Raw genomic sequence first — 129,152 nt, 5'->3', positions numbered from 1 at the left:
GGAGACCGACTCTGCTCCTGCCCTGAGGGAGAGACGAAACCTTTCCTTTCCTCAGGAGGGTGAAAAGGGGGTGAGTTGTGACCCTTTGCTGGCTTTCTGTGGGACTTGCTGCAGCGGGGCTGGAGCTGTGGTGCCCCAGGAGACCCCGGCAGAGGTGTTGGGTTAGTCAAAAAAATTGAGGAAAGACTGGCAAGTTTGTACAGCTGCTGTTGTTGTTGAAGGCATGTGAAAGAAAAGTCTTATTTACCTCTCCATGTCACCTTCCTCTTTTTCACAGCTGCTTTTTCAAGCCTGTACCATTTGGTGTTACATGCAACAAATCTGAACTATCCAACTGCAGCCTTCACCTCTTACATCCTCCCCAGCAGGGATTTCGAGCACTGGTAGCCCTGGCAGAGGGACAGTAATTGAAAAGCATCAGCCTGGACTTGATTTCTTACAAACCTGTGTGTGCCTGTTGCTTCAAGATGGAGTTTCACTCCCTCACCATTACTGGGAGCATTCAATGGGCATCCTTTCGGTGTTTGCTTTGGCAACTGGTGCAGTCTCTTAAATCCCACTGCCCACAGATTATCAGACGATGTCTCTGTGAAGATTTGACAGCTTGGGTTTTAGACAGCTTGTTCTGGATTTTGGGTTCGGCCAGGATGCCACTTGACATTAAAAAGCAGCTGAACTGAGTGGACATCTGCTGTCACAAAAGTGACCATTAAATTTACAGGCGGGCATAAACTGGGCTGAATTAAAAAGGCAGCAAAATCCCACTCCAGTAGGGAACATAAACATAACGGCTGCAGCTAACACTGTTGGCGGGATTTTTTCCTTTACTGTTTTTTTTTTTTTTTTTTCCCTCTCTTTACCACCCTCTCTCTATCCTAGAGAGTAGGTAGACTCTACCCCCTAATTCATCTGATTTTTATAAGTTATTCACCACTAGTTTCTCCACTAGTACTGGACCTTATGAGTACACTTGGGGTTTGGGAATATTTAGAGAAATGGCCTCTCAAGCAGCAAATAAATATCAGCCTGAAAACAGCTGGAGCACTGTCCCATGGTACTGACTAACACCACTCTTTGGAAGGCCATTTTCCAGCCTTGTAGAAGATAGGTGGGACTCGAAGGAGAGCTCATGTGAGAGGAAGAAAACTGCAATTATTTTTTTTTCCATTAATCAACTCATTTATTTAAATGACTGTAATTTTTCTCCTAACAGAATCCTGGATGAAATTTTATTTGCTTCATCCCAGGACACTGGGCATTATGTACCTGTACTGTGCCCAAAGATGTACATGGGAGGGGACTGACTAATAATTTTTACTCCATAAACTTGTTAATAAATAACACTTTTTCATGAAAGTTATTTTTGAAGCTGTGCCTTTTCGCTGCCACACACTTTCAGACCCTCTCTGCAGGCCATGGAGGAGGGATGTGAAGGTGGCAAAGGAAGAGCCTTCCCTCCGAGCAAAGGATGTTTTTGCAAGGTTGGGCCTTAAAAGTAGTGAATCCTTCCTGTTGACCCGCCCAGTGCTGGTGACAACCAAACTGTCCCAACCCGGTGGCCTTTTTCAAAAAGTGGGTAGTTTTCTATCACGTTTCCCTCATGAACCCCACGCACTGATGGGCATGGGCATCGCCATCGCCTCATGAATGCCTGGCCAGCATAACTGGCCAAGCCTTCAGACATTTATCCCATCACAGGAAGATGTCCCATCACCTCTAATGCTGAACGCCATCAAGGCACTGGTTTTCTTCTGCCTCTGCTGAAAGCTTTTCTCTCCCAAACCCTGCAGCTCATACACAGGCAAACTCCAGGTTTGGCCCTGACTCCCAGCTATTTTCTAACTACCTGCATCATATGTAGTTTACTACTGATAATACCAGTTATAATGAAGTTATTATTATAAAATTCTAATAATATTGTTGTTTTACTAGGGAATATTTCCATGGCAGACTATAGAAGAGGACCAATGGCAGTGGTGAGTGTGGTGTTTGTCTCCCCAGAGGCCCATGCCCATGCAGGGTGGGCACAGGGTCCCCAAGACCCTCTAATTCAGTGAGTGAGGGATGACCAGGAAGGACACATCGTCCCATTGCGGCTGCCAGTGTCGAGCCTGCAGCACTCCCAGTTTAGCCAGCCAGCCCCACTGACAGGTGTCCCCTTTGCTGCTTAAGCTACACTGAAAGTGCATAAGGAGCATCTGCCTTGGCTCAGGGGAGGTGTACTGGTGCCACTTTCATTGCAACAGCAACAACTTCACCAAGAAATGTCCCCAGAGGCCACCACAGCCAGGTGAGGGATTTACAGCTGCTACATCTGCTGTGCTACAGACCAGCAACTTTTGTCCTTCACTCATAGCTTACTGACATGTTCAAATGTAGGGCAGCTGTTGCAATATCAAGTACCACACCATGGACAAATAAGGAACATTTCAGTTTAAAAAAGAAAAATCCCTCACTCTCGTGGTTGGATGCTGGGCACAGTGAGCAACAGCAGCCTAGCAGGCCCACTGCTCACAGCCTTCTGCTTCTGCACAGGCGGCCATCACGAAGCACTGCAACAGTCCCCAGCGGTTTCCCCACCAGTTTGTTTTGCTGATTTGTCTTGACATCAAAGCGCCTGTTGGTTTAAAATCTCCGAAGCAATCCTATGTCTTCTGCAGGCTTACAGCAGCTGTGCTATTGCACTAACCCTGACAGTCATGTATAGATCTAAGCTGCCGCACTATAAATATTTTTCTATCCTGGTCCCGTAGGTTAGAGGTTAAGTAGGTTCAGACTAATCTTGATTTGTGACCCAGCTTCACATGTACTGGCAGTGAGGTTAAGCCCTTTTCCTGCGGCGCGCTGCCTTCTGTGGGATGTAATGAAACCCATACACACTAGATGGCCCCAGGAGAACGCAGCGCTACTTGGAAATTGTTAACAGAAACATCTAGTTTGGATTTAAAAAAGATAAATAAATTTGGTTACTCCAAATTCCCTCTCACAGAATTAGTTAGCATGAGTTTTTCAAGGTGACCGAAAGGCAATTGGCACATATCTTATGGGGAAGCCAGTGTATAGCACTGACATTTTATATTTATACAATAGAGTTGATTAACTTTCAAGATACTCTTTTCTCAGAGAAGCCTACAGACTGGCTACAGCTATGTTGCTGTTTTCATTACCAACATGTAAGAATGGAGATAGTGTTCGGGGGAAGTTGTTTCAGGGCAAAAATAGCCCATACTTATGTTTTCCTGACAGAGCAACTAAATTTGGAGAGTAGGTTTTGCGCTCACCACGTGTACCCTGCACCGAGCTGTGGGTGCCTGATGGCTTGGGGCCTGATGGCTTGTGCAATATGGCACTATGCACTGACAAATTACAGCTGTGAATCTGGCCCTTCCTTTGTTTTTTCTGGCTTGATAAATGACACTAAAATCTACGAGATTGAGCCAGACCCCCTGAAATTAAAAAGTAAATAGGTCTGGTTAACTACTTGTGAAGGCCTGGGGACAGAAGTGGTTTCGGAGCCATCTTCATATTACCAACTGAAAAACCATGTCTGTCAGAATCCCTGCAGCTAAAGAATGAATGCCAAGAGTGGTCCTGGGGCTAATTTTTAGCACTTCAGCACAGGCTATGAACCATACTACTGGCAGTCTTCTTTAGGGTTGGGGCCCCAGCAGGATTTATTTCTGCGTCAAGGAAGATTACAGCTAATAGGATTTGCTTCTTGGAGTCTGTTGGCATGTTTGGTGCAAACCCTGCATAGTGCTTTCTTAAAGGAGAATATGGACCCTATTTGTCATATTTTTCTTCTACTTCTGGTTTTCCACACAATAAACCCATCTGTTTCATCTTGTGTCACAGGATGCTCTTGTTCTCAAGACAGCTTTGGAAGGTAAGAACGCTAGTTACCCTAGTTGTAGCCCCAGTGAAGCAGCTTGGAGAGTCCCAATATATATTTGCTGATGATGTGAGTGCCAGAACCAAACAGATGGCTGCACGGTATGCCTCGTCGAATACTTGACTAGTACGAGCTTGTGCACAGAATGGGCTTTTGCTTATTTCCCTGAGATATGTCATTGCATACGTAGCAATTGTTATGACTTAATTGTATTCTTTGTGAGAAAATGCATGTAAAACCCAGAGAAGGATGGATATACGGCTAATGCATGCCCCGTATACAATACCTTGTAATTATTCAAGTGTTTGTAGACCTGTACAGGGAACTACTTTGTTGGCCATGAATGTGTTGTGTGACCTGGAGAATTTTCTGGTTTCCTCCATAGGAGTTTGCTTTGCATGTCTGCACTGCTGAGGCAGATCCCTGAAAACATCCCTCAGGACGTCCGGAAAATTAGAATAGAAAATTCTCACCTAACAGAATTCCCTCGTGGGTCTTTTGAGAATGTTAGTGCCTTGGAGTATCTCTGGCTCAATTTTAACAACATCACAGTGATGCATATCAAGAGTTTGGAATATCTGCCGACTCTGAAGGAGCTGCGCTTGCAAGGGAACAAATTAAGTTCGGTGCCATGGACAGCATTTCAAGACAGCCCGGCTCTGAAAATCCTGGATCTGAAGCACAACCGTCTGGATGTCCTTCCAGAACATGCGCTCCGCTATCTGCCCAACTTGACCTATTTAGATCTATCCTCAAATCAGCTTACTGTCATATCCAGCGATGTCTTCTACAGCTGGCCTGTCTATCAGCGGAGCCAGAAGGTGGAGGGGCAGATAGAAGCTATTGCCAACGCCGTCCTGGCCCTTCACGACAATCCCTGGATTTGTGACTGTCGCCTGCGAGGATTTGTCCGGTTTATCCAGTCAGTTGGCCTACCTGTTATTCTGATGAATTCCTATTTAACTTGCTCAAGCCCAAAATTCCAGGCAGGGAAGTTTTTTCATGAAGTGGAGCTCAACAGCTGCATGAAGCCCCTGACCTCAGCCCTTGACACTGATGTGACAGTCCCTGTGGGGCTGAACGTCACCCTGACCTGCTTTGTACAAGCCAGTCCTTCCGCGGCTGTCTGGTGGACCTATGCACTCAAACCTTTAAGGTCATTTAATGGTAAGAAAATTTTTTTTTTTTTTTCATTAAAAATTTATGTTCTGCTATTCTACTTATGTGGGTCTTCAGGCCATCACAGTCAGCACACAATGTCTCAGCCCCTTTAGAACATCAGTTACTGTGGTGGCTATAATCCAAATAATCTTAATCATCCTGTGTGTCTAAGCACATCTGAGCGTGAGAAGAGCTGCTTCATGCAGGAGAGTAGTCAAAGATGAAGGGAGCATGGCCTCATTTTTACACAATTATTTTATGTGTTGATTTTTAGTAGCAGCTCTTTCATCATGACACATGATGTAAGAACTATTAATAATAAGTCAGTCATACATACATAATAAATATATTGTTATCTAGACACACACACATCTATATTTACACTATATATTATACACTACCTATCTATCTATCTATCTATCTATATGTACGTGCACACACTGTGTTTGTGTATCCATGTGTGTTTGTAGGAGCACACACACACATACACACTTGCATGTTTCTGTACTATGCCCATATGTTTTCTCAAGGAATACCCACACAAACCACAAAACCTTGTAGCCTTATTGCTAGTCTGTGTCCATTTGTGTTCTACAATCAAACCAGAGTTGTTGTTCTCCATAAGCTTTGCTTATTTATGTTCTTTACTGAGGGCCTCATAATATGAGGCCTTTCCCCCCCATCCACCTTGGCTCTTGCACGCTTTCCCTCACATTTAGTTTTTACTTGTCAATAGGACAAGTCAATAGTTTCATCAGGAGCATATGGGCACTGCACAGGTTATGTATGTTCCTAATAAGCCAGCTAGCTAAATAAGATAGCATTAGCCCTTATCCCTGGACTGATACTTGCTTTAATTGCAGTGTTGCAGCAGCACTTGCACAGCTTTCCACAAGTACATGCAGCATTAATTACATACAGGCTTTCCCTGACCACAGCCGTGCACCCTGTTTGGGTAGATGACAGAGTGTTTCATGCTATGCTTAAAGCTGCAGCTTACTTCCATCCCAATGCTTCCTGGATCCACATGCCCCTTTTTGGCCCGAGCCTCTTGAGACTGACATTTTTCTGCACGCAATCCTAATGGAGGACAGAGCATGTGTCCAAAATGCAGCCGTGCCTCCCGCACCTTGACAGCTCTCCCTGGCTTGCCCTGACCTGCGATGCTGATGACAGATAGTGCACACCCGTGCCCCTCTTCCTCCTTCCCTGGGCAGGGCAAGTCCTCCCCGGTCTCCTTCCCCCCTCCTCCATCCCACACCAGAGTGGTCTTGGGGCTGCCCCAAGTGCACGGTACCTGCCCTCGCCTGCTGACACAGCTCCCCTCTGCCCGCAGTGTCCACCCAGCCCGTCAGCGAGGAGACCATCCGCTCAGAGCTGCTGATCCCGGCGGCACGGCCAGCGGACGCCGGCAACTACACCTGCACTGCTGCCAACTTCTTGGGCAACACCTCGGTGGCCATCACCCTTCGTGTGGGCATCCCGTGGGCACCCCCCACCCCCCGGGGCTGGGCTCCCATTGCCCCTGCTGAGCCGAGCGCCCACGTCGAAGTGCGCATCGCCAAGCAGACGGTCTACGGCATCACCCTGGAGTGGTTTGCGGCGGCAGCGGCGGCAGCGGAGCCGGGGGAGACCTGGTACACCCTCCTGGTGGGCCGCTACGACGCCGCCCAGAAGGATGTCATCTACATCGGCCCCGGCGTCAACACCTACTCAGTGACTGACCTGCTGCCCGCCACCAAGTACGAGGTCTGCGTGGCCGTGCGCAACCAGGCGCCCCGCAAGGGCCAGTGCGTCGTGTTTGTCACGGGCAGCGACATCAGCCAGCTGGAGCAGCGCGAGAAGCTCATCCACATCGTGGTCATCATCTGCGCCATGGTGCTGGCCGTGCCCGCCGGCATGTACGCCTGCACGGCCGAGGCCCGCTGCCCCGGCGCCTGCCCCCGCCGCCGCCACGGGGGCCAAGCAGAGGCCGCCGGCAGCAAGGAGAGCACGCTGGACAGCCTGCCCGCCGGCAGCGAGGAACAGCTCTGCCACCCCGGAGGCAGCTGCGGCGCCCGGCAGTCCCCAGCCCACGAGGAGCCCGGCAAGACCCGGCCACCCCACAGGAACAGCGCTGACCTCTACTAGCCCGGCCCCGCTTGCCCTGCGACCGTGGCTGCGGCAGCGACTTGTACAGATGACCTTGAGCTGCAGCACATGCTGGTTTTCTCGAAGGACCACGCAAGGAACGGGCTGTGCTTCGAGGACTCGGGGCACGACAGAGCGTCTGGCTGGGATTCACAGCAGGCTTGGGGAGCCCAGGGAATGGGGGTGTCCGGGGTGTGCGGCCACGTCTGTGCCCCCTCAGCCCCAGGCTGCCTCCGCAGCACTGTCACGGAGCAACACCCACAGACACGCAAGAAAACAAGCATTAACAAAAAAAAAAACCAAAAACAAAACAACAAACCCAAACCCAATAGCAAGGCATGTGGCAAAAGGCCAAAGGTCTCCCTTTGCTCACTGGCACGGGCGGGTCTTTATTTCTTTCTTTACTTTTCCCAGCCCCGGGGTGGGTGCGGGGGCCTGTTGACAGCTCTGCTCTGTGTCGGTGCCGGCTGCTCCCGTGTGCTGCCTCACAGAAACAGAAGTGGGGAGCCCCGGCAGGACTGTGGTCATAACTGGCAATCAAACGTAGGGGAGAAAGGTTGGGTCAATATGATGGAGCTATTTTGTTTCACTTGAAGAAAAATTTTATTTCTGGATCAGGAGTGTTGGTTTTGTGGGGTGGGGATGTTTTTTTGTTTGCTTTGTTTGTTTTGCTTTGTTTTGATGCTTTTTTTTCTTACTCCTCCTTAAGGTTTACACAGCCCTAAGAGGTTCACAGCCTCAGTGGTACCACAAACAGAAGAACTGTGAGTGCTTACTGAACACCAGCGTAATGTAGCCACAGCACAGGGTTTCAGAGTTTTTTGAGCTGTTTTGCTTTTTGTTTTTGTTTTTTTTTTTTGTACTAGGGAGAAGGGGAGGGCCTTTTACTTGTGTCCAAACATAACTTGGAGGACCACTTTAGTTCCACTCTAACATCTTCCCCTTCCCATGCCCCACCATGGTGAAAAATGAACAGGTTTTTTTTTTGCAGGCAGACACTCAACTGCTGTTTCCCCCTCCGCTCTCCCCACCACTTGTCTCCTTTTGCCCAGGATGGGGCTGTGACTGCGGGGTGATGCAGGGAGTGATGGGGATGCTGGGCCTGAACCGGGCTGGCAGGACAGGTGGCCAGGGGCAGAGAGGGTGGTGGAGGCAGGGTTTGGGGGGCTGAAGGTACAAGCCAGGCACCTTCCCCAAATGCAAACAGGCCCCGTGCCCATCCTGCTGCTTTGAAACAAAAGCTTGCCTTCTTCTTGGAGGCAACCACCCTTCAGTCCTCCCCCAAATATGCACGTAAAATCAGCCAGCCCCCGCTCGCAGAGCAGCTCACATTGCATTTCTGGGGAGGTCTGAGGACATGTGACTTATTTTTTTATTTATTGGCCTCGTGCTTTCCAGCACAACTGAAGGACATGGCCAATAGACCCACTGCCCTTGTCATACATGTTGTTATAGACTGCCTCAGAAAGAAAAATACTAGAGTAGAAAACTCACCTGTAAGCCAAGAAGCCTAATGTGAGCTTCACTACATGGTGGTCTGGCTTTCTAGTTGTATCTTGGTTTTTGCTGTGTGTTTTCTACACTGTCTTTGCTCCGGCTCTACCTTTCCTCCCCCAGCACGTCCTTCTGCTGTAAGTTACTGTGCAGCTTTTGAAGAGACCCGTTTGGTCAGTGCTGACTCGGTGTTACACTTTAAGGCACTTCCTATTCTTGTCAGTCTTTTAGCATCAAAATAATAAACACACTGGATTTTCAGAATACGCAGAGGTCCTCTGCTTCATTTCTATTCTTTTACAGTTACAAATTGCAAGGAAACCTGAATGCCAAGGAGCTCTGCGGTTCAGCTGCAGCGATTGGGGAGGTTTCAGCACGTGTGACAGGGGGTCTAGAGCGGTGAAGACAGGGCAGAAGCAGCTGGCCAAGTGGGGACACAACCTTGTCCTGGAGAAACCCCTGGGGAGATGGTGCGTATGGGGTCAGGCGTGAGCTACTGCTGGTTGAGGACCAGCATGGGGCTGTGTACAAGAGGGAGTGAAAAACAAACCAGTGCCTGTAATGACTGGGGCTTCTCCCACCCCAGTCAACACAGAGGAACCATGGCAAACTGTAGAGACTGTGGAGAGAGCTGTGGAAGCAGTGAGGAAACAACCAGGGAAAGACAAAACACCCCATCGCTGTGTGTAGGAAGGACATAATACCCAGTGAGCACTGGTATCAAACCAAACCTGCTGCCTCACAGGGAGCCTTCCTGCCCCCGGGGCCATGCCGCAGTGGGCTGCAGAGAACAACAGGGCTTGGCTGTGGACCCTGCCTGTCCCGTCTGCCCCACGGCATCCCACTTCTCACCTCCTCTTCTTCCAGGACGGTGTTGCCCCAAAACCCCACAGCCCCTCTTCTGACTTGCAGCCCACAAAAGGGGCCATTCGGTTGTCCTAGAAAGGCATCTGGCTGCCTGTGCCCATGTGGTCACATAACAAGCAATGACAAGGCATCATTCCCAGCAGAAGCACACCATGCACAGAAACACCTTTTGCAGGCTTTTTTTTATTTATTAAAAAAACCCCTGCAGTTGGAAATACAGAGTAACCGGAAAAAATCTCACAACATAGTAATAAAACACCTTTATTCCCTCTTAAATATAATCTCTAAGACTATAAGCCTATAATTCCCATTAAAGCTCACTTAATTGAATGGTCTTTATAGGCTTTCTTCTTTGGAGAATAAACATTGAATACTGGCTTCAACACAACATCAGGAAAACAATAGTACGGGGAATAAATCATGAACTTTTGGTACCTCAGGAAAGGTTTCAGAACCTGGAGGAGTCACAATCAGCAGAAGGTGTGTGCTTGCGCAGGGCAGTGGGAGTGGGGCTGGGGGCTGCACGGTCCCCTTGTCCCACTGGCTCAGAGCCGGAGGACAGGGATGAGGTGACCACACAGAATGCGAGAGCCTGGGCCTCACACCACAGAGCCCCCGGAGGAGGGATAAGCAAGAAAACAGTGAAGGAAATGAGAGACGTGTCAGGAGAGGCTCTGGGGTCAGGGCTGCTGCCACAGCCCCCAGCTGGGACCCTGCTGCACCTCTTGGCTACAGCTCCTGGCTCAGCCAAGAGCCATGGGTGACAGGAGCCATGGTCACCTTCTGGCTTCTAGGTGGATTGAACTGAAGTTAAAAAATACAGGATTTCCCCTGTAAGTGGGTAACTTCTTGTCTGACCAGCTAGCCACTAAGCTCATGAAGTCCTGGTACAAACAAAGGGAATTAGACCAGCTAGTGGGGTGAAGAGGAGCCCCTGAGGGCCAGGTCTGCTGGTCCAGCTGAAATGACAGCTGGAGGAGTCTCATGAACCCCTTGAATTAACAGAGTGTCCCATCCTGTAGAGTTTGCTCCCTGTCACCATGTTCGTGGTGCCAATCCATGACAGCACAGCTGCCCTGCGGGGCCGGGGCTCAGGCAGAGGGTGCAGGGTGCTGCTCCCCGGCCAGCCTGGTGCACCCTGCCTTCTCCCCAAGGGATGGGAAACAGCAAGGCCCAGCTGAAATACATCTCCTCAGAAACAAACATGAGGGAGAAACTGTGGGGTAGGTCCGGTGAAAAAAAGTGCCCTGCCTTCAGTGCCTTTTCACTGCCACGTAACAGGGAAAAAGTGTCAGCTGCCCCCCCATCTCCCCAACCTGGCCCTCCCCCCATTAACTGTTGCATAATTCACTCAAAAATACTGATAAGACAAACTAGAATATTTTATGGAAACCTTCTTTTGCACTGACCAGTCCCTGAAGCAAGCCAGGAGAAGTGATGAAATACATTCCCCGGCACCTCCTGCTAACTAACAGTGTACAAAACCAAATGATCTTTCCAGACAATTCCCTGGCTGACACGTGCGACTTTCCAGCACTGGTCTATATTTTTCATTTATCCTTTTTCTCTTGGTTTTACCTTGTCTTCCCTGACGCCTTAATCATGGCCTTGTCCTGCCGGCCTCCTCCCTGCTAGAGGATGCGGTGTCAGAAGGAGGCAGCACTGACAGAGCGTTGCTGTTGAACTGCGCTGGAATCTTGCCCCAGCGGGTGGAGGGGAGGCTGGGCTGGCGTTCCCATCCCCTGATTAGCTGGCAAGTGCACGGCAGAAGCAAAGCGCAGCATCATGTCAATGTACTCTGGCAAAACCCAGCATAAGCTGCAGGAAATGAAGAAGTTCTCCAAGCCTGCCTGCTTACCTTTTGGGAATGAAGGTACTCAGGCCGTTAGCACACCGCTCCGCCGGCTGTTGCAGAGTCCCTGGCGCCCTGAGGCCTGCAGGTACCGGCTACGCGCCGCCCTCTTGCCGTGTGCGGTGTCGCTGCCATAGGAGACCTGCACATGGACCCAGTGCTGGTGCCACAGCCAGGCCAACGTCTTCAAAAGCGGGTCTGGGATTTGAGATGGCGGGTTTTTGGGCGCCTCAAACCCGTCCGCCAGACCAGGTCAGAAGTGGCACCCTCCAGTGCCTTGGCTGCAGAACGTCTTGTTTGAAAACCAGGATTTGGGGTTGGCACCTCCAAAATGGAGGCAACCCGAATCCCCGCTCACCTGGGGAGACTGTGGCTGGTGTGAGGTACTCAGCACCCCGGTCAGACAGCTGCAGGGAGGGACCAGCACTGGCACACGAGCCGAAGGAACTGCAGTTGCAACTGGGCATGGACCGCAGCGTTTGCTATGGGTGGGGTGACTCCGTAGCACGTAACACTTGCAGAAGGTGAGGGGTGGCTATCACAGCAAGAATCTGCTCTCTGTTCACGGGGTGCTGACAGACACGGGGAAGACCACAGCGCATAACTAGTTCCATGCGCAGCCACAATCCGCGGTCTCTGGGGGCTGCCAGGAGCACCTAGATGTGGGGCTCACCGATAGCTGCGTTCCTCTTCTCGAACTTCATTTTGAGCTCTGACACGAGGGCGTTGTGGGCGCTGCCATGACCTCTCTTCTTCAGCTGTTTGTTTATAAACTTGGGAGTGATGGAGCCAGACACGGTAGGCACCCTCCACCCTGGGGTGTCCGCGCGGGGAGCCAGGGTGGGGGGCGGCGGGGGCAAGGGGGCGGTCGGCAGCACGGAGGCAACCTGGATGTTGTTGTTGCTGTTCTCGTTGTGCAGGCTCTTGTTATCGTCCTCCACAACAAACTTCGCAGCGTTGCTGGGCCTCCTGAACTTCAGCCACTCCATCCTGAGTGTCCGGGACTGTGGAACGTGTCTCTTTTTTATGATCTTTCTTACCGGTATGATTTTGTTGGACCGCTTGTTGCGCCAGAACATGGCAGTAGAGATCATGATAGTTATCAGCACCATTACGCCCATGACACCAGCTAACACTCCTAAGGCTTTCATGGGGTTATCTTTAGTTTGCATCAAAAAGGCGGCCATAGGCCCTTTGTGAAGAGTCTGTAAAAGAGTACAAAGAAAACACGTGACTTACTCTACGGGACAGACAATGACCCAGAAATTTCATTTGTCCAAAATATGTAACAAGCAGGGCTGACTAATGGAAGTTGTCTCTAAAAAACAAAACAAAAAAAAGCGTCAAAGAACCAGTCCAGGCTTGGAGAATTTAGATGGAGCAGGAGACTGGGCAAGAATTACAGTATTGTGAGATGGCTGACTGTCGAACACGAAAGCTTACGGGAGTATGACTGCCAAATTAGGACAGATTCCTGCATGTCACCATAGCATTTGTTTAACTTGCAAGAACTGAGCAAGAAAATAATTGGCTCTGGGATCTACAGCTGTATTGTTATACTACATTTCAGAGTTAATTTCCTAGGAATAATAGTGTTGAACCTAAACAGAAGTTTATGAGTGGAAAATGATCTTTCAAAAACAGTTGCAGGCGATTATGGTGATGCAGTTTATAGGACTATTACCGAGCATGGCATTGAAAAGATTATGGGAAAACTTCACTTTATAAAATTACAGTGTACAAATGAGTAGTTAGCAGGTATGTGCTGCATTCTGTTTTCAAGTACTCTTTTACAGACATAACAAAACTCTTTGAGGTGGGGGAGATGAGTAGAGCTAAAGGGCTTTGTTTTTAGAAATAAAAGAAATAAACAATAACTTAAGCTACATATGGCATATTAAGGACAAATGAACAGCCAGTTGACTTTGCAGCTTAGTGTGCTGTGCGTTTCGGAGGTCGCCGTTTAATTTTGCAGATTTTGCCCTGTGGGTGGAGCCTGGATCTTTTCACACTTTTCCAGTACATGATGGTGGAGATCACCATAGTTACAGAAATGGTGGAAAGGATGCCACTCATGCAAATTCCAAATATTGTCCATGGATGCTTCTTGAGGCCTAAAATATAGGATTTTACCCTGGACTTGATCTGGAAATATCAAAAATAAGAGAAATGGTCAACCCTCACATGGATATATTTGAAAGAGGCCAGTATCTATTATAAATACAGATAGGGAACTAGGGTGAAATGTGTACAGGATAGAAAACATATAAAATAAAGGGAGCTAAGTGTTGAACAAGGCACAAGAGAGGAGACAGTTGCAGTGACATTGAACTGAATCCAGAAACACTAAAAGAAATTAGGAAGCAGGTATAAACACCTGGTTGATCAGGGAGTAAAGGGTAGCAGCACAGCACATAGATCACCCTTATTCCTGGCACGGTGGTCCACCCTTGGACTACATTTCCAAGATAAGTTCATAATGAACACAACCTTCTGCAATGGTATCTGGACAGACAATAGTGTTGTGCAAAGCCTTCAGAAATGATCCTTCAGAAATGGCACGTTCATGAGCAGGTTTGTTTACCAAGGGCTGATCATAAAGCCACCTGCAGCTGCGGAGAGACAGGGCTACCTGTTGTGCCCCACTCCTCTGGCCTCGGCTCCAGGAGGGAATCATCACCCAAACAGGTCGTCTGCATTTTAGTTAGCGGTCTAAGCTCCCAGCTTAGTCACCACATGCTAAAATAGGTATCAAAGATAGTAAATATAAGGAGAGTCTTGTGACTAGCTTGGGCTTGAACCTCTGACTTTTAGACGTTTCAGGTGAGATCAGATGGATTTCCCTGTATGACTCTAAACTAGGATGCTCATCTCTTTACCCTCCCCAGTCTGTGGAGGGAGATGACTGAGAGTATCCCCAAAGGATGCTTCAGAGTATCCTTGTCGTGTATTACACAGGAACACTATTTTTAAACCACATCCCTAAACTTAGAGAATGTAAATTCATTAATAAACACCCCATTGCCTTCACTTCACTTCTGTATTTTGACAACCTATCTTAAACAAATTATCCAAGCCTACTCTTCCCCTGCCTTGAATGTTCCTATTGCCAAAGAGAACTGGGTGAAGAAATGCCACTGAAACTCATAGACCATGTTACTTTACCGCTAATGGCCAACTGTCATCATTTTGTTGTGCAGAGTTTTTCCATTACTTAATTAGGAATGGACCTCAAGAGCAGAGCAGCCAATGACTTTGGCGGAGCTTGGTTTCACATCAGCTTTACTGTTCTGCAATACATGGATTTTGTGTGATTAAATCCCATCAGATGACAGAAATTCTACCCTGGCTTACTTAACTTCATGTGAAATTCTGACAAATTAAGTGTCAGATAAACCCTGCTAAGTAGTACATGACCTGAACTGAGTCCACTCATTATGAGTGTTGTCAAGATCTATTTTGTAGTGAGGTACGGATGGCTAAATAATATAGGATCAACACAAGGAGAAGGATGACATATACTTAAGAAGATACTATATCTCAGTAATAATTATTTGACCAGCTATTTGAAAACCTTGAATAAATGGGATTAGATAGAAGTATTTGTTTATGTTGCCAGTATACCACAGTTGCAGAGCTAAAACCTGATGGAAATCTTATGGGGAGTTTCAGAATTTGGCTTTGTTCAACTCCCCCTTGTCTCCAAATTTGGCACCTGTTCAGAGCTTCCAGTTATGAAGAAGTGATTAATAGCAAAACCAAAACCATGAATAGTTAGCTGATTCAGCCTGTATTCTAGTTACTGAGCCTGTATTATACAGAGCTTTGCTTAGAATTAGCCTTGGATAACAACTCTTCTCTAATGTCTGCATAAAAACATAAAGCATTTTCTAAGCATACAGTGGGAGAATTTCTGTTTGTTGCGGCCATATCGCTCACAGAATAAACAGGAGAAATAACTTGCAAACTAAACCTGGAATGTCATCTTCTTAGCCAGCCTGCAGGAGGCTCATGGTAAGTGCATTTGTCACCAAAAAGCTTTACAATCTTGCCTGTGTCATCACCGTGGCCCAGTCAGTCAACACACAGGACAGGTGTGAGAGAAGTATGAGCACCCTCTGACAGTGGAAGTCTGGGAGCACTTGGACACCAGAGTTTAAGCAGTTTGGCCTTGAGCACTCCCCTGCATGTTCAGAACACCTTCTAGTCCACTACTGATAGTGCCTCAGAAGTGGGTCAATAGTGCTACTTTGTAATTTATGGAGCTGTTTTTTTTTTTCCTAATTTTGAAGAATACTGATTTTTCTTGTGGGCATAATACAAAAGCAGATACACAATGAAATGAGAGCTGGTATGGGAAGCACTATCATACGTGTGTGGGCCAAAACCTGGAAGAAACGCTTTTTCTTAATACACATCAAAGGAGTTAAAATGCCACTGCTCACAAAAGAGAATGCTCTGCTGCTTTTTTGCCGTGACTTCACAGTTACAATGAGCACTGACCCAGAGGAGGGTTGAGGACAATTAGAGGGTTCCAGAACCATGGCAGAATTTTGTAAGTAGCTAAGCAGTTCATATCGGCTTTGAGAAAGAAGTCCAATCCTGGGACAAAAATACAATTAAAAAAATTAAATCAACTGTTTGGATTGAAAGAGGTCATCATGTATTTTTTATTTAATGGGCACTTGCAGAACCCTTGTGACTGTCTGTCCCCTGCAGAGAAGCTCCTCGGCCCAAGTCCTGCGGGCTCTAACATTGACAAGTGCATTTGAAGGTGGTTCCGTAAGACCCAGCACTGTTCAGTGTAAGTGTAGACAGATGCTTTCAGGCTGTGTACCTGAATGGCAGGCTGCCAAAAACACCCCTCCGCAGCATGTGGGGCTTATTCTTGCCATCCTTCATCCACAGTGGCTTCTTCCTCAAAAATCTGTGTTTTCCAAAGAGGATGCCCCTGTCTCTCATTGTTACTGAAATGGTGACTCATGCCCTTTGTTTTTCTCTCTCCTGCCACAATAGTTTGCAGTGTGCAGACATCCATACCTCCTGGCAGCTTCTCAAGAGCCTTTCATAATCCATGGGCTGCTGTGAGCAGAACAAGTGGTCAATGTATCCAGAAGTTGGACCCAACAGGAGCGTGTGGCTGAGCTGTTCAACCATGAGGCTGGCTAGGGCTCACCAGCTATATTTAGAAGCCTAAGTAAGTAGGCGAAGCTGTTAAGAGCCCAAGATATCGCAGATTATATACAACACAGGCTGTGTTGACTTGAGCAAGTGGATCTGTACAATGAACCAGCTGGTTCTGAGGACCCCACTTTCACATATTCAGCATTTCTGGGCTTTTGCTTTGGATTTCTCTAGTCTGGTTGCAGGGACGGACTGCCTGCTAGTGCCAAAGCACACTAGGTGGTCTCCCCAAACACATTTCTATCTGAAAGGAGTCTACTTTGGGTTCTTGGAGCTGAGACATGAGCCATCCCGCAGCATGGGGGGATGATCACAAGATTTGCTTCGGAAGTAACTCTTGATCTGAGGTAGAACAGTGCTTATCAGTTCTATCACTGCATATGAAGGCTGCATTTACATCACTTTGCAATACAAATGCCAGCATGGGGCAAGACTTCTCAAATCAAACCAACCTTCTCCAAGCAATTTTTTTCAAGGTCCAGGTAACTGTGGAAGGAAGAGGCTAATTGCTCTGCAAATATGGCAAAGGATGTTTAGTGCCATCAGCAACCACAGCTCTCCTGGTTGCAGAGTTAGTATGAGAGAGAAGAAGATATCCACATTAATTCATAGAAGATATTTGTTGAACCTTTCAATTAGGACAATCTGAAACTGAGACTTGCCACCTATATTTAGAAGTCTGAGTGGCCAAAGCTATTAAGAACCGCAAATTATGCTGTCTAAATGTGGACTTGAAGTCCATGAAGAGGTGTAAATAAACACTCCCAGATATTTGCAGAACCTTCAGTGGAGTCATGAAAAGTCAGAGGGACCCACCCAACAGGCCATGAATCAGCTTTCCATTAAAATCTTGGGCAGCAGAAGTAGACTTTTGAGTGAGACATGAAGGTGAAAAAAGAGCAGTGTTTCCAGCATATGTTTCTTATTCTGTTGAGAGAGGGTAGGAGATTAACAGATGCTCCTCAATACCAATTTCCATAACCCCAGACTCAGTTAAATTAAAAGGCCTCTGGAATTTTTTATCACTGTATTATTCCAAGAGCAAAAGGTCCTTTTGATGTGCAATACTGCTGAACTTAGCCACACGGCATCTATCTCGAAGGGCATAGCCTTGCGCTAATTGCAGTGGTAAATGTTAATCAGAAAATATGCTTGTTTAATTACTTAGTGTGATTAACACTGCAGGAAACCTCTAGAGGATGCATTCAAAAATATCCTCCTTATCCAAAATCAGTAATACATAAATGCCCACCAAACAGCTAACTAAAAGAGACTTTGTACAGCTGGAGCTCAGAGGGATGAAATGTACATTTGTAACAGCCTCTGAGAGAGAGAGAGTATGTGTGTGAACACAACATCCCTGTACCAAGAGACTGTTTTCTTCACGGAGTGTTAGCTGTGACTGTGCTGTCTCTGGCGTCTGGGGAGTGACCAAGGGCTTTGTACACTGGTACTGCATCTCACTCACAGGCAAGCTGAAATTGGAGAATGATTTTTGCAAGGAGATGTGATGCTCTTGGATAAAAACAAAACAAAACAAAACCAAACCAAACCAAACAAAAAACTGACATTACTGCAAGCAATGGAAGACGTAATGGAGAAATGTACAAAAGTTTATGGAGGATGTGACATCAGATTAGTAATGCAGATCCTGCTGAAGAGACCTACTCAAGTGAAGAAAGATGATGCTGTTGCTATCTCAGGCTCTGTGTTGGGAATTGGCATCTAGAAGAGCAGGGGAAGAAAGGAAAAACTGTGTCTGAGAAGAATCCATGTCTTCACAGCCCACTCTGCATCCCTTTTAGACTTTTATCAGGAGGGGCATGCCTTCTCTTTGTGCCAAATCTGTACCCCTGGAGCGGGAGAAAGGAAGCAGAGAGGGGACTTTGTACAAGACACCTTCTTTCATCATGTTGACGTTGCTTCAAGCACTAAAAGGAAATCCAGGAAACTTTATCCCAAAGCATCAGCTGCTTTTGTTTTCCATCCAGACGTCCTTCACCAGCGGGTTCAGGGACACACCTTGACCCCCAGCAGAGGAGGTGTGGAGTGCCCTCCCTCCCCTTGACACCCCTCAGCCCTGTACCCCAGCCCCGCACGCTGACAGGGAGGTTACCAGCGCATCCGGGAGGGGAGAGAAAGCTGGAGCCTACACGTTGGAGGCTGACAGTGGGGACAGTGCCTGAGGCCAGCCAGTGCCACACACTCCTGGAATGTGCACCCTGTGAGAAGCCTGGAAGCGGGGCAGGGAGGGCGGGTGCTCCCACTGTGGGCTGAATATGTAGACTTATCACAGGCCTGAGTCTTCTGGCAGTCCTGGTGGGGCAGGGGCTGACAGCAGGGACCAGGAGTGGCTCCTGTGCTACCAGTGGCTGAGTTTGCCTTGCTGGTGCACAGAAGTGTTCTCTGCAGACACCGTTTAGCTTGCAGCAGGCTCTGAACCGTATACAAGAAGTATCATATAAATGCACCTGATAAGGAGTATCAGTGGAATAAGAGGAGGTGGAAAAACCAGAGAAAGACTGTAACAGATAAAGGAGCGGTGGGTGCATTTTGGCCAAAGAGAAGGCCAGCTGCTGTCTGTAGGAAGAGATTTGCATCTTTGCCCAGTATGTGTGTGGTCCAGAGACTGTCAGGCTAATGATGTGTTTCTCATCTACTTTAAAGCCCATTTCCTCCCCGCTGGTACCTACTTAAAGGCATAGCAAGGCAGTTAGAATAAATAAGAATCATGCAAGCATGCTCTGCTCACCATAAATTGCTACTTGTTCTTTGGTTGACGTAAAAGTTGGAACTAACGGGAAACTCTCAACCTATTTGTGCGCTATATTTTAGAGTTTCTTGGTTCATCTGCTAATAATACTCCAATTATTAAGCTCACATCCAAAATTCTATGTACTTTAAAGCATTCCTGTAAAGTTTGCTCACTTTTCCTATGTAACTTATGTTGACTTGCAAAACTGTTCTGATGTATTTCACTCCGGCCCCAGCTACTTCTCACTTACTTTTTGTAGGGGAAAAAGATTGTTTTCTCCTCCTGAATGAAACAAGAGAGCAGAACCTTAGCAGTCAGGATTTACCTTTACTCTCAGGAGTCTATAGTCCTTAATTTGCATCTGTCTCTAACAATCAGACGCAAGAAATACATGTCCCAATTACATTATGCTCCTACCTTTGTGGCTTTGCAATTTCTCTGACCAAAATGTCTTTTAAATTTGTGGCTGTAAAATCCAGCTTCACCACAAGGGTCTCAAAAAACTCTACAAAAGAGAGCTAGCAAGAAAGGAGAAGCAATGGCTGGCAACATTTTGGCTGCTGATTTCAACTCCTGAAGCATTTTTAAAGTAATCTTAGAAATGGAACAAGCAGTGACAACTCTTTGGTGTCTCTCAAGGATCACCTCACATAAAAATTTTTCTAAAGGATTTGCTTACCTCCTCTGTGATATCAATCTTCAGAACTGCCGTGGTACTGAAGGATGGGGAGCCTCGGTCTTTGGCCTGCACCACCAATGACCATATGCAGTCTTTGTTCTTTGTGATGTTGTGGATGATGTCCAGGGAACGGATATAGGATTTCAGCTTGATTTCCCCAGTACTTTGGTCTATATCAAACACATTGGCTGGATCTGCTTGCATGATGGAATAATCCACAATGTTGTTGGGTTCTTCTGCATCTTGATCTACAGCCTGGTAGGGGCAGTGTAAAGAACAAAGATGTTATTGTTTGTATCTTTGCCTGAAGACAAAATGAAAAGTTTCTGAGCATTCACTTCTGATAATATCCATGCTGTGTGATGACTGGGCTGTTTTTGTTTCATCTTGGAAACAATTTCCCCTTTTCTGGTATCAGCTATGCTACATTTTCTAGTGAAAACCAGCAGGACTAGAGCTCTTTTTGTATAAGCGATTTCTATTTGAGATTAAATAAAATCAGAATAAAACTAAACCATAACCTATCTGTAGAATGCAAATGACCCACTGCTAGGGAGGTTCTCATACAGTGCAGGGGACAAATGTGAAGTGTTAGAGATCAAAGGGATTAGTTCCACACTGAACTGTAGCTGCCTTAATTTTTTGTACTGTGATACTTATTCCAATAACATTAGGTGCTGTGTAATTAGGTTTCATTATATGCATTCAAATATGTGTAACATAGGATGTTCTGCCTGTGAATTGTTATTGCTTTTTTTTCAACCTCCTATTCCGTACTGGATCAATGAATACAATTCTGCAAAGCAAAGGGAAAGATGTGTGGTTGAGCACAAAGGCATGGCAGAAAGGTTAAGTATTCAAAACCTTGTACTTTCGTTCACTCATCTTATTTGGGCTTCTTGTGATCACCGTATAATACAGGATCCTCCACCAGCTGATGGTTCAAATACTGTAAGAGAACTTTATCTTTTGCCTATAGAATTTATTTCTCCTTCTCTGAAGTCTGTAAATACTATGATTCCACGCTTTAATCCATTTGCTGCGTACAAATGGATGTGCAAAGTAAAGCCCCAGGAAAAGCCAACTTTCAGACATTCATCATGATCCCTGAGCATTAAAGAGCAGAGCAGGGGCTTTTCCAAAGCACTCTGCTTTGTGACACACTGTGTCATCTCTCACCTCTATCTTCACCGGTGACCCGATGATCATCGTCTTTTCCTGGATGTTTTCATTGAACTCTGGAGAGTGGTCATTGACATCTAGCACAGTAATAAACACTTCAGCCAAGCTGTATTTCCCATCTGTGTCCTCTGCCTTCACATAGAAATTATACTTTGAGTTCACTTCAGCATCTAATATGGCCCAGGGCTGAGTGTAAATTATACCTGTTGATGGGTGGATTAGAAACCTGGAAAAGAAGCATGGAAAGACTTTTGGGTTTTTTGGCCACTTAATGTGTGTTTACAGCCTGGGGCAAAGGTGGGCTCTAAACATTGAAATGCTGTGCCCAAAGATAGGTACTCTTCACCTAGCTTCTGTCTGGCTGATGATTCCAAATAATTCACTCTACCTATTTTTGGCTAGTTCCTTTAGGCTTGAAAACCAGAGAACTATTGGTGTCTGGTGTTTTTCTATCTATTGCACATTAGCCATTTTAGCTGCATTTTCTGTTAAAGTCTTTGTCCTCAGTAAATTCTCAGTGTGATGGCCTTCTCCCAGAGTGATTTCTTTGCATTAAAACATTAAGGAACTGCCATTTTTTTTTTTTTTCAGTTTCTAAGTACAATGTATTAGATCATGTCCTGCATAAATTAAGATTGATTGATATCACCTCAATAGCTAAGGGAAGCATGCTGCATATCATATTTAAGCTCTTTACTTCTCAGAATGGGTAAGAAAAATGGCTGCTCTCAAATCCCCCAGAGTGCAGGGCAAATTATCTCCTCCAAAAATAATCACTTTTCCATAGACTGGCACTGGGATGGAGTGGGTGTTCAAATTTATCTGTAGCAAGTTCAATTCTACCCATTTGTAATTACTGAGACATTGTCAAAAGTGTCAGCCAAAAGCTTGGATTTATAGAGAAGATACCAACAGAGAGTGTCTTTTTAAAATGAACTGCCAGTGTAGGCTCCAAATGGTAGGGTTTTTAACAGAAGAATCCTTTTCATATATCCTTTAATTAATGTACAGGATAACATAATGTTTTCTATATTCCACCTGTAAACACAATTAAAAGCGATTATAAAAGGGGCACTTATTAATCCAGAATCTTCAATTGTTTTCATTACCCTGTTAAATACAAATACAAGTCTTGATGAAAGCCAAGACCCGGAGGTGGCAAGAGCTGTGCAAATTCTGGGTAGGAGACAGTGCCAGTGCTGATTGCCTCCTTAGCACCCAATCCAGCCTAACCATGCAGAGAAGACTCAGCACACCCATTTTAGTGGAAGAATAGAAGCACTAAGATGTGAATAGATTACAACAGTGCACCCCACTCCCACTGGCAGCTTGGATGTAGGATTACCAGCATAATGGTTTTATCTTCAACAGTTAACATTATTCCTCTTACTCCAGTACAACTCGTCTTTCTGCCAACGCAACTGCATAACCACTGATGTAACCCCTGAGAGAAAAAATCATGCCTCTAATTGAATCTCTCAAATCTGCATCAAACTGTGTGTTCAGCAGATCTGGAGGTCCCAGGGCTGGGGAATCAATATACCCTTGCAGAGCTATGCCATTCTGGCACAAGGAAAGAAAAAAAAAAAAAAAAAACCAAAAAAAAAACCACCTTAAGAAGGGAGAAAAAAGTCTTCACATCTTAATTTCCTCATTCAACAGCATAAGAACAGTGAGTCTGAGTGTCCCCATAGCTCCAATGAGAATAAAGTTATACTCATATTTTTAATAAATCCTTCATCAACAACCTTTACAAGCTTCTTTGTACCCACTGCTACATTTTAAACCTAAGAGTTCTGCCTGCATGACATGACCTTTGCCTGCTTGCCTCTATGCAGTTAGCAGCTAGCTTAAGGATTTAGTGAAGAGCTCAAAATAATCCATCCTGGAAATGCTCCCGTATGTGTATCCTTCTGGCTACAGAAAAGGTTTGCCCTTAACATCTTGGATTTTGGACTTTGTGCCTTCTAAACGGCTTTCACCTTAACAAGAAGAGTTCAGCTTTAACTCCAGGTGGATAATGTACAGAGAAAAATGGATTCTGGGGATGAATGCTTGAAAAGCTCATTCACTTCTAATACTCTGCCCTGCATCCCCACCATGTCCAGGAGCTGCAGGTTCCAGCAGCAATATCTGTGATGGCCAGTGATGTAGACATGGCTGGGAGTCCCGACCAAGGGGCCAGGGCCACTGGTGGCATGGAAACAGTGTGGGAGAAACCAGTGTTTCAGGATGTTCTTACCCCAGCACTGTCCCCATCGACAGGGTAAGGGAGCTAGGCATCATTACAAAATCAAGTAAGCATCTGATTCCCTTCTTCCCTGAAGCAGGACTACTAGGTTTAAATATATAAAATGCTTTGAGCACCCGATGCAGCTGGCCTCCAAAGCTAAAGTTTATATTCTTTAAAGTCTTGTCTTTGATTTATTTGGACAAGAGTTGAAACTGATGTATTTGCACAGCTATGTGAAAAAGGAAGGGGAAAGAGCAAGGGATTTTTTATTTTCCCTCCAGAATTGACTTTTCACAACAACTAGCCCAAAACCCTCTTTCTCTTATGAGCATTTTTCAAACGGTGCTTGAACAGATCCTGTGTATTTGTACTTCAGCTGCCTTATGTCTCTTTGGAGGTTTGTGGGTAAAATTCCATGGGTTCATGAAGCAGATGTTTAATGATAAAACTAGTTTTTCTGTTGTTATTTTCACAAAGCTTCCAAAGAACATGGTATAAATGTCATTGGAAACGAGCAGGTCAAGAAGAAGCCTGTTCTTTTTTTTTTTTAAATTATTTAAAATCTCTGCTTAGAGGTTTTCTTTTGTTTGTTTGTTTTGTTTTGTTTTTTACTTACAGATCTGCTCCTGTTCCATAGATAGAGTACTTGACTTCTCCCCAAAGCCCTGAATCTGGATCTGTAGCCTTAAGAAAAGAAAATGAGTCATCATTTACTAAATTGCAAAAAGATGTGTTTCATTTTTCATTTATCATGTTAAAACCCAAATGCTTTTCCCTCTTTTTGCCATCACATTTTTAGGGGGAAATCACATAAAGAAATGTGCATCTAGAAAACTGCAAAATCTAACACAAGGCGATGTTGCTGGCTGTCCCAGGGAAGATGCTGAGATGCCTCCAGTCTCCTGGGCAGGCTGGTGCCCAGCAGCTCTCTCAGGGAGAAAGCCACTAGATGGCTCCATCTATTGACATTTAACACATCTCTCCTTTAACAGAGATGAAGCTGATCTCAGTGGCACGAACTGCCCACTCTCAAGCCTTCTAATTATCAGTTAAATATTAATGTATATGCCCTAGGCAAAATAATTTACTTTATATAGAGTATTTATTTAAGTCTCTGCTTGTTTAATTGATTTGATTTAAAGTAATGCATAACAAATATTTCAATCTATACACAATATTTCTGCTTTGTTTATATTTTAATCACTCTTGTGCCTGTGTGACTTTTAGCAATGCAGATACTACACCAGATGATATCTTTGTTCCGGACTCTTGTCAGCTTCCTTTCTCAGCTCAGGATTAGGGAAGCTATTGATTTGGTAACAGCAATTTCCATAAGCTCCTGCTTCTCTGATAGCTCTGAGGAGGTGCTATATTATGCTGTTGTATCTGGGCATCAAAATTCATGGCGTCAGTGGTTAATTCATTCATCTTCCTGTTTAAATATTTTAAAACTAGAACAATGTCTTTAATTCCTGCATGGTTAACATAACACACCTGCAGCCCTACTGATAGGTGTTTTTTAGTTCTTCGACATGAACTTGTCAGATTTTCTCACTCCATAATTTTGACCACAGTCTACGTTAAGACTGCCTAACTTTTCCTACAACATTTGCATGCCCGGGCCTTCTGCCAGAACTGCCATCCTGAGTACTTGGTGTATTTCAGTTTGTCAAGTATATTTGTGAATCTGGGTCAAGTACTGAGTTGACAGCACGACAGTAAATTTTATGTGGACTCCTCAGCTATGCTGTCCTGTGCACCTTGACTCAGAATGGTTAGTTTGGTTGCTTTTGAAAACTTTTTTTAAATTTCTTTTTTTTTTTTTTGTTGTCCACCTCCTAGAATTTTTTATTTCCCTTGCTACAAAGATAGCGATGTTTGGGAGTCTCTGTTTTCTACAACTTTCTTATTAGTTTCCTCTAATAACCTTTTCTGTATTGTTTATGTTCCACTTCTTTCATTCTTCCATCCCCAAAATTTGCCTTTAGCACTTTATTATCATGATTATTTAATCTTCTTTCTTACTTGCAGCCAGCTTGTGCTGGAGATCTCAGGCAATCTGCCTCCATCCTTACCTGTGAAGCCCCTGCAAGGTGATTTGCATCACCCACAGAGCCCCACGTGGCCAGGAGCATTCCCGACTTTGTGACATGAGATCTCTTTCCAGTCTGAGCAGCTGCATCGAAGAGATACAGCTCATGCCAACAGCTGGAAATGATTCTCCAGCACATAGGGCCCACGTAATACACTGGCTTTCTTTCTATGAAAACGTGAGATACTGGAACACCTATAGGCATATTTTTCCCACTGTAAGATACTTACATAGGGATCTCTCTTTCCCTGCCCTTTAATGTTATATTCTTGCCTTCATTAACCGTCTAATTATGCATTTAGCAGCCAGATTCCTCCCAGGAGGAGGAGACTAATACCTACTAAGCAGCCATCTTGTTTTCTTTCTACTCATACTTAAGCAAGCAAATCCAGTAAATCCAATTCCACTTAGTCATAACTAAATCTTCCCTCTGGTCACTGATTTGACTGGGGCTTTCTTAATACTCACAGACAACGTGATTTGTCTTAAAAGCAGATGGCGTTTAATTAAAAAACAAAGTAAATTTGTTGTTCTGAAAAATGTTTGCCTAAGACTTTTTTTTTCCAGAAATGGGATTGTGTTTTGTTTTTTTTTTTTTTTTTTTTTTTTTTGTTTGTTTGTGTGTGTGTGTGTGGTTTGTTTGTTTGTTGTTGTTTTTTTGGTTTTTTTTTATTCTGGAAAAGAACTGGAGTTTGGTCCAGAAGCTGAATGGTGAGTAAGATTTGCTACTTGCCTCTGTCCAGTATTTTTAAGGTACTTCTAAACTGTATCCACAGACACCTAGAAAAGAGAGCATTTCGCAAGAGATGAATGAAACTTACTGTAACGGCAACTACATTTGATCCCCCCGGGGAGTTCTCGGGGATCCTGGTAACGTAGTAGTCAGAGGAGAACTTTGGGACATTGTCATTGGTATCCAGCAAGCGTATCACTACATCAGCTGTCGAGCTGAATTTCTCTGGTGTGTTCACCTCTATTGCAAGAAGCTAAGAAGAGAAAAACAGGAAATTACTACAAAGCAGCTATTATTACTTCTTAAAAGTGCTTCCTTCCACTGCCCATGGCACATTGGTACATTTTAGCCTGGTTGGACCAGACAGCTTACAGAGATGGTGAGCCCAGGCTTGTTTGTGCATGCTTGCAATAGGCAATCCAGCTGTGGAGAGAGGACTTCAAACCTGCGTACACATATGAGACTTCATGTGACATATGTGATTGGTCATAACTAACCAATACAGCTCAAAAAGCCATAACAGAAGCAAGCAAACACCTATCTCTGGGCAGCTCCTAGAATTTAGGAAAATACAAGCACTGAATAATTTTGAATAATCACGTAAATTGAGTCATGATCCTTTGCAGAGGAAACATAATTTCTTCATAAGGAAAGGAGTCAAGGCAATAAACTGCACCAAACGTGATAAAGAGATGAGAGAACAGGTGCCCTGGGATGATTGGAAACAGCAGTGTCCCCACCCCAAATGCAGGATGGTCAGGGATCAGGCATGTTCAGCAGAATCCCATTTCACAAAGTCTGTGAGAACTCCTACCACCAGGCTTCCTGGGACTCTATTCTCGCTGCCTCATGCTGATTAGGACTTCATCAGGTAACCACTGGGACTTATGAATTGCCTCTGAGGAGGAAGAGAGAGCTCTGGCATAACACATTCTTATAACTCTGCTCACCTGAGAGCGAGACCAGGGATGGGGAGAAGCCAGCAGCATGGATGTTCTGGCTGGCTGTCAGCAGAGCTTCACACGAGTGCATGCCAATCTCATCCCTCAGCTGAGGGTTGGCACTGCTGGGCTTGCAAGTTGGTTTCTCGCATCACCCCTTAATGCACAGCTAATTGATGCGGGGAAGAGCAGCCACCACAGAGGAGGAAGAGGATAACCCAGGTGTCTGGTGCGTGGCAATGCTCAGTAGGCAGCAGAGAGGGCTCTCAAATCCCCACTTTGGATCAGACCTGAGCAGGTATTTAGTGAGTCACATCCAAAGCCTCAGACACTTTTCCACAGGACTTCAGCTACTCAGCACTGAATGCTTTCTCTCTTATTCTTAGTCTAACATAAAATAGCAGCAGTGTTTCTACTGTGCCTCTGTTTGCTCCTCGGTAGATTAAGGGAATGTCAGCAGGAAGCCTAAACTGGTAGAGCAGCAAGCCTATTACTCTGGTGGCGTGTGACTGAGAGAGAGCAGTTTCAGCAGCAGGTACTGAGAGACAGCGAGTCTTCCACAGCCTCCAGCCCAGGCACCTGGTCCCTGATGGGTGTCTACGTCACCCAGAGTCAGCACTAGGACATCAGTCTTGGGCTCTATAAGGGCTGAACCCAAATCAGTAACACAACAACCAATGGTCAACCATTTTTGGTTTTTGTGATTGAGCAGAGACCTTGTTAACACAAGGCAGGAGGGTTCTGGAAACCTGCTGAAGATAGCACAACACTAACAGGCGAGTGAGCAGGACATTTAACTGAGATAGGAGAGGCTCAGCTGAAAAATCTAGCTGTGTGGGCTTTAGATCCCAGTAGACATACATCCCAGGAGCTCCCTCCGAAGGGCTGAACGCCTAAGTGGGCTTTGGAAGGTGGAGCAGGGCTGCCACAGCATCCCCTGCTCTGCTGGTGCAGCGCCTCGCTGGGACGAGGGCTGTGGGAGCTCATCCTTCCCGCGCTGCTCGCCGGGTGCTCCACCTGCCTCCGGCCACATCGCAGGTCCCCGCGGGGCAGGCGGCCCGTGGTGTGCACCCGTGGGGGCACCGTGGGCTGGCTGTGGGGCACACGCTGTGTTCAAGTCCCTGCGCTGCTAGATTCGCGGTTTGTATCACCTAGAGGGGACAGGGTTTGGGGAGGGCGGGGAGCCGTCTAAAGTAGACAGGGAAAATGTTGTCTCAGTATCACCTCCTGGAGCTGTTCCTCCTGTGTGAACATTTGTACTGGTTGGAAATAAAAAGTGGATGGGTTCTTGAAGAAATTAATCTTGACGGAGTGCTTGTAATTACTATAGGACACATCTGCTCTGAAAGGGGAGTTCGGTCACAGTGTCTCTCTGCTAACTTTTGTGTTTGGGAGTCTTGGATGGTGTTGCAGCGAAAGAAATTTTTGAAGGGACAGTCATACAGGCATCAGCATAAACCTGCTTGTGAGCAATCTCAGCCCCTAAAGCAGCACAGATATAAAATCTTACTGCTTATTTTGCATGTGGAGCTATGACTAAATTATAACATCTGCAGTGAAATAATCTTTGCTTCTGGAATTAGCCCATCTTAGAATACCTTTTGAGAGCTTAGTATTTTTACTTTGTTTTCTACATTGATTTTTTATTCCCTCTCTTTTTAGCAGCCATAGCCCAGCTATGTCAACATGCTGACAACAACTTCCTTCAGGGAGGGATTTTTGCCAGCTTACTTGCCTGCAATTTCTTATGCAGAGCTGTATTGTTTGCTCTATGCAGAGGGAGAAAAAAAAATAGCTTAAAACTATTACGTCACAGGATTACATATCAACAATTCATACAAGTGCCAGGAGAACAAACTGAGACGTAACCTGAAAAGTGCCAGGTGAATTTCTAAAATAGAATTTGATTTTGGCAACTGAAGGTAATTGCAGCCTCCTCTGGTCCCGGCCTGCGGGAGATGTGAGCATCTGCAGAATCCGAGGGGTGGGTCCAGGCTCCTCTCAAGGCAGGATGTACTCTAAGCTGAAGGAGAGGGAGGCAGGAGGTTTGGCCCCCAAAGCATCTCAGTGCATAGCAAGGTGGGACAGCAATATCTGGGCCCTGGGGCAGAGGGACTTGTGATCTAAGAGGCCAGGCTGGAAGAGTACGAATTACCACAGCAGTCATACCTTGGGAAACCCACTCTAGCTCTTGCAGCTGACAATGAAGGAGCTCCTGACTACCAACTACATCTGAGAGTCAGCCCTAAATGAAAGACAAATTTTCTCTAGTAGCCTGTGCTTCAGGTAGTTTTTCAGTGCACCTCCCAGACAAACTAGCTTTCATTCCTCTCTGGCATTTTACTGTTCAATAACTAACCAGAGGAGACGGATCATTGCTTACAGAAAAACCCCCTGATATTAGCTTCTCAGAGCTGCTGTGGGATACATGTTGAATAGAAATAACAATATATTTAATCCAAAATTCTAACCAGAATGACTACATTGGCAACTAAAACTGTGTAGGAAGCAATTTGAACTTTTCAGAGAAATGAAGATGGCAGTAAGGTATTTATAAAGTATTTGCTGCCATATATTGCTACCATATCATCCAGCTGCACCTTCTTCATTTGGAATCTAGACAGAGGCTCTGCATTTTTAGCAAGGCCTGATGGTCTTTCTCCAGTAGAAGTAATTTCATCCAAAAAAGGAGGTTAATAATTGCTTAAGCTAAAAAAATATATATCCTTTTTCCTGTTAATTAATTCTTTCAGTGTTCATGACAATCACATTAACTACTTTGATTTCTATTAGTATTCATGAGGAGGCCATCTTTACTGGTCCTTTGGTAGTTTAACCTGAATAAATGTGCGCTTATTATGATTAGTTTCGGTAGAACTTTATAGTCATTTCAGAATCTTCCATTTTAATACAGTAATGATGCCTCATATTTTTGTATCATCTATAACCTATGAAGCTCAAAATGACTAAGGAACATTACAAGAGGAGACATGAAGCATACTGCAGTGAAATGGCTTGCTAAGGACACAAAGCAAACTATGTAGCATGGATGAGGACAAAATCCAGGAAGTTGGCTCCTGGACTGTGCAAAAAATGCCCCTTCCTGTACAAAATCAAAACTAGCATACACAGCTAGATAGTTTTGGCAATCTTTTTTTTTTTTTTTTTTTTTTATTATAGGGAATGTCTATGCTATTCTTTGCAGTCAGAACTGAACCATCTATACTCATGTTCAGTAGCAGCTGACACAAAACCAGACTACTTAATTATCTTGATGAGCCAGTGAATCCATCAGGGAAGGTGGCAATGCAAGGGTCCAGCTTTTGAATGAAAGCTGTTTCTTGGTTTAGAGCAAGGGTGAGAGAGCCTAGGTCAGTCTGCAAAAGGCCATATAGATAGATATAGTCTGAAAAAGGCAGTGAGCAATTTTGGGAAATTCTCTTCCAGTCAGATGGAGTCTTCAGCCTGCCAACATTCAAAAGCATGATCATGAACCAAATAATTTAGGACTAAGCAGGTAAAGTTCTGGCTCCAGGGAAATTAGGATTATGTTAATGTGAATTTATCATTGTGAGAGCAGAAATAACACCCTTAGAGTTCAGTCTAGAATGACTCAGAGCCAACATGCAGATTCCACAGGGAGATAATACTCAGCATTTTGCACTGACTGGACTAAATTAGTCCACAGATGCATCCATTAAACCTTTGGAAGTTGATGAACCAGAGGCAGAAATGAGTTTCCCTCATATGGAATATAATATCACTGACAGTGCATCAGACAGCTCCAGGTGGATTAAGAAGCTAAATCCTATCAGATACATAAGCCATCATACACATATCTTCTACACAGGCAGAGAGGACCTGGAAAGCAGAATTACCTTGAAGGTTAACACCTGGAATTTTTCATAGTCAATAGCAGCAGAATCTTCCACTATTATTGTAACCTGAGCCTCATTCAAGACAGTCTGGGGAACCACTCGGAAGATGCCACCAGGTCCAACAAAACGGAGGTTGAATTTAGCATTGGCTCCCTGTGAATAAAAGCAGATTGTTTTCAGTGAACGATGCATTTCTTACAGCCTAGGTTGGCTCTGTTTCTTCACACTGTATAAAATTAAAATGAGTCTTACTGCTTAGAGGCCTCTGCTCTCTATCCCCCAGGCAAGAGACTGCTAAGAAGCTTAGTTATATAATCCCTCCAGCCCTGGTCACAAGATGGACACAGGTTTTCTTAAAATAGATTGACAAGCTTGGTTATTCTTTCTGTCATAATGGAAAAACACTGCAGCAGGACTGGCAAAGAGAGGGACTCTTGTGGCAAGCAGCCCTGGGCTTTGTACCACACACAGTGAGCTAGTGCAAGTGACAGAGATGACACTATGTGCACATCATCAGGCATGTCCTGCCTCCTCTTGCTTCCTGCCAAGGAAAGGCAACTGAACTGCCCAGGACAATGGACCCATCAAAACCCCAGCCTGTGTCTTAAGAGCTCACAGCCTGGGATGATGGTACAGACCCATGAAGATGTGCAGTTTCCAGAGGTGGTACTCCACAGTTTGCACCGACTGGGTTAAGCTAGCCCAGAGTTACAGCCACTAAACCTTTGGAAGTTGATGCACCTGGGAGGAGAGAGGAGTTCCGCTTTGTGCAGAATAAAGTCTGACACATATTTGACAGCTCCAGGTGAAGCAAGCCAAATCCCATAATATAGATAACCCTTCTATCCAGACAGGGCATGGGAAGCAGCGGTATCTAAAAGTTTACCGCCACTTGTGTGTGAGCTGGGAAGAATGAGCCAGAGCCAGGTGGCCATACCAATTCTTTTAAACCAAGCTGGAACACAGAAGAGAAAAGATGAGTGGGGATTCTCATATTTCTGCCTTACAGGGGAGGTGGGAAAATGAGCTGACACCGCTTCACTGGCTCTCTGAGTTCACCAATTTCTCAAAAATGTCATGTTTACACTGTGACAAACTAGTCAGATTCACTGACTGGCTGGTGCCATGCTCTCCCCCAAGCATGAATCTTGAGATGAAGAATTTCTAATAGTAACTTTCAAACAGGCTAACTCTACTTTCAGCTGTATCCCTGGAGGGCTTGTTGAGAGCAGTTCTTGTTGCAACCTTAGCTTATGTCAGGAGGAAAAGTGTTCAGCAGTAGTCACCCAAAGGAAAGAGAATGATCTTGGATCCAAACTCAGTGGTCTGCATTGTTTGGTCATACAAACCCCTCAGCTAGAGTTGACAACAGGCTCTCTTTTGCTGGGTAGTAAAGCCAAACACACAGAGCCAGAGATGATGGACTATAGAAAATAGCGCTGATGGGGAAAGCTGACCATCTGACCACACAAAGTCCTCTGCGCTTGGGACTGTACATGACTGGAGGGACAGTGGCTTGGGGCAGGGAGAGAACTGCATCCTCCAATAGCTGAGTGATTTCTGACAGTGAAGCCCACTGAACCCAGACCTGCTTGGAGCAAGCCATGCTGCTGCATGTCTTCAAGCAGACAGCCATGGGACACAGGAATGACTGAAGGACTAACAGCACTGATCCCTAAGCTGTGTCTGTCAGATGAAGAAGGCCGGGGGAGAAATTCTGCATAATGTTCTTGCAAGTAAAGATGGCATTTCCATCAAACTGTAGGCCTAAACCAGACCTTGCCCACAGCTTCCTCCTCCTCACCTGCACCACCCACTTTCCGCAAAGAAAGAGTCACTAGTGGTTGTGACAGAAACAGACACATGTTTAATTTTCTTCTTTATATACTCCTCTTGTGCAGAAGGGAAAACATTGCTTTCTATGCCTTAAAAGAAAAGCAACCCACCCCACTAGAGTGATTGATGTCTTACACTGTACTAGAAAGATTCTTGAGGAATCTATACAGTGTATTTAGCAAAGTTTTCTGCTTATTTCATAGCCTAACTTGCAGCCTGAATATTTTGTCAGCCTACATATGATAAATATATATTTTGTCTCTAAATAGACGAGATAGGTTTTGTTTCTTTCATTCTGCAGCAACATCCCCCCTGACAATAGCAGAATAAACGTAGCACTACTTTGAAAGCAGTCATTTATCTGCTTGCTGCAGAGCAGCAGGAGGGAGGGGGAAGAAGCTAGTGGGTTTGATAGAGTACAATACAGTCAAAACAGCACAATACTGAGCACAGTTATATAAGAGCACTCTTTCCAATAGTAATACAGTTCTCAAATGCATTAAGCTTTTCTCTTGTCACTACCTAACCTCAGGCTAACTCTGATGGATGCCATTCATACAGTATTTAGCTTAGGGATCCCTATAGCAACCATCACCATAGTATCTACGGGCATCACAGGTCAGTTAGATAGCAGACTGAGATGGATGGAGTATTCTTTTCCTTTATCTAGTTAGTGTTAGTTTGGCTCTGGCATAATTTTTAAGATTACCTAAACATATCACTCCAGTGGGAATGATTTATCAAAGCGTGCAGTGCAGACTCTGGCTGTAACATAACGGCCAGAAGGATAATATATTGTAATAAAACCAGTGTAAGGGTACGGACTGTATTGTTTCCAGAAGAGGCTGAGAAAATACAGACAGCAATTGCACCTGAAGTTACCAAAGTGATTGGAAACTCTAAGTAAATCTCCAAAGGGAGTACATTCTCAGACATTGCATTGACAAGTTAATATAATTGAGGGAAGTTCATAAGGACTATTCGACTTTAGTTGCCACAAGAACTGGGCTGCAGCTTTAGGACCACCCTTCTCATTGACAGAACAGTATATGACAGGCTAAGTATACTTGTGGGCTAAATGCTCTGTGGTAATGGACCTACAACTACTTTGTCTGCCCTAGGTTTTTGGATAATGCAGGTGAAAGAGTTGAGTTCCTAAAATGGCATTTCCCCATCTGACAGCTCTTTCTAGTCTTTGCAAAAATAGGGCAGGAAAACTGAAAGTTCACATAGTTTCCATTTACCTGATCTGAATCATTGACTGTAATCTTCAATCCTCTCAGGATTTCACCCTCTGGGGGATGCTCGTACATGGTCAGTTCAAATCTGTTCTGGGGACCATTTTCTCCATAGAACGTTGGTGGGTGGTTGTTGAGGTCAACCACCCGTATAGTCACCATGGCAAAAGCGTGCACTGAGACATCACCTTCCTGACTGATTTCTGATGCCTGGAGCAGGCAGGAGAGAGAGAAGAATGATGAGGGTATACTCTCCTCAGTTCCATGTTCACCTATTGTTCTGCACGTACAAATCACCCTAACACACTAACTTATACAAAGATTCACAGCCTTATATTTCTCTAGAAATCTCAGCCCATTTCACACTGAAGTTTATGATGATTAGAAGATTATGGTAATAAACCAGTCCCAATAAAGCCTCAGTGAAAAAATTCTCCTCATTTTGTTAGCTTAGTAACTCACCCTAGGTGAAAACAGTTCTCTTAAGACAGATAATCTAATAGAGGCAAGACAATTGCCTGTCTAAAGTGTTGACAGAATAGAAAAGGAAGACAATCTTTAAATTTGCTGTGGTACCACAAGTAGTTGATTTTCACATTGCTGCAAGGACTGCAGCCTTGAATACTCCATGAGAAAAACTATGCCTGCAGTATTTAGGCAAACATTTGAAAAAGAAAAATGACATACTTTTTAATTATTTTTTTTTATTTTATTTGAGATTTAGTCTCTAATTTACAATTCTGCTTTGCTGTCTAGACAAGCTTAACTTAAATTGAGTATATTTTGGACAGACAAGCAAATTTAGTTGACATTTTTCTGAATTGAAAGATCAAATCTATCTGGGTTCCAACAATTCTAACATGCAGCCTGGTTCACTGGATTGAACCTAAGACATCTCTTCTGTCAGGACAGAAACTCTGGCTGGTGTTTTTGTAACAAAACAGATATCTCTAGCATACTTTTTTGCTCAAAGTGTTCAAAACCAAAGACACTAGACTGCTAAATTTCTCTGAAGCTGCTAGTCTGGTAAATGAGGTGTCTGTCACTACCTACGCTGGGTAATGCAACACCCTTGTGGTTCCTCAGGCAAATTTTGTAGTCTGTATGAGCTCCAGGTTGCCATAGGTATAACTAGAAGTTCAGAAAAGCTTGTAAGGGTTTAACTAATCCTGTATTTGGGAAGCGCTAGCAGACAGCAGTAAACCAGAGGGATTAGGGGATTAGGTGCCTGAGTTTAATTCGGGCAATGGGAACTCTATGAATCTCCCAGGTTCAGCAAACTGCTTGAGCTCACAACCAATCAAGTACCCTTGGGGACGCTACACTGGTTCTGACAGTGTGCAAGGCCTCACAGCTGCCTTTAGACAATATTGTCTTTACCAAAACAAACTCATGTGGTTGTAATATGCATTTACTGAAGAAAACTGATATGGTCTTCACAATTTAACTCTACATTTTAAAATTCTCAGTCTTTAGAAAATGCTTAAAACAACGCAGCCTGTCATACTGATACTAGCTCATCAAGGTGTTAGTGTGTATTTGTATGTGGCTGATCAGGAGTGGACATTGATATGACATTGCATGATCTACCCCAGTGCTATTACTAATCATAGATTTGACAGTTACCTATCTCATCACATCATGGTTACAAGACATTAATTCCCAGTTTAGCAATAAAATCTGAAAACAAAGAGAACAGTTATCTACATACTGTAAAGAATGTTGATTCTATAGACTTGGAGATTAAATTAGGACAAGATGACTTCATTTGAAAAACGCAATTTGAGACACTAAATATCCCAAGGAACAAAAGCAGTTTGTTTTGTTTCATACTCTCTGGCACTCTGCTCAAATTTAGGAGACAGTTTCTAAAACGGGTGAAGTCAGCTACAAATTGAGCTATAAATTGACAATCATGCCTACTCATGGTGTTTAAGACCAACAGTCTTCAAATGGCCACAGAACTTACCTGAACTTTTAGTTCATACACTTCTTTCTTGAGCTGATTTGGGCTTTTTGTAACAGAAATGGCTCCAGTTGTGTTGCCAATTTTGAATGAACCTTCACTTCCTGCAATAAAACCCAGATGCTCTAGTTACATGCCACACTTCCTTTTTCTGAACAAGCATGAGCAATTAACCATACTCTTCATTAAGCATATCTTTGTCCATATGTGCATCCAAATCTATTAGCAGATCTGAAGCTGCTTTTGAAAAATGAAGCATTTCTATGTCTGGTCACAACAAGATGAAAACACAGATGAGGGCCAAAAAGGGTTTACTCTCCTAGGAATGACTCAGTGGAGCTGTGCTCCTATGGACAGCTGCCCTCACTTTCCTCTTCCCTCCCCGGTCAGGTTCCCTTCAAGCCTCAGCAACCAGGCATGCAGATTTGGTATTTATTTCTATTATGCTGTCTTATTTATATGCTGGTTTAGACAAAAATAGACATTCCTCATTTTAATTAGCAAATGCATAATTAAATCTCTGAGAAACAAGAACATTTCTCTCACTAATGTTAACTAAGGTGAGAAGTCTGACAATCTGTCTAAAAGAAACATAGTCACTCTTCCTGCAGACAGCATCTCTGGAGAAGCATCTTCTGGCCTTAGACATGCAGTTGTTAAAAAACTCTCAGCCTCTTGCAAGGCTGTCCTCAACAAAAAGGGATTTTTGAGGATCTGGGGTAAAACCCAGGCTTTTTGCATTGAGGTAGAGTCTGACACAAGGCAGGACAGGGCTGAAGGCTGACTTTGCTAAGGCCAACCTAACTTCCACTGATCTGAACAGAAGATCAGTCACAGGGTGACCATCCCTTGGGACCTGGTGAATTTGTGCTGAAGGAAATGCCAGCCTGCAGAGAGGCAGTGGTGTCTCATCGCAACATCTGTGCTCATCTCACCATCACAGCCACAAGCAGGCTGGTGCCCAGGGAGGGGTCCAGCCAGCAGCTCAAGGAGCCTTGTCCTGTTCTGCCGAGGGGCTTTGGGCCCTTGCATGTTACCTCACGTACGGTATTGGCCACAACCTACGCTTTGTGGCAGAGCCTACCTTTGAACAGAAAAGAGAGGAAAGCCCTTACAATGAACGAAATCAAGCCTTCAGAAATAAAGGATGATGACCTGAAAGCCCAGTCATTTTTCTTTTTCTCTAACTCAATTCCAATGCTGAGTTTTAAACCATCTGATAGTATCCCATTGTGCTAATACCTGCAATAATTGCAACTTCATTAAAGTACACTAGACACAACATTGAACAGATATTGACTCATACAATGGTCAATTATTAAGATGCATTGGCCTGGAAAGTACATCCTGGCTGAGAAGAAGCTTAAGTCAATAGTGGTTTCAAGCCACCATACTTCATGTTATTGTCTAGTTATCACAGGGAAATTGGTAACTCAGAGTACTTAGCATTATGTGTGTTCCTTCATACAGCATGCTCAGAGGACTGGAGTATTTTCTAAAATTACCCCACACTCCCTGGATAAAAAATGTTTATAAAGAATAAACAACTTCCTATTTGCTGTTAGTATTTTCTTGCCCTTTGACAACCCAGCCTACAGGTACTGGAATAATGGCTTGTCACTAGTAATGTCAGAGTCTGAGGTGCAGGGGCAGAAACCTGTTGTAATCTATTGTTCTCTATTTCTTCAATTTTCCATGCACTAAAAGCATATTCCTTTCCTCTCTTTTTCATTTCATGCTAACAATATCCTGTGTTAATGTGCATAAGGAAAGCCTGCTCTCCATTAAGTCGCATTTTGTGCTACTTATCCGTCATCCCCTTCCATCTTCATTTTCCACTCTTTCCTAATCACTTACCTTTTTTATCCCATAGCACCTTTTTGGTCCTCCTATATTTTCTTTGGAAATCTAGTATCTTTCTTCATTAATCCTATTTCCCTTTGACATTTTCCCTGGTTCATCTGCTTTTGCTTATTCCTTTTTCTCAATTTCTCCCTTGTCTAGCATATTTTCATCCCACTTATTTGTTTTTACTCATTCTCCACCTTTCTTTTTACCTTTTCTCATTTTCCATCTATTCTCTTCTGTGACCTGTTTTTTCTCAATGTTTCTACCTTCCTTTTACCATCTTCTACCTATTCCCTTGCACTGAGGAGAAGGAACCTCAGTACGGGTCCCATCCCACATCAAGGTAAACCTCAGTTGCAATCCTCTGTCCTCTCTAGACCTTGCTGTTTAGATCATGTAACACAATGAAGAACTTACTGCATAGCTCTGCAACTACACCTCAGATTTCTCTTATGAAATTTTGGGATCTCTCACACCTGGGAATTGGGGTGCCCAGTTGCCATGGAAGTCTTGTTTTGGAGGAAGAGAGAACCAAACGAAACTAGAATTGTAGCTTGGAGTTTAGTTGAGCTAAGTTGTTGACTTTACCAGCTAATGAATCATTAATTCAGGTAAGTCTCACATATATGCTATTAAAAGATGTGTGACAGACAGTCTTGGAATAGCTGATAAAAAGCATTAACCTTCTGATATTATCCACTTTCTTCCAGTGCAGTGTACAGCCAGTGTCTCTTTACTGGTAAATGTAATTTTTTCCAAGAAATCAGAGGTCTGGCCGTTTAGCCACTTTAATCACAATATTAATAAAAATACCCCTCTAAATACCATGTCTGGGTCTCCCAATGCATTCTCTTGCCTACCAGATTAAACGATAGAGATGCTATGTGGCAGTGAATGTATCTCCCTTTACACTTTCTGAAATGACAAGCAGGCTACTGATGCCTAACAAATCAGCAACATTAACAACTCCAAGTATAGTTCTGTGAAGGAGATACTAAAACTCAGTGAATCGTATCTTGGCTGTTCTCTGGTAGACAGGGTCCTGGAGTTGTTTGAGGTACTTGACATTATTTCATGAGAGTTTGTCTCAGCTTTATTAAACTCTACTATATCTCATTCTAATTTAATGTCAGATCTAGTTTCAACTACACTTCAGATTTTATACAAGAGAAGTCTACTCACCGTTCACGATGTAATAATGAATACTGTTAGGCTTTCCTCTGTCTCCATCAAGAGCAACAACAGTGAGGACCTCAGAACCCTGGGGAGAAATGAGAAATCACAGTCTGTGTGCTAAGATCAAATAGCAGTGAAATTGCAACTGCGTATTAATAAACTCTAAGTCTTCTGCAGTGAGATGTAGGGGGGAGAGTGGGTACTTCGGCTTGTACTGTATGGGGACCACATCAAGGGCCGTTGACTCCCACCCAGAAAAATATCAGCGCTTGTCTTTGCAGAGCAGGAGCTGAGTGCCGCTCCTCGGACCAACTCTGTGCTGTTCCTACACCAATAGCTTTGGCTGTTCCCAGCCATGTCGCGGCCCATGCACATCATACAAATACCCGCCTCCATACCAAGTGGGGACGCCCCCGCTGCTGCTCACTCCCTGCAGACCCGCTGTGCGGCCTGTCCGTGCCCGCCTGCTGCCAGCGCCACGCCGCTGCTCGCACCCACGGCAGAGCGACCTGCTTCGGTGCGTGGGCCTCAGCTGCCCCAGGAGGGACAGGGCTTGCCGCAGCCTCGGGGCACGCCGTGCGCCTGCGGAGAGACCGGTGCCAGTTTGCCCAGTGCCCAGCTCGCTTGTCCTTTCTCGCAACTCAGCTTTGGGTGAGCGCCCGAGGACGAGCAGGAGCACCCCACTGCTCCCCACGGGCTGCTCTGTGCCCACTGCTGTGGCAGTGCCGATGGCACGGGTGTGAAATGGCTGCAGGTGGGGGGGTGCCTCAGGCCCGGGGTCTGGCTGGCTGCGGGACCAGTTAGAAGCCATGGCCAGGGACACCCGCCTCGAGGCACAGACTTGGATTTGGAGTAACCGATCTGAGACCCGAGGTTTAGTTTGGGTCACTACCACGATGCCCTCTGGTAGATGCTGTGTAGGCTCCCGGCATTGCTGCGCACCCCGTGGCCACACAGTGTGCTGAGACACAGGATGGAGGTCATTTTGGTCCTACCTAATTAAGTACAGACAAGCAGCAAAAGCAAACAGAGATCACAAAGCGACTTGGCTCACCGAACATTTAGGGCATAAAATTATGATGAAAATTATGGCGAATTAACTGTCCTTAATCCTTCACCATCTTTCTTTCTGTGCAAGTAACATGGCCGTGGGCCATACGTACAGAACTTGGGTACTGAAGACCATTTGCTTGTGTGACTACTCTTACAGTTCAGAGGAACGATGGCTGTCAGCATTAAAGTGCTCACCCAACCGGCAATGAGCTGGGCAATTGAGGCCTCTGAACTAAAGTTTTACTGTTTGAGGTTGTAAAAATAAGGAACATTGAAGTATCTGTCAGTTAATCACAAATAGCAATAAGGAACATTTTCATTACAGTCCTTGAGCGAATTTTTCAAACAAGAGCAAGGTTCTGTTAGAGCAACCAGAAATACAGAACTGTATTTATTATCATTTATGCTGGAAGCTGCAATAAAATCTGCCTACTGGGCAAAATGCAGTGCAGTCCCTTTGAAGGTGACAGAGTACTTGTAAATCCTGACAACTCCACCAAGGAGAAAAGAAGCAAATTTACAGAATTAACACCAGAAGTATAAACAACACTAAAATCAGCTAGTGCATCTCTCTCTGTGGAGTTCATTCTAATAGCAAAACCCACACTGGGAAGGACTGATTCATTCTTCCATCGTTATAATATCATAATAGTGTAAGTTATGAGCTCAAGCTGGATGTAATTAACATTTTTATTGACTCCTATTTCCATAGTAAACACTAACTCCTGTGTGCACCTGATAGTTATTTAAAGATCTATACATAACTACGCAGAATATATCAATATACATAATATCATTCATTCCAAACATCTGCAAAGTACACAAGCATTACTTCTCTGCCCTGTTGAAATGTAACAGCCTATGCACTGAACTGTAATATACAGTCATGCAAGGGCTGCAGTGTACATTAGAGTTCTGGACAGAAAGCAAAGACAGGATCTTTCCTGAAATTCAAGTGATGATCAAGTGAACAGCGTGTAATCACACTGTCATAGAGATCAATAGTCTAAAGTTGGGTTATTTCATGAGTAGATACCATTTCTTGGCCTATGTATGAAGAAAATTTTAATTAAATCTTATGTATCAGGGTGAAAGCTGACCATACACAATATCCTACCACTGCTCAGATATAGAGAAAATTCATTAGTTTGCAGCCTCAAGAATACTATGTGGTTGAAAGCACCATGGTGGATATAATAAACTATTTTGCTAAGCTGTATACTCCATTTTAAGCAAATATGCCATTAGGCATTTCTGAGGTGATGGCAAGCCAGGAGCTCAGTGTATTCCTTGGATATTGTGACTGTGATAGATACAAAGTGGTATCTTCAGCAGCAAACATATGCTGACAAATGCAGTGTCCCCACTTGTAAGCGGTCCTCCTAAGTATGTCCCTGCTTGCTTTATAATCTGGTGGGTTTTAGGCCTGGGAGGATTTCCTGACCCATTCTTCCTATCTAGCCACCACTGATAAGAAAGTATCCTGCATTTTGGGGACGTCAGGATTGTTTCTTCCCAGGTGATGTCCATGGGACAGCACAAATTGTCTAGAGCATTTGGTCATACATTCTCCCCACACCTTTCACAACCAGCTGTTGGTACCAGACTGATCATCTAGAAAAGATAAAAGCACTGTGAGACCACACAGCACAGAAACACACAAAAGCTTCTAACATGATGTGTTCAGGTGAGGCAACTGGCAACCTACTTAAGCCTTCAGGTCACTGCAGGTCTCAGCTGTGGAAGAGCTCTCAGTCACTGTCTGGGCTTAGACCAACATAAATGGGCAGAATCCTTTTTGACTTTGATGACAGCAACAAGAAGCCTTACACGGCAAATTTGCAATGGGTATAAATAAGAACAAGTCTGAGATTTGGTCAGCTCATTTCACTTAGGAGTCAAATCAGAGGTCCCAGTTTCCAGTAACGCCTGTGCTAGAAACCACAGGGCTACCTTGACTGAGATGTGAAAGATTGCACTTGTTCTCCTACAGTTAAAAACCAGAACTTACTGGGAGTGTATCCTCATAGACATATCCATAGTAGGGAGTCCCGATGAACATGGGAGGAGTGTCCTGAACATCCTCCACATTGACAGTAACTGTTGTTGTGGCTGAAAACACCTTGTTGTCTCCCCTGAGCTTCCCACCACCATCCTAGAAGAGAAGTCATTATCAGGTCCCTCTGCTGAAACATGTCTGCAAATCATCTTATGGCACTGCATGCACCTCATGAGCCTTCAGAAACACAGTTCCAGGAATCGCTTCTCTCTCTCAGTACACAGATTAATCTCTGCTGTCCTATTCCCTTCTCTTTTTCATTTGTTCTTCTCCCTCTCTTATTAGGAAGAAGGCTTGCAGTGTCTCAGAAGTAATTTCTTATGTTAAAAGTGGCTGTGCCAATATATGCAGTCATACATGACCTTTTATCAACAACACGGGGACAGGGAATTCACTTTTTTTTTGTGGGAAAAAGGAATGCTAGAAACTGATGCAAAAAAGATAGTGACTAAAGTCCACATCTTTTCATCCCACATATAGTCTTGTCATAAACACAAGACAATAAGCAATAGCCAGGTAGTGCATTTCTAGGGGGAAATTAAACAGTGCACATGATCAAAGTCTCCTAGGGACTCTGACATGATAAAGCGAAAGCATGGAGGATCTGTGCAGCCAGGAACTGTTAGATAGCCACAGTGTATAAACAGTCTCTGGGGACTTGACTGCAATCAACTCCGTGCTACTGATACAGCAGAGCCAATTAGAAAGATGACTCGCAATTTCAGAAGCTTTTAACACCCTCAGTCTCAGAGCACCAGCTGGAGGTCAGCAGTTATACTGGTGTATAAGAGTGTGAATTGTTTGGCCTGTCTGCTCTACCAATTCTAAAAATTCAATATGCTCATTTTTTTTCCTCCTTACTGCCCCAAAGGCAGCATTTAAACCAAATTTTTTTACTTCTCCTACAATGAACCCTGGCTAAAGAAACACATAAAAAGATCCATATGTTTTTCATAAAACATGAGAAACTCAAATCCTCCATAAGTAAAATCAAAATCGTCCTCTTTCCACCCATGTGAATATGTCTGTGTGACAGGTCCCCACAGGATCCCGAGAGACTTTACTTCAGAATCCATAAACGTTTAGTGCCTAATGAATCCTCAGCCATGCCACAGGCGCAGCACTGCTGACAATGGCAGCAGCAAGAAGGGATATGCAGCAATACTTGCAGGATTTGAAAAAGCTCCTGCCATAAGTCAGCAAAGCATCCACAGGTATTTTCAGGAAAGAAGTCCGTCACTTGTGCTGCACTGGGTCCAGCTGTGCCAGTGTCTTACTGTGGCTAACAACTGTGACCCGCATCCCGGCCTGCCAGGGGTTTAGGGCCATGCCCCAGGCAGCACGAGGGAGCCCTGAGCACTTGCATTTGCCTGAAGACTGATGTTTCTTGGAGCCCGGAGCTGCATACACCATCCCTTCACTTCAAGGTGACTCTCAAAACACACAGGTGACTTTCTGCAGTAGGGCTCACTGTCCTGGCACTGGGGCCTGAGGGGAATGTGGGAAACCCACGCCCAAATCCCTCCAGATGTTGTTCAGCAGCAGACACTGGTCACCTTTCCTCCCTCACTTTTCCATGTTACCTCCCCGCCCCACCTCCAGATGTTACAGAGGGAGTGACTCTGCTGCTTCAATGTTATGCTCCGTGTTTCTGCAACCCTTTAAGTCACACTTGTATTCGAACTAATCAGTCCTACTCAAATACAGCCCCCCATCTCCTCTAGTTTCAGATAAAAGCTTTATACCTTGGCTACAATGACGACAAAATGTGTTCTTGATTTCTCATAGTCCAGGGTGACCCCTGTTTTGATGCGCAGTACACCACTGTGACGATCTATTGTAAACTTATTAGCATGGATGTTCTAGAAGAAAAGAAGAAACAGTGAGAGATTACAGGTATGGAAATAAGATTGCCATAGGGATTCATCTTTTGTTTCATCTGCTAAGGGAAAAGACCAGAATAATGATACAGTTTGGGTGAATAATGTATTTGATGAATTTCACCTCTGTGTGTTTATGAACAATTCATGAACCGACCAGGAGTCTCTCATTATTCAGAATATATCAGTTACTTGCAATGTAGATTTTTTTAATCTTTTATTATTTCATTGTGAAATCTTAAACTTTGGTTAACAGAGTTCATTGCATGGAAAGAGGTATTGAGGCTTAGCAGAAAAAAGGATGAGGGGAAAAGGAAGATAAAAAAAGTGTTATCCCTTAGAGTTTGAAAGTTCTGCTGGCTTTTAAAAAAGCAGGAAGTTTGCATGCACAGATTATTGTCAAATGAGTGGTGTTTTGGTGATTTGGCAACACAAAAATAAAATCTAAAAGACATCTGATTTCCAAAAAGGCCTAAAAAATATCTCCCTCCATTCTTCTGGACTGGAGTTATCTATAAACACACCTCCATTTTGGTAGCCATACACAATGGCCACTGTTGAATGATCTTAGCCTTTTCAGTAGATGTCATCATCTGCCTACATCAGACTTTCAGAAAGGTTTTTTTCTGTGCAACTTGAGAATTCACAGAGACTGTGACAAAAGACAAGACAACATTTTTTTCTACAAAACCACATATTTAGTATCCTTTTTGCCACACAGATATATCAACTAGACATAGAAGTTTGAAATCATTCTTCCTTGGCTTCACAGTCTATCAGTTTACTGGAAAAAGCCCTGTGCAAAACTGAATACCACACATATTGTATTTTAAGTGGATAATAATTGGTGAAATCAAAACTAAATTTCAACAGGGCACTCAAGGTGTTCTTTCACAGTATGCCCAAGCTCTTAATGGGATTAGTTTTAGTGCTGTGTAAGTATCTTCCAACTTGTTTCCATATTTGTATCCAAAGTAAATACTGCAACAAATTGGAGTACTTTTTTTTGTGTGTGTGTGTATGTGTGACTTTGTGTTTTGGTTTTTTTTTTTTTGTTGTTTTGTTTGTTTTTTTTTTTGTTTTGTTTTTTTTTTTTTTTGTTTGTTTTGTTTTTGTTTTTGTTTTTTTTGTTGGCTGGTTGGTTGTTTTTTTCTGTTGTCTCTTGAATAAGGGGAAGTGCAGCTAATCTGGATGAATTTGCTGGTAAAAGGAAGGAATTTGAAGGCTATAATGCAAAAAGCTACCCATTTGGCATGCAGAAGGTCTGTGATACAGAAATTCAGCTTTAAATAAGGAGCCCTTTCTGTTCTTCACAGGTGGGCAGTAACTGAAAGGCTGGTTTCAAGCAAGCATGGCTTTGTCAGTGAGAAGACTTAGTACCTCATATTTCACACTGTCATCTATGTCTGAATTATGTACCAGCCTGCTACACTGAAGTGCACATTTCGTTTTCCACTGTATTTTTATTTCAAAAGAAAGCTATTTCATGCTTTAGAAATCCCATATACACCCAAGATAACAAGTTAGACTTGCTCTCCCTGTCATCCCAAAGAAAGGCCCTGCCATGAGGATCCAGTCCTGCTGGCAAGCACAGGAGTGACAGTGGCACCTCCAGCTCCTCCTTCTACCTGCTGGACTGCACTTGGCTGCTTGCAATTGGACAATGTCTGTTTTGTCAATGGTTGTTTTCTTGTGCACAGTACAAAATTAGTCTTATAGACACTAGTAGCAGGCTCAACCCTCAAAATATTTTTTTAACCTGATTTCTGAGATCTCAGTAAATGAGAGTTTATTTTTGGAGGTACAGGTAATACCTTACCTGCAAGAAGTAAGTGATACTTCCTCCAGAACCCGTGTCTTTGTCCACTGCCTCAATCTTAAAGATACTGCTGCCAGAGGGAGCGTTCTGTGACCAGAAAGAGTTACCAGAGTCACACAGAAGTGGAAAACCAGGTGAGTTAGCAGAAATGAAAAATGAGCATGCAAGGAGGCAGAAAAAGAGAGTGATGGTAGAAATAGTATAAATACATTGAGGGAAGCAAAGAGCAGAAATAAAAGAGGGAAGATGTTAAAAATGGAGGAAACTAGAAGAGAACAAGAAGGAAGAAACACTGTTTGGAATAAAAATGACAGGAAATCTCAGCTAATACAGAGCACATCCTATTCCTACTGAAGTCAGTTCTAAAACCTCCCAACGACTCATCTTGGAGCTTACCCACACAATAGCATGCCATAAGTACCTACAGACTTATTCCCTAAGTTTGCAGTAAATATTACATATCTACCCAAACCCTAAAACAAAAGAATGCAAGTTAGTCTTGCACATCTTGTTATTTTACTGAAAACATACTAGCTCCTCTTTACAACCTGCTGAAATATACTTCCAGTATGCAAAGGAACTTCACCAACCTCTGGGACTTGGACTATGTAAGGCGTATTGACGAACTCCGGGCTTTCATCATTAGCATCCATTACAAGGATCCTGACTTTTTCAGAAACCTGGAATAAAATATGAAGAATATATTATGACTCAAGTTAACTTTCAACATGTACCTGTTTCATTTGTCTAGTAAGGTGTAGTCAAAGGCAGTGAAAACTTATGTTGTAATAGAATATCTTTGCACTACCAAAACTGAGCACACAAAAGAAAATACAGAAAATCCCGTAATAGAGAAGATTTTGCTTTTTGGAGAACACCCAGATGTCTCCAAACTAAATAAGGGATCTCACAGTACTTTACAGATTGGCGCTAATTTTCCAAAGTCTTTCTTCTGCTTTATGGCATTCAAGATACCATAATGTATTTTATGAGAATATTTAAAAGACTGTAAAAGTTGGCACCTGACAACCAAGAGCATTCATTAATGCCTCATTTGATATCATGATACTATGTTAATAGCATGCACAATTTGGATGTACAAATACATGCTACTAATATGTAACAATTCAACTTGAACAAAATGTGTGTTCTCTTTCTAAAAATACAGAAGCAAACATATTTGACCAACAAAACTTCCCAGCTGCTTGCAAGTGGACATGTGGATGTGATCCCATTATTTCCTATTTACAGAGGTTACCAGGGCAGTTGTGCCTCTAGGATGCTGGCACCTCCCAAAAATTTCTTGTAATAATCTCAATTAATTTGTCTGAGATGGGGAAGAGCTTGAGTTATCCAGTCTTGTAGTACGAGGGTCCCACTTTTATGGCCCCTCTAGTGATGAATCCCAGGTTGTCTTACTAGCAAACTGATATCCTGGCTGTGACAGCATCTGTCCATAAGCTGAAAATGCCAAGGGAATTTGTAGAACTAGGTTCGTGCAATGCCTCAGATGAGTCCTTGTTGTGGTTTAACCCCAGCCAGCAACTAAGCACTGTGCGGCCACTTGCTCACCCCTACCCTCTCCCAGTGGGATAGGGAGGAGAATCAAAAAAAAGTAAAACTTGCAAGTTGAGTATAAGATCAGTTTAATAACTAAAATAAAATAAAAATATACAATAATAACAACAATAATAAAATATATTAATAATAATTGCAATAAAAAAGAATATAGCAAAAAGAGAGAGAAATAAAACCCAAGAAAAGACAAGTGATGCACAACTCAATTGCTCACCACCTGCTGATCAATGCTTGAGCAGTGATCAGTCCCTGGGCAACTCCCCCCAGTATATACTGGGCATGATGTCCTACGGTATGGAATATCCTTTTGGCTATTTCAGGTCAGCTGTCCTGGCCACACTCCCTTCCAGCTTTTTGTGCACCTCCTCACTGGCAGAGCATGGGAAACTGAAAAATCCTTAATTTAGGATAAGCACTGCTTAGCAACAACTAAACATCAGGATGTTATCAACACTGTTCTCACACTGAATCCAAAACACAGCACTGTACCAGCTACTAGGAAGAAAATTAACTCTATTCCAGCCAAAACTGGGACAGTGCTTAATGACTGGATGTGATCAAAGTTTTATACAGCAGCAGACAAGAAAACCCCCACCACCTTAGCCTAAAAAAACCTTAATGTAATGCTAGAGAAACACTGGCGAGGGTAGAGGGACAGTCAACTCTCGGCTGTCCAACATTAGTTCCTATAATGTCACGCATTTCTCCAAAAAGCCTTCAGATCTTTCTTAGATATTAATCCTACTGAGCTGACAGGGAAACTTCAGAGGAAATTGCTGTAATTCTGCAGGCCACTAAGTCAGTCTTTCAGCTCACACTATGTTGTAATTATCCTCAAATAGCTGAGCAAGGAGCTGCAGTGAGACTTGAGTTACTGGGAGTTCAGTGGCTCTTGAAAGAGGAGGTAAGACCCTAATGAGATTATGTTTTCTGATAAAATGAGATAGTCCCTGTAAGGTAATTTAATAGGAGAAGATATGTGGGGACAGACAGTTAGACAAGCTACAGCATAATTAATACTTACTGTACTCAGGCCATCTGAAATACTGACAATAACTTCAATCTCATCTTCCTTCTGTAAACCGAGAAAATTCCACTGTTAGAGAGATGGTGTTTGTCCTGATTGGAAAAGGGACTGCAGATTTAAATGTGTCTCAGCAGGTAGATAAGTGACAGCTAATACCACAAAGCAATAACAGCAGAAGCTAGGAAGACACGTCAGAGGCTCTAGCTGAGGGGTTCCTTGGACTTTCTGTGGCTACTGGCAAGAGATGGTTGGTCTGGGAATCCCTGTTGTCCTGTAAAGGGCTAGTGAAAATCAGTCAACTTCTTCAATAAACACTCCCTAAAAAGGCATGATCTGTTCAAAATTCTTCTCAGTATACAGTATTTTGAAGGGTTTACTAAGTATTGTGTACCTTCCCCTGCAAAGGAGACATGAACTGTTCAATCCCGTGTTCCCAGAATAAGGCTGCCTTTAGGCCACTGTTGCTGGGATCATCTTTACTCCCGTGGTTACTTGGGTTAAAGGGCTGTGATGTAACTAGAGAAGTGTCCTAAACACATCTTACACAAATCTCTACTTTCTCCTAACAACAAGAGAGTCCCTTGTCTGAGGATCAGAGGACTGTAACTGCCTCTAAGGTATTGATGGGGTCCAGGTGGGGGAAGATGGGAATAAAGAGTAAACTTCTCTTTTGGCAAAAGCTGGACAGACAGCTGCTGAAAAATTTGATAGCAGTGTCAGTGGCACAAGTCAACTGGAAAACAACTTGAAGGGTGAAGTACAGTGTCTCAAAATTGCAAAGTATATTTCCTGTTTCAAAGGCAAATAAATCGGCATTGTCCCTCAAAGCCACTGGTCAAATTAAATTGAAGGAAATAACATGAACACATGGAGTGGTGCTTTTCACTGTACCTCTCTGTCCAGCTCCTCAATCAGGGTAACATTGCCAAGGTTCTTGTCAACAGAAAAGTAGCGTCTTGATCCAGCTTCATAGGCCAGGCCGTACGTCACGGGATCTCCTTCTGGATCAGTTCCATTCAGAGTGTACACATGGGTACCTGAAAAATTGGCATTCAACAGCATTTCCCCGTGGTTACTTCAATCAGTGAGTATTTCACATGTCTGTTCCTTAGGAACCTATCTACCCTGTGGCAGGCAAAGCTTTTGTAAATCAAACCCACTTACTGGGAAATATGGGTAAGTAGACAGTCCAACAGTCCTGATTGCCACATTTTAGTCTATTGGTTAAACTGAGTTTATCAGTGCTGGTTTCTCTCACTTCGGGCCCATTCATGTGGAACCATACCTAGACCAATACTGTTCACATCACAGTGTTTACATAGATGACAAGCTCTTGGCTAACTCTCAGCCCAGGTCAGTCAGAATCAATGCCTTTGTATGACTGGGTGACAACCTCAGCAGTACCAAAAGGCCCTCACACAGCTATGCTCTATGGGAACAATGAAACTGCAAACGAGCAGGCAGAGGATCCAGCAACTGAAGGCAGTGCTCCCACAGGACTGGACCCAGGCTCTGAAGCTCAGGAGATGCAAGGACATTTGCAGACTTTTCTACTTTCAGAACTAATAGATGTAAAAGTCTTCTTTCTTACTTCACTCCCCCTTATTAGCTCCCTCTCATTAAATTCTCTACTTGACACACACACTCATGCTCATACCAATGAATAAATTCTCCAAATTCGTCAATGTATTTCTTTCACAAGCTGGGGAAAGAGAGTTTGTTATTTATATTTTTAAACATTCAAGAAGTTGATGTCAGTTTTTCCAGTAAACTGACTTTGTTTATCAGAAGCGATACTTCCTGGGGGAGTTATAACACCCACGTTTTCAAAACACGGTGAGGGTTTATTAGTATTATTTTTTAAAACCTACATGTCTGTCATTCTACTGTACATTAATATCTTCATCCAAATAACTTCAAGCACTTTACAAATATCAGTAAGCTGAGCCTGAAATATAAAACACTGCTGTTGTTGTTTCCTTCCAATACACTGTGCCTTGGGTAAGTTACCTGAGATATTCAAGTTGCAGAGGTTTAGAACAGTAACTTTGCTTTACATCTAACAAAGTTCTCTGCACTGGAAATACTGTAGCCAAGTGACTCACTGGTTAGTAGTGAGTTTTGCTTGTGCATGAGACACAGAGATATGATGGAAAGATCCCTGCTAAGAAAGCTAGCATAAAGTTAAGGAAGAACACTGTTAAAGGGAACCCAGAAGACTGCAGTTTTAAACTACTCTGGCCCCAACTTTGAGACATTTTTAATTATGTACTCAAAAGTCATAATCTTTTTCTCATATCCACTCTGCAGTGGCGTTTTTCACTGACCAGATCCATATGCTTCTGTTTAACTCTAGAGATTTGGTTGAGGTCCTGCCCATGGCGCTGACAGGTCAGCTTCTTGGATGTTTCCTCAGATCTGCAATGCAACCTTTCAATCCCCATTTGCTTATTACCTGGCAGGCAAAATGTGAAGTAAACAGATTAGTGGGCTTAATGGACATGCACTGTCCAGGCATCAGTGGTGATATTTAGAAAACATGTCTGTCTTCTTTGCATAGCAAGAGATTATGCCAAGCCATGTGGGATCTGCGCTCATTTATGAGTAAACTCTCTTATGATAATTACCGGGGCAATATTTGGGCAACTTAGTACAGAAAAATGTTCACAGTGCAAAACCTAATGGATCCACAGGAGCACAAACAACAGACTGTGTTATGAGCTGGCTCAGCCAGCCAACAAATAGTCAAGATTTAAAAAACAGGTTCACAAAACTACAAATCACTTCCACATTTTTCTTGGACTTTTCCCACAAAACAGAATAGAAAATAATGACACATCTGTAACTGAGATGCCCCAAAATTATTAGAGAAAGGCCATGAGCAGTATGATGAAACACCTACCTGATTGTAACAACTGAACTGTGAAAGTACAAAGGAATGCAAGGAGAGGAGTAAACTGGGGCTGATATAAAATAGTGTCCTGAAAGGCCACCGGCCTCCCCATGTAGCTGTCTATATGAGAGACAGAAATTTCAAGACTGTTGAAAGTTCTGCAGTATCAGCGCTGGCTGCACCTATTCTTGTTTTTCAAAAGCTTTGTCTTAGTATCACAGCTAGGGCCAGATAGAAAATTCAGGTGTCAGCTGTCAGCACTTCACTGACATCATTATCAATACAGTGCTTTTCTTCAGCCTTTTTTGGTCATTAGAAGTTTTTACTTCTTTAATTGCTTTTCTGCCCTTCCTCTTCACTTTTCTCATCCCTTCCACTTAATACACCACTGGCTGCCCTGCCTGTTTTTAGCTCATGCAGATGTTTGCAGCAGCTACTGCAGCGCTCCCTGTGCAGTGAAGAAACAGGATGGACACCCCAGTCTATGTCTGGGGTCTCTCGGAGCCTGTGGGCAACAACCAGGCACAAGGTCTAATGCTGTAACTGAGGCTGCCCTGAACTACCAACATTGGTACTACACAAACTGCAAACCACTCCTCAGGGACTGCAGGGGATGTGCTAGAGAAGAACAGACTGTGAAAGTTCAGATGAATATATTTGAACCTGGACTTGTTCTTCCAATTTCACAATTTTCTCTTCTATATTTTCTAGGAATTTTCTTATAATGAAAACAGGAATTTTCTTACTGCTAAATGTGAGAAGAAACATTGATATTGGTACAGACTGAAATTACTGAGATTTCTGAGCAAGTAATAAGGGACATACGTGATCTTTACACTGGAACGTTTGCTTCCTAGTTAATCTTAGAATAGTTTGGGTCAGAAGGGACCTTGAAGACAGTCTAGTTCCAACCCCCCTGCCATGGGCAGGGACCCCTTCCCCCAGCCCAGGGTGCTCCCAGCCCCGTCCAACCTGGCCTTGAACCCTTCCAGGGAGGGGGCAGCCACAGCTGCTCTGGGCACCCTGGGCCGGCGCCTCACCACCCTCCCTGGGAAGAATTTCCTCCTTCTATCTAATCTAAATGCACCATCTTTCAGTTTAAACTGTTACTCCTCATCCTATCCCCACACCCCCTGATAAAAAGTCCCTCCCCACCTCTCCTGTCCCCCCTTTAAGCCCTGGGAGGCCACTCGAAGGTCTCCCCGGAGCCTTCTCTTCTCCAGGCTGAACCCCCCAACTCTCTCAGCCCGGCCTCCCAGGGGAGCTGCTCCAGCCCCCCCAGCATCTTCGTGGCCTCCTCTGGCCCCGCTCGAGCAGCTCCGTGTCCTTCTGCTGTTGGGGGCCCCCGAGCTGGCCCCAGCACTGCAGGGGGGTCTCCCCAGAGCGGAGCAGAGGGGGAGAATCCCCTCCCTGGCCCTGCTGCCCCCCCTGCTCTGGCTGCAGCCCAGGGCACGGGTGGGTTGTGGGCTGTGAGTTCACATTGCTGGGTCATGTTGAGCTAAAGCTGACACTTCTTTGTTTTTCATAATACAGGACACTTGTATGCCTTTTAAATTGGATTGTGGATCAAAATTTCTTTTCCAGCTCATCATAATTCCTAATTTTGCCTGAATTGTAATTTCACAGCACAATACTCTCCACATCGTTAACACCTTGGGAACACTTCTGAACACCATGTTAATGCCAATTAAAAATCTCCTCTCCGTGTGCTGCCTCCACTTGCTGAAAAGAAAATAAATGAAAAAAACAGCTAAAATCTTATCAGTGAGTACCAAGTAAACAGCCTCTCCCTGTCAGAAAGATAAGGGAATAGAAGATTCTTTACCCGAGGATATTGCAGATACTGCGTAAGGGCCCTAGTCAGAAGAGCTGGGTGCTCCGAGTACCCAGGGGATAGTGAAGCAGGCTGGGATGGGGAAGGCCTGTGGAGCTGCACGCTTATCCCTGCTACGGCTGCTTCCCAGGAGCCACACCAGGCTTTCACTCCATTTGCTTTTCCCATCTTGAAAATCATTTGCTCTTTGTTCCTGCTACTCAGTCTGAATGGCTGTCCCATGATGCCTTTGCTCCATTTTACTTCATTTCTGACTTAAATTTATTCATGGCCAGCCTCTGTCCATGTGCTCTGGGGCTGGTTTTGCCCTCTCACTGAAGACACGCTCTCCCTCTCTGCTGTGTGGCACTCAGCAATCAAATCCCCTCCCTGCCAAGCTAAACAAGCCAAACACATTTTGGACTCATGCTCAATCCCCTCTTGTCCTTTGCCACCACAGCTGACATCTGTTAACAAGATGCTGAGAGGGACATCCATGGCTGTGCTCCCAGGACAGGACACCTCTGTTCCCAATGTCACAGCAAATACCATCTCTTCTGGGGTTATGTGCCTGCTCTCCTCCTTTCCCAGCCAAAGGCCGATTTCTCCACCAGGAAAGGTGGTGGACAGTTAACACACAGCCTACAGGTGGCTGTTCTACACTGCAAGCACAGGAGAGCTCAGGTTCCTGGAGAACATGTACCATACACCAAGACTACTTCAAAAGTAGCTCCTTCCCATTCCCTACCAGCTACCTTTCCTTCCTGAGCACGCCTGGGAGACTCCTGCTCCCTCCCTGCACCCCGGCACACTGCGCTGCCAGGCAAAGTGGAGACATGGCCAGGATCAGCAGCCCAAAAGCCACGGGTGCTGCAGCAGCAGCTGAAACAGGCCCTGCAGCTGCAAGCCCCTGTGGCAGAGGGAGGGGGGGTTCATCGGGGAGCGCTCAGCATGGAGCCCAAAACACTACCACATGGACAACAGCAATGTGTCCCTGCAGCACCCACCGCAGCCAACTCCAAGTAGAAGCCATCTGAGGGAAATTTTATGATGTATCTGCAGTTTCTGTTAGAAGCATAAAAACAAAAGTGAAGGCTGTAACATCTGTGAGTCCTAAGTGCCTCTCTGTGCAGCGCTCTGCTTTGCACAGCGCTAGCTCTGCTGCAGTGATGCAGAAGGCAGGCTGTTTATAACGGTTTTGTTCTGGTAGCTCCCAGCTTTCCTAGGGGAAAGATTTTAGTTTCTGCAAAAAGCTGAATATTTTTGCACTTTCAAACAGTTTAGCATTTCTGGAGTCATCTGAATGTGAGGTCTCGGTGGGTCTCTAGATTCCAAGACACAACTTGGGCTAAATTGTCCATTTCTATGTCTTTTCTAGTCAGAAAGGAATTATAATTTAAAAGTAAAGTACATTCTTTCACTCAGGTATTTTTTGTGACAAGGAGGTTCAGCTACTATGTCTGTGCTGGATGAAATACAGAAACACATACAGAGAGATGTCAGAATGCCAGTGTAGGATGGCTGAGAACCAAAGGATGGACCAGCAAACACATTAGCAGGGAGTCTCACCAGTTTGGGGAGCAGCAGGGTGACAGAAACAGAGGAGGAATGATGAATACGAGAGAGGACAAGAGGGCTTTCCACAGCCAGCTGTGAACGATGGGAAGAAATGAGACCAGGAGCATGCAGGAACAACAGGGGAAGCTGGAAGGATCGAGGAACCTGAAGTGATCGGTTTGTCAGTGGTAGGGAGCTGGCAGCTGTAGTTTTGATCAAAGAAGAACTGCCACTGCAAACTGGCTTTTAATGGGGGGGGCATGCATACTTGGGGGCATGGGGAAAAACAGAAAGGAAAAGTGCAAGGATGACAGGTATGAAAAGGTCTCCAGAGCACCGATGATGCTTGGTCTTTGAGAAAATAATGAATTTAGGCCTTCTGAGTATGCTTCAATCCCTTGCTCTGCAGCTGTTCTCAGTCCCACTCTGTCCCCACTATGAGGGCTTACAGGGATTAAAGAGGTAAGATGAAACAAACAACCTGAAATAGCATCCCTCACATGCCTTAAGACCTTGATTAGGAGCGCATATACATTTTGTATTTACACATTCAACTCTTTGCAAAGACCTGATCATCCATGTGCGCTGTCAGACAGCCACACAAACTGCAATGGCTATTTCAGTTCATAACTTTTCCCATTCTTCTTAAATCTGGCACTGGAAGGGGCTGCTGTTCTGGCCCTTCTTACCTCGAGGGGTCTCATGCTTTGCAGCAGTAAGTGGGATCTGGGAATCTGCAGACATTTTCAAGTTTTCACACAGGAACAGTATTTGCTGATTCTATGATAACTTATGTCACAATGTATGCAACCTGGTAGATCACTATATGTAAGCAAGCACAACTGCACAAGGGAAAAGAAGGTCAAGTTAAGGATATGAGCATGATAATGTGATTTTCTTGAATTTAATGCATTCATGCAGCTGCAGCACTGCAATTGCTCTTTCTACAGTCACACAGAGAATCCATTGTCTCTTCTCAGTGCTCCAAAATGTTGCATGTCCCTTGCCTACAGATGCCTGGGAATATAATACACACCACTGCCAACTCCTTGTAATCTCAGTAGGGCCAAAGACTGTAAAATTCCTGGAGGCTTATTAAAGCTGCTGTTAATGGCATCGCTCAGATCAGACACTGGCCACTGCCAAGAAAAGCATCCTGCCTATGACTCCAAATTTTATGTAAGCACAGGGAAGACCTATAATGGCAACCTGCCCATTTTTGCAGCGTCTAAGCCTGAGTGAAGCCATCTAGAATCAGACAGACGGAAGTTTTAATTCCCCTATTTTGTCACTGATCATCCTGCTCAAACTGAGAGATGACTGCTGGAGTGTGGATGCTCAGGACTGCACACTGACATGGAAGACCAGATTCCTTCTTCTGGAAGAGATTGGGGCAGAGGCATGAAGAGTAATAGCCTTCTCTGTAGTGCGAGACCCCTCACTGGGGCGACAGAAGAGGGTCAGCCTGGCAGCCATTTAGCACGGGCAGTGTGTGAGCCCTCACTGAGCTCTGGCACAAAGCTCTGACTGTGGTCTCATGCAAGCACTGGTCCTCTTACTGTCTGCAAAACTGAACACATCCCTGGCACCAAAGCACCAAAGTGCCAGTTTCATTTGTGCCCTCCCTTCTGGGAGCCTCCTTGCCAAATCACCCCCGAGGAGTGGCTGGTGGGTAGCAGCAGCGGTTCCCACTGAGCAGCCACATCCCAAGGGAATTTCCCAAAGTGCTTTCAGAAGAGAAAACCCTGCAGTACTTGCAGATTTTTGTCCAGGTGTTCTGGGAATTAGCCCAAAGAAGCACTGGCAGCTGCGTGGCAAAGCTACCAACTTTGGACTTCTCAAAAGCAAGCTCTTCTCTCCCTTTCCTCAACACCTCCTAAACTTTCACCTGAGAGAAATATTTTGTGGCACCTTTGAAGCTTTAAGCCAGAAGCTGATTTTCCCTTGTCTTTTAAAGCACATTCATGTAGCAAATTAGAAGTACGAGCCAACCAATGTAAACATATGTAAATAGATTCTGGATGAAGCCAGCAGGCATGAGGCACAGCAGCACTGAAGACAGAACTGCTTGAACATTATCACTGCTGCAACCAAAGCATAAACTCTCCAGGGATCTCTGCATACCTAGTCTGGTTGTTAATGTTACAAAAGCACATGCAAAAGCCCATCACATATTTCTCACTAATCTTGCTCAGGCTAGTTACACAAATGCTAACACAGGCTCTGATCCCTTACACTGCTGTTCTGCTGTCGAGGCATGCATGCTCTCCTTTTTTGCCTGCCTGCAGTCCCAGATCAGATGCTTTGGGCCCCAGTGCTGGAAAATTACTGCTGTACTTTGCTGCTGCAGGGAGTGCTGTCATCTGAGAGACCGTTTGGCACTGCTGTCCTGACAGGAAGGACGTTTTTGACAGTGTTGCGGCTCTGTGCCATCTTTAGCTCCCCATCCCCACTCAGGTGGCTGGAGGTTCCCAGAGGTGGAAGGGAGAGGCTGATGCTCTGCAAATGTCTGTGAGCTGGCACCACACCAGGGGATGGGAGTCTGATGGCAAGCCAGTGAGTTGTACTGCCTGCAGTTTGAGCGGGGGGTAGTTGGCAAACACCACCCCAAACAAACTGAGTTGGGGTCTCATTTTGTGGCTATCTGAAATTACAGGCCTTATCTACGTGATTAGACAAGTGATTCCACTCTCTAATCTTACTCCAGCAATCAGCAGAGCTGTCCAGATCACCCAGGCTGAGCAAGTGTGGTTTCCATGTGAATCCGGGCAGAAGTACAACAAAAATCGCAGCTCCTTGGTCTGCCTCTGGCTTCTGCAAGTGCCAGTACATTACTGTTGGCCTTCAGCTGAGGTTTCCACTTAAGCTTGACTGAGCTTATAGCAAATCCCTGCTGCATCATAAGCAAGCTCTTTTTAAGTTTATCGGCTAAATGCGTCACTTCTATGCTACGTGCTGCCTTCTCCCCCTCCTCTTCTCTGGTTGAGCAGGCAAAGGGGAAGTCGCTGCTTCCCAATCACCCTCTCCCCACCCCCATAACATGCCTGGTGTGGATCTTGGCTGGCATTAACATCATTGGGCCAGAAATTGAGACTTCAGGCAAACCCCAGGCAGCTGCTTCCCAAAGCAGTGAGTGGTCCTGGTCGTGTTTAGGAAGGCAAAGACAGCAGCGTTGGTCTTCCAGAGGAGGCTGTGCCCTCTGGATCCCTTCCTCTTCCTCACCTCCCCCAGCTGCCCAAGTCCTGGGAGGGGAGGGGTTTGGGTGCACCTCTCCATGTAGCCATCTCTCTCCTCCATGCATGAGGCAGCTAATAAATGGGTGCTCTGGTACTCAGTTTGTCATAGTTAAATACTTTTCTGATTTAGCCTGTAAAAGCTACAGACAAGCAAGTGCAAATCCTAAACAAAATCTCAGTGCAACATTTGAAAAAAAGGTGGTGTTCTTCACTGTAATATATTTTACATAAAATTTTTAAAATGTTAGGAAATTATTCTTCCCCCATGGAAAACACTGATTATAAATCACCTTTTTGTTCTTATTTAATTTTTCTTCATGCAACTACAGTTAAAAGAAGCATAAATACATCTGCCTCAAAATGCTGAAAGCTGAAAAATGTACCAATTTTTGAATTTTCAGTAAAACAAAACCAAACCTTTTTAAAAATCATCAGTTATTTAGACAAAGCAATTTTGACTCCAAGTAGAAACATTCTCTACCATTCGTACCATAAACATGAAAAATGTGATAACTGTTTAAAGAAAATCACGCCTCTGTTACTTTTCAATGTACAGCTTGCTTTTACCAAGGCTGATAAATTTACCAGCAGTTAAGGCTTGCTTTTCATAAGCATTTACAGAACTGGTAAGAAGTCCCTCAGCACCATGAATTTATTTCTGACCCCAAAGGTCTGTGCTCTGATGCTGTGAATATATTGGTAGACCAAGAAAAGGGGAGCTGAAATTCATGTTTTAAATTACAGTTACAATTCAAACATGTCATTTTAAATGGAGGCTAATTAAAAGTTTGAGAGAAAAACATGTAAGACCACAGTGTATAACAAGAACCTAAAAAAAAAAAAATGTTGCTAATCAAAAGAGCAAGCAGCTCCAGCTTCACAATTTAAACATACTAATTTTAATACTGACCAACAGGTGTATCCTCTGAAAGGCTGAGAAGTGCCATGTTCCCATTTGTGCTTCTGGCTCCATTATCGAAGAAATAGGGGGCATAATTTGCCTGAACTGCAATTAAAACAAAACAGAAGCCGAAGAAGAGCATTTTGTAGGTGGCAGTTATTTGGCTTTGTTACCTGACTCTCAGTGAACATGAGCTGTTTTAGGAGTACTATGAGTGCATAACATACCCAGTTGCTGCAATGGACCTTCAGAACTATATCTGTACAGATATTCTTAATAAAATTACTTCTACATGCCACTGTGCTAGTATTCACACAGCAGCAAATAGAGAAAGAATACATGGAAAAAAACCCACAAAATCAACAGAAACAAAACAAGTAGCAGGTTCTCTCTAAAAAAATCCCAATCAGTTCCAGACAGCTTCATTGCAAAATTAACCTTTTCAGCTTTCAATGACTGTACCTCTCCCCTACTCTACACATGCAAGTATGAAAATTTCCCAGTGTCTCAGTACCTTACCCAGTATTTTAAGCACATTCTGTCTTAAAATTATGCCTACTGCACGAGCAATTAGCCATAATTAAATAGTTACTTACTTGCTGCCAGACAACAGCAAAGTTAAAAAAAAAAAAAAACAAAACAAAACAAAAACAAGAAACAACAAATTAGTTGTCATTCTACTAACCGACTGTTAGAGATCCAAAATAGCCCATTCGAAACAAAACTCCAAATACATAAACACAGAGGGTAACACTTGCACAGGGAGCAGTTGCCAAGGAAAATATTTCAGGACAACATTACCACATCAGTAAGGATTACTACGGGATTTAAGGTTATGCTTCTATCTCCCTGTATTCTCACATAACAAAGTGATTATTGTACTCACCCAGGCAAATGTGCATCAAACTGAGAAATAAGAAGGGGGTGAAATGCCTTACATGCTTCATCCCACTGAAGAAAGGGCCCATTTCTTTTCTGTTTCAAGGGTTTAGTGGTTTTTTTCTCCCTGAAAGGTCCAGGAATGTGTCCTTCAGACTGATGTACTGCAGAAATGTGCAAGAGGCAGTAACAGATGCTAAGATGCTAAGCGGATGACACGTCTTAATTTCTGAGGAATTTAAAGAAGCTCCTTCCTACCACCTAATTAGACCAATTACTTTGCAGGGAGCTGTGGGACTCATTTATGAGACAAGATTTGGAGGAATCAGTGCAACTCTCATAGGTTCTGTTGTTAGTACTGTATTTGTGCTGTCCAAAGACACAAATCAGAGAGAAGGTAAAGTAAAAAGTTTTCTTTCTGAACTCTTTTTAATTCTCTAAGCCAGTCCTCTAGTTTTGAGAGTTAAAAGAGGCTTCTCTTTATTTTAGTTTTGGTAATCTTGAGAAACTACAGAGGAAGAAAATCTAACTTTCACACCAAACAGTAAAAGTGATTGTTACTGTTTTAAAGGAAACAATCACCTTTATGATAGCAAAAGATATACAAAATTGCATTTTAAAAATGAGAAGTCAAGATGTTCTTTTAATGAGCTGGCCTTATCATTTAATTTTTAAACTGCATGAATTTCTGAAAGCATGTTTTACATTCAACAAGTAACTTTTAACCAACATATTAAAAACTGTGTTTAACTATCAACAGGTGGAAAAAGTTAACAAAGCAGTTCATTGCTTGCTTTGGTCTTCTGAACATAAAAGGTGCTTGCACTAAGTTAAAATACGTATCATCCAATAAATTACAGAGTTAAAAAAACAGCCACTCTGGGAAATTGTTCACAGGCAAACCTTCTGGCTGCTTGAAAGGAACTTCATCAATGGTAATACTCAGCTTCCAAACAAGGAGTTGTTTACATAGTGGCTTAGCTGTTTAAACTTGACCTGAGGCAAACCACTTGCCCTTTAAGGAAGTGTTGATGGAGTTTCCTGTTTTTTAACTAACAGCCTGCCGGAAAGAAACCTCTAAGAAGCTAATCAGTCAAAGAGTTCTCCACTGCCTCCAGTGCCAGGTGGGCAGCGCCCCTGGGCTAGCTTTCATCACACACACAGAGCAGGGACGGCTGGGCAGTCTCTGTGTGTTTTTCCCACAGAGGGAGCTGTCAGTTAGATCCTGCTGCGTATTTATAGCATACCTTACCGATCAGTTGCTGAAACTGCAGGGTGGAGTTTGGGACGATGGATGGAGGAGGCCTGGATGCAGCGCTGTGATGCTCCCGTGCTGTGGACAGGACACATCTGCGCCTTCAGATTCCCGTGGATCCACAGTGCTGCTGGGGGGACACCTCTGCCTGCAGAACAAATCAACTGTAAGGCTCCCAGAAGAGTAGAAGTGAAACTCTCGTGCACAATATTAACAAAACTCACCATCCATCATGGAACTTGCCAGAGAATGGTAGGGAGAGAAAAAGCCTAAAAAGTCTCCAAAATGGATCAGAAAAATTAATGAACATTAGGTTCATTGGTGACTAGTAAGTGTGATGATACAGATGTGAACCCTGGCTCAGTAAGGCACTAAATTTCCACCTGCCAGAGGCTTGAAAGTTAAACCAGACACAGACTCTTTGTCATCCTGATCTTTTTGCAACCATCTTGTACAAGACCAGACCTTTGGTGTGACTCTGCAAGACTGTTCTCGCAGAGCAGTGTTTGCAAAGGCTCCATGTTGAACCAAAGTGTGACTTCAGCAGTGGCCTATATAGCTCAGGGAAACTTGCAGCAGGCAATCGAGAAAAACATATGTATTTTTAGTGCATTTAAATTCACAATATAGGGATCCAAAGCTGAAAATTGTATGGGAGAAGGTACACATACAGAAGACAGGTATAGATGTAATCCCTGCTCCAGATTTAACCCTACCACCACTGTCAACAGTAATATTAAACCACTGATAAAATCACAGTGATGCACCTGCACGGTGCCCAAAAGGAAACATAAATAGCACCTAAATGTCCTCACCTGACTCCTCAATCTGGAAGTAACAACACACTTTTTTCTTGCACAGAATTTTCCTAGAAAAAAGTGATGGAAAGCTCTTGTCAAAGTTAATAGCTGTCTGTTCCCCTGGTTGCATCCCCTGGGGATCTAAATCTCTAGGGCCTGAATCTCCAAGGAAGCAAAATGTGTCACTCCTCCTGAATTTCAATGAGTTTGAGCTCTTAATCCCCTTAGAGTTTGAAAACCTAGCTAATATGCATCTATGCACACTCAGATACATACTTAACACAGCAACACTCTAACAGTATTATTTTCTGTCAGAAAATATGCTTTGATCAAAGCTAATACAGCTCATGGAGCCAGGCTGATTTTGATTAATTTTCTCCTTGGGAAGAAAAGGGGCAGGAGGGGGTTTCAGGAGTGCAATATGCTCTGTCCCAGCATTTTCAGGAATGGAAGGATCCCTCTCAATGTCTAGAAGAAATTTTCTATTTCATAGATTTTTAGCATATCAAGTAGCAAGAAACATACAAGAAGAATGAAATACACCCATCTGATCTGAACAATTTAGTTTCCCAGGGTATTCTGTTTGTTTAGTACTCAGTATGAAAACAAACCTAAAAAGATCCAATATTTTCAGAACAAAGGTTCTGGGTTTGGGTCACTGATTAGCAGTATCTACTAGAGTTTGTTAGACAATCTGAATTTTTATAAAATAAAAATTTAAATGTTGAAGGATACTACGATAATGCAATTAGCATTTTTGCAGACTTTACCCCTTCTGACCACAGCTTGGGTGTACCAGTACTGGTGCATCATGGCTGTAACTGCTGTTTTGTGCACTGTGAACCCCCCTGGGGTGCCCTGAGCCATGGAGGCTTCTCTTCCCCCAACACTAATCTATGTCCTAAACTGAAGCCAGAACCTTTCAGGGCACAGAGGCCAGACATAAAACCAACCACACACAAGCCCCTGACAGCTCCTACCCTCTTACCTCTCTGAGCCTTTGAGAATCTTGGAAAAACCTGGGCCCCAACATATTTACTTTTCTTAGCCCTAAACCCCAATTTAAGCATAAGACTAGCAGTCTTCCTTAACCATGTATGGCTGACAAGAAATAGGCTTTCACCTGTACTGAGAGGTGCCCTTTTTCCGTTTCTACATCCCTGAATATGGGAGTTGTGGGCCCCACCAATACAGCTGTTCTTGAGCCTAATCCCAAAGACCAACCTAAAATGTAGGCCAGACTAGAACTGGCAACAGACACTAACTCTAAAACGGCATATAAAATGCCACAACACCACAGCTCCTCACACTATGCAGCAATACCAGTTGGGTATATAATACCAAGCTCAGGGTTTCCTCTGTTGTGGGGTGGGAGGAGGCCTGTTTACAGCCAGCAATGAGCAAGTGTCCCTTTTCGGTCACCGGCATCCCAGCTGGCGCTCACTGCCACCCGCACTGGCAGTCTGAGCCGAGAGGGCAAAGACTGAGCTGACACAGAGAGAAATTACCGTTTCCACATTGTGGGTGGCCCTTTCACCTCAGGGCAATCACATTAGAGCTGCCTACCTGGGGAGTGCCTGCTTTGCATATAAATGCGAGGTTTCCATGAGTTGAATTTCAATCAGTTTTTCAGATGCTTACACACATTCGCGATTTAAAAATAGAGAGAAAAACAAAATTAAAGAAATAACAGAGATTAAATTAGCTTCCACTGTCCTGCTTTCCTTTATATTAACTATGTACAGTCTTCAGAAATTAGGCCTGCTTCCATGTGAGTTATAAACCCCTCTGTTTTAGACTCTGGACAGTACTGATAATTAATGAAGGTCACATTCATATAATAGCAGCTTAAGCTACTCTTTTTCCTATGCTTGTCCTCTAATTCTGGGTGAATCTGACATTCAGCATTACCTTGGAGAGGAACATTTGGCATTTTTTGTGTGTGCATTTGTGTGTGTAGATAAACACAACACAAAAAGCACTGCACATTTTATATAAACCTCAGCATGTACAGAAAGAGTCCAAATTACACTCTGGCCTTTCCTCTCTAAATCACATGCAAAGAGGAGCTGTGGGAGTTACCATTTATACCTGGAGGCATTCTGCATAGAGCTATTCACTTGGAACTGCTTGATGCAATAGCCATGAAGAGGAGAAGTGGAGCCTCAGCCATTTTCAAGACCTTCCTCAAAAATCTCCCTGTTCTCACATCTTTGAATGTGATAGGGAAGTTATTATTTACCCTTGAAAGCAAAGGAAGGGGAGCAGGTTGGGCCTGCGACATACACCACAGGTAAGACAGACACCCTAACAACCCTGTGTTTGACACAGCTGTAACCACAGTGGGGCTGTTCCTTGCACCCCAAAGGGTCACTAGCAAGTCCCACAGTATTGTTTGAGCAAGAATTGTCCAAGATGTTCTCCAAACATCTTAACAGCTCCAGGATGTGCTAAGGTAAAGTAAACATAACAAATGCACCAGTTGCTTGGATGTTTGTTCTCTGGCTGGGACCTCAGGGTGGGTCATAGTGCTCTGTGTCTCAACACTCTGCTTACACTGACTCAGCTCTGCTGATACCAAGTTAAATGCACAGTTCCCACCACAAACAAAACAAAACACTCTTGCACATCCAAACCGCATTATTCCTCCCTCTAAAGGACTGAGAGATGTTTTATACTGGGACATGTCATCGCTCTCCACCAACTTCCATTACTACAAGAGTGCAAATGATGGTGAAAATGCAGGAACAACTGTTGATGACCACTTCAGATGACTGTCTTTGGTGATGAAGGATTTTACATGAGCTATCCTTTGCATTTCCATAGCATAGCACCATATCTTCTGGCTGGCTGCTGAGAGAAACTATGGGAAGTGCTGGGGGATTTGCAGGAACCTGAGCCAGTCTGATGGCAGGAGAGAAGAGCCTAAAGTCCCTCAGATGTCTTCACCGTCCATCACTATTTCTATATTTTGAATTACCAACTGTAAGAGGAAAGCAGACTCACAATACCTCTGCACAGTAGAAATGTCAACAGATAAACAGTCCCATGGTTTTGCTAGTTAAATCTAATCAGAGATGCATGCTTGAGATCCTTGCCCATAATCACCAACTCTGATCCTCCCTGTTTCCAGAACAAATATGCCATTTCCTATATAAGAGTTTATGCATCTCTCCACAGCCCACTCCCATTACCTGGGATATGCAAATTTGTTTAAATGTCTTGGAATTTTTTATAGTCCTGCAAGTTCCAAATGCAAACCAATAAACAGCTTTTTCTCTCTCTCACTGTGTTATTCTCTTGTTATTAATTGAATGAGTTTAACACTTTTACATCTGAAAGGAAAATGATCTCATTTTTATTGTTCTGACTCATGAGTGTCTAAGTTCAGTTTTCATCTCTATTACAGACAGTCTATAAATAATCAGCCCAAGATCATTAAATTCACATTAAAGTCATCAAAAGATAGTGATGTGGTCATTAATGATCTTGACCGAAACTATAAACATTTTTCAGCTCAGCAATAGAAAGCTGAAAACAGTACTGTACTGTTTGGTTTGAGGAGTTTAGAGAACATGAGTTGTAACTCAGCTGTCTTCACAGCCTTTTTAATATTACAGCTCTACTGAGCAGCTCCGCTAAATTTCAGCAGCATACAGGAGAATTGTAAAACCCTGGATAGAATCACAGAGTAGTTTGAGTTGGAAGGGACCTCCAAAGTTCATCTAGTCCAACCCCACTGCAATGAGCAGGGACACCTTCAATCAGGTCAGGTTTCTCAGAGCCCCGTCCAACCTGACCTTGGATGTTTCCAGGGATGGGGCATCTACCACCTCTCTGGGCAACCTGTGCCAGAGTTTCACCACCCTCACTGTAAAAAATTTCTTCCTTATATCTAGTCCGGTAAAACACATACCATGAAGAAACCAGGAAGATACTCCCCACAAAATAGAAGAAAGATGTTCCTCATTCATGGAAAGGAAACCCAAGATTTAGAGAGGTGACTACAAGCATGTCAGCTTGAACCTTCTTGGAGTGTCTTAAATTGGTTAACAAGAACAGAAGCACCCAACGTGACTGGCTGCTTTTGAAATTCTGGGCCAAAGTTTGGGCAAACAAATAATTAAAGCTTGCATGCAAACTACAGTTTCGTCAGGGAAGATATAGCAAGTTATCTATCTCCCTGACGCAGAAAATGTTGGCAAAAAACATGTAATAAGAAGGCTTCATTTCCTTTCAAGAGCAAGGTTTTCTGGTACTTGGCTACTTCTCAGTGTCAGAAGGCAATTTTTTTGGTTTGGCTTATTTGTCATTTTTAAGAATTGCACACAGCTTTAGACTGTACGTGATCTACTTTTCTCCCTTATGTCTACAAATAAACTGGAGAGCTTATAACAAAGACTCATACTTTAAAATTAGCAACTTTTGTCTTGGACTTTGACAAAGTATCTTATTATTAGGATCAGTAAAAAGTTTCTATTCATCATCAGTTTTTCTATTACGGAAATCAGTTTTTGACCTTAAACATTTTCATCACCTACTTTGGGAAATGTTCATATTGCAGTAAAGCCACATTCCAATTTGAAATATTTTCTTTTTTTTTTTTTTTTTTTTTTTTTTTTCTTTTTACATAAATATTGTGCTTAATATTATTACACAGAGAACCTGAAAAGTTCAGGTGGAATACAAACATGGATTCTCTCCAGCCTTTCCCAGGTAGAAAACCTGTTTTCTATGCTGCTCTACTGACTTTTACTGACGGAACCCTCTGCTCCAGCCGTTTGTGAGGAGAGGGTATGAGGAAAGAAGGAAGGGGGTAACGGGTAACTTTGTTGGGAATAAGGAGGAAAGCCAGAAAAACCAAGATCACAAACCTTCTCCCAGCTCTGCAATCTCCTGTTTGTATCGCACGTGTTTCACTCCTCACATACCCTCCCATCTCACTCATATTAGATCCAGAGCAAAACTAGACTCTGTCATCCTTTAGGATGCACTTCCCCCATGGCCTCTCTGATGAAGTACTGCCACAGCCTGGACAAACCTGGTCCAGGACGGTGATGCAGAAGCCTCCAGAGGTGAGGGCAGTGGCACATGAGGAGCTGCAGAGGAGTCACGCCAGCTTCCCTTCCACAGGTATGCTGTCCCCAGCCCAGACACCCATGCCTCTCTTATCAGCACTGTACCCATCTCTCCATAAGCCAAGAAAGCTTCATACTGTCAGACACTGATAAAGGATTACTGAATAAATTAACAGAAAGAAAATACGTCCCTGAATAATCATAACTTCTGCCCCCAACTCTTTTGGAGTAGTCCCACTGCTGAATATGGGATATGTACTCACATCTCTAAATAGATGTAACATCCTCATGTTAGGTTTTAAATTTATTTCAGGTTATTTTCTTGTATCCCATATATACTTGACATTCAAAGCAATGAATATAGCAAGAAGCTTCTCATATTCTCCAAATGGATAGCAAGGCTTTCTGAGAGCAGGCACACAATCATATCCATGCACAACCTCATACCTGTGAAAATGCACTTTATAATCATGACCAAATCTGAGGGTGAGCTTTTTAGAAAAATTAAACAAAACTGGAAGTCTACCTGCAGTAAAAACATTTACATGTGTTCACTCCCACTGCTGTGAAAAGCTAGAAGGAAGTCAGAGATCTTGTTCCAGTAACTGCTAGCGAAGTGTTGGCATGAGGTTACAAGACAGACCTCAAAGAAGGAAATATTCACTTTATTTAAGTGTGTACAGACCTAGCCCAAGTTATAGAGGCATGTATGGTCAGTATTTCATAAGGCACAAAATGTCAGATTTTCCTGTCCCTAACTCCTTAAATGGCCTGGTGTAGTTGAGTCAGACCAGAATCTTCTCTTGCTAGGGGAGTACTTTAAATGCCAAATTTCATGCATATATCTAAATAAAACCAATTTTCGGATAGCATTTCTGCTAGGCACAAATGGTGAGAAATGCACTGTACTGCATCAAGAACCAGTAAAAGTTACCCAAGTAGCAGAGCAAATAAGCCAAGGTAGGGATGTAGGAACAGGAAGTACCCAGGGCTCCTTAGAATAAATGGGTCTTAATTACCTAGTAACACCATTCTGTAGGGTCCAACAGCCCTGTTATTTTGCATACCACAATACATTTAATGCCGTGCTACAATATTATACAATGATGTCATGAGGGAACCACAGCTGTAATGTCCTTATCTCCAAATGAATTAAGACATTACAATGGGAGGGACAGCAGACACCAAACGTCTAACAATTTTAGAATTTCCACAGTGACTTTCGAACATAGGTCAAAGTGCCTCCCAACAAACTGGTGGGTCATTTTTTCCAGATAGGTAAAGAGACAGTGCTTTCATCACCTCAGAAAAAATGCTAGTCTGCAAAACAAAAATGTCAGAGCACTTGCCTGCATGATTTATTGTGAGTTATTGTCATTCACTGTGGGTGGCAGCAAGGAAGGTTTGGGGAATTTCTGGGAAAAAGGAGTAGCTCTCCCAGTGCTTCATCTCAGATATGACTCCTCCTTGTTCTAGTCTGCCAAAGAGTGTTTTATAGTATTTGCAAAAAAGGCAGTGCAGGTAACTGGGGAAAGGAGAACATTTGCCACAGCTGCTAAGCAATTAAAGTTCCTGCTAAGACATTTGACTATTTTAAAGGCTTTTAAAGACCACTGCAAAATCCATTTACAATTCAGTAACCTTGCTTCTTTGGAAGCTATATATCAATCTCCTCATTTTGTTTTGACAGGGGTAGAAAAAGAACAGAGAGTCCCTAGGATATCCAGGTATATTTAGATACCCTACATTCACTTCGGCAGCATGATCTCTGATGGATGTGGTGCCAGAGAGCATGACACAGATCTGCATGAAGGATGCCATTTAGCAGCAGACAGACAGTCCAACGTAATTTATGGAAGAACGAGTATTGTTCATTGTTCTTCCTGCAAAAACTGTGCATATGACTCACAGATGGTGTGTGAATAACAAATGAATCAAGATTTTATAGTTTTCTTGGTGCGGCTGAGAAAAATAACAAAACTTGTCAAGGCAGAGCAAAGAAATGCTTGTGTTCACCCCATAAATCTTCTGGCTGGTGTGCATGCCATGGACATCACTGTATAGATGCCCTGCTTATAAGGCAGTAATATAACTTGTTGAACCAGGGAATGTATGAAAATTAAACATGTTCTTTTCACTGCCATGTATAACCAAACTCAGCTATTCAGTACAGGAACAACATGATTGCAACTATAGGTGCACTAAAGCCCTCCCTAGAGATCAGGTCTAGACTACACCAGCACTTCAGCCACCGGGGCTGGCGCAGTCCCTGGATTTTACTCAGGTAAACGCGTGGCACCTTGGTTGCAGATGGGTCTTCACCTCTCTTGTTGGGAATGCAGGCGTGTGCCTTAAGCATTCTTAGAAGGGAACCTCGCAACTCAGAAGCTCTCAATCTGGACTAAATGCAGAGGTATTTACCTTGTTAGGTTCTGGGAGATCCAGCTGGCTGGCACATACCTTAGCCTTTGCCTTTGATTGCTGTAACAAGGAAATCTGAGTATCTAGGCAGCCTTACACCAAAGCACTGCTTGTCCTTAATCTAGGAGGCAAGGTATATTTCAACAAATTTTCTATCTATAATAAGAGGCCTAAATGCTCAGCTTTGAGGTAATTTACCTTACCTCAAAAACACCTGGGACAATCACTCTATTCCCACCTACACTTTCCAGCAACTATCTAGCCTTTTCCCAGAGAGATTTCTACAGTCAATAGTCCTGTATGCATGCTGGTTCTCAAAAAAAGTAGTTTAACCTGGCTAGAGCCCAGAGATTGGTTCTTCATGCCTACTAGCTCTACCTATGAACAATGTGTTCTTACTGTCTCCTCCCACACCTTCAAGTACTTTATCTCAAAATATTATGTGTATTTGATTTTCTTTTTATAACAGTCTGTCAATAAAATAAATCAATAGAACTATATAGCAAAGATCTTAACAATAGATGTTAATTTGAGGAATTAATAAAACATCTGGGAACAGACTTCCACATCTGGTAACTGAGATTACATGATCCAAAGTTGTTGCAGTGAAGGCTGATATACAAATTAAATGACAGAAAAATCCCTACTCACACTGTGACTTTAAGATAATTATATGGTGCCTTGAAACAGAGATGCTCAAATCCTGTAACTGAAACTGTCCTTGGTACAAAAATGTCTGGAAACAACAAATGTAATACAGCACCATTTTATAACACATCTTTTTGACAATGTGCACTTCAGTCAGTCTCATAGATAGAAATTTATGGAGTCAAATTAGAGTAGTTGAGCACAAGGAGAAAAACTTGAGGAAGTTCAGAGAGTAGAATAATTTCTCAGATAAGATTCCACACAGACAAAGAATGGGTGGGGGACCACCATGTCAAGAGACAAAAGATGACTTTTCTAGTCAGTGAGAACAGCCAATGAGGAAGACTTAGCATCAAAAACTGTAGAATCATGTCTAGGAATAGAAGAAAACATGAAAAGACAGTTGAGGAAAGAAGTAGAGAGAAAGTTTTGTTCAATAGACAGGAAAAGGTGCAAAGCATATTTTATAATAAGATCACGAAGATAAGGTTGACTTAAGGATCTGTTTTCAAAACTGTTGAGTCTTGACTTAAATTGGTGGAAATCTAGGGGAGCTCCTTTCAAAGATCATCAAAGGTGGAGCTTATGAGGTTAAGGTCAACCATGCACATAGTGCATAGTCATAACTTCAGCTCAGATTTTTAAAAAATCTCTTTTCATCAAGCACTCACCTGAAGATATTTTCAGAAGAAAGCAGCAGTATTGGTATATATTTAACTAAGTCAAATGATAATGCTGAATTGTTTAACCTTGGTACATTCAAATAACTTCAAGATAAGAGCCCAGTGACAATTGCCATCACTTATTGTTTCCCAAGTAATTAAAAGTTAACAACTGGAAAGTCAGTGAGTTGAAAAGAATGATTTAAAGAGGGACTTGTAGATACAGCTGCATTATCTCATGTCATTCAGAATCTTGTTTCCAACCATCTCACTGTTTATATGATAGCATTTGTAAACAGATGGACTTCTTCACATTTTTTTTTTTTTTATTAAAACATCTTTCTTCCCAGGCATATTGATCTCTTGGGGAAAATTCTGGGATGCAAATAGGTTTTAGCATTGCTCAGTGAACATGCCACACAGCTGGCACTGACTGTGACACAGGGTTCTGCAACAATGCAAACAAGAAGTTTTGTCTTGAGAACCCACCTAGCAAAGACAGCATTTTCCAGTGCACTTCAGTTTTAGGAGCGAATTTTAAGAGCATGCTACAGAGATTTGATTTTCAGAGACCAGGCAAGCTGTTGTGGCTACAGACTAACTGAATGGTGCCTCAGGAAAATGTCTTTTTAACCCCCTGAGGTTGGGATCAGTGCTGGTGACCAAACAACATCACAGAACCCAGCAGAAAACCACTCTTCTTCACTGACCTAAGTTCTAAGTGTCATCTTGCCTGTCAGGTGAGGGAAACCCTGATGTTGTTTAGCTTTTGGACACGGAGCTCCTATGAGCCGGGATACAGTAGTTGCTTTCACTACACTAATGCACACATTAATATAGTTGAGATTGTTGAAGTGCCAAGCAGGCAGTAAATCACAACCATCCATCGAACAGGCATTTTTGTATGCACTGAACTTTTGAATGCTTGGGCTTGAATGCCTCCTATATAAGGTTTAAAACATCACTGGTGAGCACCTGTGCTGTTCTGTCAGCTGGGACTGACCAGCTCTTGAACTAACATCCTGGATGCAGTTTGAGTCTTGGACAGAAAACTGGGCCTCGTATGACAGCTTCTTGTGACTACAGGGATTTTTGTGAATGTGTCAAGCTGCAGAAGACAGAAAATCATGTTCAGTTCAGGATCTCTGAGGCGCCATAGTGACCTGATTTCTCTGATAATGCTTTCAGAGGCTGACCAGATGGCATTGTGAACAGAAGGTGCTTATCCTACAGCAAATCTCCGGCCTTAGCCACTCCCTTGTGGAGCATTGGCCTGAAAATGTGGAATTAAATCCCCCACACCTGAAGATATTCACAGTCAGTGCATCTGAAACACACAAACAAATGTTGGCACAACAGTTGAATGACAACTTGGACAAATCCACATCCAGCCACTGAACTTTCCTATCAGAGACTCCCACCACTGAGACATTGAAAACAGAAGCAATTTTGGGGTATACCTTCTGTGTTGCTCTAAGATCAAAAGACGAAGCTTGATGAGACAGTTGTGTGTTCAAAAATTATGTAGGTCATCCAATGGCTGCCATAAGTCTTATAATACCGAAGGGCTACTGGAACCATAGACATACATGGGTTAGAATCAACACCCTTGCTCACATCATTTAATGTAGTGAGGATGTTGCTCTCTGCTCCCCACCAGCAATTAAAAAACTTAACGAGTGCTGCAGAGAAATTAGCTTTGATGAAGACAGCTGCTCACATCTAGTAAGAACTGGTTGATCTGTGGGAAAAAAAAAAAAAAAAGACTGATGTGTAAGGGATTTTTCCCCTTACCTTCAACATACAGGAGGAGAAAATCATTACTAAGCTTTGGACAGATTCTTCTCAGAACAGACTTCAGTAAAAAGCCTATATTAACTAGATCTGCATTTCTCATCTGACAATACTTTGCTAAAGCTATTAATGAGGAGATAGTTAGCAACAACACTGGAAAAATAGAATCAGGCAACAGATCTCCAGACTTAATCCAATGAACACTGAAGTCACTAGGAATCTTCCACTCAATTTTGGCAAGAGTTACCTTATAAGAATATATAAATCTACAACGGAAAGTATTTGTCTCTCTGCTTTTATGTTTCACTTGAGTTTATTATTTGAGATGATATGGTCCATGCAGAATTTTAGTTTTCCTTGGGAGATACATTCACGAGAAATTGCCTTGGAGAGGGCAACCGAGCACCACACAGCCACTCACCCCCCCTTCCCCCCCGAGCTATGAGAAGGGGAAAATAAACCCTGGCTTAGGATTTGAGATAGTACAGGGAGGGGCAAATCACCCATTATGGTCACGGGCAAAAGGCAGACTCGTTAGGGGAAATAAAAAAGAACATACATTTATTACAGACAGTAACAACAACACATAACAGAGTAGGACAGTGAGAAGCATTGCCACATCTTGAGAACACCTTCCCCCCACCCCTCCCTTCTTCCCGGGCTCAGCTCTGCTCCCGATATCTCTAACTCCTCCCCCAGTGGTGCAGGGGCAGGGAATGGGGGGTGCAGTCAGCGCTGCTGCTTCTGCCACCTTCAGTGGGGGAAGCTTCTGGAACTTCTCCCCCTGCTCCATCATGGTCCCCCTCTCACAGAAGAGTCCTCCACAAGCTTTCTCCAATGTGAGTCCCTCCCATGGACTGCAGCATTTTCTTACACTGCCCCAGCATGGGACACCAACTTTCTCCAACTGGATTCCCTCCCATGGCTGCAGCCCTTCCCGAGCTGCTCCGGCGTGGGACTCCCCCGCATGCTGCAATCCTCCCAGCACTGAACTACAACAGCAGGGGCTGCTTTTTCCCACAAGACCCCGGCCTTCTTCAGGCACAGACACCTTGCATCCAGGCGAAAAACATGGGCCATAAATCAGTGTCTGCTCCACTGCAGACCTTCACGGGTGGCAGGGGGGGCTGCCCTGCCATCTCACCACAGGATACAGGGGGGGTCTCTGCTCCAGCACACCTCCCCCCTCCTTTCTTCCTCCGTTCCTCCACTGACCTTGGTGTTCACGCAGCTGCCGCAACTCCTCCTCACGAGTCTGACTCCTCTTCACCACGTCCCTTCTTAAATATGTTACCACAGAAGCGCAGCTGATCGGCTCAGCCTTGGTGCAGAGGTGGGGCTCAGTTGGAGCCAGGGGAGCTTCGAGAAGCTTCTCACAGGGGGCCACTGCTGTATCCCCCTCCCCTGCTACCAAAAAAAAAAATCCCACTACTCACTCAAACCCAGGACAGTAGTCCATATTTTGGATAACTGTAACTTGTCCAGAGCTGAAATCCTGAATTCTTCAACTATACCCAAGCCCTTGCCCCAGTTGTGGGCCACACAGTCTAGAGGGTTGAAAAGCCAGCAGCAAAAACACCCATTACACCTTTTGGGATCATTTTTTGTGCGAAGAATACATAATTTTATTTCTTCTACTACCCACTTTGAAAGAAGAGATCCCCAAACGTGCCACTGCCCCAACACTCCCCATCAGCATTGATAATTTCTCCTGTGCTCCTGACAATTCACAGTCATAGTGCCAAATAAGACAGACTGATTTGGTGTTAGCTGGTGGTATTAAGCTCTAAACAAAGTGAGGGGCCACCTGGCTCACTTAGTTGACAAGGCCAGACCAGGATCCAACATCTGTTCTGGTAGCCATAGATACACTTCAGAAACATTTTTATTGGAATTTGAAGGCTGTGCAATTTTCACACAAAAACACAAGATCCAAACAAATGCTTCTGTCAGCTTGGACAAGCTAAATTTACTACTTTATATAAACATAAAGATTGAGTACTTTGAAAAGCCACTGAGCAAATGTGTTCCTCCTCAGGTAATGCCAAAGAAATGTACATAGAAATGAAAGGAAAACAAAAGGCAGAACAGATGTCTGTAAGTTAAGACATAATCAGATGGTAGCTCTATTCTACCACACGGGGAAAATGGCCTGGTACATGAAAGTCAAACTCCATTGAGGAATCACCTTCAGAAACTGACACATGACATCCTGATACCTCTAGATGAGGTAAAAGAGCATGTTTGGGCAGCAGTCACAATCCCTGCTGAAATAATTTGAGGATTCCTGCTTTAGTTTGTTCAGTCAAGACCAGGACCTCACACAAGTAACATTTTTTAACTTGAATATCCCTCAACCTTAGGTTGAGGCCAGTTTGGGAAACTAAGTGAGTAAAACCACTCCAGTGCATTGGATGATGTCCCTCCACCCATGCAGAGACCCAAAGTATTTATCCAATTGTGCTAACGGTCTTTGGGGCTTAACTTTTTGCTATCTGAAAGAATGCTTTGCCTGAAGGAGGATTGGAGATTGTGGACCACATTGGTTGGAGGCTGTGGGACAAAGAAGAATCATACAGCATTTTTCAGATGTAAAAGAAATGGGATTAAGCTCACATTAGAGAACAGAATCTTCATACCTGTTATAACGCTTTATACAGAGCTGTAAACATACAAGGCCATATTTTATAGAGTAAAATCATGCTGCAAACACATTTAATACCAAAAATGTGTTTTACAATTACATGTCATTGACATTCTATGGATTCCTTCTGTGAGTTACACAGACAAAATAAAAATGTTTGCCCAGTGATCAGCAGAAGAACAATCAAACACAGCTCCTTCACCAACCTCCTGACTCAGATCTTGTGAGAAGGACTGGCAGCTCCTTTATCCTTGATATAAAAATGCTATGCGTGGTCAGCTCTTCAAAAATAGGAAGCTGAGTGTCAGATCTATCTAATTGCAAAACCAAGAAGAAAATAAAGTCATAACAAGCACATAGAAGACACAGAAATTGTTTCAGTTGCTCAGTACAATAGAAACATTGCCAATAAGAGAGCACGACCACATGCAAGTGCCCATAAACTTGACCCCTGAGAACTGCATTTGCTTGTGTGAGTTACAACATGCCTCTGACTGACTCCATTCAACTTCCTCAAATTCTGAAGGGCAGTGAGACCATTTCTATTGCACAGAAAATTATGTTAAGAGAAACACCAGTACTATGAGTACTGAGGAAACAATTACTATTTGCAATCTGCAATTTGCCCAACAGCAGAAAAGCTTTTTGGTCCTCCTCATATTCACTAGACGGAAAACCAAATTTATGAACATCCAAGTAATTCTGGTTTAAGGGCTCACCCAAGGAAGAAAAATAGCAGCATATGCAGGGGATGGGTAGGGAAGGACAGATGATACATCAGTGAAGAACCCAATCACTGCTAATGATGTCAGCAGAAGGTGCTTCATTTTCTCTGTTATCCAGCCCTTTGGTATTATTCTTAGCCTTTATTTCAAGCTCTGGGAAGTTTTACTTATTAAGGTGGTCACACAACTCAGGTGTCTTAAAAGAATGGCTGCCTGTTGGCTTCAGGAGGAAAAGATTTAATCTGATTAGCTTTAACACCTTTTCGGTATGCTGTTTAATAACCACCTGATGACATTTTTCTAGGAAGTTAAAGAACAGGCCCCTTCACTTCTAAAGCCAGATTTAAACCCCTAGAGGAGATATTGCAAAGCTTGCCACTGCACTTGAATCTGGTCCTTCACCACTACTTTAACAACCTGCTTATCTAGTTTCTCAGCCCTTTCTAAATGATGAGCTCTTTTCTCACTCACTAGAAATTCACTTCCAAGTGGATTTCAAGCACTAAGAAGAAAGGCTGCAGTTAAAATCATCGTGTGCTTAGCTACAAACAAAATTCTTTTGTCAATATAAAATGAATCATTCACAGAAAAGGTTAAATATGCATATATACTGATAACTAGAAACAATAACATCAGCCCTTTCCCGCCTTTGAGGCAATTCAAAAATGCAAACCAAAGCAATTCAGCCAGCTATCCTCTTTCTCTTATTTGAGGAGATAAATCCCTGTTTGGTGCAGAGGAATATGCAAGTGACAAAAAGTCCAGTGGCAGCCAGACAGCTTTTTCTGACTCTAGCTGTCAGGCTAATGTTAACAAGATGAAGATGCCTGAGTGAATGAATAAACAGTACTGAGTGAAGCTTTTCCCAAGCAGAAAATAAAGTAATATACAGTCATGTCCTATCTGTGAAAGGAGGGCCCTCAACCAAGTAAAGTGCTGGCAGGCAGATGCTTTTCACCCTGCTCTCAGTCTGCTCATTTTAACTGTGGAAGTGGTCCAGAAGCCATCATATGGGGTGGTGGAGAACAAGGCATGCAGTATTTCCTTATTTCCATCGGAGTAATTTTGAAATTTATACCTGTAAAACAAAGATGGAAAGAAGAGAAAATGGAGAGAGATGTTTAATGGGGAGTGTGAAGAATGGTACAAAACTTTAATATCTGAAGCTGAGCCATGTTTCTATGGGCAAGTTAAGGTTATTAGTGACCTGACACTAAAAAGGAATGTGATGGCAGGTTTGTTTTTCTCTTCATTAGATTGCTAGAGATCACTCATTCCCAGAAGCCTTTTTTCCCCTATACTGAGGGTGCATAAACATTAAAAGTATGATTGCTGCTGCTGGAGGTTTCCACAGTCAGATGAAGGTCTTCACGGACACAGGGGCAGTACTCTCTCCAGAACTAAAGTCCCACAATCAACACGTTACACAATATCTTCCCCTTACTATCATCGCATTCACCATCTTTCTTGGAAAGATGCCACGTTGGCTTGAAACATTTGCTTTCAAAGACAGTAATCATTTCTGATGGAAGTACAAAGTTCTAGAAAATCAGTGATTTTGCTTCAAAAGAAGTAGACAGCATGGTTAAATCCTTCACCTTCTTAAGCCACACTGAGTTTGCCTCCGAGTGGCTTTGCAGCTTCCCCATGGCAGATGCCTAGCACAAACAGCAGTGCAGAGTAACACTGAAAAAGTCAGAGTGCCTTGCCTGCAGACTGTACAAAGCAAGCAACATTTCCCTAAAAATAAAGCAACATGAAAACACAAATCTCAGAAATCTAATCACAATAATACAAACCCAAGCCAACATTGTACAATTCCAGACCAGAACTGCATCTGAAACAATACACTGTGCTTAGCTTTGGTCAGTTGCTGCATTAGGCCTAAGCTTTTACATCTGCAGTAAGAGTTGAAACGGATGCAGATCAAGCGTTTTCATGTAAGCAGATCTGTAACAGCAACAAGCAGTCATGTGCAGCAGACAGGTGTACCCAGTACAAAAGCAAATAAACAGCAATGCCTGACCTAAAAAAGGTTTGGGTATGGCTGGGGACAGAAGATGGTTACAGTAAACAGGCTGGAGTGCTCTGAGAACTAGAGAAGAGTCTAAGAGAGGACAAACAACCATCATCAGCTGTTACTGAGGGCACCCTCGGCAAGTTCACTGAGGACATCAAGCTGTGAGCCGTCCAGAGGGACCTGGACAGGCTGGAAAAGTTGGGCCCCTGCAAACCTCATGGAGTTCAACAAGGCCAAATGCAAGGTCCTGCCCGTGGGTCAGGGCAATCCCAAGCACAGATACAGACTGGGCAAAGGGTGGGTTGAGAGCAGCCCTGCAGAGGAGGACTTGTGAGTAGTAGCAGATGGAAAACTGCCAGTGAGCCACCAATGTGCGCTCTCAGCCCAGAAAGCCACCCGTGCCCTGGGCTGCAGCCAGAGCAGGGGGGGCAGCAGGGCCAGGGAGGGGATTCTCCCCCTCTGCTCCGCTCTGGGGAGACCCCCCTGCAGTGCTGGGGCCAGCTCGGGGGCCCCCAACAGCAGAAGGACACGGAGCTGCTCGAGCGGGGCCAGAGGAGGCCACGAAGATGCTGGGGGGGCTGGAGCAGCTCCCCTGGGAGGCCGGGCTGAGAGAGTTGGGGGGGTTCAGCCTGGAGAAGAGAAGGCTCCGGGGAGACCTTCGAGCAGCCTCCCAGGGCTTAAAGGGGGGACAGGAAAGGTGGGGAGGGACTCTTTATCGGGGGTGTGGGGATAGGATGAGGGGTAACAGTTTAAACTGAAAGATGGTGCATTTAGATTAGATAGAAGGAGGAAATTCTTCCCAGGGAGGGTGGTGAGGCGCCGGCCCAGGGTGCCCAGAGCAGCTGTGGGTGCCCCCTCCCTGGAAGGGTTCAAGGCCGGGTTGGACGGGGCTGGGGGCACCCTGGGCTGGGGGAAGGGGGCCCTGCCTGTGGCTAGGGGGTTGGGACTAGATGTTTTTTAAGGTCCCTTCTGACCCAAACTGTTCTATGAGTATTGGTTCTGCAACAGAGTAAGGCATTGTGGGAGATCTTCAGGGTGAATTTACAGGTTTTAATTAAGTGCTTCCTTTGTATTTCTTTTTCCCTCTCAGCACAGTACTTTCCATTGCTCTGCGATACAAGTATCACTGTATTTTAACCCATGGGGAACAACAGCCTACTTTCAAAGGAACATTCTCTTTGGAAGCACTTTTTTATCAAAGAGATTTCATGCCTGTTGCATGAAAAAGCCTGAAAGCCCTGCTATTTTGTCAGATAGCAGAAACTACCTCAGATTGAAAAGTAATAGCTATGCTCATCGCATGCAATCTCAGTACTTTGAAAAGTCTATAGATTCAGCCAGGTAATACACATGACCAGTCTCAGGACAAGAGTGACAAGCACCACCTCTGTGTGTTCCACATCGCATTCTCTAATCCTTCTGCATGGGCTGGGAACCCACTACTGTTGATGTGGATTGTTTATATCTGAAGTCCTCAGTTGCTACTACACCTGCCAATTAAATAAGAAAGGATGCCCAAACAGATATAAACCCCTGACCCACAGGTATAAATCTGCAATGTATTCACCTTCCTTGATACCAATGGGACTCTGCATATAAAACAAAGCCCATGATTCAGCACAGGGCGATTGGAAAGGAAGGAAAGTTACCTGCTAAAAGGAAAATTGCAGAGAAACACAAGGATTTCCATCTAGGTTACTTAAATACAAAAAAAGAATAAAGCATTTAAGGTACTTTATCAGCTGGAATGAATTTGCTGGAAACTTCAAATTAGCAATTTTATGATGAAAAGATTAGAAGAGTGTTAAATAAGTAAATAGACTATTTTAGATCAGATTCTGTACCTTTAAAGTTTAATGAAAGTTATCAGCTAGCCATTTTAACAAATTTAGAAACTTTAAGACATAAAATGTTGTTATACTAAAGAGCATACCTAATCTTTTTATCCTAGACTTGTTCATGATTTAGCTTTTTTTTACTGGGATCTCACTGAAACCAGGGATATTATAGACATACAGAAAGAAGCTTAACTGAGTGTTTTCAGACTAGTGATGGTGCCAAATCACCATAGTAAGGATATGTGATAGTGGACAAGACTGTTGAAACTATCATATTTGTACAGTGAAAGCACTGATACGATGGCAGAAATTCTAGTAACTGATTTAAACACATTTTTTTTTTTTTTTCATGCAGGAAGTCTTCATTTTGCTATCAAAAGTAGCTCTAACTAGAACTGGAAAATTAGATTTAAGTCTTCCATTGTGCATCTGAACAAGAAGCTAAGTTAACTCTCAGCTGACTTACCACCTCCTTGTATTATCTTGTTCTAGAGTGAAGCAAATGAAGCTGGTTGCAGCCTTGTGCAGGAACACAGGGTGTTTTAAGTAAACAAAAAGGTACACATGCAGGGAATACTGAGCTTGTAGCTGGAAGTATTTGCATCTGACTACCAGTTCACAGCTAGGCACCAGCCAGTCAGAAAAAGAAGAAAGAAAAAACAGTGAAGATTGGTTTTCTGAAAGGACAATTGTACCATTTGAAACTCCCATCCAGAATACTGCTACTTTATAAAGCAAAAAATGCTTTGCCTTTACTTTGAAGGCTATGGCTTTCCTGTATTACCCCTTAGACTAAATGGTCTCAAAAGACTACAGAGTAGCCCTTCGCTTCCACTTGCTCTAGGCAAGGAACACATTTGTCTAGAAAAGGCTTCAAAGTACTTCAATGGAAGTACACTTTTACTTGTGCAGTCTGTAGACACACATATTTAGGACAAATTCCATCTCAGGTAATTCTTGTTCCTGGTAGGGCTGCATGTTCAAAAATGGAATTTTTTTGAATTTAAAGAATTACACTTTGGTTGATTTCTCAAAACATGGAGACGGGTGCAGCCACAGATAGGTGGTGACGGAATATAACAAGACAAAGCTACCATAAAACTTCACTTTTGCAGCCTCCGTTCTTATCAGTGAGGAACTATGCTATGATACTATTATTCCTGCCCTCAAAACAAAGAGTAGAACCTTCTACAAAGCAGGAACTGATATAAACGCTTTATGGTTTGATTAGACTAGATCAGATTTCTCTTGATTGCTTTACACTGTGAGCATTAAATGGATTCTCTTCTACACTTATGTCTTTCCTATCCAGACACTCCATAAGGTGAGTGAAAAAAAAGAGCAATTTGTCAGCAGTACAATGACAATAATACCTGCATGGAAAATTTTGTGAAGTTTGCATATGGAAAAGCCTTGAAGTGCTGTGATTTATTTATAATGATTACCTAATTAAGGTAAGGAAACTGTAAATCTTACTACCTTTATGCGCTTTCTTGTTGTGTTTGGGCAGTTTTGAGCAGCAGACTTTTTTAGCCTTCTGACCTAAGGATAAAAAATAATACATTACCACTGGAGACAGATAATGCAAATAGCAAATACACCAGATGGGTTAGAGTCCACAAACACTTTGATTACTGTATTTACCGTTGAAATCCTTGCACAGAGGTATCTGTGAAACAAAGGGTCATCATGACTGATTTTTAAATCTGTGCATAGCTTTGTTCCTAGCATAGAACAATAATTAATTTGTTCTTTTCCATTGTTACTAGTAGATATGCCAGATACATTGTGAAGATTTTTACCATTTGTCACATGCTGGCAGGTAATACAAGCAGCAAATTCCAGCTGTCTTAAACTAAGAAAGAGACTGCACTGGTTTTTATAATTACATCACTTAACAAAAATATAAAATATTACCAAGAAGAAAAAAGAGTAGCTATGTGTCTGCATGTGCAGAAGTGTAGAATAAATTGCTTTGGATGGGCAAAGCCATTTAATTATTCCCTCCCCGACAGACCTAAATAAGTAAGCTGTTGATTGCACTTGACACAGTATGTGCCGGTCATATTAAAGGGAGAAGAAACGTTGACACTGGAGCAGAAAGGACCGAGGTAGGTGATTTCTCATCAACAAAATCCACACACAGGCTTGATCTTTCTGGAAATCCCTGTGGCACAGCTCTACAGCCAAGGCTAGCGATGGTGGCTGCTCTAGCATCCAAGAGGTTTGAGGTGTCTTGTCAGCATCATTTCATTCTGATGTAACAGATTTTATATAAAAAGTACATTCATCTTGAACACCCAGGCACTTCTACTTTCCCATCAGCATGTTTAAGGATAAAAGCCAGCATCTTTTGCATGCCTCCTCCCCACCTTCTGACCCAGTGAAGCACCCTAGGATGCACATTAACAAAATGGAACATTACTATAGGATTCCACATGTATTCATTTAGGATTTATTTGGTGTTACTGTCTCCTGTCCTTCCTAGACAGGCTTCTGCTATGCTCCTGAAGACAGATCTAGATATTCTCCAACAATCTTTGCACTGTTCCTTAAGTTTCCCTCAAGGAGCCTGGGAAGCCTGAATAAATATAAGCAGAAAATGCAAAGGGAGATGAAGAACTTCAGGTACATATATTATGACATTGCTGTAGCGTTCACTCCCGCTCACCACAGCTCTGGCAAACAGCTCCACCACTCAGAACAGACTCTGGTAAATGAAAAGACCAGGCAGCTGACTTGATCAGTTTAAAAGACAGCTTCCACATGCTTCTCCACACTCATATTTACAAATAAAGTGATTCTTACGAGGTTTCTAGAAAATATAGTGTGGCAAATCTGTTGTTCCTGGCCTTCGGACATTTATTTTTTTCCTTATCTCATACTCATTCCCTACATCTTGTGTAAAATAAACATCATGGAACAATCATGGTGGCTCTCCAAGATTTACAATATCAAACATCAAGTCTGAACAGGTAACCCTAAAAGTTACACGTTTCAACTTTAAAACCCTACTAAACTGTCTCCCTGCAAACCCAGAATAACTTCTCCATAGATGTGGCTATAGATAGATTGGAAAAAACCCTCTGTTTTTAATATTTAAACTGTTCTGTGAATTTGTGCGCTTTGGAATAGCAAAATAGTAATTGGGTGACACAGTAATTAAAGTGTGTAATGTCAGTGGTAAAAAAAAAAAAAAAAAAAGACTAATTGAATGTCAGAAGAGCTACTTTCACCTGTTTCACTTTTCTATAAAGAACTCCTCATTTACACCATTTGTGGTGACCTGACTCTTTCATATTCCCTTGTTCCATAAGGGTAGAAACTTTTTCCATTAACGTGTTTCTCACTATTCAGAAAACATAATTTTATACTGGCAGATTCTTATCTACTGGAAAAATATAACAGGAATTTTTTTCAGAGGAGTGGGTTTCAGAACAGAGATTAAAGTAAAAATCAATCATGCTGTACTACATGCAACAGGCAGTAACAGAGAGGAAACACTACTGTACAAACTAAAGCATTGATATGCAAGCACATTGTGCAGTTCTTAAGTCCTTTCCTAAATTCATTCTCTCCTTCCCTGTTGTCAAGACCTGTTTGTTTTCTTTAATTAAAATCAACATAGAGAATAAGTAAAGACTAGGAAAAGAAAGGAAACAATTGTGTTAGAATAATATACTGTACCTTCCACGATAAAGGCATTGAGACACAAAAGACAGACAAACAAAAAGCCGCATAGCGCCAGGAGCTTCATCCTTCCAACCACTCAGGAGATGTCTTCAAGTAGGCTGAAGCAGCATTCTGGTCTGCCAGCACAACCTTACCTTTTTATAAGGTAGATCAAAAGGAATGCTGTGTTCAGAATGGGCGGAGATTTGGCCTTTGTATTGCACTTCACAGGATGGAAAGAAACAGCTCTTCCTATTACAAGAAGCAGTTTACTCAAAATCAGGCAGCAGTTAGCTGCATTAGGGAGTCTCTTGCCAGACAAAAACAAGTATCTGGCTTTGAGCATTAGAGTATACAGGGATGCTCTGATGCAGAGCGTTTGTCCTGTGGTTCACAGCAGCTTCTTTAGGTGACCTTGTGTGCTCCTTTGGGTGCTTGGAAAGGCAGAGAGCACAGCTACAATGAAACTGCCTGGACAGTGAACTGGAACTCAAAAGGCAAATCAAATCCAGAGCGTTTAAATCAAAGCAACTGCTAATGCATTGTTAAGATAATTAACAGGACAGCTGGTTAAGCAGCATATTTCTGAGTTTATTATTAACTTCTCAGTATCTATTATATCTGGATAATTGTCTGTTAGATTCCAGTTAACAGTCAAGATTAAGAAATCCATCAAATTCATCACAGTATCAAGGTTCAGAGAGCATGCATTAAAAAAAAAAAAAAAAAAGTCCTCCAAGCAGGGATCAGCTGCAGACCTGAGTCTCTTAAGGCAAAAGTTTAGGTTTGGCAGAATCTAATTCTCAAATCTTATTCTGATAGGATTTGGGTCTCAAATATCAGAATATGCTGTGAGCTGTGTAGCCTTAAGAGCTGGGAATGGTACTTGGAAGCGGCTCAGTCTTGGAATTGCAGCAGGACAGAAAGCTTCACTCTGGTGCACATATGTTGTCCTCTCTGTCCCTCATGCCCCCAAATTTCAAAGGTTTCATAGTTCAGGTTTTGCATTTGGATTGTTTCTTGCACTGGATCAGCAGCCTTCCAAATCAGGTCACCTCTTTTTCTACAAATTTTACCTCAAAAAGCTTATTTCTACATTCCTATCTAGCAATATACACATACTGTGAATAGTGCTAACGCCTGACAGCCTCTTCTTGCCAAGGCTGACATGAGCAAGGCTCTAGGATCAAATCACTAGTAACACTTGCTACAGATAGTATTATCCTCAAGGTGTTTTATGAACAGCCCTGCCTCACGACTGGCACACTTCAATCATTCTGACTGTAGTAAGGCTTTTAATTTGCATCACTGCTAAGCTTCTCAGAAAGTACTTTTACAGTTCAGTCAATGATGCAGAGAAAAACGAATGGGACAACAGAGCGCCAATGTTGTTTTTATGACCTCGGGCTTCATCTGAATAGTTGAAACATATGGACGTGAGGCCTCATCTTGTACTTTTAAAAACAACATTTTTGCTGGTTAATAAAGAATCAATCCTTTATTTTGTAGAGGGGTATAGTCATTACTATTACCAAAGTAGATTTTGTCAGTTAAGTGTTTTATAAAAAGAACTAGTTACATAATATATATAAACTAGAACTACTCATGTAAACTAGCATTATAGGAAGGACTTTTTAACATGAAAACATCTCTGCAGTCCATTTTATTAACTATATCAAATTTACAGCTTCAGTGTACCAACAGAAATATTACATTGCTTCGGTTGAACTTTAAATGGAAAGTGTGGTTCTCAGAGCTTTGAGCACAGAATGAAATCTAAACTGGCAACAGCAGAATCTCTTCAGCCTGGCTTTCCTGAAATAATATTTTCCATTCCATTAGCAACTTTCCATTTTAGCAGACCACAGTTGATTTGTTACCAAAGAATTTCAAATTTGCATTTGTGTCAGTTACACAGCACAGCCCAGCCCATCCCACTCCAATTCAGGAAAACCTTTGACTGTATTTCTGTCCAGTCTTGCTCAGAAAAGCCCTCACTTGATTTTATCAACATGGTAAGTGACTTTCCTGTAGAGGATCTACACCAAGATCTCAGGATGGAAATTCTCTGTTTTCTTGGCTAAGTGATACTCTTGTAAAGATGTGGCAGTTAGCCCTTAATTCCTGTACTACCTGAAAGCAAAGCTGATGATGAGAAGGGGCATGGGAAATAAAATGAGATTTTAGATAGGACATATGACTTCACAAATTTTTCATTCTTCAGCATATTAAGTCAAATTATATTAATTAAATAGAAGAAAAGCAGGCTAGATTGTAATTCACTGTCAGCAAAGCTATTCCAAAAATATAAGAAGGAAAGATACAGGTAGGGAAGTTGTGCTGAAAGTCTAGCACAGGATGGAATTCTCATGACTGGATACTAAAACCAACAGAAACCAGACCATTTTCTGCTGGTTTTATTATATCTTTTCTTACAAAATATCCAGTGAGAGATTTTGAGCAGTGACAGTCTCACTGCATATACCAAATATCTGCACAGATAGCATAGAACAAGTAGATACAATCTTTTTCAAGGAAACAAACAAACAACAATCTAAACTGATCATGTAAAACAAAGCTGGGAAATTTAATGGGCTAGTCAGCCTACTTGCTAAGGTATGCAGAAGATCTGAAATGTCAATAAGGCACATGAAAGGATAGGTAGGAGAGTAATTATTTTGCAACATTCAATCAGGCTGAGTAGTGGTAGCACTGAAGCAAGTACGTATCTCACTTAGTGACTACAGTATTTTATCTCCATTACAGTTTCTGATAAAGTTCCAGGTAAGCTCATGTACACATGGTGACATTGCACAATACAGATCAATAATTATCATCACAAAGGATGACTAGATATAAGCAGTTAAGATTCTCAGTATAGCTCTGATAATTAAGAAAGTAAAAAGTGATATGTGCCTAATTCCACAGAACTCAACCCACTAAACCTTTAAATCTTGAATCAAATATCACTTCAGTCCTTAAGTCTTTCATTATTGTACGCATTTAAGCCTGGAAAAACCTAGGAAATTTGGATATCCTAAATTCTGGTCTTGTTAAAGTCAGGCTTTTTCTACCAAGATGACCCCAAGCCAAATTCTCCACTTTATATATAGAATTTTTTTTTTAGAATTCCAAGTCCTACTGAAATGTCTGGGAAAGACAGGGCAACAAGGGATGCATGTGTGGAGTCTTAAACAAGAAAGGAAAGAACATGTTATTTTCCCCATAATCACTATGTATACTTCTAGTTGAATTAATTCAGCTTTTTTACAGACAAAAGTTGTACACTTAAAACATGATTGATTTTCCAAAAGTTGTATTTGCTTTGATTTTTCTGGAAGAAAAAGAAAGGAAAGGTGTTGCTTTACTGACAAGTCAATTTTGTGACTTAGAATAACTATATATAAGTAGCAACCATGTGCACAGAATGTTTTAACGGTAACCCAGAAAAAAAAAGCTCTCATGCCAAAAAAATAGTTACTTATTCTGACCAATTTAAAGCTTTTTACTCACCAAAACAATTTTAATTTCACTGATTTTAAGGTGGTTATTTCTGAAACATACACGCAAGGTCTTCTCATGCTTCTGAGTTAACAAAAAACTACCATCATCTTCCCTCCCTCCTAAGAACGACTCTGTTGGTATTAGGATATCTTTGCTGATAACAGAAAAACAAGAAAGGAAAACCAAATCACTGAGTGCATCTCATCTCTGTCTCCTAAAACGGCATCTGTCTCACCCAACTGGCTTTCTTCCTTAAACAAAGGTGAACTAGAAATTAAAAAAAAGTCTCATAGAAGGTACATATTAACCCAAACCTAAGACTATATACCCAAATAATATTTCATGCCTTTTGGCATTGAATAGAACCATTGCCTTCTCTTTCATGTGTACATGATAAGAAATAAAAAAATGAATACAGAAGAGGAAGGTAACCAGATAAGTTGGGAAATGAATTGCATAAGAAAACCTCATCACATGATGGCTACTGTAATTTCTAGCTATGTTAATTTCATTAAACTGGAAAAACATTGGAATGTTAAATGCACTACAGCTGCTGCCAAAACCCATCTCAAAAGAAACCCATTTTTCTTCTGAAATATTCACAACAGAATATTGGCAACAGGAGTGTTTGCAAAGACTTGTTTTTCTAGATGTAGATAACAGCATTGTAACTTTACCATCCACCCCGCACAAGAAAGCAGCATGTGCTACTTAGATGTCCTATTTGTTTTCTGCTTGAAAGAGGCAGGCTGCTACTTGGTCTCCTCTGTTACAACAATCCCAGCCTTCCAGCTGCTGTGATGGGAAATGAGGCAAACCTGTACACTTACCACTGCATGCCCAAATACCCCGCAGAGGGAAATGGAGCAGGTGGTGGGAAGCTCTGCTGTCTGCCCAGGGGAACAGTTTTAAATGGTTTATGCTTCTGCCTTTCAGCCTGTTCTTGTATTTCTCATTCAGAGTTTGGAGAAGGCAAACCAACCACTCGCTTAAAAGCTATTGTGCCAAAAGTAGCACAAAGGACTTTGTCAGATGAGCCTGAAGTTTTGCCCACAAACCTCCAAGTCTGATTGCTACCAAGGGAGGCTGCCACTGTCCCCACAGTGTTGGTTGAGCAAATAGGAAGATGTTACCTGAAAAGTGGTTTTGACCCTCAGACCAGAGAGCATCAGTGTTCTCTACTCCAGAGCGTGGCAACAGTTAGTTTCCATATTTTCTCTTCTCCGATGTTTACAGCATCTGCAGCCCTGATACTCTCATCCATTCTGCTGAAGACACATCACCTTCTGTAAGAGAAACTGCCCTTAGTTTTAATGTTCTTTGATTCTTAATCTTTATTTCACACAATCTGCCTATAACCTTTGCCATTTCTATCTGCCTGTGTCCCCTACTCAGCTCGTCTGTGACGGTAATTACACTCATTTAGGTTAGCTTTTTAAATATCTCCTCACCTGGTGCTTGTAGCCTCCTCCAGTTTCTGCCCCTTCAGACTGTTATCTTTTTATATGGCTTTCTTCCCTTCTGCCACTCCCATGTCTTTTTCTATCTAAGCCAGTTCTGCCCCAGTCTCCTTTTTCCTTTATTGTGACCTGGGAATAGGTGAACAATATTTTTGGTTGCAACTGTTCAACTGATTTTTTTTTTTTTTTTTCCCCTACTTAAGCTTTTTTTTTCTAAGGCATGAGTCTGATTTTTGGCAGAAATATTTTGACTTTTCAATAAAATACAAATACATGAAAACCTAAGTGTTTTTTTTTTTTTTAAACCAGCCTCAAATCATATACATGCTTAGACTCTACCATCATTCCTCATGGGAGAGAAAGTTCAAGCATAAAATTTCTCACTTATCATGTGGGTTAAATTGTCCATTCGGGATAATATTGCATAATACATTGTGGCTAGAAACATGCCGATGTGCACACCAAGCTAAAATGAGTTAGCTTTTAAATCTTGTAAGAAGTCAGAGCTCTCCATCGAGAGACAGAAAGGTTTGTCTCACCATCTCCAGCCTCCTCCCTGAGCCAAAGCTGCTCTCGCCCACTGCCAGGCAGCCCACACCACCCAGGCCGCAGGGGCAGCCCTGGTTTGGTTTCACAGCACACCCTTGCTACCTGGCCTATTCATCACAACAATCACCTTGCTGTAGCCACGCCATCTCCCATCAACTGCTGTCCCAAAACCCTTATATTCCAAGACTACTTCCCTGTCTCTCCTCATGACTGCAGTTTTCCATTCCCTTCCTTTTTTGTAGAAGCAAGCCTTGTGTTCTGGATATACCAACAAATACTTCCAAGTACTTCAGAGTCACATGCCTAGTTGTGGCTGGAAGGCCAAAAGTTATATTGGTTTTGGCTTATTTTTCCTTTTTTTGCTGCTATCTACTCAAGCGTTTGTTAAAATCCCATGCTTTTCAAGGGGACTTTTAGTATGATAAATATACTAAAGGAACACTACAGCTATGGCAAAAGTTGAGCCTGTAATTAAATTAGCATGTCATAGACTGGGACTACAATAGACTGTAGTATGCCCCCATGCACTGTGTAAGACATTGATTAAAATTGCTTCAAATAATCAATTTTAAATTATCATTTTAAAAACCAGATTTTAATATCTACTCTTAATCTTGTTTCACATTTATACTCATTCATTATTTCCCTAAGGAAAGGTTCAACGGTGGTTGATATAACCATAACTCTCACATCAATTTTACAAAATACAGCCTTTGCCTACAAGGCACTACTACTTTTTCCATACCTGAAGGAGATACAAACACTTCTTTTCACATTGACAGAGCTCAGTACATGCTTATTCTGCTTTCAATATTCATAATTCCAGTACACCAGATTCACCTGCTGAAGACTCAGCTGAATAAGCTTTTAATTTATGATTTTGCTCACTTAACTCCTACCTCTACAGCTGACAGTCTTCCCCATTTCCCTGGCATTCATGAATTCCTTGCTGTTGTGGTATGAGATACTCTCTGATGTCACTAGCTCTACCCTTTCTTCCTCCCTCCATTGCCAAGATCCTATGCAGGCATTGGTTATCCATTACCCAGGCTAGGATAAATGCCTGCCTTTACAACAAGAGCTGATTTTAACTCCTTCCAGTATTTACCCCTGCTGCTCATTTGTAACTCACAGAAGAGTGGTAATGGGGGTTCTTGACTCCATCTTTGCCCAAGCTCTTCCTCTGCCTTATGCTCTGCCTTGACTATGTTGCCTTTTTCTCTGAAGGGCACACATTCAGTTGGCTATCAAACACGTTCTACCTAGTCCTCTAACTGCCATTCTTGAAAGCACGTTCAGCTCATTTTTCACACCCTCTAATTTTCCATTTCCTTCCTTTTCAGCACTACAGCCAGTGCTTTTGTGTTGTTGCTTATCTGTATACGAAAAGGACAACTGGCACACCTAATCACGATCATTAAAAACTGTGGGATTTTTTTGCTGGTCCAGGCAGGCATGACTCAATGATATTTAAACAGAATATGGCTAATTTCTCCACCTTTTACAGGAATTTCTTATTTTGTTATGTGTGCCAAAGAGCATTAAAGACAAGGTGGATGCTTATCCTTCAATTAAATTAAAATCCCATCCTAAATATTGACTACAGCTGATGTTTCAACTAATTCTACTTTAACTCATGATCTAAATAAGCAGCTGCATAATTTTCAATAACTTACTTCAACCTTTTTAACAAGCATATAAATTGTTATTTTCCTAGGAAAGTGTTCTTCACAGTGAGCTGGTGTAAGCAAGAAAACCAGACCTGACTCATGTACATATTTTCAGTTTACACAGCAGAATACAGGATGAAATTTAGATCCCACCTTATGAAAATATTTAATGTAATTAGCTTTGCAATTTTCACCCAACTTGCCCCACCTCTAGCACTGCTGGAAGCTGTGAGGTAATATGCACTGCCCTTCATGAAACCTATATAATAGCACACCTATAAAACAATAATACTTGGCTTTATATGCCTGGTGCTTTTAAACACCTTGAATTGCCTTCCAAAAGACAAAGATGATTCTTCCCTATTTTTACTGATATTAAAGAGCAGCATAATCTTTTTTAACTTTTCAATATTTGAAAATAATTTGGTAAGGCAGCTTATTCTTTCTTTGATAAATGATCTTCAGTTTGTAGCAAACTTAGAATTTAAAAATGGTTGCCATAAATTTATTTCGAATTTTGAAATGGACTAATTTTTGAAAAAAGTGCACTTAAATAACCCTTCCACATAGTATTTAAGAAAGACCTGGATTTTTATTTCAACATTCAATCATCTGAGTGACCGTTAGTCATAGCAGTAAAGTGGAGACAGGCTTTTGCAACACAGGAATCAGAGTACATCAGTCTGTGGCAACCCTCAGTGAGGGTGGCTGTTCAGACATGTAATCTGGCACTGGAAGGCCAGCTGCCAAAAAGGCAAGTAACCTGCTGGCACAAGGCTCTGAGATCAGTCACTGAGCCAGCATTCGCCCACCCCCGCTTTATCAAGCAAGAACAGCCTTTGAACACAGATGTAAGACAGAACTGCCACACTCTAGAAACACAAATGTCTCATTCACACATACCAACATGTCTCAGTGATGACTTTTAGATCTAACCACCTCTCCTTTGCCAACGATGAATGGGAATAGGTTCAGAAATACATGCTCTCTTGGTTAATTCCTTCACTCAGTTTTGACACTGTTTGGTCTGCTCTCAGAGACATTGTCATTAGGCTTCCAAACAAATCTTTAGCACTACTATTAGGCATTTGTTTTTATTAACTTGTACACAGGAGCTAAGCTTTAACTGAAGGATAGTGGGGTGGGTTTTTCCATATGAATGAGCAAGGTTGTAATGTATTATGTATTCCCACTTCTTGGCAGTGGTTATAACACCAGAAAGAATTACTGGAAATCTGTTTTTTAATTACCACAGTTTCATTTAGAGAAATAGCATGACAACATCATCTTCTTGGAAACTGAGTTGGCCAAAAAGGAATTTACCTGGGGCAGGGGAAAAAAAAGAAAAAAAAAAAAAAGGCTTCTGACCATTATCAAGGAAAAAAAAAATAGAATTAAATGTTTAACTGGAAAATCCAAGATTAAATGTAACTTCCATGAAAAATACTAGGCTAAACGTTTTTATAAATTGTACGGTGGTCTAGGTACCTACAAAAGTACTGGACTTCTTCCTAGACACTAACTCACCATGACTGCAATGGTGAGATAGCAGAGGCATGATAATCTACTTGTATCAGGGTAATGGCTTCTTATATTTACTGAGTGCAAGCCTAAAATCACTGCACCATCTCATCTATACTGGACACAGGATAGTAAGAATCTACCATCACTGCCAATTCACCTTATTCCTCACTGCAGTGATGGCCCATCCAGAGACGAAGATCACTTTTTTACCTCCTAAGCAGTACAATACATCCTCATCCTTCACCATCTTTTCTGAGAAAAATGATGCCACAAAAAAAAAAAAGTATAAAACACCCCAAACTGCAGAACTGAACAACTGTGTTTCTTAAAGTAATATATTCCTTCAGGGTTTCTGAAGAGCTTGTAAGAGCAAGAGTATGTTATCAGATTCTTCACCCCGGCCAAGACAATGTAAGTAAACAAAATTCCAAATATGTTTGCAAATCATATTTGAACCCCAAGGGAATGAGAAGAAACACAAGCTGAGCTGAAATGCAAAAAGCTCACTCTCCTATCATTTATGTCTCTTACAGAGATGGATTCAGACAAAACTTAGGCTCTCAACAAAAGCTTCAGAGTTCTCCTATCCCATCAAATTCCTAGCTAAAAATAAAACCACTGTTGATGAATTACATGTTTTTTCTTCCACTCCTTCCTGGTCACATAAATACAACTGAGGTGACCATAAATGCTTTGGGGGACAGACTGTGTTCATTACATTGAAATAGTGCCCAGTGAACTGGATCATGATATTTTCGCTCACGCAAGTTGACACATGTAGCTGACACTAAATCAAACGATGGAACATTCCCCTCAGAGGAGGAACAGTTTTCTGTTCTTCCTGCCAGCTCCTACAGGAAGAAGAGAAGTTGAAACTCATATCATTATAGAAATGCAGACAGCCTTAGCCTATAAACATCTTAGTTCAAGATTTGGACTTCATATTACCAACTTATTTTGGTTGTGTTAAATTATCAACATATCCACAATGTACAGAAGAACCAGGAAGAGGCCACAGTGGCTGAGTAACAGCATTGATATCCACTCAGAAGGACAAACTCCCTCTGCTATCCCTGAAACCACCTCCTGTCAGATCAGTACAAACAGGATTTATCTATGTTTTTAAGAAAGAGATCAATATGCAGATCAATCACAAAATCTTTCCAGAAGCCCTAGAGGCTGACAGCTGCACAGTATTTTCTGCTTCGGAGGCTTGCCAGCTGAATTAAACACCTTATCTATTCAGGAAAAAGAGGAGTGAGATGGCTGCCCAGGCATTTGTCATTGTACCACTTCATTTCCTTGTTCTGTTTTCTGCAACTAAGCATTGGGCAACCAGACTAGTTATTTTATATGAAAGACTCGATAGTGCCTTGTATTCTTTCATCATCTTTCTGAAACAAGGAAGAAGCAAAGAAAAAGTGCTTTCTCAAGAAGCAGCTGTGAAAGAAGAACAAATCTTTTAGAGCCATGGTAGATGGCAAGAGGAATAACCGTCCCTGTTTAGGTGCCTGTGTTTTTCCCCACTCGGGGGGAAGAAGTGACATGCAGCGGGAACAGATCTGCTTCCATAGTGAGAAAGTTACACAGCTCCTCTCATCACCCCATCATGGAGGTGTGAGCTCTGGCAGATTAGCTGTCAAAACCAGTTTCCTACATCACATCTTGCTTGAACTACGAGAACCAGACTACCACAAGAAGAAAACGTCTCCTTCAGGCATAGCACACTTAGCACTGCATCCAATGTCAATGTTTTTGGACTGAAACCCAGCCTCCTTTCCATATGCTTTCTGTTTAGAAAGCTACAGCTACCAGATAAACTGGTCCTCATCACATCTAAGGCCTTGAAAGTCTGGAGAGGAAACAGAAGTCATGTAATAAACCAGGGGGAAAGGGGACATATCTGTTATTCCATCTTCACTATGCTGCCCACAGGAGAAAAGTTAAAACCAAGCAAAATAAATACAGCTACAAGCCCCACCCGAATAAAACAAGGCTATTCAGAGTCACCCATGAAGAGACAGAGGAGTAAACACAGAGTTCAGAGATCACCAACACAACACGAGACTCACAGGCACGTCAGCAGCCAGCTCTGCAGCAGCTTTACTTGCAGGGCACAAACTGCAGAGTGGCAAGACACTTACTGAAAAGGCTCTGTGAAAGATGTTTTAAACCCTGCTCTGGGACAGCCTCCCAAGTAATTATCAACTCACTATAAACTGCTGGGGGAAATTATAGTATCAGTCTTGCTCTTCATTCTGGTCTTTGCTAGTTTCTATATCCCTGATGCTGTCATTATTGCCTCTAATATAGTGAATACAACTATAGCCTGCAATTTCTACACTACATACCCTTCCCCTTTGAAAACAGAGGCCAGCACATACTCCCAGAGTACTGCATTTGTTCACCATAACTAGTCTAGGTTGAATTAAATTAACTTTGTATCTTGAAAGTTCTTAATGCTCCCTGCCTCCTCACAGCTCAAAAGTTAAGCTTAGAGATAAATGAAAACAAGACCATTTGCTCCAACTGTTTTATTCTCCTTATGCCACAAGCAGCTGCTTCTACCTTGTTAGAAGAAATTCTCACATACAAAATGCAGATGCTTCATAGAAAGCTTTTTACAAAATATTAATGAATCTTACAATATATTAGCATACCTCCTCCAGAATTAATGACTCTATGAAGACTGCAATTTAAACTTTAATCTAGTTCCTTTTTGGCAAGTGCAAAAAGACACTCTGGAGCACACCTTAATTTAATGTTAAGAACTCAAACTACTTTTTTCAAGACTGAGAGACACATCCTTTGTGGCTTTCAAGCATAAAGTATTAGTAATGCAAACCTAAGGATGCGTCCTTTACTCCCCTGGATGATTCAGAAATACTTAAGCCTGCACTCAATTTCCTTTCCAGTCCTAAACTCACCTTGGCAAAAAGCAACAGCTTTTCAACTGCAAAGCTATAATACAACATGCGCTGCTCCTTTAATAAAATTAATGCCTTAAAGACTATTGTACAAATGCCTCAAATTTACAGCAGACTCACAGATTAGCAAACTGTATAGTAATCTGTGTTTTCATTCCATCTCCTGCCTCAAACCACTCCCGACACCCTTCTGTCTTGCAATTTTGTATATTCTTCAACCTTATTTGTTAAAGACAACTTCTTCTGGGTGAGTGTGAATATGACCCCAATTCATCACTTCTAGTCTTCCATTTCCAGTTTGCTTAGGAACATTTTCTGCCTTCCCACTGTATCTTAGGGGGCATTTGCAATGATTTTTAGCTAAATTCCCTGAATCACAGGTGGAACCCGAGGAGAAGGGAGCCCTTAGCTTTTTAATGCCTGTCTCCTGCAAATACTACTCCTTCAGCTGGCTTTTTTTGGGTGGAGCTGTCTCCATTGTACTTAAACACTCTCTGCCAAGGCAAGTACTACTCCCACCCACCATGTCTGCCCCACTGCCCCAGTCAGATGTCACAAACACAGACACTGCAATGTGAAAGGAGACATGAGCAAAAGATCAACCATGTTGCTCTTGAAAGCAATTCTTGCTGCCTCGGATTACCCGACTATCCAACCCAGAAACAGGCACATATCTGTCCGCACTTATTGGTAGGAGATACCAATGTGATTGAACCCACTGCAGCCACCAAACTGTAGATTCTCAATTTTACTGTCTGTAAAACAAACAAAACACATAAAACCTTTTCCACCTTGCCCACCCCTCTCCTTTCTTCCCTTGTAATTCATGGATGCAACTATAGTCCAAGTGAATAAAGTGCTTCTGACAGACTTGCTTCAGTTAATTGATGAAATACTTTCAAGTGCCACTACTGTGTAATTACTAAATAGACTTTTACATCTCCAGTATAAAAAAAGGCCATAACTTGACCATTCAGCCCAACATCCTGCGTAATTTCTACCCAAACATTGCTCCCAGTAACCATTGCACTGTAGCATGAGATCCAAAATTGACTTGAAGACTTTGAGAGAACTAAACACAAACCCCATTAACCTGGAGCAAGTTTTGAAATTTTCCCTCTCCAACTGTGTTCCTGGGTTCTATCCTATTTTATTTTATGATTCTAATGTGGTCCTGTTTCTGGCTAATGAAACTTATGATTCCTTTTTTTTTTTTTCCCCTCTATGCTTACACACAAATACCTATTTCTCCTGTATTTGTTGTCAGTTAAGCCCATGCTTAAGTGTCTTCTCACTAAACAATACTAAACTTCTAAATCTCACTTGAAAACATGAAAATGGTGTTTTCCTTGAATTTACTTAAAAAAACATGAAAATACCTGATAGTGCTTGCTTTTGTGACTGCTTTCTCTCACTTCCCTTAAACGTAGTTATTCAAAATACACACAACAAAATTCTGTAATGTCTTTACTGAAAAATCAATAAGGGAATACAATTATGTATAACCCCTTTCAACTGGACCCAACAATAAATCAAGAAGAAAAAAAGAACATCTCACGACTTTATAACCATCAAAAACATGGTAAACAAGAGCCCCTTAAGGAGAAAGGGCAAAATAAAGTAACATTCATTCAAAAAAAAAAAAAAAAAAGGGGGGGAAAAAAAAAGGAAAAAAGAAAAATGAAAAAAATTAGCTTTACTGTTCGGTGAGTTTTGGATTTCTATGAGTTTATGCACTCCAAATACCAACCCATGTCCCTAGTTTACAGAAGTGTATGAGACAGGGTATTAAGAATTAAAGGGTTTAACAGTAGTGTTGATCAACTCTTACAGATCTGAAATTTAGGATATAAAGCATGTAATTTCCTTCTGAAAGTATTCAGTGTTTAGGAGGCAGTTCTTCCTCAGCTGGATTTGTTCTCAAAGCTGCTGAGCAAGACATACTAAATGAACTCTAATACCGACTTAAAATAGCATGTTTTACAATTAGACCACTCGAGGTGTAAAAACAAAATAAATTGTTTACAGTAACATCAGCCTACGAAGTTCTATTGATAAATCTAAATAATTCTTTAGTTCTAGAAAGTTTTCAAGTTGTCTGTCTGCATTCCAAGAGCAGCCTGACAGTAAGCCAACACAAGCTCTCAGTTGTTCTCCCTGAAAAATGGGCACCTGTTCTTGTGCCTGTCAAACTACTATGGTTTAGATTTTCATCTCTTCCCAACTTAGAGCTGTCTTAGGATAAATCTTGAACAACTCCATCTTGTTTTTCTGTTTTTGGAGACCCACACTAGATAGCAGAGTACTTTCCTACTGATATAATCTCATCTACAGAATCAAGTCGTATCTTTTCAGAAGACTGAGCACAAGCGAGTGTTCATGCTTCCTCAGGCACTATTTGGCCTGATTTTCGTTAAAAGGTTATTAGCCCTTCCAGCTGGTCCCACTTTCCATGCAAACACCTCCATTAGTGTTGTGTTCTACATCTTATTCAATCCAGGATCCTTCTCTAGGTTCATAGTCAACGTCTAAAACTGTCATCAGAACCCAAACAATAGCAGTTTTTCCTGTTTTATTTTATTACGGGCACAAATGTTAGAATTTTGTTTTAAGAGAGCTTCCTGATTGCAGAATTTGAGAACCAGCACACTGCTGTTTTCAGCTACAGCAACAGTATGTAGAAATTGACTAAGCACATGAAATTGCTTAAAAAGATAAAACCTTCTAAACAGGCTACTTACACTTGATATGATCCAAAGATTTCTTCCGTTTAAGTACTAGATTTTCTTTTCCTTCAGCTGTAATAGTGCCAGAAACTAGATTATGCCATATAATCTCTGGGCACAAAGGAGTTGCAACAAGATTCTTCACAATCCATTGTTTCTTCCCTATGATTGAAGAGACTGAAAATACTGCAGTATATGAGACATAAAAGCAGCACTGGCTGTAGTCAGTAGCCAACAGGTTACACTAACAGAACCACTTGAAGCAAGTGTAGATCAATGTTTTTCATCTGGGAAACATCCAGTAGCCAGTGAAAAGGGAAAACATCTTTTGTGGATTTTTTGAGAGGAATATGCACTCTCTTAGGAAACCATAGCCAAGAAAAAAAATTTTAAGTCTTCACCAAGTTATTAGTGCATGAGGTACTAAAATATTTCTGTTAACACAGGGAAAGTGAGAGTAGTCAACTTGTGAGGCTAGAATTTTATTGTTCCATAAGTCAATACATGAACATAACATATTTACCAAAAACTGAAAGCCTGAGTTGTTCACATTAGCTCAAAACTTTCTTGTGCCCAAGAACTCACCTTTTATTCTAACATATAATAGGGTTTGGTAAGTATAAATTTCTTCATGTTTAATCAATTTCACTGATAGGGAAATTTCTTTTAGAACAAACTAAACATACCGATTTGGAGAAGAGTTAGAAAACAGACTAAAGCATACAACAGTGTGGTAAATTTATGGTACTTAGGTTTACAGCAGGCCATCCTCAATTCCCTCTTTCTGTGCCAACTGTACAAGGTTGTAAGAGATGAGCACTAGGAGCTCTTCTGAAGGACAGGGATTTATCTGCAATACTGAAATTGAGTCACTGGAAGGAAGACACACCTCTATTACTATTCAACAGTTTGATACCTCTAGCATCAAAAGAACCCAGCTATTATGTCCAGTCAACATTAAAGTATGGAGTTCTCATGGGTACTCCAGAGAGAGACTGCAGTTCATATGGGACAAATGCCACAGTTTCCTTATCTGGTCTCCTTTACACTTTTTGGTCACCTCACCTGTCAAATTCAATGCATTTCTGACAACTGCTTAAACCTTTCTGAAATTTCTGCCCAGATAGAAGTCATTACTGCATTTAGTGCCATACTTAAATTTGTTCAGTTCTCCTTAACATGTCACTAAAATACCATTTATGCAGTCTTAACTGAAAATTGATGCATCTCAACAGCATCTCATGAAGTAGCTTGTGTCCCTGTCTGCATATGGGATACAGTTTAGAAATTACTTTATTATGCAGTAACAGTAAAAAAAAAAAAAAAAAAAAAAAAGTAGGAGTTGAACTGCTGTCAAACCCACTAAAAAGCAGATAGGACTATTTTACTCATATATTAAAAATAATTTACTTTACCAAAATAATGCACGATTAGAAGCAGTTCACACTACTTTAAACAGAGCTGCAAAGTGTTTGAAGAAAAACTATTAAGTCTGAATTACATTGCACTGAAACAATATGCTGAAATGCTTTAAATTTCTGACTTTCAGCAAAACTGCTTGTAACCATGAATTTTTATTTAGTATGTGCACTAGGTAGGCTGTCAGACAGATGCAAAGAGGAGTCTCGGTTTACTTTCTCCTGCCACCTCCACCACCCGCAAGCATGGTGGCCACCCGGATGAAGATGTTCAGTGTGTCTGTGTAGATACCCATGCACCTAGGGAACAGGAAATAGAAGTTATTATTGTTGAACAGAAATAGTATTAGTGTTATACTATACTACACCATTATACTTAAATTTTAAAAAAGCCTTCACGAAGCATCTGTAACAGAACCCAACTATGATTGCCCTCGGTGCTCAATATGTCAAAAAACTTCCCTATTTTTGTTCTACTATCTCTGCCAGCAGGAACTATTTACAGAAGTCTTAACAGACAGTATAGTACTGTCATACAGTAGCCCTCTGCTTTTATGCTGTACTTTTATCTGTTTATCTCCAAGAATTTTGAAGGAGGTCAGTATTATTCTATTTTAAGCATAAGAAACCAGAATCAAGGAGGTTAACAATTCACCTAGGATCAGACAGACAACATTTACAAGCAAGTTACTTGTTAGTTCAACTTGGTCTTTACGGAGACAATTAATCCTTCTTTTCCTATCTATCATACTGTGGAAGCATTTTATTTAGTGACAAAGACTAGCAAACATTAAGTGGCTATGAAAGAGTTAGCATTTTTTGTCTCAGCTGATACTGACAGATACTTTCAGAAAGCAGCTACAAATTCTCCCAGCAATAACTTAGAAAACAAAAACACTTTTTAAAAAGTACTGCTGGAAGCATGTGACACCACATATTCAATCCCATTTCTTTCATTTCAAGCAGATGGTTTCAGTTTTAACTCCACTAGCTATTTTCACACTGTACTTTTAAACCCTGTGATTCTTCACATTCAATAGCAATATGCTTTTGAACAGTAAACAAAAGGTTTGGCTGCTTTTAAAGCATACTTTGGTATAGCTTGAAGCAAATTCTTACACAGACATTGAGATAGGCTGTGTTAACACGGAATACTTACGCATTGATTGGATCATATTTTGTTACTCCATAATACGGAATAGTTTCTGCACGCTTGATAACATGCTGTGTGTCATAGAGCAGGAACATGCCAAAGAGCACCAATCCACCATAAACTGCTACCGAATACAAGCCAGCACCAAAAGCAGAAGTAGGCGGCAAGAACATGGACCCTGGAAGGAAATGTACAATAGTGTGAAAGAAAGCTACTATGTGCATCTGCTACTCTGAGTTAGGTCAAACTTCAGTTACTGTAGCACATGCTTTTCAGTGAGTATTCAATTCTCAATTTGTGGTGCATTTTTGAAACCAAGAGTTTTAATACAGGAGCTGAAGATGTCACATATGCAACCTGATCCAGTAGTTTCGAACACCCTAGGGAATCGTGTACTTTTCTTCATGTAAAAGTACTTCTGTCTCCAGAACTACAACAATGCCTAGAAACACATAAAGGAGAACAAGTGGATCAAGAACGAAGATCACATTTACTATCTTCCCTAGTCAATGGCAGTAACTAAAGATATAAGCCACCACTACTGGCCTTTTGTCAGACTAACACTTGACAGAAATGTAACTTCATGTTTGTTTTCAAGAACAAATTTCAGAGAGTATTTTCAGCTGTGCTAGAGTTGCAGAGGCAAACCTTAACCGGACCGACCAATTTGCAATTAAACATGAGCTGCATCTTAGCAGCTGAAGTTTATAACCTACTTCATCTGACAGTATTAAACAGTATTTTACCAATTGAAGAGGCAAGAACAAAGCCTAAGCCTATTCCAAGTGGTCCTCCCATGTTCAGAAATTTTTCACTCGGAGCACACATGGCTACAGTTGAGAGTCCTCCGACGATTCCAGCGGTATACCAGGCAGCTCTGATCAGCAAAGGACCACCCAAGAAGGCTAGAGGAGCCACCACTGCACCCATGACACCTAGCCAAAGGAAAACAAAACACCACCCGTAAGATTTGGAACGGTTCTGGTAAGAACAACACCTGCCAAAACCATTTTTTTTTGTGTTCTTGTCAGACAACATGGCTCAAACTAATCTACTTACATAACAAAATACCAACGCACTCGATTGTGCACCTATCTAGAGGTAAGCACAATAAATTAGCAATCTTAAGTTCCATGACCCATTTCTATCTAGCTCTGGAGAGTACTTCAGGGAGCTGGTCTTTGGAAGTAAGACTAACAAAAGTCAACATACTGATCTGTTCAAAGCAGAGTTGGCAAGAGGTACTTAGTATGGACTAAACAACTACACAGTAGCCACAGGAGTACCCAACACTGCAAAGCAGGACAGACTTCTGCTACAGTTAGTTAGGCAAGTAAGTCATGATGTTTTGTTAAGAGTTATGTACGAAACCTCTATCTAGTCCATTAATATCATATTAGGTTGCTTAACTCCGTAAAATCACTAAAATAGACACAGTTTCTTCTTGGTAGAAATGTTAGCTCCTGGGAGGCAAATACGATTCCAGTGCCTAACATCCATGTATCTTTCCTGAACTATAACTTATTTCTGGCAAACCAGTTTTGAAAAATGATAGCCATTGTTATTTGAAGTAGGTAGCATTAGTGAGAAACTGATCTGTACTCACAGCTTAGGTATCTGATGGAAACATGTATCCAAGAAGTTACAATTCAGTATTCTTTCTACTCAAGTTTTCAAATACTTTCCTATCCTGCACAGTTGAAGAACTGTAAGCGCAGGCAATAGTGCTTCCAGAAGCTATTATGCCAGAAAGCAATCACGAAACCCAAGTATTCTATCCAATGTGGCATTTATGTATCTCAAGTTTAACTTGAGTATGACTTTTAGAAGATTATGAAAAATATTAGTTGTGTTAAGGACACTTAGGAAATCTTCCTGACATTAAAGAGTTCTCATTAGTCTCTGAAAAAACTTAATTCTCCTACAGCAGTATACAGAAATTTACCTTCAAGTCAAAGTTTAGTTTAAGAATTTGGTCACACTGAAGCCCAGACATCTCTACAATGAACACTACAATCACATACCTGAATGCATCATCCAAGCCAAATGTTTGGCTGCTGGACTATTTTCATAGGATATGGACCTGACCAACATTCCAGCACCAATCATAGCCGCAAAAGTTGCACCTATTGCCTGTAAAAACAGCATCATAGGGTTCAAGTTAGCATTGGAACTTACAGACTCTGTTTTAACCTCATAGTCTAAAAGTCAACAGCATAATTCAGAAAAGAGCAACCTAACTCATAACTGGAGCATTTGCCATTTTTATTCCTGTAAGATTACAGTCAAATCTTTGCAGATCCTACCTTGTGGTAAATCCCATTTTACTTTTACTCAGTTTTCAAGTGTAAGATGGCAACAATCTCTTAGTTATATAAGGTAAGAGAAGGAAAACATATGGTTTTGCCCCTTACCCTAATCCTCAATGTAGCCTTACATTTTTCTTGTACATTTCTCTACCCAAAGCCATACTCTGCTCACATGCTCTTGCTATCAATAATTTTTAAACCTCACTTCCTCCTCTTGCTGATGACTGAGAGCAGAATCATCCAGCAGCTAGCAAACTGGTCAGAAACGTACAACTTTGGCTTGTCACCAAGGATGCATTACTAAATCAACCTCCATAAAATTATGTGTTGGCATTTAACTATTAGCATTCCACCCCACTTAACACACTGAATATGTAATCAGTAGGCACATTTTGTTAGCAGTTTGCCTGAATGATTTGCCTACAGTATCATTTCAGCCTTGGCAACCAGGAGTCAGCTTTCCAAGAGCTATACAGAAGAGCACAAGGAGGAGTAAGAATGCACAGGGACCTCAGTTTCCGTTTTTAGAAAGCAGTAGAAATAGCATCATTAGCCTCAGATGGCTTACTTGCATATAGCTGGTAAGGACAGCATAGCATTTTTTTGCTCATGTGGTTTGTCTTTGACAAACTATCAAAAAATTACAGTTAGGTGCATGTCAGTAATTAATTAGAATCACCAAATTTTAAATCACAAAATATCATCAGGATACTTCAAGTAGTCTTTATATAGGTAAGGACACTAGTGTCAAGTGAAGTTTTGCCTTATTTTTCACCAAGTAGTTTGCATTTCACATTTTTTGTATCAACCATCACATCTGGGGTCTTTTCTCAGTAAATGAGTTTATATATGTAACATAAGCTTACCAGCCAGGAGCCTTTTGTCATAAGGCTCATGAGTGCCGGAGATCTGCTTACTGCTACAGCAGAGAGCGCCGTCAAACCAATGCTTCCCGCAAAGTACATGTAAGTAGACTGAATTCTGTCTTTGACGTATTGTGGCCAAATACTGAAAAATAAGCAGTCATACATAGCTGTGCAATTACCAGTATCAGAATGAAGACCAACTAAAACCACAATCAATGTTATATGTATTCATAGCTATGGATATAAAGGAGGCTTCATTATAATGGTGTGGTCTAGCAACTTCTGCCCTGGGTTTACCTTACAACAGGGCACTGAACTTTTAAATCTTGCTCATCTAACGTAACATAGCTTTCTGCAAATCATAAAATAGAGAATAGGGTATATATAACAAACTGCTTTAAGGAAAAATGGCTACAGAGTATGTACTGGGCACTACACAGCCTGCTGAGCAGCTTGCAAATTGCTGAGTCACAGTGCACATGATAATCTGACATCACAAGACACGAAAGTCATTTTGAGTTCTAACAATAGCAGCAGACCTAGAGGTGAATGAGAGTTTCTGCAATATGATCTGGTCATACTACAGTCAGGAAGCTTCCCCTGCTAACACCAAACTTAAACATAGTGCACACATTTACTCCCATTTTACTCTTTTGACCCATTACTTTAAGGTTTGTGAAAAAAAAAAAAAATCTAGATCAATGAAAAGCTGCTCATAAATACAACTAGCTCGTATCAATATGAATGCAGATCATAATTTTCAAATATAAATGCAATGTAAAGCAAAATATCTTCAGTGCTCATTTCTCCCAAGCTCATGCTTATCACTAACCACCTTTTAAGTCTAAAGAACTGTATATTTTTGCCATCAGTCAAGTTTTTGTTGGCCAAAAATCAATACACCAAAGTTTTAAGCAAAACATATTTATTAGAGCAAGGATTATGCCAGGATAAGTAGTGCGTTCAAAGGAGATTCTCTTTCCAACATGCTGTATTAAAGTTTAATGAACAATCCCACAGGAATACCAGGCAAAGTGGCCTTAACAAGATGTTTTATGGAAGACTACCATTCATAAATTATCCACGGCACACCTCGTAAGGCATATTTATATACTCTTCAGAAGTAAATTTCAAATTTAGCAAAACAAAGGAAGTAATTTAAATTTTGCTTTCAGTTATATGCTCTGAAATCCTGTACAGAGGTGAGGGTTTTCTGTTCAGAGCTTAAAAAAATGTAAGCTGCGTGTACACTGGGCGATACCAGTTAGAGACATAAATACAAGGGAGATACGTTTAATGTACTTTTTACTTAAAACAGTAAGCCATCTTACTTACACAGCTCTTTCAATAGCTCCAATCTCGCTGGACATGCCCATTCCATAGTAACAGAGGGCGCCCAGGCCAACAGCAGCCCCTCCAGCAACAATAAATTTCCCCAGGCGATCAGCTGTATAAAGAAAAAAAGAAATATCCACGCTCTCATGAATGCTTTTTCTTGGATAGTTAATACCCTCACGTGAGTTTTGTTGTATCTGAAATAGCTGATCCATGTTAGGGTTCTTTCTTAAAGCTCCACTTCAAGTCACTGTGTTACCAGCTCTCAGCGAGCTACATGTAAAAAACTATATGCAGCCTACCAACACAATATAGCTTCATAAAACAGAGTAAGAAACAAGAGATCAGATAGTAATATTCCAGGTTTACTGACCTTCATTACAGTAACAGGAATTCTAACACAAAATCAGTTAACAGGTTCTCCAACAGGAGAGCTCCCTGTCAACTGATTTAGTATACCATTTCACAATTCAACTCACTATAAAACAGGAATAAAACTAGACATTTTGTCCTTTCCGCTCATTCATCTGCCCTTAAATGCTTGCTCCTTCACGAGCTCTTTGGTAGCAATTAGATACAGACCACTTTAAAAAGGGATTTCCAAAGCTCATGGGCAACAACACATGATTTACTATTGGCTTCTACTGTCTGATTTTTCGATGCTGTGTGCAACATATTAGATTACTGCTACAAATATAAGTATCAATCATAAAACAGTTGTAACTGAAGTATGAGCAGCTGAGACCAAGTATCTTTAGTTGTGTAACTCTCTTTAAGGCTATACTTTTTCCTAAAGTGTTATAACCAAGACACTATCTAGCCAATCTATGTATATGCCGTTTGTCAATTCAATGCTATAGGACATTTACAAGTGTTCTCCTGAACGCTGCTATCTAAAAAAATCCCTTTGTAATCCACTCAAATTACGATCCACACTAGATGTACTAGCAAGCATAGTAAGCCAATGCCTTACATAACAGTAGCACCAGAAAGTTTTTTTTCAAACTGTACACACTGTAGAAAAATCCTTCCTTTAAGCATTGTACAAAGCAGATGTAGCAAAGTCAGGAAAATATTTTTTTTATCTGCAACCAAATCTCCACTAATAGACAACCATTTTTGACTTAGCAGTTCTCACCAGCAGCTTGAAGTAGAGACAAGAAATTTCTCCCTATTATGACATACTTACTCTATAAGGAAAGACAAGCAGAAACTGTCTCCAGTTGTTCAAGAGAAATCACTAAGCAAACTTACATATGAAACAATATTCGTAGTCTCTTTCATGGTTTGAAGAAAACTAATTCCTTCAAGGAAGTTTTAAGGTAAGCTTCAAAGATTCTCAGTATTTAAAGCAGAGCTACTCTACCTTTAAGTGCTGTTTCTGCAGATGGTTCAAATGCTGCTTCTTTAATTTCTTGACCAAGTTTTCCACGCCTTACACCGGTTCTTACTCTGGTGGCATAACACTGTTAAATTCAGAAATAACATAAGAAAGATTCAATGAAATAAAATATAAGACTTTTCTTATCAATTTACTTGCTACACTGAAAATTGCGACATAGTCTCTTATTTATCTGTGCTTACCTCCCAAAGACATGAAGCAATTGTGCTCAAGGAAAACAACTGAACATGAACATTTAGGAAGCTTTACATATTCTAGAAGTACGCAACCAATGTAATGACTTTCAGAAGCTGAAGTTTTCAGTTTGCACTTCAGTCCCATTGTACTATACAAAGCCATGAAGCTTTTTTTTTTTAATGTAAAAACATACACTTTTAAATTTTGTTATAAAATTGTTTTGCTTTATGTAAAACCCACTCTTTATGTCAACTCTTTTGTATATAAAAAAATCTTTCACTATACTTATACTTCACAAACACTAAATCTGGAAAAGCAACACAAATTCTTTGCTTTTAATTCTAGCCTTGCTTTTGAGAACAAACCTTAACGCCTATAAACTTAGGATTTTTAAGGCTGACAAGCTCCAAAAAGAATTTCCCATTGGAACTTTCACCGAGATGATGACAAAAGAGCAATGCCTCTTAACTGTTGTGAGTTACCTGGGCAGAAATCAAAACCGGAACATCATCTCTCAATGAAGAATAGATAGTATGTTAGCATAAAGACAGTCCAGTTTTTAATATTGCTGGTAAGACCCATGATAGTCCTGCCATAGTTCAGCCATTGCTCTAATCTGAGCTACAGTGCTAAACATGTATTGAGACTAATGTCTTTGAAAAGAAAGTTTTTACTTTAATATTATATTTAAGACTCTTACTCGGAAACAGAGAGCTAGGAGGAGGTCAGACAAGAATTTCTGCTCTTCCCACCTTACATAGTAAGGCTTGCCCATCACTGCCCACCTCTTTTAAGTCCTTAATTTCAATGGGGAAACAGTCACTGGACCAGAAGAGATTATTTCAATTGCTCTTAAAAAAACCTGCTTTTGACTGAGTAACACTCTTACTTCAGTAAATTAGTGTGTACCTCAAACAAGCAGAAAGCTCATGATCATTCAAAACAGGTACTCAATGCAAAGTGATTCTTTTGGCAAAACACTCAACCCTTCAGAGTATCAACAGCCGGAACCATTACAAAGAAAAATACCTTACCTGGCTAGGCTGCCACAGCCTGTATGCTTTTATATTGGAGTTCCTCAAAGCTGGGGAGGCCTGAGTAATGGTGGGGCGGATAGTCTGGCATGATAATGCCCTTAGGCATACTAGCCTTGCGGCCAGCATGGTTGCTTAGACTTAATACACTGTGTTCCTGCAAGCATGCAAGAAAATAGGCTTTACTATTTTGTTATGTGGTTTGCAGACAACAAAGTATACTTACTACTTATTCTCAACTATGCTAAAGCCTGTAATATAAACAGTATTATCACCAGAGTACTGTAATATGAGCAAGAACCTTCTTAAATAAGCAGCTTAACTGTTCTATCCGTATTTGTCTTCTATTTCCATCAGAGACTTATCTCACAACTTTAAAACAGGACATACCCCCTTTCATGCATGTCAATTATATCAAGTCCCTTTATGTACTTATGTTTGAGCTGCTTTGACAACTAGCTTTCATTTCGATACCTAACACTACGTGAGTGCTCTGCCCTCCAAATAAATGTTCAAAAAGATGCTCCAAATTTACATAAACTTCAGTTAAGTATAAACACAAATGAGTAAACAACATAACACATGTGACAGAAAGTGTTTTAGAAAGATTTTAAGCTAACCTTTGAAGAATTAGTTAGTTTTGTGGACACTGCATTCAGGCAAGGTCACAGCCCAGAACACAAGTTCAGATCATCTTATGCAATTCTGACCAGAGAACGATGACGCCACTTGTGGGCAAAGTGACAGCATAAGCAGACACCAGCCTGTGTCTTCTATAGGTATAATTAAAACCGCTAGCTTACTTTCACAAATAGTGCATACGTCACACACAGAAATCTTCAAGCTCTTGCAGGTACACAAACTTTAACTATAACTGTGTGCAACCTCTGATATCACAAGACACCCCAACTACCGGTATTTTTTCAAACTGTTCATAGTTTACACAGCGTCCAATAAAATTTCAGAGCATTCTAAATACAGGCAAATCTAAACATACGTGAGAAACCGGCACCCACAGCACTGGGCAGCTAGCACTAACCACAAAGAAGCGAAAGTGCGAAAATAATCCTGCTGCTAGAAAAAGTCCCTTTGCTTTGATGCTCAGTTATGAAATCCTGCTTTTGTAAGTGGAAGTAGCTTCAGAGACACATCCTATTTCTGCCACTAAAACCCACTCTTCCCCTGAGATGATACAGCTTGTAGGAACTTTGCAGTGACAACTCTGCGATTTTGATTGTAAGCCGGTATTTGAAGCAAGCCAACTTAGAACGTTAGATTAAGGACGAACGACAGCAGCGTTACAAAACAGCAGGAAGTAAACGCTGCGAAGTCAGCGCTGCACCAAAGCACCAGGCAACCCACTAAACCCACTCCAGCCTAGGCCGAGCGGCGAGGACTCCCGGGGGGGGGGTGGGCGGGGAGGCCGCCATCGCCCACCTCGGGCTGGGCCTGGGCCTGGGCCGGGCGGCGGGCCCTCACTCGCCCCCGGGCCGGGCCTGGCCTGGAGCCCGAGCCCGAGCCCGAGCCCGAGCCCGAGCCCGAGCCCGAGCCCATTACGGCTCCCCACAGCCCCCCCACGCACCTGCGTGACCGCCTCTCACCCGTTCGCGCTCCGACACCGCCCGTGTACATCCGCAAGACCGCCTCCGGGGCAAAGTGACGTCAGGCCGCCCCGCGCGCTCCCGGTGACTGGCTCGCTCACCCCACGTGACGCCAGCGCCATTGGCTCGAGGGGAGGGAAGGGCGGGTGAGGTGACGCCCCGCCGCCATCTTTAATAAGGGCAGGGAAGCTTCTGGAAGCCGCCGCACGCCAGGCTCTGCCTGACGCAACTCTCTGTGTCGCAGACCGTAAATCAGGCGCTGCCCGCGGTGCAGCAGCCGCTCCCCATCGGGAGGCGGAGGCGAGCCGCCGCCCTCGCCGCATGGCGAACAGCGCTGACCGGCAGCCATTTCCCCGCGCCGGGGCCTGCGAGGCAGCTGCGCCGGCTTGCCAGCAGGTGGCACGAGCTGTGTGAACACGCCCGAGCGAGGCCTCCCCAAGTTAAATTCACCCCCGAGGAGCGTCACGACCCATCTCGTCCTCCGCGCTTTTCCCCCTCCATTTTGTCAGGCGCTCCCGAGTGCTGACGCGGAGTTTGAAATGTCAGGGAGGGGAGGCTGCAGGCGTGCCAGGCTGCCCGCGCTGCCTGTGCCTCTCTCCCTTGGGCCTCCTCCTGGCCTTTTTGCCAGCTTTGCCACCGGCACTGTGACTTTAAGCCCTGCCCTCCTCAGGGTCTCAGAAAGTTCAAGACCTTTACCATTTTCTTCCCTTTCGGCAGAGCAGTCTAGGCTGAACTAGGAGGTGAATCTCCCCCCGTTGTTAATGTCTCCTTGAAGGTGCACCTCTCTTCATGTGGCTGTACTGCACCTGCTTTAAGGCAGGTGCCCACATGCCAGATAAGCAACAAAATACAGTATTGTGTACATAAACTGCAGAAATAAATGCTACCAGCCTTGCCCTTGGCAAAGCCTTGCAAGGGCTCTCCAGTCCTTCCGCGAGCTAAACATTTCCCTTTTGGCTAAACTAATTCTCTGCTGGCAGCTTCTTTCCAGCCTCACTCGAACTGGATCTCTGAGCTTTTTTTTCAAGCTTAACCTTAACCTTAAACTGAGCCCTAGGAAAGATGAAGCAGCACTTGCCTGGACTATCAATTCTGTGGGGGACGGGGTGGGGTGGGGTGGCTATTCTTTCTGCAGCCCTTCCTTTCCTTTGGCAGCTGAACTCCAGCTGGAGCGCTGGGCTTTTCCTTCCCACCAGCCCTAACCCTAAGCCTAGGCTGAGCCAAAGGCTTATTACATGACTCAGTCTAGAGCCTTAATATTACCAAGAGAAGAATTCTTTGGCAGCCATATTTCATGTTTGCCAGCCCTTTTCCAGCCCCATCCCAGCTGCATATCAAGCTTTCTTGTTCTCTCAATGTTAAGTGCTAATCCTAACCCTTGTTTGAGCTGTGAGCCAGGCACTATTGAGAAACACAATATTCTTCAGAGGAGAACTCTTTTGGCAGCCCTATGTTTGCTTTGGCAGCCCTTTTCCAGCCCCACTCTAGCTACAGCTCCGTATTTTCTTTCATCCTTAATGCTACACGTGGGCATTGTTCTTCATAGCCAAGTAAAACTGTGAGAGCCCTGAGCAGGATCAAAGACAAAACTAACAACAACAACAACAAAAGGTGTTGGATATAGAATTAAGTATAGAAATAGAATGGGAGTTACTGATACACTTTTGAGGATTGCGAGATTAGCCTTTCTGTATCTTGTATCTGTATCCTTGGTTATAAGAAAGGAAATACAGTGAACTGCTAGTTTTCAAAATGAAAGTCAGATAAAAGAAATCATATGTGGGAGAGGTCTAAAAGTGCACCAGCACATCGGATCTTGAAGAATTTGAATGAGAACAACAAAGCAGAAGAACACATGACAGAAGGGTGGACATTCCATCAGAGGGGGCCAAATCTAATGGGATTCAAGGTCTGATTCTTACTCTGGTGCTTGTTTGCTTTCCTTTGGAGTAAATGAATATCTAGAGATTTGTAGTCTGTTGCCCTGGGGTCTCCTACAGCAGAAGAAAAGATGCCAGTTTCAGGCCACAAATATATTGTTTATTTAGAGGGTTCTTGTGTTTATTTCAGAGTTTGTAACATTCTATAATTGTTAGGTACTAAAGGATTCATTTTAATAATATTTAAATTTTTAATTCAGCTATTAATAGTCATAATTTATGCAAGGAATCAAACTTACCTCTTTTACTACAGCATGTAATCATGTAAAAAAATCCCCTGGGACTTTCAAATAAGATCCCCAATCCAGCTCTGTCCAAAATTGTTTCTTAAATAGATAGTTTTGCCAGAAGCAACCCAAATCCACACAGGGCCCATACTGCAGCAAATTCAGCTGTTGAGGCTTTTTCACAGAAACTTGCCTGCTAGCAGACACTAATTTTCTACTAGATGGTCAACATATGTAAATAGCCTAGCTAGTGAAATTGGTGCATGAGGGGGAAAACAGTGGCCTCTTACATAAGCAAGTCCCAAACCATCTAAGAGTTTTTGAGTTAAAACCAGCAGGTTAGATCCTGTCTGTTGGCACCACTGCAACATGAATTTTTCTCTCAGACAGGAGGGCAATATCTTCAGCCACCGTGCCACCCACTATTACTGCAGAGCTTCAAAGCAGCTGTGCTTTTCAGTAGTTCGAGCTCATGCTGACAAAAGCACGGGTAACAGCATGACTGAGGCTTGTTGGTGAGATGGCAGCCAAATGCACACAGAGAAATTTGCTTTTTAACTCTGATGCACTGTTTCTTCACAGAATTGTGTTCAAATGCACTGTGCATCCAACACCTGGATCTGAGTCCAGTGCTGTTTAGTGTCTTCCCTAATGACCTTGATGATGGGACAGAGTGCCTCCTCAGGCTTGAAGATGATACAAACCTGGGAGGGGTGCGTGATACACCAGATGGTTGTGCTGCCATCCAGAGGGATGTTGACTGGCTGAAGAGTTAGGCAAACAGGAATGTCATGCAATTCAGCAAAAGGGAGTGCAAAGTCCTGCACCTGGGGAGGAACAACCCCATCCACAAGCACAGGCTGGGCTGCCCAGCTGCAAGGTAGATTGGCAGAAAAGGCCCAGGGTGGACACAAGTGGAACACGAACCTTCATTATGCCTTTGTGGCAAAGGCAGCCAGCAGTATCGTGGGCTGCGTTAGGCAGAGTGTTGCTGCTAAGCCAAGGGAGGTGATCCTTGCCCTCTGCTGAGTGCGGGTGAGGCCACACCTGGCGTGCTGTGTCCTGTGTTGGGCTCTCCAGGACAAGAAAGATATGGGCATGCTGGAGAGAGTCCAGCAAAGGACCACAGAGGTAATTAAGTGACTGGAGCATCTTTCACATGAGGACAGGCTGAGGGAGGTGGGACCATTTGATCTGGAGAAGAGAGGCCTTAGAGCATCTTACTAACGTGAATAAATACCTGATGGCAGATATCAGGGAGTAAATGAGAAGGAGCCAGACTCTTCTCAGTGATTTCTAGTGACAGGTCAAGAGGCAATGGATACAAACTGAAATGAAAACTACAGTTTTAATTTCAATAGGCCGTGTTTTTACCTACAACCTGTTTTGGATTTGCTGGAAATGTTACAGTTCTCTAGGCAGGATCAATTGCAGACCAATATGAAAGGGTTCATGTCTAATTAGACATTTTTCAAGATCAGAAAACACTATTGTGAAGGCACCGGAGTATCCCAAAGGGATATGTGAAGTTGGCAGGGCAGGTGGTGGGGCAGGCTCCAGGCCCTGCCTCTTGCTGGGCAGGAGCTGGGCAAGGGAGCAGCCCTTTGCCTGCTTCCCAGGAGTGAAATTTCCCATAAACGGCTGCTGCCAGGGCATAGGGTATTGTAGTCTTCAGCTGCCATGCCCAAGGGAGAAAGCTGATCTGCCTGACCAACTCCCGAAGAGACTCGTCCAAGCTCCTCTCCTCAAGTCTTCTATGAGAAACATATTTTCAAACAGTAAAGTCAGTCTGTTCTTACAGATAACTGGTTTCTTAAGGAATTTGGTTGTCTTACCATGAAAGCGAGGGTCGCGATCAGTGCAGTCATCTTCCAGGAGATAGCATGTGACACATTTTCAGCCATGCTCTCTGCCTTGCCAGTCACCTGAAACGGGACAGTAAAAAACTGTTATGTTCAGCCCAGTGCAATCCTGGAAAGCCCCATGAGCCACAGGAAGCCCGTTATTGTGTTAACAAACAGGGTCAGTGTCCGTTTTTAAGCTTAAACTTCTAACTCTCCAGCTCTGGCATCCTCCTGCAGAAAAAGACATCTCTGTCAGTTGTTCACATGGCTGTGTTCATCAGCAGAAAATAAATAAATCTGTGGTTAGCACAATTTTTCCTTAGGGTAAACTTTGCCATTGAAGTTTTTCAAATTAGAGCTGAAGAAAAATATTTTGAAGGTTTTCTGGCTGTGCTGACTCTAGCACTCCAGATATTTATCCCAGCAGATTACAGGGGAGTTTTGGATGTAATCTGTTCCTGCTATTCATGTGACAAACGCATATTCATTAAGCATCACGTTCTTATTTTAGATTAGATATCATAAAACAGAGCAGAGGGAATTTGAGGAGACAGTACTGATGTCTTTCTCAAAGCCTGTCATGAAAAATTGCCATTACACAGAATATTACTTTACCATGGAAAAATAAAGTATTTGGATATAGCTCCTTTCATGCTGGAACGTGAGCAGCAAGAACAGGCTGGGATGTGCCAAAAGTGAAGCAGTGTCAATATTTTCTACAGGTGTGAGAATTTTTGGGGTCTTGGTCTATCCAGCCAGATCTCAAAACATTTCAAACAGACAGTTACTTCATTACAGTGGTACTGAATTGTGCTGATGCTGAGGTTAGTGTCTTCACTTATTTCTGTTACAAAGTTTGCACCTTGTTAGTTTTAAAAATCATTGTACTGAAATTTAGACTGCAGCTTATATATTTTGAGGACTTGCATGTGTATTTACACTAAGCAAAAGTAACTTCAATGTACTGTATCTGGAATTGGAGAAAAAGTTTGTGTGTGTTTGTGAGGAAATTCCCTACGCACTGTCATAACAAGCATCAGCTATAAGGAACTTCACATGTTTTGCCTGTCTTGCTAAAATAAAATGAATGCATTGTGGCAGACACTTCTGGTAGAAAGTAATGCCTTCTGGGTTTTTTAAGAGATGGCTGGATTTTTGTTTGTATAAAAAATGGTGTTTTGGGCATAGCAAAAATAACCTATAGTTAATGTAGAAGTTTTAAAAATGAATTTATACATGCATTTGTGTAAAAAAAAAACCCAAACATTTAAGAATAGAAAACAAACAATATCTCTCTTTGCAACCCCTGAAACAAGCCTGGAAATACAACTTGAAGAACAAAAATAGCAGCCTTGTTTTAAATGTGTATTTTCATACTGCTAGAGTTGTTCTGCCTATCGTCAGTACTTTTTGTGAAAAACAGTGCTGTCAGTACACATACAAGCTTGCTCTGTGAGTACTCTGCAAATTTCAAACTTGATAAGGAAAAAGTCTCTCAGGTAGAATTTATGGAAACATGCATGTCATTGAGGAACAGGTTCTGCTGTGTTTTTTTTTTTTCGGTCAACACAATGTTTTTCTTCTTGGGCATACTAAGGAAAAGAGCATCATATCAAGCTGTGGTGATAAAGCTGCTTTTGCTCTTCAGAGCCCTAAGAGAGAGCGGGTGGGGTGGAGGTGAATCTAAACGGCCAGATCTTCTACTGAGAAATCCCTGCATCCATTTGTTTTGACCATTCAGATTTAGGTCCTATTTTGTAGAAATTACTTTGTTTTTATATTATCTGAGAAGGAACGTCACCCAGGTTGTATTCAACATTTTTTGTAGGTTGGATTCCCTATGGCCATACCAGTAATCCTGATGAACTCTTGTCTCTAATCTGTATCTGTTTCTTTAGGGAAGAGGCATGGTTACCTTTGCTAGAGCCTCCCTAGCAGTACCCCGTTGTTTGACCTAGCACAGCCATTTCCTCTTACTTCAGGTCTTTCCCTGGTCACTGCAAGTGCCCAGGCTTTTTCTCACTGCTTCCAGCACTCCATCAGGCTTCTCCTTGGTCACAACTCTAACAGTCTTTGGTCTGCTTCCAAGCCTGCTATGTTTTATTCTTGCTTTCTCCCTGACCTTCACTGGTACATTCCCTCTTCTCTTCCTTCTCCCATACCAGCTGCAAAATGTAATCAACTCTTGGTTAAAGGCAGTTGCAATCCCTCCCTTTATTTTCTTAACAAGAAGTCCACTTATTTTTTTCAGATATTAAACAGGGATTTTGATACTAAAGATCATTTTGTTTCAAAACCTATTGTGGGTTTCATTCTGGCCTAGACAGTCTGTAGCCATTTAAACAAATCTTTTTGCCCTGCCAAATGTTAATGCTAAACTTTATCAACTAGTAAAATAAACTTAAAAAATCAGAAGTTTGATATCAAGTCTTATATTTTCCATTAATTATATATTTTACATCTCATTTGAAAAATGAGGGCTAGTGCATTCATTTCTATTCCTGAATTTAACCAGGGTTAAAATACATGAATATATATAAACTTTGGTGTCAGATCCCCAGTTCAGTAAATTGCTTAAGCTTGTGAGTAACTATGATACTACTTGGAACAGCACTCTAATGTATTTAACTTAAAGCACGTGCTCAGAACTGTTGCTTTAGTTACTCAGCAGTAGTCCTTTGGTTACTCAAGTGCTCAGAGATATATGAAGATGAGTGCTTTGGTGGACAAGGACCTGCCATTGTACAGTTGTTATAAATGAACACATAAGACAGAATGTTCTGTTCACTGAAGATTCTATTTGAATAAATTGTACATAAAAGGACATTTCTTTTTCTTGATCCATGTTTAGAGTCTATAGCATGAATTATTTATTTACATCAGACGATAAAAGCTGAAATAGTTTAAAAATATTTTTCGATGAAAGGGTAAAATTGACATTTACAGCATGAGACCTCTCAACATCCAAGAAATTGCTATTTATTTTGTTTAAATACAACAAATACTCATTTTCCTAAATGCCTGTGAAATCTGTACTGCAGCAAAAAATGACGTGTGGCTTTTTCTAAAATTGCTGTTTGTGCTTTCTTACTACTTTTATCATGCAGGGCACTGTTCTGCAACTTCTTGGGAAAAAAAAAACTTTGAAATTCACTAAGTGTTGATTTAAAGTGATTGGTTTCCACCTGGACGGAGTGAAATTTTCTTCTTGGGAAGTTTATTAGTACATTAAAAGATGCAAATTAATTCATAATTCTTTCAGCTCATTCTCTTGGGAACAATTGCACAAGGAAATTATTAATGTACAAGAAAACAACAGTTAAAAATCTCAAAGGGCAATAGGGGTGTGGATTATATGAAAGCATTTAGACCTAACTAATAGCAGAACTCAGTTATAATAATAACAGTTCATAAACCAATTTTAATTTTTCTTTATTTGTAAACTGATAGCAGCCACATGGTACAGACAAGGAATCAAAGACCCGAGCAAAATGAGTTTACAATCAAAGGTCCTGTTCTCAAGGAAGTGCTGCGGAAACACAGTGCAAAGGGTTGAACACATGCTACCAGGGCTTCTAGGATCACAGCCAAATGCAAGGCTTGAATCAGTTCACCAGTTTCAGTGTCTCTGGTGTATACCGTTCCATGATGATTGCATACAAGACTATCATTTCAATGTAAGCCTCTGCACTCTAATAAATAAGCCCAGTGTTTTCATCTGGATAATGAAAACCTCGCAGGATCCAGTTAATATTTGATGAAAAAACAGCAAACAGATTTGATTTTTATGCTTCTTTGATGCACTTACTTTTTCTTCTTTTAGCTGAGGTGTTAAACACTTCCTCCATTTTTCTTTCCATAATTTATCTGTCATGCTTTTAATGTTACATATCTGATGAAAATTTCAAATATTTTTACAGAGTCATAACACAGGCTGTCACCAGGACACCTGTAATTACTCTTGGCTATTTGCTTCCAGCACTCCCTGACATCTGGCTATCAGTGAAAAGACTGAGAGGGAAACACATGTTCTCAAAATACTGTAATAGAAGCATCACTACTGAGGGAAGTTTGCCCATAACATGGGCATTATCCTGGCTTAAAGAATTTGTCCTTTTTTAACTTTAAGGATGGCCACATAAACATAATACACATAGATTATAGATTAATGCACAGAGGCAAGACAGTAAACACAGACATCACCTGAACTAAGAACAAGATTAGATTATGGATATGCAGGAATGAAATAACTTCTATTAGACTTGCTCACATATACCTTTCCCTACAGACTCTAAGGAGTACTGTTTACAAATGAAAAACATTTAAATTTGAAAAAAATAAGATGACCCTACTGATATTTATTTCAGTTTTCAGAATGGCATAAAAACTGAAATAATAAAAATCTAAATAACATGGATTGAGAAAAATAAATCCTCAAGAAGAAGAGTGGACATGGTAGAACTGTTGTACATACAAATCGCCCAGACAGAAATCCATGTTCTAAATACAGTGATTTTTATTGTATTTTCTGGTGGCAGTGGGCCACTTCCAAAACTCCCTCCCTCATAAAATTTTCCAAATTAGAGACACTGTTTTGATGATATGTACAAAGGAAGAGAGAAATTTCTACATGTAAAAAAATTGTATTGTTGAAAATACTGGTCAAATTCCTGTTCTGTCCTGCTGCTACATTTGCCTGACTGGATGAATGTATTTCCTTTTGCCAAGCTAAAATAGGCAGTTTGCTTCCAGAGGAGCAATTCTATCTCACAGTTCAGTTAAGGCTACTGAGAGAAATCAAGGATTATTACCTATCTAATGCCATCATTGTGTATATTTAAAAAAAACATATGGACACATTGGAAAAAAAGGAATAGATACTTTATGCATAATTAATTTGACATCCCTATGCAACTCAAATTCCACTAACCTTTTTTAGTTAGTTTGTTCTCTTCTGGTTTCTGCTAGAGACCAAAATTTCCACAAACTGGGAGAGAAAGAGATGCCAAGGAATGGGAACATTTCTGAATGAGAATACTGACAAGGGGCCATTATGACTAAACCATTTTCAAATGGAAATTTAACTATGAAAATGCAAGCACAAGTTTGGTGTTTGTTTTTTTTTGTTTGTTTGTTTGTTTTGTTTTGTTTTGTTTGTTTGTTTTGTTTTGTTTTGTTTTGTTTTTGCTGAGGGGAGGAGAATAACAGGTATTTTTCAAGTCATGTTTATTTTTGACCTTAAAAAAACCCCAATACCCAACAATAAAGAAAACTTCAGAGGAAACTTAGGCTATATGAAGAGGTCTGTGATATGCTGTGGGCAATAAGAGGGTGAGGCCAGACTAGGCTTTTTATAACCAAAACTGTAATTCTGTAAGACTTTGCTTCAGGCTGTTAAATGTGAAACAAGCTGATGGCCTCAATTTGATTCTGAAGGGTCATGTGCCTCTATGAGAAAGCTCTGATTTAACTTAACTTGGGATTGCATTTCTCTGACTTAGACGATGAAATGGACAGAGATATTCCATGTCACCACTGAAGTGATTTCTTACAAGGCTAGCACCAAGGTTTGATGACTGAGGTCCCTCAGCTGTTGCCTCTGTGATATGCTTTGGCAGCAAACCAACAGTGTCAGCCTAGCATAAGTGTAAGTGCCATATCCATTTTTTTTTCTTTGAAGTGCACAATTTTAAAGGATCAGGGTAAAGCCCTGGAGAAAACAATATTCAAGTTAAATATCATCATTGTTCTTGAGAAATCACTTTAGTAGCTATTCTAATTAATCATGGTCATTCCCTATCTATATAGCAGACAGAGAAAAGAAGTGTCATGCAAGGACTGTCTTTCAGAAGGAGTTTCTTCCCTTTAGACACAAGCATAGATGCCTGGGTTAACATAAGAACTCAGCAGGCTGCAGATAAAAAAGGTGAGAGCTTCTCTAAATATCAGGCTCTGGGTTTGATAACTGTATCTCTGGCGTTTGGCCCTTAGCATTGTAGTAATTCAGAAAGCAGCTGCTGATTACTACCAAAGCAAAATCTGTGATACAAATACGTAAAACTATGAGACACTGAAGGAAATCACTTTGAAAACTTAGTGATGCCTCATTGATCCAGCAAATTCACTTAGACCGCTGAAGTGTTCTCATCCCCATTATCAAAGCATTACTCATCTACCAGAGGTGGCCAGGTGAGACATATCTCAGGTGGTGCAGCTTCCTTTCCACTAACCAGAAAACAAATAAACTGGAATTTTGAATCTCAGCATGAAAAATAATCTTTTTTTTTTTTTTTTTTCTGCAATGGATATTGTTTCACCTGTGATCATAAATGAGAACGAATGGTGAGCAAGTGCCATAAAAACACCTTAGTTTAGTTTTAAAGGTATTTATGGAGAGTCTCACTTATTGCTAAATGATGGAGAACAGTTATAATCTGTTATAGTTAATTTACTACTACATAAGTAAAAACGTGCTAAGAGTAGCACACGTGTTAAATTAAAGCTCACTTAATGATTACACAGCACTTGGGAATAACATCCAGTTAAAGAGTAAGCAGTAAATGTATGTTTTCTTTAGAATCATTCATTTTGGGGAAATAAGACAACCAAAGCCCTTTACATTTTTGCAGATTTTAAAAAGAAAATATCAGAAAGTAAACTAGGAGGGATTTCTTCTTCTTGTGAATATTGGAGTACTTACTACAGCTGATACAACTTCCATGAGGAGACTGCTGGCTCTAATTCTTGACCCCATTACAGCAGGTTGAGCTGAAATCAGTACTGTTATCTTGCTGTATCACTCTTACAACAGACTGAAAAAAGCCAGATAAAATACTAGTCTGGATACTACCTAGTGTATCTAGCCTCTTTGTTGTTTTTTCTTGTCACCACAGTATCCAAATATGTGATGTATTAAATCAATAGTTACAGCAAAATCCCAAACCTCGGATCAAAGTTAGTGTTTTCTTCTTTATGGGAGTGAGGATTTTAGCTGAATCAGGGTTATTTTGGGGATAGGGAGTAACCTTGGTAACCCTGGGGTGGTGATTAGCCTGGTGAGAATAAGTAAATAGTGAAGAGATGGGACTGTAACACCTCTTCTGATGGAAAGGTGTTCTCCAAGGGTTAGATTTGGCATGTTTCATTTAGAAGCTGGGAGGTGATCTGTCTGATCTCTTCTGAAAGATTGTCAGTAGAAAACACTTCTTGCCTTCATTCTTGTGCTTCAACCTCCGTTTTTCATTTTTGCTCAAAGGTATTTCAGACCCAAACATACTAAGAAAAAAGAACACTGAGGCTAGATGAGCTCTAATTTAAAAATTTCAGAATATTTCTGTGGCATAGTTAGATATACTGGAAAAAATACTTTACTTCTGAGATGAACCTCAAAATTAATTTCTAAAATTACATTTAAAACCAACCCAATCAATCATACATATGAAAATGGCTGTACCCTCATTTCTCTTCCACGATGTACCTGTTCAGTAAAATGTGGCCTTTTTTGTATCGAGTACTCTTGTGAAATAACTTGATTAAAAAAAAACAAAAACAAAAACACCAAACCTTAAATGTGAAAATGTCACCATTTTTTCATGTAGGAGCTCTATAAAAGTATTGCTTCAGTACCTCAGGGGCCATGTTGTGGCCACCCTGCATACCAGCATGAGTAGGTGATGATGGCTCAAAGCTCACTCCACTCTGGATGTCTTTGATAAAACGTGCTGTATGACAGCTTTGTGCTAAAATGAGGACAAGGATCATTTGGGAACTAGCAACACTTCATGTGCTAATGCAAGATGAAGGCGGCTAATAGCTGTGGAGCTTACTCTGTCCTCTTCAGGCATGGCAGAATAGCTCCATAGTACAGGCACCGTAGAGGACTTGGATGGATCCCCACGGTGGATGACAAGCCGGTTGAGGTATCCCGACTCAGAGCTATGAACCAATGCTTCTGTTTCATCTCTGCCTGTCAGAAAACCCCTGCCTGCATATCCAACCTCCAAATGGAGCAATGACAGCATGCAAAATGAATCTTGACTCACTGTGCACGTGCATGTCTCCATGCACTGATAGTGACACTACAGCATCAGATCATTATTTTTCTTTTTATACTGTCATGGTTTGAGGTCAGAGGGCAATTAAGCACGACACAGCCCCTCACTTCCCCTCTCCCCCCCAGCACTGGGAAGGAGGGGGGAAAAAGGAGCAAAAGGCTCAGGAATCGAGATGAGGACAGGGAGGGATGACATATACATGTGCTGTAATTGAATGATATTGGCCAAGGAGAGTTACAAATGTAGATGTATTTGCTAATTTTTAAATGATGCTTGCATAGGTGGTGGCATATGGGATCTTAATGAAGACTACATGCAGTATGCTGTTTGTCTAATAAGAAATTTAAAGTTCATATTTTTGTGGTTTCTAGTACGATCATTAAGAAGGCTGGAATTAGTGAGTTTACTATATGATTAAGAAAAAGGCATTTTAGCATTTTCTACTCATTAATAAAGGAAGACTCTGTACATAGAGCAAGACAGATTAAAAGTTTATGTTTCTTTTCATGGAGACACCATAGGTAAGGATTCCGAAAAGTATTCGGCACTGATCAAAATGAGAGCTACTAAAAGTCAAGAAATCATTGTCTTGCAGAAAGAAAAACCGTTCATCCATGATAAATCATAAATATTGAAAACATGCACTGGTTGTTCAGAGTTCTTAATGGTGTCTGCTTATGCAGGACCCATGCAAATCTGTGTGTGTAAAAATCTCTTTTAATTGCAAAATTTTTTCCTCAGATATTGTAGGTATATGCTGGCTGTGTTGGTTATATTCTGAAGTTCTTTCAACTCACTGTAGACTTCTGCAAATAAGATAAGGCCCAGTGAAGACAGGGACCCTTATTCTCCTGTTCCAAGTCCTACAACATTTTATCCTTATTTAAGTCTACTGGTGGTGAAAGTTTTGCCTTGGTAGTGAGGAGTGATGGGAAGGAGAGTGTTTAATAGCCTGTGAGGTGCACAGCCTCAGAAACAGGAGTCTGGAAAATGTCTTCTGTGTATTTTCAGCTGTAGTCATTATTTACATCTTAGCATTCCTCAAAGGACAGGCAGAAACGCCAGCCTTACTTTGGCAACCACAGTGCAGAGTGCTCAGAGTCATTTGATGGCCTCATCTTCTTTCAGAGTTGTTCCAAAATAAACCTCTTTAAGTCAGTCCCACAGAAGTTTTTAGAACTCCATTTTAGATTAAGATATGAAGAAAAAAACACTGGAAGAGTACTTAAAAGCATAAATGATTTTTGAGTCATATCTCTTGAATAGAACTTTGCCAGAAATCATTAAAATTTGGCAAAAAAGTTTTAACTAGTCAGAGACCACTTACATATGACTTGAAGTGGAAAGAGCTTTATTGATAATATAAAGGGGGGTATGTTTTTTGGGTTTATGATGGAAAGTAAGTCTCAGCCATAACTGTGGAGCAAATACAACTGCTACATAATGCTACATAATGCTGCTATGTAATTTATTAATCTAAAATGTTTCAACTTACTAGAGATACCTGTAAAATCATATTGGTGAATGCACAGGCTCTGAAGGGCATATTATATAGAAAACCAGTAGAAGCTACTGCTACCCATAACTAGATAATTTACATAATATAATAACTAGATAATTAACATTACTAGATAATTTGATGAGTGCTTAATAGTATTTATTTGTAAAAGGTAAGCTCTGCTCTGCAATTTGGATCTTACAAATGATTTAGCATGCACCCAGGAAAGTTGAAATATCCTAATAAAAAATAAATATGCAAAACATTGAGATACATAGTGCCCATATTTTTGAACATGAAGTAAATGCCAACATCAGCTTTTACATAAGCTATCTATACCTTCTGCATTTGTTTTATACAATACATCTCTCTTCCTAAAATTCTCGTTTCTCCCTTTCAACAAAACACCACAATAGACTGGCAGGGGTCAAAAGTGTATTTGGGTAACCATCTTAAACAGGTTTACTGAATTTTAGCCCGGAACGAACTTGTACACAACACAGGCCCTGAGGTCTCAGATGATTTCTGCATCAACTATGGAACTTATGATTGAGGTGAAATCTCAGGATTTTTCTTTAGAAAGACACCATTCTGTAAAGGGTAGAAAACTACATCCAGGTTGAATCTTGTTCTGTGGCTAAAATCATAACTATGAAAAACATATAGGTCAATTCCAGTCTGCATGTCCCTAGTTTGCACAGGAGGTGCAAAAACGATGCTCCCACCAGAGCACCTCTGCCTTTGACTCACGTTCTCTCTTTCCTTATTCCCAAGGAACCTTGTAAGTACTTGATGCTATATCTTCAGGACCTCATGGAGTAATATGGAGTAATTCTGAAGAAAGCTAGTGAATTTTATCTGAGCAGTAACAAGGATCCTGATTTCTATTACAGTCTTCTCGAGTAACACTGTGAAACTCACTGGAGGGTGGGAGTTACCAAAGGAACCCAAAGGAATTAGAAGTTGCTAAAAATCAAGGAAAACTGGTTATATCTGCTTCCTTTGGCTGCCTCTGTCTCACTGTCTACCACAGTAAAAATGGGGATTTAGTGATACTTCCTTTTCACATGAACAGAAATAGTTGATTGTAAAAACAAACCCAATGAAATATTCAGTAATAAAATGGTCAAGTCACTAAATAATGCATTCAGATGGCTCTAGTGGCTGACCTTTGCAAAATTCCTTGGAGGTGAAGAGCAAACTATTTTTTTTTTTTTTTTGATGGTATATTCCTGGGGAAGTTCTGCTATGAGAATTCCATTTCACAATGAAAGCAACTCATTTTTTAGCTTTAATTATGTATTTTCTTCAGTAGGTGGCCTTCTTCCTTTTTAGTAGGTACTGAATCAATAGCCTGGCATAGTGCTGATGGGCACTGTGCTACTTAAGGTGCCATTTTTCAGAAGAGTGGTTGAAAGAATGGTCTTGTCCTTTTGTGTTTTTGATAGTTCCTGTGGCATTTTCCCCCACACCATCTTTTTTTTTTTTTTTTTTTTTTTTAATAATAAAGGTGTTAGTGTCAGTGCCTTGGCCACAGTCCAAGTTGGGTAATTACATTCTGTCTCCCTAAATTTTGCTTTCTGCAGTTTTAATTTAATATGGTGCTCCTCTTCTCTTCCCTTCCTGCCCTAAGTTGTTTTGTGTCATTGCTGGGCACTATTAAATAACCTCCATATTTCCCCTGAGACAGCTGCATTTAAGCTGTGGGTAGGGCAAAGCCTGCACACAAAATTTGTGAACCGTTTCCAGAGAAGGAAACACAAGCTCACTTGCAATTATTACACGCCAATATTTAGCTGGAAAAACGCCAGTTTTTCTGCTCCCCTCCAGTAGTTTACTTTCATTTGGAATTTAACCACCCAAATGAAAACAGCAGCTGTAGGGAACACTGTCTCAGGAGGTCAGGAGGCTCATGCTTGGGAGGACTTTTTCAGCAAGCAAAGTAGTTTTCTCCTCTTTTGGAGAAGAGAAGCTGCCACAAGCAGCATTCCTCTACAACAGCACATGGTATTTAGCCACAGGCTGCAGAGGGATGTTGGGGCAGGGTTACCCTGTCCCAGTTGGGCAGCTGCCTTCCCTCTGTCTCATCTGTCTTGGAGGGTCAGTTTGTCCTCCCAGGGCAACTGAAAGGGGCCATGAGCTTGCTCCTGCTCAGTCCTCAGTGCTCACCTAATACACAGAGGGCTACCCCCTCCAGCAGACAAATTCAAACAGGCTGTACATGATGCTAGAAACGAAGCTAACACCCACACATTTCTGGATGTAGTTTACAAAGTGACCTTCCTGATGGTCTTATTTGTACCTAAACTCAACGTGCTGAAATTTAGTATTACGACTCTGAGAAGATACAGGAGCAACACTGGGAGGAATAGCTGCTATTAGGATAGAACAGATGGGTTGGGCTAGTACAGTGGGAATCCTGAAAGAGGAAGGAGCTGAAAAACATCCTAATAGCAAACAGTGTAGTGCAACCTCTGCCACAAATACAGAGAGCTGGACCTGCAGCTCCCATCAACATCGACAAGGAGACCTTGCCTATGGCACAGAAGCTGTGGTCCTTTGCCTGAGTGACTCCAGAGCAGCAGGGGCCAGACAGTGCTGTGCATGGCTGTGGGCAGCTCCCACCAAAAGCATTTATATATGTAGTAGTATTGTTGACTGAAGAATCTGTAAGAAAGCATGGCAGTTGCCTGGGGAAGGCTCTGGATTGGTGCCTCCTGGAACCAGGAGAACCAGTCTGCTTTTGGCATCACTTGGAGAGGGGAAAGTCCAAGTCCTTCCTGAAAAGGTCTGAGAGAGGCACTGACTGTGGTTGTGGTGCATGTGTTGAGTTTACACTCATGGCAAGGAGACTAGAGCTCCAGGACAAATACTCCATGTGCTACTGCTTACACTTCTCTCAAATACTACATCTTGAATGCTTCTAGAAAACACAGTACTTGGAAGTAAAAGCATCTAGGAGACATCTACTCTAGACACTATTAGTACAGAGAAGCAAAAGGCTTGAATCTAACATGTTTCATTGGCACAAAGTCCTTTTCATTTAGACACTGTGGCTTAGGACTGAAGTCAATCAATTGAGCATCACTGTCATGAGTTTTTCCAATTGTACATGCATTTAGGTGTTATAAGAGAGAGGGGGAATAAAAGGGATTGTGCTACAACACAAACCACCAGTGATCTCATGGCATGAGTCCTTCTGCAGGTGTAAATCAAGGTAGGCATGTCTTCATCAGTTTGATTAAAAAGTAGGTTAAAAATAAATATTAAAAATATAAAACTTCAGGTGCAAGCTGTGTAGCCAGAGCCACCCAAAATAGGCTTATGGTTAGACCTTATTATAGTAAAAAAAAAGTATTTGAAGTCTTAACTTGAAAATAAAATCATAGGAACAAAACTCTATTGCTATAAATCAGCAAGACTCCACAGATTTTCCAATTTACAGTATTTGAGTAATCTTAACTATGTATTATCTCACTTGGCTTTAAAACATTGCCAGAACTTCAGGCTTCTTGGTTTTTCATACCAATAGTATTGTTGCTCTTGCTTCCATCTTTTTTCATTCCTTTTTAAAATACAGCATGCTTTTATTGTTCAATTTAAAGCTATTCATCCTTTCTTCCTGATATCCAAAGACATTTTACATGTAAAAACAACAATTTGGACCCCAAATCACCACCATCTGCTTATTTATAGCAAGATCCAACAGTAAAGGGAGTCTTTATTAAGCCCTGAATGGGAGTCATGTGACTGCAGTGAACTCAGTTTTCATTTTCCTGATAAAAATGAGACTGTCTCTTTACCGGTCCCTATTATTTTGTGATGTTCTGCAACAAGAACATTAAAAGGACCTTCATTTCTTGAGACCCTTTCCCTTCACCCTATTGTGACTGTTGCTTTACCAGGTATGTAGTGTGTGTCTGGTTCTGGCATGCCATTAGGGGCCAGAATTGAATGTATTTGTAGATTTGCTTTTATTCATTCAGTATCTGAGGGGGGAGGTGAGCTGCTAAGTATGTTGTTTTTTCAAATTGATGAGCTATCCTTAGTGTGACTCTCAGAGAAAAAAAACAAAACCCCGCAATATCAGGGTTTTAGTGGGGCAACAAAACCAAGCAGATGAAGAAAAAACAAAGCCCATCATTTCTAGTAGAAAGTGGAAATTAAATAATTAAAGAAACCTGCCTTGGGTAGCTTTTGTCAGCAAGAAAAGACTCAAATAGGTTTTAAACTTGCATGAAGTTTCTCGTAAACTATGACCCTGAGGGACTTTTGACAATAAAAAAACTCCTTCTTTGTTCAAAGAAGGTTATATGGGAAAGAGGAAAGTTGTGAAGCTGACATCCTACTTCAGGTGGATCACTTTTCCTTGTAATGAAGACATGTACCAATTGCAGTGCAGCACAAAGGAAGACTTCTGCTGTGCTCAGAGTTCACTTTTGACAAAGTACAGTTTGTGGGGGTAGGAAGTTGTTTTTTACTCCAGGATGTTTTCTGAAATCTCACTGTTGCAGTCAACACTATACCAATACACTTTTGCAGACAGAGCTCATTGCACTACAAAGATACTTTTATTCTAACTTAGATCCAGAAGACATTTTATTGGCTTTCACTGGGATGTATGACAAGTACTCTTGAGTTCATAGCACCAAACTCTGACATATCCCATACTAAAACCACAGATAAAGCTTGTAGCATTTACTCTTTCAGTTATATATACACAGTTGTACTAGAGGGTAAATCAAGAAAAACTAGATCATTAGCATGTATAGTAGAAGTTGTTTCTAATGAAATTACATAGACGTTCCATCCATAGAACTGTTCAAGTTTGTAGGGTTATGAGATTTTGCACTGTTTATTCTGCTTGCCACTATGGCTCAATATTGAGACATTGTGATACTCTAGCATGAATGCAAGAGGGAAAAAAATCAAGAGCATTTTCAAAGCTGGCACTGATTGAGAGAATGGGTTTATTCCTGGTTACCATACAAGTTGGGATTTGTCTCTCCAAATTACAGGTCTACAAAACAAGCATCTGTATCTGAACTCTTTGGCTAGGATCCCTTTTCAGTCAAGGAGATAAACAAACATACCTAGATTTATGTCCTCCTAAGTAGGAATTGAACAAGCACAGAGGGGTTATGCTGTTGAAATAACTACTTTTATCGCTCGACTATGCAAGATTGTAGACCACTAGCTCCGAGAGATGCATCCAACCCTCAGTCTGTAGCTGAATTCTTCATCACCTAGAAACTGGTGACACCCAGCCAGCCACTGCTCTTTCTAGCTCATGCTAGATGCAGCTTCTCTTTAGCCCTGTATGAAACTACTGAGAATGAAGGCAGCTAGGTGGTATCTGAGTACGAATGAAGAGAAAACCAGACAGATCTATACAAATGCAACACATGCTCCAGAATGAAGACACACCTTACATCATGCAGGTGTTGGATACTTCAGTTAGTTTGTGGGGAAAATGATGTACGAGGAGAGCACATATGTAGATCAATTTTAGTGAAATCTTGATTCAACTGAAATCAAATGCAAAACATGCAATCCTGAGCAGGCTCATGACTTCAATCTTTGTCTGAAGAAATGACACATTTCTAAAACGACTATGATAAAGGGAACAACCGTGGGACTCTGGGATGCTTTCAATGAATGTTAAGAAAGTTAAGCCCATCTTGAGGAGGTTACTGATTGTGATGTTCAGCCCACAGAATGCAACAGGGATCACAGGTTGAGGCAAATGAGTTATCCCAGGACTGGACTCAGGCTCTTAGAAGGATGATGAATGTTCCAGTGAAAAAAGAGCTGCAAGCAGCTCTCCCTTCCATCTCTGTAACGCCTGGAGAGAAAACAAATTGTTATTTTTGCACTACCTCTCAAGGAAAGCAGTAGATGCTTTTTTATTTAGACTACACTGTTCAAGCTTACTCAATTCACAGTGTTCCTGCTCTGGCCACAAATCAGTCGTTGCTTACCAACATTTGGACAATTCTGTCAGAATCTATAGCCAGCAGTGGTGGGCAGCACAAAAGGAAAATCAGGTCGTGTGATTTTAGCTAGCCAGCTAATTCTGAGCTCTCCAACAGTCAGTGGGAAGAACTTTTAAGTGGTGTGTGTGAATATAAACATCAAAGATACCTGATCTATGTGCAAACTGTAGCCTGACACACAAAAGAACTTATGACCTTTTACTCCATTAAATACCCGTCAGTCAGCTGTGCTAGGGAAGAATCTACATGCAGTGCCTGTGATATGTTGATCCTCTTTTCAGGCCATCCAGGGTTTGTATCTTTTTTGGCAAACATCAGAAAATGAATTGACTACAACCACAGCATTCATGTAAAAGCAATGTATCTGATATGAGTGATACAGATAACAACACCTTTCATCAAAAGATCCCAGGGGTACTATGCATCTTATTCACAGTAGCTCCAGTCCTGTAACAAATTCTTGCTAAAATTTATACACAAGCTGCTCCACTGAAATGTAATCATATGCGTAAGCCCTCTCAGTATCAGGGACTAGTACTGCACAAGAAT

At 42.0% G+C, this 129,152-nt stretch overlaps 3 protein-coding genes and 1 long non-coding RNA gene across 9 annotated transcripts; 1 reads left to right on the top strand and 3 right to left on the bottom strand.

Annotated features, from left to right (window-relative positions):
* The first annotated feature begins 3,712 nt into the window (after positions 1–3,712).
* Positions 3,713–7,497, top strand: LRIT2 (leucine rich repeat, Ig-like and transmembrane domains 2). Its single transcript, XM_042788565.1, has 3 exons — positions 3,713–3,886; positions 4,278–5,059; positions 6,390–7,497. The coding sequence occupies exons 1-3, from the start codon at positions 3,777–3,779 to the stop codon at positions 7,181–7,183; spliced, it is 1,686 nt and encodes a 561-aa protein (XP_042644499.1). The 5' UTR covers positions 3,713–3,776; the 3' UTR covers positions 7,184–7,497.
* A 2,214-nt stretch (positions 7,498–9,711) lies between these two features.
* CDHR1 (cadherin related family member 1) lies at positions 9,712–60,015 on the bottom strand. Of its 4 annotated transcripts, none has more exons than XM_032994137.2 (18): positions 59,840–60,015; positions 59,550–59,552; positions 58,963–59,058; positions 49,445–49,590; positions 48,551–48,601; positions 46,539–46,628; positions 45,949–46,035; positions 43,995–44,111; positions 42,202–42,345; positions 39,144–39,222; positions 36,117–36,217; positions 34,154–34,357; positions 31,074–31,226; positions 26,343–26,507; positions 24,046–24,113; positions 21,194–21,422; positions 20,015–20,269; positions 9,712–12,601 (listed from the first exon to the last, which is right to left on the bottom strand). In XM_032994137.2, exons 1-18 carry the CDS (start codon positions 59,919–59,921, stop codon positions 12,053–12,055), a joined length of 2,619 nt encoding a protein of 872 aa, XP_032850028.2. In that variant the 5' UTR covers positions 59,922–60,015; the 3' UTR covers positions 9,712–12,052. The 4 variants fall into 4 exon arrangements, with proteins under 4 accessions (XP_032850028.2, XP_009968802.3, XP_032850029.1 ...); XM_032994139.2 differs by lacking the exon at positions 9,712–12,601 and adding an exon at positions 12,614–13,541; XM_009970500.3 differs by lacking the exon at positions 59,550–59,552.
* A 14,075-nt stretch (positions 60,016–74,090) lies between these two features.
* On the bottom strand, positions 74,091–84,051 carry LOC116961879. Its single transcript, XR_004407186.2, has 3 exons — positions 83,405–84,051; positions 81,197–81,259; positions 74,091–76,937 (listed from the first exon to the last, which is right to left on the bottom strand). It is a non-coding gene; the product is annotated as an uncharacterized LOC116961879 (long non-coding RNA).
* Positions 84,052–98,215: 14,164 nt separating this feature from the next.
* On the bottom strand, positions 98,216–109,143 carry GHITM (growth hormone inducible transmembrane protein). Of its 3 annotated transcripts, none has more exons than XM_042786979.1 (9): positions 109,045–109,143; positions 107,444–107,600; positions 106,197–106,296; positions 104,831–104,942; positions 103,496–103,637; positions 102,345–102,453; positions 101,067–101,255; positions 100,327–100,498; positions 98,216–99,467 (listed from the first exon to the last, which is right to left on the bottom strand). In XM_042786979.1, exons 2-9 carry the CDS (start codon positions 107,570–107,572, stop codon positions 99,380–99,382), a joined length of 1,041 nt encoding a protein of 346 aa, XP_042642913.1. In that variant the 5' UTR covers positions 107,573–107,600; positions 109,045–109,143; the 3' UTR covers positions 98,216–99,379. The 3 variants fall into 3 exon arrangements, with proteins under 3 accessions (XP_042642913.1, XP_042642907.1, XP_042642916.1); XM_042786973.1 differs by having other exon boundaries at positions 109,026–109,128; XM_042786982.1 differs by lacking the exon at positions 109,045–109,143 and adding an exon at positions 108,064–108,175.
* Between the last annotated feature and the right edge of the window lie 20,009 nt (positions 109,144–129,152).

The sequence above is a fragment of the Tyto alba genome, unplaced genomic scaffold (genome assembly GCF_018691265.1).
Source record: "Tyto alba isolate M040663 unplaced genomic scaffold, T.alba_DEE_v4.0 Super-Scaffold_1, whole genome shotgun sequence".
In the NCBI taxonomy this organism is placed as follows: Eukaryota; Metazoa; Chordata; class Aves; order Strigiformes; family Tytonidae; genus Tyto; species Tyto alba.
The sequence above is the reverse complement of the archived record's forward strand: the minus strand, read 5'-3'. Positions and strand labels throughout refer to the sequence as shown.

Coding starts and splice junctions, on each gene's coding strand:
- GHITM (XM_042786979.1), bottom strand. CDS start 107,572: ATGCTGGCCGCAAGGCTAGTATGCCTAAGGGCATTATCATGCCAGACT. Junction 106,297..107,443: donor GGCTGTGGCAGCCTAGCCAG/GTAAGGTATTTT, acceptor TGAATTTAACAG/TGTTATGCCACCAGAGTAAG. Junction 103,638..104,830: donor GGAGCTATTGAAAGAGCTGT/GTAAGTAAGATG, acceptor CTTATTTTTCAG/TATTTGGCCACAATACGTCA.
- LRIT2 (XM_042788565.1), top strand. CDS start 3,777: ATGGACCCTATTTGTCATATTTTTCTTCTACTTCTGGTTTTCCACACA. Junction 3,887..4,277: donor TCTCAAGACAGCTTTGGAAG/GTAAGAACGCTA, acceptor TTTCCTCCATAG/GAGTTTGCTTTGCATGTCTG. Junction 5,060..6,389: donor ACCTTTAAGGTCATTTAATG/GTAAGAAAATTT, acceptor CTCTGCCCGCAG/TGTCCACCCAGCCCGTCAGC.
- CDHR1 (XM_032994137.2), bottom strand. CDS start 59,921: ATGGGCCCTTTCTTCAGTGGGATGAAGCATGTAAGGCATTTCACCCCC. Junction 48,602..49,444: donor TTGAGGAGCTGGACAGAGAG/GTACAGTGAAAA, acceptor CTCGGTTTACAG/AAGGAAGATGAGATTGAAGT. Junction 46,036..46,538: donor ACATAGTCCAAGTCCCAGAG/GTTGGTGAAGTT, acceptor TTCTGGTCACAG/AACGCTCCCTCTGGCAGCAG.